General features: G+C 42.0%; 5 protein-coding genes and 2 long non-coding RNA genes across 23 annotated transcripts in view; 4 read left to right on the top strand and 3 right to left on the bottom strand.

Moving 5' to 3' along the window:
• The window catches only part of cd34 (CD34 molecule), an 8950-nt gene extending 8172 nt beyond the window's left edge, over nt 1-778 (top strand). Inside the window, exon 7 of the mRNA XM_060070269.1 lies at nt 1-778. This exon is cut by the window's left edge and continues 1166 nt beyond it. The gene's annotated coding sequence lies outside the window, so the exon portion shown is untranslated.
• Nucleotides 779-9811: 9033 nt separating this feature from the next.
• LOC132473952 (uncharacterized) lies at nt 9812-19825 on the top strand. 12 transcript variants are annotated; one of them, XR_009522802.1, is made up of 8 exons: nt 9887-9918; nt 10043-10062; nt 11187-11219; nt 11737-15943; nt 16063-16176; nt 16363-16447; nt 17009-17102; nt 17189-19825. It is a non-coding gene; the product is annotated as an uncharacterized LOC132473952 (long non-coding RNA). The 12 variants fall into 12 exon arrangements; XR_009522759.1 differs by having other exon boundaries at nt 9904-9918; nt 11187-11260; XR_009529967.1 differs by lacking the exon at nt 10043-10062 and having other exon boundaries at nt 9813-9918; nt 11187-11260.
• On the bottom strand, nt 18854-82050 carry LOC132471725 (membrane cofactor protein-like). 4 transcript variants are annotated; one of them, XM_060071349.1, is made up of 13 exons: nt 81897-82050; nt 81555-81669; nt 76720-76905; nt 71548-71724; nt 71264-71350; nt 69817-69846; nt 68840-68869; nt 67863-67892; nt 22367-22396; nt 21959-22009; nt 20823-20877; nt 20298-20353; nt 18854-20054 (listed from the first exon to the last, which is right to left on the bottom strand). In XM_060071349.1, exons 1-12 carry the CDS (start codon nt 82014-82016, stop codon nt 20302-20304), a joined length of 963 nt encoding a protein of 320 aa, XP_059927332.1. In that variant the 5' UTR covers nt 82017-82050; the 3' UTR covers nt 18854-20054; nt 20298-20301. The 4 variants fall into 4 exon arrangements, 1 of the variants encoding a protein (XP_059927332.1); XR_009529087.1 differs by lacking the exons at nt 18854-20054; nt 20298-20353; nt 20823-20877; nt 21959-22009; nt 22367-22396 and adding exons at nt 64367-65567; nt 65811-65866; nt 66322-67505; XR_009529169.1 differs by lacking the exons at nt 18854-20054; nt 20298-20353; nt 20823-20877; ... (1 more) ...; nt 22367-22396; nt 68840-68869 and adding exons at nt 64367-65567; nt 65811-65866; nt 66322-67505.
• On the bottom strand, nt 58563-59130 carry LOC132473233 (uncharacterized protein DDB_G0281025-like). The gene is made up of 2 exons (XM_060073621.1): nt 58833-59130; nt 58563-58648 (listed from the first exon to the last, which is right to left on the bottom strand). The coding sequence occupies exons 1-2, from the start codon at nt 59062-59064 to the stop codon at nt 58587-58589; spliced, it is 294 nt and encodes a 97-aa protein (XP_059929604.1). The 5' UTR covers nt 59065-59130; the 3' UTR covers nt 58563-58586.
• LOC132446742 (uncharacterized) lies at nt 61882-65338 on the top strand. The gene is made up of 2 exons (XR_009522980.1): nt 61882-62760; nt 62847-65338. It is a non-coding gene; the product is annotated as an uncharacterized LOC132446742 (long non-coding RNA).
• A 17839-nt stretch (nt 82051-99889) lies between the features above and the next one.
• Nucleotides 99890-103062, bottom strand: LOC132469777 (CMRF35-like molecule 8). Of its 2 annotated transcripts, none has more exons than XM_060068197.1 (5): nt 102790-103062; nt 102332-102658; nt 101928-102245; nt 101713-101851; nt 99890-101612 (listed from the first exon to the last, which is right to left on the bottom strand). In XM_060068197.1, the coding sequence occupies exons 1-5, from the start codon at nt 102932-102934 to the stop codon at nt 101510-101512; spliced, it is 1032 nt and encodes a 343-aa protein (XP_059924180.1). In that variant the 5' UTR covers nt 102935-103062; the 3' UTR covers nt 99890-101509. The 2 variants fall into 2 exon arrangements, with proteins under 2 accessions (XP_059924180.1, XP_059925063.1); XM_060069080.1 differs by having other exon boundaries at nt 101713-101772.
• A 2258-nt stretch (nt 103063-105320) lies between these two features.
• On the top strand, nt 105321-120749 carry ptpn22 (protein tyrosine phosphatase non-receptor type 22). Of its 2 annotated transcripts, none has more exons than XR_009528433.1 (26): nt 105321-105777; nt 107129-107237; nt 107642-107718; nt 108291-108386; nt 108653-108691; nt 109405-109476; nt 109751-109810; nt 110062-110204; nt 111585-111651; nt 111744-111821; nt 112000-112086; nt 112485-112603; nt 112776-113248; nt 113694-113759; nt 113873-113950; nt 114098-114228; nt 114911-114938; nt 115082-115177; nt 115368-115430; nt 115803-115930; nt 116181-116208; nt 116322-116384; nt 116706-116797; nt 116932-116966; nt 117065-117151; nt 117239-117384. XR_009528433.1 is itself a non-coding variant. In XM_060066851.1 (26 exons), exons 1-26 carry the CDS (start codon nt 105679-105681, stop codon nt 117298-117300), a joined length of 2472 nt encoding a protein of 823 aa, XP_059922834.1. In that variant the 5' UTR covers nt 105321-105678; the 3' UTR covers nt 117301-120749. The 2 variants fall into 2 exon arrangements, 1 of the variants encoding a protein (XP_059922834.1); XM_060066851.1 differs by having other exon boundaries at nt 116932-116962; nt 117239-120749.
• The last annotated feature ends 9497 nt before the right edge of the window (nt 120750-130246 follow it).

The following is a 130246-nucleotide window of genomic DNA, read 5'->3' as shown; positions in this document are numbered from 1 at the left end:
ACAGAGAGAGACAGTGAGAGAAAGGAAGAGTGAATGTCTTTTTTGTATCTATACTGGCATGGTATGTATGTATCCTTATACATCAACATTGTTTCCATATCCCCATTTGTGCTCCGTTTGACATTTCCTTTCGGGTACCGTGCCCGGATGTGCATCGCATGACAGTAGCACAACAGAGCCGTACAGATGTGTACAACCAGTTGACAAAGTGATGGTAAGAAGCCACGGGGGCTTTAATCCCAACGCAACAAGAAGACCCTACAATCACCCCTCCCACGAGACGCTCTATGCACCTCATCACTGCAACAAGACCTGCCAGCCTCTCCGAGACCAGTCTGATTCAGACAGAAGGTCCACCAGCCTTCTGTCTGTGGCGCCTCGGGCCCCCGAGACCGAGGCAGGGGCCCCCCCACCCGAGGGAGGGCCGCATTTTTGTCACTGCTGCCGAATATGTTGTCAGTATTATAGTTTTTTGATACCTATTCTCTCTTTGTAATAGCGTTTTTTTTTTGCAGAACAGTGATGTAAAATATGGCGATTGGACTGTTTTGGTTTTCTTTTTCTCGTGCTGTGTACTCACGTGCTTTGTTTTGTGCCAAATGGTTATACTTGATTGCTTTTTGAATAAAATAAAAAAAGGAAGAGAGGAACATTTGGAATAACCGTTTTGTTTGGCCCCTTCATAATGTAAGCCCTGTGATGTAACGAAAAAGATCATGGAAAAGGAGACAATGAACAACATTTAATAAAATCTTTTTTCCATTTTCCCAAAAAACAAGTCTGTTTTGTCTGTCCGTTTCAATAACCTTGCGCAAAAATAAAACTCATAAACAACCAAGAAACAAATGAACACAACTTGTTTATCTGTTGTATAGTGGGGACACATTATTGCCTTGATAAGTTACAATGCAACACATGCAGCAAGCAACCAATCACATGCATTCCTCTTGGCTGCCCTCATAAGTATACATCCTCCCTCACCAGACGCTGCGGAAAGATCAATATTTACAGGCAATCATCTGTACACGTGTACTGTGGGACAAGAGGAAAACAATACAGCATGAAGACATATGCATACATGCACACACACACACACACACACACACACACACAGACACACCCACACACACACACACACACACACACACAACACACACACACACACACACACACACACACACACACACACACACACACACACACACACACACACACACACACACACACACACACACAAATACAAGCTCTCACTCATTAAGAATGTAAATCCCTCAAGGTCGTACAGCTGGTTTGAATCAGCGGTAGTAATGACATCACTTCACAGCTTTATCATTCTCTGTTTGGGTGGGGCACAGAAAAACATGTCCAGCTGTCTGAATGGGACACGCTCCCTCTAACCATGTACTACAGACCTGACCCATGTGACCGGCACATTATTTAGACAATTCATTACAAGGCTTCATTCTCTTCATAAAGCAAATAGTGTGCATCAGAGGAGAGGTGTGCCTGTGATGTGTTTTTGCCTTTCGACTGTTTACATGCCGGTGTTATTCATAACCCGTGTGTGTCATCACACCCGCCTCGCTCGTCAGACTCTCAGCACAAGTGTTTCCAACGCGACGTCCGCCCCATCCCCCCCCCCCCCCCCCCCCTCAGCCCCTCGCCATGCGAACACCAGGCCTGCAAAGAGACGGCCACGGAGACATGAGCATCAGACACAAGCTAGCCCAAGCCTGTCCCCTGCTAAAGGGTCACCCATGTCTAATGCGTGAATTCCCCACTGCATCGATGTATGTTGCTGTAATGCGGTATGCGCGCAAAGGCATGCTGTTGAGTTGCATGCAGGCTTGTCTCATCTTAAAGTCTGTCTCTACTAGGGGTGTGAACGGTTACAAAATATTGTAAACGGTTACACAACCCCTTTTTTTTCTCCGTGCACACGGTTAACCGTTTTATTTAATTTATTTTTTTTAAGTGGACCGCCGTCGCGCTATACGACCAATGGAGGGTAGAGTTTAGATCGAAAATCAAGCTTTTGGCCATGATATTATATATACAATTACATTATATTATATATAGAGCTCCGGGAGTCGCAAACGGCAACATTGACTTTCTCCTCCGTGCTGCAGTTCACCCCGGACTGCACTGGACTGAGTTTGACGGTTGAACGCTGATTGGCTGTTACGTTACACATGTGACTCTGTGGCCACGCTGTTGAACGCTGATTGGCTGTCATCACGTGAAATTTGCGTCAAAGTTCAAATATTTGACCTCGAGCGAATTTTTCGCGCAACAAATTCTCGTGAACGCGCTCGCCTGTGCACGGCAAAAGTTTGGCGTGACAAATCAAAACTTGTTGCCGGTTTTCTCTCGCGAAAAATTCGCCCGATACGCGTCTCTGCGTTCACTTTGTATGGGATCTTGTCGCCCCGTCGCGTTTGGTGTGAACGTACGGTTGAGGCCAGCACTGGAACCGTGAACTTACACGTTACATGACGTAGCCTAATGCCCGGTGTTCAGTTACCCAACATTTATCGCGTGCATTTATTTGCTCCTTAATGTTGTCCAAGTGGAACATTTGTAGCTTTATTAATCGCTAAATAAATAGTATGTGTTATTTTTGATTTAAATATATATATTTTTCGGTTTTCGTTTACTGATTTTTCCTAAACGGTTATGATTTACTAACCGGTTACACGTGTACCCGGTCACACCCCTAGTCTCTACCTCTCTCCCCCTCTCTCTAGCTGCGGTGGAAGAGAGAGCAGGACCTTGACTGACACGGTGCAGATGTTGTAGAATCACGGAGGGGAGAGAGTATGAGGGTGTGTGTGTGTGTGTGTGTGTGGGGGGGGTTAGGGTTAAGGGTAACTCCCAGGTGACCCCAATCCCATAGGGCTCCACAATGACTTAGCTGCTACACCCTTCTGCTTAGGAGCGGTTGTATCTCAGCACATTAACTACCCCACCCATGTGCACTGGGGGAGAGTGTGTGGGTGTCAGTGTGAGTGTACATCCTTTTGGAACATGTCAAGCAGCACCACTCGAAGGACAACAGACAAACACACTGACCAACACACACACACACACACACACACACACACACACACACACACACACACACACACACACACACACACACACACACACACACACACACACACACACACACACACACACACACACACACAACCCACACAGCTAACCTGACACACACTGACAGACAGACAGACAGACAGACAGACAGACAGACAGACAGACAGACAGACAGACAGACAGACAGACAGACAGACAGACAGACAGACAGACAGACAGACAGACAGACAGACGGAGCATTGGTGTGTGTGTGTGTGTGTGAGCGGCCAGGCTCAGGGGTTAGGATCACATCTCGGCTGGATGTTTTCACGCCCGGGGCGGGGTCCCCCCACAATGTACTCACAGCTGCCAAGTACGTCATGATCCCCTCCTCCCTGCACGCCAAGACACACTCTGGCTCCCCTCAGTGAGGGGCTGGAGGTCAGCCTTTGATGGGGACCTCTGTTGACAGCGGATCAAGCTCCACGGTGGATACAATGTCCCGGTGCCAGCAGTAGGTGGACATCACAGGGAGATGAACCCAGGTACTTCTTTTTGGCAACAGGACGCGCTTTAAGATACCAAGAACAACCACTCTATTCTTTTAGCATGGGCCGGGCCCCGTGGCTGACATGGAGGGTTGATCACGGCTGGACTCGTTAAACACCTTGGCCGGCTGAACACAACACAACACTATGGTTTTTTACAATATGACAACAATAATTATAAGGGTGTAAAGGTATTTTTAAGGTTTAGTCCAAAACCGAAAGATAGTGGTGCAGTTACCAGACTGGAACAACAGGCTTAAGCAAATGTAGTTTAAGTTCAGGAAGACGACATTAACCTTCTATTTCTCACAGCTCTATGTTTGGTTCTAAATTCTCTCGTGGTGGTCGCAGGCCCCTCCACTTCATCGCTCAACCAATCAGGACCTCATGCATTAACAGGAGTACAATTGCGCGCCAATGCACAGGGTATACTTTCATGCTTGTCTCTTGTCTGTAGTTTTTATTGAGACTTGTTGCAGATGTCGGCAAGCTTCAAACACTTGCTTCCTGCGATTCCTTTCATCGAGGTTCTACGTCGGCCAACACTGAACCGGCTTCCATTTCATCTGTTCCGAGGTGTAGGAGCTACCGGATCACCGGAGGCCAAACCCTATGAGCCTGCACCCTAAAACACGCTGCAGCTAAGAGCCCACATCGCCAGGATTCAAGGATTAGCCTGGTTCCAGCCTGGTTCTAGCCTAATTCTAGCCTGGTTCTAGCCTGATTCTATCCTGGTTCGAGCCTGGTTCTAGCCTAGTTCTACCGGTCTGTCTTGCTGGGTATTTAAATCATGTGAGGGCCGCCCCCCAACAGAAATCTTCGGTTCAGCTCCAGCCGACACCAGCGCATTCTCAACATAATGCAGGCCCTAATGAGTCACTAATCGGTCCCCCTTACCCTTCGACTCCTGGCTAAAGGCGCTGGGAATCCTGGGAGCTCCAGGTCTTCAGATCAACATCTCACCAACTTCCCCATCCCCCCCCATCAGTGCCTCGTCTCATCGACCCCGCCCCGTCCCCAAACGCCCCCTAAACCTCCCTCTAGCTCCTCCCTGTCCGCTCTACCTTCTGGTAGGCCGTTAATTTTTCAAGGGTAAAAACTTCGCAGGGTCTCTCTAAATTCTGCCGTCAATAGGTCCTGATAAAAGTTGCCAAAAGATCGCTTTTTTTAGCAACTCCGCTTGAAAAGGGACTCGTATGTTACAGACCAGAAGGACTTTCCAGGAGGAAGGTGGGCGTGGTGCCTATAATAAACAGATGGATCCAGGTTTATTGTGTTCTTACTTACTGGCCAATTAACTCACTTAAGACCCCAGGTTAATTGTTAACTCACTGGGCACTTGGCCATCCATTACCATCCATTATATTAAAGGTCCCATGGCATGCTACTTTATGGATCCTTTTATTTAGGTGTTAGTAGGCCCCTACTAACACAGTATTTGAAGACGTTCAAGAAATTCAGCCTTGGTGCAGAATTACAGCCACTACGAGCCAGTACCACATTGAGCTTTCCACAAGCGTGCCGTTTTTTAGAGGCGGGTCAAGGTGGAGTATGGGGGTGTGGCCCTGAGCAGCTTACGGCCATGGAACCATGCACAAGTGTTTTCAGTGGATGTATCGCAATGGCTCGGATTCATAATATCATCTGGAGGCGCACACAGCTTTTGTCCGTGTTCTGTATATATCCTAGAACACTCCGGGTGCTCCGCCGGGAGACCGGGAGCTCTATATCTAAATAATAGAATACAATATATAGATATCTATATGATATAACATATATATTATCACGGCCAAAAGCTGTGTGCGCCTCGGGATGAAATTATGAATCTCAAACGACTGCGTCTGGTTCTCCGTCGTCTCTGGTTCTTCAACTTCCACGTCAATCTGAAGAGGAATGAGCGGCGACATGGAGGAGAATGGGATGGTTGCCCGAGATTATTGCCCGGGATAGTCTCCCGCCTGAGCCCCGCTGCCGGGGCTCATTTCCCCCAATTCCTTCTCAACCATGGCTTCAATTAGATAACCCCTACTACGAGTCTCGTTGTGGAAGTGCCGGGAGTCCGCAAACGGCAACAATCCCATTCTCCTCCATGTCGCGGTTCAATCTGGACTTCAGGGAGTCAAATCCAAAGTTCCTTTCACCCAATTCCTTCTTAACCATGGCCGAGATAACCCCCACTACGAGTCTCGTTGAGGACGCACCGGAGACATCAGAGAACCCAACACAGTCTAGTCTTTTCACCAAATGGGAGCTTTACGCAAACCTTACCTTGTGTATTCTTATGCATCACCAACAGCAGAACGGTTATCCAAATAACAAATAAACACTTGCGTTACAGTGTGTGTATTCACATACACACATGTGGCGCTCGCACGTTCGTAGCTCATTGTCTTATTGGCGGGCCATATTCTCTGGGCAGGCAAAGCAGAGAAAGGGGAGGTAACCTTGCCCCTTATGATGATTTATATATACACATATGGGGCCAAATTTCAAATCGGCGCGTCTGAGCTTTCATTTTTTCAAAGTCGGAGCAGGAAACCTAGTGCTTGTTCTACACCTAACACCATTTCTAGCCACTGGGGGACCATGGGCAGGCTAGGGGAACTCATATTAATGTTAGAAAACCTCATAGAGTGAAATGTTCATGCCATGGGACCTTTAAAAACAAGTATTTAGCAGCTTCCATAAATATATCTTGGTTTGTCCAACACAAGTAAATGCGTACGAACTGCCCTGGCTAGGGCAGTTTGGCTCTACCGAGCCAAATCCACAGGTTTGGATTCTATGTTAACACAGAAAGATGGGAAAGAGAATTCATAAGTATTTAGGGAAAAACAACAGGGGTGCAAAGAAAATCCGACTGCACCTACACTAGGCTACGGTATATTAACCCGCATTCTCAGCTTGTTGTTTCATGAAAGCTGTATAAACATGGAAAATACGATGAAAAATACCACTTCATTACCATGATCGAAATTGAATTGAGAGTCTTCTAAACGACCAAATCCTTTTGAAGCAGTTTCAGTCTGTATCAGGGAAGGCAAGGGGAAAGTGTGACTAGCAGGAAGAACTGCCCTCATCTGTTAAACATGGTGAAGGGAGAGTCAAAGCCTTCGGGGGTCTTATTAAAACTCATTTACACTTTTAAATATAGAAACGTAATTCATCAATGCGTCAAAATAAACTGCATGTGTGTTTAAACTATATAGCCAAAATACAGTTTAAACGTTTTATTACTTTATTCAGTTTGCAAAAGAAGGTACAGCTTTGTTGATTCCAAAAGCAGAATTAGAACCATAAAGAAAATGTAAACGTTTGAAAAAATAAATTCAGACTGCATCATGGGAAAGGAGAAGGAATGTGTTCTTTGGATGCGATGACGCTGTCCATATTACACACCGGACCCATTGAGAAGGTTAATATGCAGCAGCAGTGAAGTTGGTGTTCACACATTAGGGAGTAACCAGAAACACCCAACACATCCATGCTATAGCTATATCCCAGCCTTGCCTAACTCGCAGCATTACTTCTCAACAATTGGCTATGTGACATATTACCGTACATATTTCTTCCTGTGTTTATATATTTTCCTATATACGTATACGCATTCATACTAAATCTTATTGAATCATCTTCAATTAAAATGTAGTTAATACAGTGACAATGGACCATGCTTGTATTCAGATAGGCCATGCCAAGGGTTCAATTGAAAACCAAAGATTATTAGATATTATATTTTGTCCCATAAACAAAATATATGGGACAACAAACAAATAATCCATCCGCAGAAAGCCGTTCTGCTGTCATTTGTCTGTTAGGAAACATCTGCAGGAAACTATGTGGAAGGAATTATCTCTTATTTTCCATTCATGCAAAAGTGATACAAGATAAAGTCTAACAACCCCTTTCTTATATTCATATATGTAGACCTAAGTAAAGGATGCAAGGTAGGCAAGTAACTGCAGATGCCTTCAGGAAATTGCCCCCTATAGGAAAGATACTTCATTAATCAGATTAAATTAAATTAAATTAAATTAGAGTTCAGTGATTGTACAATGTACACATTGACATCTGATTTGCATCTGATATCCATAATCATCTTGAGAATGACGTCAACTGTGAATAGCATGGCTGTCATGAGTTGTGCACATAACACTAACAATTCTAAAATAATATTGACATTTACATACAAAACATTATATTCACAGTAACATTACAAACATAGTATTGACACTAGCAATAGAAACAAAGTATTGACACTCACATTAGAAACATATTATTGACACTAACATTACAAACATATTATTGACTAACATTACAAACATTCTATTCCACAATGATTCTGCAGCGCACATTAACAACAGCAGATGACCTTTAAACTCATAAGAAGGCCCTCATGGATATGTGTGAGTATGAATAGGCAAATAGTCCCATTGAAGAATACATTTCAATCAGAAGAGACTAGCATTTAAAACCAACCACAAGATTTATTGACACTACGTTTGGCGATAAGGCACCATCAGATTTTTCTTCATGGGGACGAGGGATCCATGAAGGATGCCGGGAGATGATTCCCCCCTGAGAGTCTGACCTGGTGTGACTACTTCGTGTGGCCCCATCCACACGAAGCCGATTTCATGGCGAAACCGCAAAGGTCTTGCACGGTTCGGCCTTCCGTCCACACGAAGCCGGCGAATCCGCTGACCGAAACCGCAAACTTCTGAAACCACCCTCGGAGGTGGTTTCAAATCTACCCGGTTTCGTTTTGGATTCGTGTGGACGCCTGAAACCGACTGAAACCGTAAACCATGACGTCATCGCCCCACCCCTCGACCCTCTAGCCAATGACTGTTAAGCCCGCGGAGTCTCACCCTTTATGCGCATGCTCGCCTCTTCTTATTATTTATTTTCCTTATGGATTGCTGTAGCAGAAGCAGCGCCCCTTATGGGCCTGGAATGTGTACTACAGAGTTTCTACAGATCTACCCGGTTTCGCTTGACTCCGTCTTTATGGAGATACTCCGAAACCGGATAGATCGAAACCGTAACTGTTTTGGCCTCGTGTGGACGGGTGCCTCGGCCCTGGAGGAAGTAATGGCTTTCTCCGTAGACAGGTGGTGCTTAATCCTGGAGGTGGAGGGGATGGAGGACGGCTGCAACGAGTCTCAATGAAAACAACAGACACATGACCACCATGAATGAGAGATGTTTAGATACAATCCGCGTTGGAGCGCATTCGCACTCCTGGTAATTGCATGAGGACCTGATTGGTTGAGATATGAAGGGGAGGGGCTTGCGATGACAGCGTGGGAATTTAAATCCCAGATAGATCGAGGGTAAACAGAAGGGGAATGTTGTCTTCCTGATTGAACATTTGCATTAGCAACCTAAGAATCCTGTGAGTATGGACATTGAAGGCCCAAAAGCAGGTCTACTGTTGTTATTGTCTTAGAGCGCCCCCTACTGTGCCATCTCGGTAATGACGTTGATCTGCATTCGCATAAACACAACCCAGGTCCTAAACAAGCGGTCTTCAGCCTTTTCGACCCACTTTAGTCCTGCAAATGTTTTCGACCCAGGTTAAGCTTTGGTGTATTTGAAAAACCCTCAAATTGTTTTACACAGTCAACCTCTGCCGGTTATAACAAGCCCTGGTGAACATAGGACCTAGGCCCTAAGCCTAAGGCATCACTTTGCTTAAGTGAATAGTAGCAATTTGCTCGCGGATATGAATCATTAGGTCCGTTTTTGTGTATACAGACCATAAAAAACTGTTTATTCAAATGGATCATAAAATCTATAGCTTATTTCTGCATCTTCTGCAAAGCCATCAGGTGACCACGATCGCCTGACCCCAAATCAGCTCTGAGTCTGAACGCATGGGACGGGACGCTCCAAAATGTACTTTCAGGTACACGGGTTTCGCAGTGTAGAGAGCGCCGACGGGACTTCCGATCTAGAGATATCAGTTTCCGTTACATGTTTCGGGTATTGCTTTATCAATATGTTCGTAAAAAACTACATATTAATTCTCACTGTCTTTGTTGTTGTTATTCTTTTTATGTTCCTGTGCCCTCTTTCGGGACTTTTTAGCGGCGTACACTACAGTTCATTCGAAAGTACAAGACCGGATATTGCGTCGCGGTGGACCGGGATAACGTTACAATACCTGACCCTCTCTAAGCGCAGTGGCCAATAAAGACACGGGGGTGTGTGAAGAAGGCGGGATTTTAAGCTTTCCTGCTCCTGCGAAAATGTCGATGGATTAGCAGGTAAAGGAACGGCAGAACAAGCGGTGAGTCTAAATCGTTTGACTGATATGACAGTTCATTGAAAGTGCTTATTGTATAGTTGACAAAGACAGCTGCAGCAATTGTTAACGCCTTCATTTCCCAACGGTGTTGTTTCTATTGGTAAAGTGCATCGTCCCTCATTAACGGTAAGTATCAAATACATCCACTTTAAACGCCTACTTTAATAAGAATCGGTGTTAATGTCTAGCTAACCGTTCTAGATATATGCATGTTAATTATTACCATCCTATGGCTGCTTGTAGGCCAACGTGTCCGATTAATAGTTTAATAGTGAACCAATTAAAACAATGGAAAGCTGTGATGTGCGTCATAATAGAAGATGTTGGAGGATGTTGCGCACTTCTATTTACCTTTTCATTTAGAACACGCGCACACTGCATTATGATCCAGTAGTGTATATGTAATATAATGCTTCAGTTAAATATTACTTTTCATTGTCAGGGACGATCTCTTTATCCATAAAATCGATTTATCATTATTATTATTATTATTAATAATAATAATAATAATAATAACAATAATGAAAAAAAAATATTATTAAATCATAGGCAAAATTTCCCAGGTCTATGCTGGTGTTATTCACCTTTTAATGTTAGTTGTAACATTACTGTAGAACAAAAAGCATATTGACAATTTGTTCAATGTTCAGTTGTGTTGGGCCTATAAGTCCAAGTAGCCTAATTGTTATGCAATTACATTGGCCCAAAGTTAAAATATAAACGTGATGTGATGTAGCCTATAACTGATTGTTGTTGGCTGCGCATTGAAATAAAATCCACATAAATAAGCAAAGTAGGCCTGTAGTTTTAATAGTTGTGATACATTTTCTGTCAATGAAGGTGCGTAGTCTATGCCCATAGTGTACTTTTTCAATGTATTTCCATCCTTCCAGACGTTTCTATGGGATACGCACTTCTTATTACTGATGTAAACAAACCATCCAAAGCATTACTTGTGTTGACCTCGTGGTGGTGCCATTTTTCATGTTTTGACGTTTTTATTGTTATGATTTAGAAAAATCACAAGCCCTACCTATCTGTACGTCAAACCCATTGATTTGGCATGTATTTACGTACAATGTTGTTTCGCCAAAGTGACTATAAACAGCGGATCTGAATGATGGGTTCCTGTTTGTTTCAAATCAAATCTGACAAAAGGCTAAAAAATCCAATACACATAAATCAGTCTTTTGAAAGTAAGTTAAAATGTTTTTTGGCCTTTAATCGTTGATTATTTTTTTTCATAAAAGATCCAAAGAAGATGATCCCAGTGGCAGTGGAAGGTAAGTTTCTCTGCACCAGCCAGGAAATGCATGAGACAAACGTAAGTATTACACAACCCTAAGACAGCCAACTATTTATCCAGCTGAATAGAATAATGAATTTCTGGTGCTAAATCATAGCCTTGGAATACATTTCAATCCCCAACAAACAATAACATTGAATGCTCAAACATTTAATTTCTTGAAATCTGAAGAATCTAGGACTTGGCTAGCAGAGGGCGCAGTCAATGTGGAAATTATGAATAACAGGAAACAAAATGCTGAGTCACAGAGGCAGCAAAATTCCACATCAGTAATTATCTTGTTGTTTATGTCATGGGTACAACTGTTTATAGACCACAATGAAACAGGCGAACAGAGATTATAGTAGACTTCTATAAATACCCATGAGCTTTTTTTAAAGATATTATATATTTCTTGATGACATTCAAATTCAACAAACCCTGCCAGGAACATTTCGTGGAAATTCAGATCATATCAAAACTTTTTTTAATAAGCAACGATAATTCCCTTTCAGCTTTCTAATATCCAGACGTGACACATGGGGGAAGCTCAGGAGGTAGAGCTAGTTCGACCCCCGGTTCCTCCTAGCTGATTGTTGAGGTATCCCTGAGCAAGACACCTAACCTTGTAAGTTGCTTTGGACAAAAGCGTCTTGTGAATGCCCTAAATATAAACAAAAAATATGGGGTGGGTGTGCCTTAGCCTCTATATGGATAGAAGTGAACAGAAAATGCTAAAATAGGGAAAAGTTTGTGTCTCACAGTCAACAAAATAAGCACAATTCTGTCATATTTCATAGTGAATAATGTTAAGCCTAAAATCGTCCTGTAACTTCAACAAATTTATACAGAAAAAATGATTAGTTAATTATTAGGAACGCAGGCTGGAACAGTGCTGTGTTTGTGTACTTTAGGCAGGGCAACCAGAACAGGAAGTACAAAAATGGCTATTTTCCAGGGTCACATGGTTAAAGTCTGCCATTTCATACGAGCTGCATTCGTATCTACTCCGGCATTACACATAATCTGCAGGGAAATTACACCAGGGTTATGTTTTTGAGACAAAAATAGTGCTTCCTTGAAGATACCTTACAAAAGAGCCCTTTGATGGTGTAAATCTGAATGCCGAAATGTCTTGGATGTTATACAAACGGTCATGTGCCTTTAAAACCAGAGGATTTAGGGGTGATCGCCGAGACACAGACAGCTGGGAGAGTCGCAGACAGAGGATCCAGGGTGTATGTGTGTGTGTCTCGCTCGAGTTGGAGGAAAGAAGGACAGCAGAGAGAGGGAGAGAGGAGAGAGAGAGACCCAATTAGAAGGAGCGTGAGGGGGGAAATGGGGACACGGCCGCGTCACAGAGCAGAGAAAAGGAAGCCATGGTAGTAGGTTCCCGTTAACTTGAGCTCTGCATGCGCTCAGTCTGCCTGTTTGGCAGCTAGCAAGTGGGATACCAGAACTGGTTGAAGTCGTGTTTATGTCAGCACAAAGATCTGAAAATTAAATGCTGCGTCACACTTGGGAAGAGGAATAGGTTGATAATGCATGCGCATGCCCAACTGTGTGTTTGTGTGTGTGTGTGTGTGTGTGTGTGTGTGTGTGTGTGTGTGTGTGTGTGTGTGTGTGTGTGTGTGTGTGTGTGTGTGTGTGTGTGTGTGTGTGTGTGTGTGTGTGTGTGTGTGTGTGTGTGTGTGTGTGTGTGTGTGTGTGTGACTTGGCGCCGGGCTGTTGGTGAGCTATGTGTGATCAGAATGAGTGGTGTTTACATGGGTATCGGTTTGGAGCAGCATTCTAAGAGCAGCAACATGGTTGTTACAACAAGATGAACATCGAGTGTGCCTGTTTTTCAAAGGCAAGGGGAGGAAAGAGAGAGGGAGGCAGGCAGGAGATAGAGCGAGTGAAGGGAGAGCAGGTCAGGGAGTGAGAGAGAAACAGAGAGGGAGATAGATTGTGGATTAGTTGCTACGTCACTTTTTCACGTCGGGGGGTAAACAGAAGCTAACATTACAGAAGCTCGGAGTCATCGAGTTCCTCCACCTGAGAGTGGACGCAACGCTTTTTCCGACATCCTCCTCCTCTTCATCCTCCTTGTCGGTAGTTTTGCTCTCTTTGCCTGTCGCTATTGTGTGTGTGTGTGTGTGTGTGTGTGTGTGTGTGTGTGTGTGTGTGTGTGTGTGTGTGTGTGTGTGTGTGTGTAAGTGTGTGTGTGTGTGTGTGTGTGTGTGTGTGTGTGTGTGTGTGTGTGTGTGTGTGTGCTGCCTCTGCTCTGCCTGTGAGCTGGATTCAGGAGTTTCACATGGATGCAGTAGAAGAGTGTTGTTTAGATGTGCTAGCTAGGTGCATATCGAGGATGGGCACAAGTGCAGCAGAGGGGTTAACATCAGAACATTCTGGAGGGTTCTTGTTGTCGAGGCGAAGCAAATTCAGGAATGTTTTGCAGGGAATCAGAGGTAACCGAGTGATGCTGTTTTGCCACAATCGATGTATTTGATGCAAAAGCTATATTTTAAATCAATTGCAGTCTAGTGCACAATGCGCTCTGATTGAAGGGATATTATGAAAGGTGTATGCTGGTCTTTATGTGATATCGGAGTATAAATAGGTGCGAGGTAGAGGTAAACATCACGGTATTGTAGCAAATGACGCCTTTTTTTCTTTGACATTAAGCCTGGAGGATTTGGACATGTTGCTACGCAACAATTATACGGACATTTATATAATGCTGTTTTACCTGTGGTTCATTCTTGATTGAGTTCAAGGGCAGCCAAGAGAGTGCAGAGAAACACACATTTGTACATTTATTCTACACCCAGCTTGCCAGTATTTGATCTGGAAACAAACGTATTCTGAGTGTGTGGCTCGTGATACTTGTGTCATAAGGTTGTTTTTTCATGTCTCACAGGGCCACCGGGACTGGCTGAAGCCCTTCCCAGGACACATTTGTTTCTGCGTAGTTAGGAGAGACAGAGGCTGGTGACGCAGTCATTTCTGGGCTGGACTTGTACCAGTACATGGCTTGTAGCCCTATCTCTGCCCTACCGCCCTCTCTCTTTGTCTGTCTCTCTCTCTCTCTCTCTCTCTCTCTCTCTCTCTCTCTCTCTCTCTCTCTCTCTCTCTCTCTCTCTCTCTCTCTCTCTCTCTCTCTCTCTCTCTCTCTCTCTCTTTCTTTGAAAAAGGAAGGACTAAAACAGGCAAAATGTCATGGCTCATGATCAGAGACAAAGAGGGAAGAAGGGAGAAGAGTTGTTTACCTTGCATGCTTTGGTGACTCTGCACTGGCAACTCTCCAATTCACTGTACTTCCTAAAGCTGCTGCCTCGCAAGCCTTTGAGCAAAAGCAGAATTCTCATTGGCTAGGAGGATTTCATTTGGCTGCAAAAGCAGTACTGGATTGGCCAGGCCCAAGCTCACATCCAGAATGCAATAATCTGATTGGTTGTACGTTTCAAGTAACAATGGCTGCTTGGGTTATTAAAGTAAATGGACTGTAGTAAGGGTTATTGAGCGCTGAGCTAGTGAAGTTAACAGACAATGCGAACAGCGTACATTGTTCAACTGTTTTTGATAATAACGTCCTTCGATGCAGACGACGGTACAGTCGCCAACAAAACTAACTTAATTAAACTTCTAATTAGTACTAATATTTACTTTAGCAGCGGCTTCCGCTGTGAAGGCCAATCCCACAGCCTATCAGAGGTAGCAAGCACCTTAGAGCCCACCCAGCCTCGAGGACTCCTTCTCTGTGCTTTTGGGAGAGACATGCTGAATAAATACATCATGTTTTCAAACTCAAAAATAATTGTTTGAATAATCGTGATTTCAATATTGACCAAAACAATCGCGATTATGATTTTTTCCATAATCGAGCAGCCCTAGTCCTTTCCTAGTCCATGCCTACTTAAGTCAAGCGTTGCCTAACAATGGTCTGCATTGAGTGTTCATCTTTTTAAGATCTGGTTTTTCGAGTTGTTTCTTCATTTCAATTTGGTTTACGAAACCCTACCAACTTTCAGAGTGAGTGGTTAAAACATATTAGAGAAGTAATACTCTAATAATAAATGTATCGATACGTATTAAAATGAGCAGATTTGTAACATGTTGGTGCTACTATGCATTCAATGGAAAAAAACGTAAAATTATGTGATATTCTGAATGTTGCTGTGTAAAATATTGGGGGGGTTCTGAGGTTAACTCTGTACACGTTGAAAGCATTGGACAGAGACGTAGACCATGATCAGACACTGCTTACTTACAGCCACATAAACACAACCTCATCACAGGCCACCATCGGGTCACCAGGAATTGACCAAGATGTGGCTTTGGTCTACATCATCATGTCATGTCTCAGGGGACTTGGCGGTTCTCGATTGTTATAATCAAAGTGACTCTGAGCCACAGAGTCAGTTGGTGGTATTCTCACCATGGAGAGAAAGTTCCCAGTTTACCTAGGAACACCCGGGGCAGCAAGCCCATCAGTACAATAAAATGGAGGAAGAAAAGAGAATGTTCAGGAAGGAGTAGTGTTAGCTAGCGTAGGCACCTTGCAGACACAATACCTGGCTGCTTTGTAGTTGGGCGGAAGTAGCTCTGGAGGTAGAGTGGATTAAATGTTAACCGGAAGGTTGCTAATTCGATCCCCGGAGTGTTGAGTTGACACTGAGCAAGACGCCTCACCCCGACTACTCCTGGCAAGCTGGCCGCCGCACTGTGTTGTTGAACTCGGTGTGTGAATGAATGGTTCTCAGTTGCTGTGGATAAAAGCGTCAGCAAGCTCTCACACAAAATGTGATGTAAATGTAGTGCTCATTGACACACTGCCTCCTCCTTGTCCCGCCCTGTAGCAGCGGGGGAGTCGGGAGCCACTGCCACCGTCGCTCCGCCCCAGCCGCGCAGAGGAAGAGGGAGATGGCTTACATGAGCGAGGGCCGGTTGGGGCGCTCTGCTCAGATATACAGGTGAGACCATGACTGCACTACTCCGCCTTCTAGCCGTTGATGTTTTTGATTTTTTCAAATGCAGATGTGTACCCAAAAGTGTATCGTAGCTGTGTCTTAATGCTTGCCTAATTCAAACAGCAGTGATTGCATGCAATATTTGTATGTTTGAATAATGGCTTAATGTCATTCCTTCCCTCTGTTCAGCAGTACCACACCCATGACTAGTATAATGCTAGCATAAAAAATCGGACTGAAGATTCAGCTCGGAAGTCTTATAGCAGAATCTAATGTGAGTAAAATTACTTTCTTGTTTTGACAAATCCTGTTGCTGGAGGCGGTGATCAATAAACACGTAAACGGCGTACACAAACTCGGCCAGCAGTAGTTAACTGTAAAAAAGTAAAAGTGTACAGGTTTCAAATCCACCCATTTTAGACGGACTACTAGAGAATTACATTACAATCCTCTGCTTAAAATGTCATCCACTGGTGTGATTGAGTTTCTTCTGTAGAATATCTCTTTACGAAACAGGAAACCAGGTGTAACTCCGCCCCTTGCTCCTGTTGGTTTCCTGCTTAGGCTTTGCCGTCTCCCCCCAGAAGCACTACTATAACATGGGAGGATTTGTATTTTCCCACCGTATCTCTTATACCCAGTAGTAAGTCACCTAGGCCCTGAAAATGAATAGGGCCATAGATACTGTATGTCTATTCCAGCTGTCCCAGTTTTGTTATCTTCCTTAAATATATCAAATAGCATTACTGTACTTGCACAATGCATTTAACTTTTCCACACTCATTTCATTGTGAATTGCATTCCTTAAACCATACGTTGTTGTTGTTGCACTCAGAGCCACGAGAGGCTGAGGATCCTGGGCCTGTATCACTGGATGATGGTATTAAGTCTCTGGGGAGCTAGCACTTAGGTTGGAGTCTGATGATCTGGTGGGTGAGACTTTCAAACTAACACAGAAAATACCTAAGGTCAGCCTTTTCATATGTGCCTAACTTTTTCCTTTGTAATGTTTCAGTTTGTTTGCGTCACCGGTGGAACCGACCCTCAGAAATACTCCCCTTGGAAGCTGGTTTCCGATGGTGGCTTAGAGTGCGGTCCTCCATCTAGCACCATTTGAAATCAGTGTTCTTGTGGTGGGATGTGAACTTCTCCCACAGATGCTGGATGCGTGCCAGCAACACTGCATCACACTTGGTGGGAGGGGAGGAAAACGGGATTTCATCACCCAGGAAGTGTCACCCACCCCTTACGAACGGGCCGGAGGGACAGTTAGCAGTGGCGCAGTTGCAGTCGCAGTGACTCAGTAGCAGTGACTTATGATGTGTTCCAGATGCCTCTTACACCACCCGCACGAGTTGCTCTTGTGGCGTAATTTCCTGGCTTGTAACACTTATAGCGTTCCTGTTTGTCTTTGTGATTGCGTCATGTCATTGGCTAGTCATTGTTAGCCACATTAGCCTCTCTAGCAAACCAGCTAGAAGAAAAACACAACTTTACATTGTATTTCACGCACAGCAAGACCGTGCAATGCATAAATTGATGACCGGAATAACGAAGAAATTTAATCAAGTGTGTAAGAGCATTTAAAATCGACATTAAAATGACCAACGTGTTACGAATACAAAGAAAATAAATCCAATTTTTGGACCAGCCATTTTTGTTGTCGAGTTGTACGGTCAACCTCACTGAACTCTGTATACTCTCAGAATCGACCAAAACTTTTGGTCGGTCCCAGGTCAAATGCCGCAAGAAAGCTGGGAGATTACCCCATTTGCAACTCGTTCGGCTGGTGTACGAGGCATCTGGAACACACCATCAGTTAGCGTGAGGCAGTTAGCCATGACTCAGTTAGCCATGGCACAGTAGCAGTGACTCAGTTAGCAGTCATTCAGCTAGCCATGGCACAGTAGCAGTGACTCAGTAGCATTGACTCAGTAGCAGTGACGCAGTTAGCATTAAGCAGTAGCATTGACTCAGTAGCAGTGACGCAGTTACCATTGACGCAGTAGCATTGACTCAGTAGCAGTGATGCAGTTATCATTGACGCAGTAGCATTGACTCAGTAGCAGTGACGCAGTTACCATTGACGCAGTAGCATTGACTCAGTAGCAGTGATGCAGTTATCATTGACGCAGTAGCAGTGACTCAGTAGCAGTGACGCAGTTAACATTGACGCAGTAGCAGTGACGCAGTTGGCATTGACACAGTAGCAGTGACACAGTTAGCAGTGCAAGCTTAAGGTCCTCTTTTCCAAGGTTGACTGATTTCTTTCGGTGTTCAGAGTCTTCTTGTGTTTCTAGCACCATTTGAAATCGGTTACAATGAAGGATACCTCATCGGGAGGGTGAGCTCCTCTGCGGCGGGCCCGTGGGCAGACTGGGGTTGGGCAGAAGGGATTAAAAAGGGGCCCTAGTTCTAAGATCACTAGTTCTCTTCAATTGAACTAGCAGGGCTTTAGTGCAACTGAATGTATTGGGCTAATGGCCAAGAAGCATTCATCTGAAATATTTTATTTTTAAGCGTTATACAGGAATGTAATGTTTGGTATTCATACGTGATGAATGAAAATTAAATGCTGAATGGATTATAAAAATTGTAATCCATTTGTTGACCGATATTAAAGACTCAGAATCACTAACTACATTTCATACTCAAACAGAGAGTACAGTAACACAGAACGTGGACGGAAGTACTTTAATCATTTTTATAATTTCAAGCTCATGTTCATATCAAATGGTTGTCAAGGCACAATGAAATACAATGCTAATAAATTATGGATATTACTAATGCAGTTGACCATTTTGATAGATATTTTTAAATGGCGTCAATAGATTTATTTCGCTTTTCAAATTTTGTCACATTTAGAATGTGGAAAATCGATAGCAAACGATTGGAACACAATGATCAGAGGCTTCAGATTTGATCTGCACACATATTTATACCTCATTTCAATTATTTACAAGCACAGAATGTTAATTCCATGGCGCTACGGCCCCAGCAAAGCCTATAAGTGCAAATTGTCAAAAAATACATACCTCAAACATTGGGCGATGATTAATTTCAAATAAATATAAATGTTTTATCTCCACATTTAGAGATTTGAGTGGGGGACCACAGGAAAAAAAACATTTTATTTTACATTCACACATCCAACCCAATAACGTCAACTCCACAACTAAACAACAACCCATTGGTTAAAAACAAGCCCCTCCAAAGAGGGCTTGTTTAATTCATCTGCTTACAACCATAAATTGGGTTCAAAACGACCAAGGCCAAATAGACCAACCAAGAACGAGTAGCAATACAAAACGGCTCCATTTTATTTTCTTAACAAAAATCAATCTACAATAAGGTTTACAATACAGGGTTGATGGCAAAGTAATCAACCAAATAATTGTACTTTTGGCAGCAAATGCAGCCAGAAATGTTTCTATCAAACGCATTGACCTTTTCTCAAAACTTAAAACGTGGCAAATAAACATGTTGAAGGTGGAAGATAAATAAATAATTGAATGCAACACTATCAATCTAATACAGCATTAATTCAGAAGCATTCATTGGAGTAAGCTATGCTTAAGCCAAAGCAATATGATTTTGTGATCGATGTCCTTCAGATGCCAAGTGAACAGATTCCAGATTGATTAGAAAAGCATGCGTGCACCAAAAAACACTCCTCTGATTGAGAAGAACAGGAGATACATATGGATGAATACAGGATGCATTATATTTCCTGGCAAGCATCCAACTGTGCCAATTATATTGACTGTGGACCCCAGTTGAATTGTTTGCATATGGCGGGAGATTACATTCAAATCCTGGTCTAGTGGTAATTCTTCCCTCTCGGCTTGGTGTGGTAATCAGTAGAACATCGTCAGGGCAACCTTTCCCCGGAACAAAAATGGGGAAAAAGAGATAGAGTATGAATGATCTCACGTAAAAAAAATTAAAATACAGCGCAGCAGCAGGAAGGTGATGAACCTGATGGTTAGAAATATTTTACAATGCAGCTTTTTAGCTTTTTCAGCTTTTTTTTGTTGTTTTTTCCGGGGTTGAGGCATTTCATCCTCAAACCCCTACTCAAATGACATGTTGAATACTTTACTTTACTCAATCCACTTCCTTACCAGCCTACAATATCTTGTCTTCCTCTACTGGAACTGGAGCACGAAGAGATTGAGAGCTGAAAGGCATACGTATGTGGTTACTAACATAAAAGAGACACAAGCAATATGCAAGACCCGAGACATGATATGGACCTAAAGACACAATGAAACATCAGATAACAGTACACTGAATATAACGCCTCGATTAGGTCTTCTTTAGTAAAAATATACATATTTATGTTTTAAAACGTCTTTAAAGCTACATCACATCATTCGGTGAGCACAGCCTCATTTGTTCAAAGAAACTCACACTACAACTTCGCATTCACCTCGCCTCAGGATGCAAAACTCTTTATTCACAACAGCCAGTGCTTGACTTTTATTGTACTTAAAGTATAATTGCTGGTGTGCAGAAAGAGTTGAACAGCAATAAAAATCAAGCAAGGAGAGTTGAAGGAGCAAGAGCACAAAACAGTCAGAAGCAAGGAGTCCAGAAACCCAGCAAAGGTGAAGGGTTTCTGCATGAACATGAACATGAAATCTTACCCTCTCTTTTTCCGAATTAGCCAAAAGGTGAGGGATATGATGATTATGAGAATAACTATTTTGGGAAAAGAGTGAGATGTATGAATTTACAAGGAAAAATAATCGCGCATTGGCCTCTGTAGAAAAATAAATGCATTTATTGGGTATCCCGAGTAATTTGTCAGCAAAATAAGATTTGGTTTGAAGCTGCATCATAAGCGTTTTTGTCCATCACTTTAATGACTAAATTGTTTGGTCATCATTTCCTCTCACTGTGTGTAGTTGGTGTTAAAGGGCTGGTTTCAAACCCTTTAGGTGGCTTGTCACACGTAGATTATCGAGCATTAGGCTGGCAGACATTTTTATTTGCACTTTTTAAAGGTTGGGTATGGAATTTTCTTTTTTGGGCCATTTTTGCAAAATTACTTGAAATCCTTATCGTAACCCACTTACAGCCACTGAGTTAGAAGTACTGACATGAAAATTAGCAAGTCAATCATCTGAGGAACGGGCAGGGCTCGAAAAACCCCAGCCAATGATTTCCAGACCCACCGAGTGGCATTGGACGGTAAGTACGTCAATCAAACGGTCGAACTGCACTCGCCCTCCCCTCCCCCGCTCCCCGTGCGACCCCTTCGTGTACATACTCAAAGCTCGTGACCCAGAGCAAGCTTCTGTTTATTGTTATCCTGCGGTAGCTACTGGAGCTAGCTAACTAGCTAATGGCTTGTTCTCGCGCATCTGTGTTCGCGCTCGTGCATGATTGCGCGTCCATGTACTTGGAATGGGTGGAGTCAGAGTCAGCGTTGAAGGAGAGGGGGTAGGACCATTTGAGTTGTGTGTTTTCAAAATCTGCTGGCGTTTCGCAAATCCCATACCCGACCTTTAAGTTAGAACTTAATTATCCTCAAGCATATGCAATATTTGCTGGACATGAAAAAAAAAATGTGAATTGTAACATCATTCGTTTGCAATGGCTGAAATGAAATCTCTAAAAATCACCAATCGATGATTTATCAGCCCTTGATTAAAATGTGAACCTTTCAACCAAATCTTTGTCCTTAGACCTTCAATCGGAAAGATTAATGCAATTCAGAGAAATATAATGAAAGAACTTAAATAATGTGCATGCAGGTGTTAAAGACCATAAAACCTACCTATGATTAGTCCTATAAACCACCAGGACTGCGACCATGTTTTGGAATCATCTAAAAAAAGAAGAAGATTGTTTATTTGTCACAGAGCGAGTGACAAGTACTCCTTGATTCAAAAGGAGGTCACTGCATTTAAAGATCCCGTATCATGCTTTTTTAGGGTAAATAATTGCATTCGGGGGGACTACTAGAATGGGTCCAGGCCTACCGCCTGGTGCCTAGCCTACCGCCTGGTGCCAGGGTCTAGGCCTACTGCCTGGGACCAGGCGTAAGGGCACTAGCAGGAGGAAATGGATGTCTTTTTGGTGTGGGTTTGTACATTCACCCCGTATGAGCCAAACGACAAGGGTTCAAATGCCTTCAATGACTGTTTAAACAATTCTTGCAGATATATTTAATGACATGACTTACCGGGAGAACTTGTTGGATCAACAGTGAGAACTAAAATCAAAAGCACAGAAACAAAGATGCATTTTACTTGATCGAACATCGTCTGACTGATTACATAATGATCATCACTTGTGAACATTGGTGATTGACACATTTGACATTGGATGAACACAGTCATGGTATGCAATCATTTGCTAGTGCAGCTAAATTAGTAAGTAAGGATCATTCATCGAACCATGCTACACGCATACAGCCAAGCCCTAAAGGTTTGATGTCAAAGGCAGCCAGGTAAAGGGGAAACTTTACCACACACGGCAAATGTGTTTAATAGGATACACCAATACTTTAATTTGTAATACTTTTAACACATTTTTTCACTCCAAACTTGTTGAAAATCTTCAGCATCACTGTATCAGTTAGTACTTTAGGGTCAGGATTATAGATTCATTAATTATAATCCATTAATTATCTTATAGAGACGCGACGGCTCCATCTGTCAACAACCCTAATATCAAGATAGCAGCTTAATAGATAGGAGATATTGCATCTCACAACAATATCTCCGATATTGGTTTTAATCTCTATGGCTGAGCCCGAATATTCTTTGTTCGGTAGATCAAATTTCAACGCTGTAGTATTAAAAAAATGTATGCACATTTAAAGTTTTTATGTCTATGCATATTTAGGAACCACAGGTAAAAAAAGGTACGGTTCCACTTGGTCTTAATATCCCAGTGATGGAATAATATAATGGAGACATCCCTCAGACATAGTTTCCCCTCAACGTTTCAGCAATCATCAAACTGGCCAAACGCATCATTCTATATGTTATGGTGATCGGTAATCCGCGACAGCACCTGTGTCTCTTCTGTTCGTGTAAACAGCGCTAATTATGCCGTGTCATTGGAGCAGACCACCTTATTCGTAGGCCTTCCCTCGCTACGACGGTCACGTGTTCTGGAACCTATCTGGCTCAGGAGGTAGAGTGGGGTAACTGGAAGGTTGCTAGTTCTATCCCCGGTTCCCCGGAGTGCCGAGACGCCTCACCCTAACTGCTCCTGATGTCGCCCGTGTGGTTGACTTCACCGTTGGTGTGGGTAAAATCGTCTCACTGTCTCACACATTTACAGATTACTGTATTGGTGGACCCCTAATAATATACAATATAATATAATATAACAACGCTACCGTCTTTTTGGGTGGTGGCGGGGGTCTTTGGGGTCATGGTTGTAGGGGTGGTAGGGGTGGTAGTAGTGGTAGTGGGGGTTGTGGTGATGATAATTGCTAGAAGAAAATATCGGCAGAAACTAAAAAGCCAACAATATACTAGTTGCGTGAACTGAAGTTCAAACATTTCCAAAGGAAAGCCCAAAAACTGCCATATTGTGGTCGGATAAATTGTTTGGAACACAGAATTAGCAAACAAATGCGGTAATTTTATATCAACTTCATTTATAAGCAGCCCTTACCTTTGCACTCTTGCGTTGATGACCATGTGCTGTTCATTAGGCAGGTCATGGCCCCCTCCCCTTCCATCTTAAATCCAGGGTTACATTCGTACTCAACCAAACTCATGTGTACATACGGAGGGCGGGCTCCAGACTTATGCGAACCATTTGGAATAAACGGCGCTTTGCAGCGAACCACTGCAGAAAAATGGTAATAGAAATGCGTTAACATGGATGCGTTCCCTGGTTACTCTCTCAACGAGAGTATGCAACTCATCAAGACAGGTTTAAGGAAAGCTGCCGAAAACATTATAACCTACTTAAACAAGTTGGAGGATTTGGTGTGAATTTTCCATTGCTTGAACATTTAAGTGATGCTGAGCCATTCATGGTGTAATCCTTCTGACATTTGTATCTCACAACGCTTGCAAAATCATAGAAATCCCGTTTTGGAGATGGACCTTCAGCTTTATCAACTGAAGGCGGTGATTCACATTTTACAACTGAAAAAACAAGATAGATATTAGATATGGGGGGGGGGGGGCTTCGAAAATGTATGGTAACTAAATATGTGCAAAAATATGCTTTATATGATTGAAAACCTGAACAGGTCGGCATTCTGCCCAGCCATTGTGTATTTCCACAGGTTAATTGCTTGCTCTCCCCCACCAAAATGTACCTTAAAGAAAGACATACAGAAAATGTACGTGATCATACATAACAAAAAAAGTATTGGATTATTGTGGTACATCATTTGGAAATGACCTAGAAATGTTCTAAAGATACTTCATAGATCACCAAAGTACGACATAAATGTGTGTAAATAAGAATAAGGCATAACTTTTGCTAAAATGTACTACAGTTAATAGCTTTTACTGATCAGGAAAAAAAGATGTAAAGGTAAAATTGTGGCAGTCGCTCGTAATTCTTAGCATGGCACATGAGGAGTCTTTGCCTCATCATCACTTCCCCATATTGCAAGGTACAGTACTTAACCAGTGGCAGCTGGTGATCAAAAATGTTGGTGGAGCAAAGAAATAGACAGGGCCGCCTGGGGTTCCCCCCCCCCCCCATAAACGTTTTCTGTATTCTGGTGCATTTTGGGAATGGCCACTACTACCTATTTACTTACTATTCATTCAGATTCATAACCTACATCCTGACTTGCAGGGCCTGGACAAGCTTACACTGCATTTACAGACCTACTTTATGGCCATTCAACCAGCCATTGCTATTTGACCAATTGTTGTTATTCTGATATTGAGACAAATCATGATCACTGTCCTATAGCGTCCATTTTTTGTGACACTGGTGCGACCCGACGGCGAATTTTCTTGCATCAATGAAAAGCTGTCTCGGCTTGATAGACAGCAAAAACTTAGCGAGCTTACATTGACGTCAACATGGCCGGCGCCCCTGACTTGGAGGAGGGCTTTATTTCGAATGACCAATAACTAGCCTAGCCCAAATCATTGACGTTCAGACGCATTTAAATGGTTGCTGGCAGTGACAAGTGTTTCACACAATTAAACAAGGATAAACGCTATGTATTTTTGTTGATTTATTTCGTAATGATAAAAGTTGATTAATAGTTGGCAGATATATTCAAGTGAATATTTCACGGAGGGGCGGCGCCCAAGCGCCCTATATTGACCCACCGCCACTGTACTTAACCCTAGCAAGGAAACCCTAACCCAAAAAAGTTAATTAATTAGTGGGAATAGATTGAGATAACCTCATTCTACATACCTACCTCCACGGTTTCCATTCCCAGAGTATTGAATATCTCTGTGGCCAGACAATGTAGGTCTAAAAACAACCGTCAACAACTCCTTAGCCCTCCTAATTTAATTCAAGTGCACATCTAATCTACCGAATCCAATCCAATAACGTCCTTGATATTTTACATTCCTACAAGATATTGAAGGAACGTTTATAACCAAATGGGGATGCAAATAAATAAAACTTGGTTAATCACCAACCCGTCGTTGCAGGAGAATGTAGCCACGTTCCCAAATGAGGTTCCTTCACTGTATTCCACATGCCCGTTAACTAGCTCGAGGCTCCCACAATTAAACTCTGCAAAAAAACACAAAAGCACATAATAAAGTCAAAAGACCATAAATATTGATTTAAAGCAACATCTACGAGGGGAAAAACAATCCATGGTTTAAACTGTCTGAATAGGTGAGGTGTGAACTAGGGCTGCTAGATTATGGAAAGAAAATCATAATCACGATTATTTGTCAATATTGAAATCATAATTATTCAAACGATTATTTTTTGAGTTTAAAAACATGATGTATTTATTCAGCATCTCAATCCCCAAAAACACTTTGTAACTGAGAACTTTGAAATTTCGCCTTAAAAGAAATACCCAAAATGGTCAAAGAGAAAATGTTATATATCTCCAGCTGTTCTTTCTATAAAACATTCAAAGAGCACCTATTATGCTTTTCGACTTTTATGACCTTTAAACGTTGTTATAATGATTTATAGTCATGTTTAACCATACTAAAGTGTCAAATAATGACGTACATGAATTTAGACATATTCCCTGCTGACAGTAGGGATGCCTGTGACGATTCATTTGATCAAATTTCCGGGATTCATTTAAGTAGAACAATCCGGGTTTTCCATGTATGGTAATGCCCTTCGCAGGTCTTCTGTAAGGTAAGCAATCACAACAGAGTGGGGTTGGCAGGAGGGGGGCGAGGGGGCAGAGAAGGACGAAACCGAGCGTTGACGGAGAATGCAGAAAGCGCCCAGATGAGAGGAAGAGTTTCCCGAAAATCTACATAGGTTTTTGTGCTGTGATTCGTGTCAGGTTGCTCTATAGGAGTCATTAAAAAGAAATTAAGACCAGAAAAGTAGTATAATAGGCAATCATTAATAAAAAAATACTAATAATTAAAGAAAATTTGATTATATTAGTATGTGATCGTTTTACGCCAAAATTGAAATCACAATCAAAATTCGATTAATCGCCCAGCCCTAGTGCGAAAGCAGCCTTAAATGTGTATGTTATGTATTCACGGTCTGAATAAGACTTAGAAGATTTGAGGGAAATTACCTAGATGGGTTCATTTTATTCTTGAGAAAATGTCTGGTTCCAAATTGTTAATGGGAGAAAATAGCTGCAGTATATAAATTATAAAGTCCAGATTTACAGTAAAGCGATCAAAAATACAGCCTCAGAATACGAGAGAAACAAAAGGAAACCTCTGCATTTTTCAACCTGGATTATCTGATAATTTTGGTTGCAGCCCTGTTCGACGTAAACGGGCGGTAATCCATTGGGGCAAAATCACTCATCGCTGTTGGTCCTCTAAAAGTGATGGCTTTTGCCACTGACTCAGATTATATTCTATCATTTTGGAACGGATCCCTAAAAATGAATGAAACTTGTCTCTTTGCCTTTCACCTGATTATGGTTTGTTTGTTATTGCGTCCAAGCGAGTCTCGCTCAATGAAAGTGGAGTTGTTGCAGGAAGATAATTGAAAACGTCAGTGAGCTGCACATGACATCTGAGAGTGTTCTCCCTCAATATTAGACCAATCTCAAAAAACGTAGTCTGCATTATTCCTTTTGACCCATGATGGAAAAATAGGCTAAATTAAGTTAAATTACAACAAATACTTGAGCAGAGCAAGAAGTTGTAATAACAAAATTATGATATCTGTAGTAAACCTGAGCATTTCAATCCCTTTCATCAATGCCAGCATGTTTGTCTGACAGTTGCACATGCGCATTTCAAAACATTGAACTCTTCATAGCATAGAGGAAGAAATAGTCCAAAGTAGGGATGCAAGAAATATCAAAAAAATCTTAACCGATACATGATCCAAATTAAGGGTGTGAACGGTTACAAAAAATTGTAAACGGTTACACGACCCCATTTCTTTCGTGTACACAGTTAACAGTTTTTTTAATTAATTAATGATATATATTTTTTTTTTTAAGTGGACTGCAGTCGCGCTCACTCGGTTTAACCTCGTTCAATAGGGTTATTTGTTTATCAACACGGCGGATGCGCGCGCAGAATGATCGCAAAAAGAAAATTAGTTTGACCGGTTGCCATGGTTATCTCCGTGGGGTTCATTTGCAGTTGCGGTGTTAATTAGGATGTTGTCAACTTACGGTTTCACTAAACGGTAATCAGAAAACGCGGTTATATGCTATAAACTCTATAGTGTCTGTGGTATAAAGGCTGGGACAAATTTCAAATTATAAATATGTACTGATTTTTCCGAAAAGGGTTTTGATTTACTAACCGGTTACACGTGTACACGTGTACCCGTGCACACCCCTAGTCCAAATCTCATCAAGTACACACATCGTGTACTCATGAAAATAAGTTAGTAATAGTTACACCAGTGTAAGCTTATAAAGATTCTACATAAACCTGGGGCCGTATTCACAAAGAATCTTAAGGTACGGCCACACCAAACGCGTTACCCGCGTATGACGCGTATAAAATCGGCAATTTTTCCATAGGGAACCATTGGTTTACGCACGTATGAGGCGCGTACATGCGTTACATGCATGTAAGCAACATTTTACTCGCGTTAGGGGCGTATGAGGCGCGTATATATACGCGCGTACATATACGCGCGTACATATACGCGCGTACATATACGCGCGTACGCAAGGAGTTCAAAAAATTTAACTTTTTACGCTCATACATGTGATACTTAGCCGCAATAGCCAATCAGCGTGGAGCTTGACCCGACGTCACTGGCAGAGAGTAGTGACCCTTGCACAGAACATGGAAGAAGCATACGGCCGACATCTTTCTTTATTCTGGGTGGAAATAGTAACATAGTTACGCCATTAAATGAGTTTATGGAAACATTTTTAGCGAGAAATGTGCATTTTACTTTCATAATGTTCACTCAGTGAATGTGAAGGATGTTTGGTTTGATAGTTATGACGAAGAGTGAACGCTCCGTTCACTTGCATGGACAGAGTCTCTGGTTGCTAAGCAACCTCAACGTCTTGGCGGACTATTTCTCTGCCGATCAACACTACGAATGCTGGAAACACACCAGACACACCATGTGAAGTTATTTAACCCGATTATTGTTATTTATATCCGAGATTATTTAATCTAACCCGATCCAAGCTCTATCATGCACCCAAACACGGCGGCGTTTGGGTTTCCTTCCTCTGACTCCTAAATCCAGCGCAGCCACAGGCGCGTAGCTGCGTACGTAGGACCATTTTTGACACAAAATGGTCAAGCAACATTTTAGCTGCGTTAGGGGCGTATGAGCTGCGTATGGTACGCGCTTGGTGTGTTCGCACCTTTAGGGCTAAAGAAACTAATAGGTGACAAAATTAGGAGAAACTCCTAAAAATAATGGGCGTGTCAAATGGTAAATGGTCTGCATTTATATAGCGCTTTATCTGTAACCAGTGGCCACCCAAAGCGCTTTACAATATTGCCAGACAATCACCCATTCATACACACATTCATACACCCACAGCGGAGTCAGCCATGCAAGGCGACAGCCAGCTCGTCGGGAGCAGTTAGGGTTAGGTGCCTTGCTCAGGGACACCTCGACACACGCTAGGAGGAGCCGGGGATCGAACTAGCAACCTTGCGGTTACCAGCCAACCCGCTCTACCTCCTGAGCTAGTGCCGTCAAACATAAATTTAGGACTCCTAATTTATTTTACTAAGAGTTTCACTCGCCTGCACTTGACAAACCAATCACTGTACTGACTGGCTTTATTTTTGGACTATAAATTAGTCTTGCTTCAAAACTTTACCAAAGTACATAACATAATACAAAATGCTTGTTGTTGTAAAATGACGACCGTTACCGAGGCTAGTAATTCTTTGTTATAATTAATGCCATGCAGGCAGGCTTAGCAGAAAAGGCATAAGGAATCTATCATGAAATCAAATCAATCGGAAGAATCGATAATGCCATCAGTGTCAAAAAAACGACAAATTCAATTCCCATCCCTAGCAAAAACACGCCATTCCATATTGTGACACTGTCACACTGCCGTTTAACTTATCAAAAACACACAAGTGCCAAGAAAGGACAACTTGACATTAATTAATTTTAAATTGTAATGTCATGTTAAATGAAAGACAAAACAATATGGACTTAGCCTCCGTGACATCTCCCATGTGTCTGGTTTATACACATTTATTTTGGCAGAGTAGATTTATCTTCTATGCAGTGTTGACATTCTTGCACCCAACAGCAGAAATCATCCATATTTGGCATATTGAGTACAAAACCTGAATGGCTTTCTCAAACCAGTCCATGGCCCAAATTCTCATATTTATTCCTTCATTACGTTACAGATATTCTCAAAGAGCCTACAGCTTACTTACAATATGAGGGCTACGGGATTCCAGCTAATTGTTTTCATCCACCAGACACAGTGGCTGGTTCACCAAAAATGTAGTTATAGTCCCTGTGTCAGTGCAGTAAACATTTAAAACAAATAGTACTCACTCTCGCATCTAAGTGTCGAAGGTGTCCATGTCCCAGCCGCACAAGTGGTTTTACCAGATCCTCCAGTACTCCTGTATCCCATTGCACACTCAAATGTTACAAATGATCCGTTTGGAAAATCTTTCTGGATGTCTTCATTTATTAAAGTCATGGTGTCTCTCATAGGTTTCTCACAATCTTGAGCTAAATGGAAAAAGCACAATAAGACAAAATTTAGTTCTCATTTTGGCACAATAAGCCAAAACGAATACATGAGCATATTCAACATTAGCAGGAAAGCACATATGTTAGTCTACTTGGTCTATGGGATCTTCCTTCGTGAAACAATGTAAACTCTGATATTTTACTTTAGTAAAAGTAAAGTACAAAAGCTGAGACACAGAATTACTGCAGTAAAAGTCAAAGGACCACATTGGCATTTGTACTCAAGATTCAAGAGCATATTCCATTCTTTACTTGAGTAATAGTGGTAGATGTTCTTGCCATGTTAAATGCACTTAAATCCCTAAGATTAAATCAGGTTTGGACTTGGGCTGAAGAACGACACTGGATGGATTAATTTCAGCATTGAGTCACTGCTCGGACCGGCTATTGTAATGATGCATCCCTCCTGGCTAAATAACTCATTAGCATTTAATAACTGTTTAGTGTTACAGTGTTGTGCATTGATGAACAGGTCATGGTCTCCACATTATCTGTCACCCGAGGCTGCTTTCACATGCAGAGCAGAAAAGGAAGCCTTTCGGACAACTGCATTGAGTATTACCACAAATGTATGATTTTATGTCAGTAAACCAACATTTTGGATTTCTGACAGGATCAATGAAGAATTCGGTTTGACGTCCAGTATTCCCTAGTTTTTGCTTCCTCATCTCAATAAGTAATTGAGAGCTGATTTAATTCAGATTGGTCCTGTTTATACGTGGCAATGTTTCACACATATTTCCCTGAGTGCCTCACAAAGATACAAGATTGTTTATTGTCATATACACAATGGAAACATAGTTTGCACTGGGAAATGAAATTCTTAATTTGCAAGTTCCCTTCACACAAAAAATACTTAAAATAAATAGATAAATAAACTAAACTACTAAAAATATCTGTACAAAGAGCAGAATTTAGTTAAACAAAAACAGTTCAATATAAGGTGCTGTTTAGCACATGCAATGTTTGCATACAGCAGAAGGCCTTGGAAGACATTGAAATATGGACATTTTGAATATATACATTGGATGTTGAATATTATTAGTAGATAAGTACTTAGTGCAAATGAAGCTCACAGTTGAAAATAAATACAGTTCACAGTATTGAATATAGTGCAAATACAGGGTGTCATCAGTGTTTGAAAGAGTCATTCAGCAGCCTGATGGCCTGTGGATAAAAACTGTTTTTAAGTCTGGTTGTTCTGGCTTTCATCCAGACTTAACAGTTTTTATCCACAAAGTCCTTGATATGAGGAAAAAACGGATTGAATATCAATATCAACGGTAAGGGTTAGGTTTGAAATATTGTCCAATGTCCACATTTGTCTCCAAATATCCTATCAAGGACATCATTAGCCTGGCATCACCTGACGGACCGCGAGGTCTGGTTTGGATAATTGGTTCCTTGTGCTTTGATTACATTTTGAAATAGCCTACGTTATAAATATAAATCCAGATTTTTCATTTTAAACTAAAGTAACAGAAGCGCTCTAGAAATGTTTTCTAGACAATGCACTTGAGTAAAAGTGTTTGAAATTAGTGAAGTACCGATCGGTGAAGAATGTACCAAAGTAAATTAACCGTGGGAGAAATAAAACACGGTTCATTCAGTCTCATATAATGTTCCGCTACTATAAGTTATGGAAGAAAACATGAAGGGACATTGTTATTCGTGACAGAGTAGGGGGTTGGGTTTCCCCACTCTGTATCAACAGAGCTTGTGAATGTTTTCACAAATCGCCCTTTGTCTCACACAAGTGGGAGACAAAGGGCAGTGAAGGCCAGTGGCGTCGCCTCGGAGGTCACAACGGGGATACAACTCAGACCAAAACGCAGCTTCTCTTGGGAGCATGAGGTATCTCTTTAGATTTCTCAAATGAATGCATTACGCTTTACCTCAAAATCCCAAGAGAAGCTGCGCTTTGGGCCCACACCACGGCGTTGATCCTGGAAAAACGCTGCAATGTTCAGCAGATCAGACGGGTTTAACCCTAACCCTAAGCCCTGAGGTGCCTGCGCAAAGTCGGGCAACTAATAACAATGCCTTACCTTACTAATACTTAAGGGCATCTCCCAACTATGGAAGCATAATGCATAACCAAAATAAAACTGGCAGGACATATTTGCTTCTATGAAATAGAGCTCCTCTTGGGATTTGGAGCTATCTCGTTATTCAGTCAAAAGCGGAATAATAATTTCCCATGAAAACCTATGCGAGATAATAAACTCGTTCATTCAGAAAAACAGAGCTGAAATTATTCTCCAAGAAGTTTTTAATTGGTTTTACAATTGTTGGTGGCCTATCTTTGAAGATACATGGCATTCGATAGTATGGTTTAAAACGTTATCTCAGCCGACTTTTCATTAAAACAGCACGACATATAAATTAACAAATCAAGAATAACCATTTCCATTCTCTCTCTCATCTCGGTTGAGCCAGCTAGAGTGTAATCAGGCTGAAACAAGCTCAAAAAGAGAATCAAAACCACAAATTTCCCCCAGTTTTTCCGCTAGGGTGGGGTTGCAGCAGTATGGAAAGCCAAGAAGGCCACTAACTGGCCCTAGAATGGCGCGGTAAAAGTGCTAAACCGCACGGAAACCGTACAGAAACCGACTGCATTGAAGTGACACGTTTGTTCCATGCATCATTCATTTGCATTATTATTGCATTATTATGCGTGCATTATTCCTTTGAACAACGTATTATTCCTTTCCTATGTATTTTCGATAATTGAAAACGAGATCGTCCCATTCAGAGCAAGGAAGATTAGTATACTAGGATCTCGGTTAGCAGGCATGTATCACGCCTATTTTACAATAATCTCAAACGTTTCATTAACTCACGCACCAGACCAACCAACCACGCCCAGGGCCAGCCATCTCAACGTACTCTTATTTTTGAAAGGGCGGTCAATGAGCTTTTATTGTGAATTTAGGAATTTAGGCCAGAGCCTTTTTGTCAAGTCAAGTTTATTTATATAGCACATTTTAAAACAACAGTAGTTGACCAAAGTGCTGTACACAAATACAATATAAAAAACAAAACAAAGAACAAGAAGGCTTAATATTGCATATTAGCAACAACAATGAATAAGATAAAATAAAATCTTAATCTGTATTAAAAGCCAATGTAAAAAAGTGAGTCTTTAGTTGTGTTTTGAACTGTTCTATGGACTGGGCAGATCTCAGACTCAGGGGGAGACTGTTCCAAAGGTTAGGAGCGGCCACAGCGAAGGCTCTGTCGCCTTTTGTTTTTTGTCTGCACCTGGGTACATCCAGCAGCATCTGCTGAGCTGACCGAATTTCTCTAGATGGAGCATGGATGCGGACCAGCTCTGACATATATTTAGGTGCCAGCCCATGTAGCTTAAAAGTAAACAACAGAATTTTGAATTGAATTCTAAAAACCACAGGAAGCCAGTGGAGAGAGGCCAGGACAGGGGTAATGTGGTCATATCGCCTTTTTCCAGTGAGGAGACGTGCAGCAGCATTTTGGACCAGTTGCAGGCGACGGAGCAGACATTTGTCCACACCAAAGTATAGAGAATTACAGTAGTCTAGACGGGACATTACGAACAGGTGAATGACTCTTTCAAAGTCCTTTGGTGGGTGTAGGAGCCGCATTTAAGTATTTTATGATTTGAGTGACTCACTAATTTCTCCTTCTTTCCCACCTTTGCTGAGTGCACACCTGCGACAGGTGCTGATGGTGCACCCTTTAAATAGGCCACGGAAGTGCATGACGTGGTGAAGGCTGGCAAGCAGATACAGTTATTGACCGTCTGTTTGTGAACTGTGCAACTTGATATATATGCATCCTTAATTTGTTATATTTTATTTACAATAAATGACGGCCAAAGGACGGCCTTGGACAGTCAAACTCTTACTCTTTTTTGGACACAAACTGCACGTCAAACAATGCCATCACCAGCTTTCTCCGTGTGGCAAAAGGACAACTTGGGATCTTGGGGTTATAGGAAAAACCCAACCATGGTTTTTTCGCCATTACAGTGGGAGATACGGCTTTACTTTCGCTAGGAGTCGCAGCTGGAAGAAGCTTGTCTTCACGACTGAGCTTATTTGCTTGTTAAATTTAAAACCATTGTCGAAAATAACTCGGAGGTTGCTGACAGCAGGGCGGCTGTAGGTGGCAAGGGGACCAAGAACACTGTCGATGCCATCCAGCAGTTCGGATTTGCCAAAAACAATTATTTCGGTTTTATCATTGTTTAGTGATAGGAAGTTAAGTTCCAACCAGGTTTTCACATCTTTCAGACAGTTTGACAATGCATTTGTTGATTCTTTGATTGATTTTAATGGCAGGTATATTTGTAGATCATCTGCGAAGCAGTGGAACGAAATGTTGTGTTTTTTAAAAATGGAACCTAGGGGCAGCAAATATAGCGCAAAAAGAATTGGAGATAAAATGGAGCCTTGGGGGACCCCACAGACTAGTGGGGCTGCAGCTGAGGAGTACTGGCCTAGATGAACAGAGAAGGTTCTCTTGGACAGATATGACTTGAACCATTTTAGGACATTTCCAGTAATACCAACACAGAGTTAGTTCCAGGCGGGATAAAATAATCTGGTGGTCGACTGTGTCAAAGGCAGCAGTCAAGTCTAAAAGCACGAGCGCAGCAGAGCTCCCCGAGTCGACAGTTAAAAGAAGATCATTAAAGATTTTTAAAAGTGCCGTTTCTGTGCTGTGGCGTGATTTAAAACCAGACTGAAACTTTTCTGTTATGTCATTAAAATCCAGGTGTAGCTGCAGTTGTTCTAAAACTACTTTTTCTAACACTTTAGAGAGGAAGGGAAGCTTAGAGATAGGCCTAAAGCTGGAGAGAACAGAGGGGTCGAGGTTGTGTTTTTTTTATAATTGGCTGGACTATAGCATGTTTAAAAACAGATGGAACACAGCCTGAGGAAAGGCAGGTGTTTATTAACGTTAAAATGTATGGGCCAACAGTGTTAGACACGTCTTTCAGTAATCTGGCAGGAATACCAGATTACCAGTGGCGATCTCTGAAATGGAAAGGGCTCGGATCGTACAACACCGGGTGCCCAGTTACAGCCGCGATTCATTTTTCATTCTACATTTTGTACAGTCAGTAGGAACCAAAAAAGTAGGTAGGAACCAAAGTGCCAGTGTTCGGTGTTCCCTGGGATCCACGCAAGCAAAGAACGTCTACATTCCGATTGGCTGTCAGTGTTTTGCCGCTGAAACGCCTCATAGTAATTTGCATCAAGTTCAGCCGTCTTCAACTTTTTTTGGTCGCTCACCTTTTAGTGTTTGACGCTTGTGTCGCTTTGGTCACTCTTGCCCATAGAAAGTGAATGACCTTCGGTGATTTGGCAGCTCAATTCGCTTTTGGTGTTAACGTACAGTAATTGAGAGCAGGCTCTCTTTTTAATGATGCCCTGATAAGTTAACAACATACAAATAAAAACAGAAATACCAATGTACAATAGATATAAACAGTAGTAGGTCTAACAACCTGAACAACATATATAGCAATAATACAATGGGACGATTAAGAAAGCTTTTTAAAACACGAGCAATCCTTGTTTTATTCGACTTCAGTCATCCCCTTGAACGTCTCAATTGAGGAGAGGGGTCTGGCTGCAGACATCCACCCACACACTCCAAACATCCACCCACACGCACTTCCGCTGCAGACAGAAACATCCACCCACACGCCGGAAATTGCGTGCTGGTGGATGTCTGGAGCGCGATTTGCACATTATTCAACAGCGCCCCCTCGGGTCACACTTTTCGGTGGGTCACAGTCAGAATTCGGTGTAACGGGACTCACTGCTCGAAGATGTGACGTTCGGCTCAGCTGCACTTGTAGGTTATGGTAGGTGACTATTCAAAACACAGCGATACAATTATAAATGCACGAGACTTGCATTTCTTTTCCGATCTATTGGTTTCATTAAGTTTAGATTTTTTCATCAAACAAATAACAGAACGTTACACCAATATGAAGCATTTGTTGTTTTAATCCACACTGACGGTGGCAAACGCTAGCTAGGTGTCATTTTTGTAAAATAGGCAAATGTTTTTTGCAAACGTTGTGTAGCCTATAGTCGGTCTTATTAAACGATTTTAGAGATTTGTCGATGTGTTGGGAGCATAAACGATTTTAAGATTTGGACTTTTGACAGTCATCTGTAGTCCAAAACTACGACGGAGTATTAGGGCCCCACGAAGCAAAAAAATATTTTGCCGTGACGAGATTAAAATCGACACGTCGACATTAAACTCGAAATGTCCAGAATAAAGTTGAATTTTCATGCCGACTTTAATCTCTTTAGCAGCGGATGACACGAAGTAGTCATCCGCTGTAGTAGTGCGGCATTGCCATCAGTGGTTGCATTGACGGTTTTAGTCGCTATATTGTTTAGATGGAGGCCTACACCACAAACAATGACCCCAGGGTTATTCCCGACTACTTCGTGTCATCCGCTGCAAGCTTGGGAGGATGCCCGGAGCGTCTGCGTGCTGACAGAGGAACGGAAAATGGACACGTCGAGATTAAAGTCGATATGATGTTTCAACTTTATTCTCGACATTTCGAGTTTAAAGTCGACACGTCGAGATTAAAGTCGATGTGTCGATTTTAATCTCGTCACGGCAAAAATATTTTTTTTCTTCACGTGTGGGCCTAATACTCCGTCGTAACAGAGTTAAGTTGTAATAAAATAATTACCACGAATTGAATTGACGCAGCTCGTTTCGCTTTAACTAGAGTTGCACCTATCAGCTGTTCATCTCCGCAACGGTGGCTGAGAAGTGTGATATCATACTATAGACAAAATCGATCGTTAAATATTCGATCTGCCTGTTTAGTTCATACAATCTGTTTATAACTAAGAGATCATAGCACTTAGTTCAGTTAAAAGGGGTAAAAGAGATCAAAAATGTAATAAAACGGATAAAAGTTAATGAATTACTGTTATGTAATATCCTGTCTCAGATTCTAAATGTTCAATGTCCCCCAGTCAATAGGGTGCTGGGGCTCAGACAGTTCATAAAACATATAATGAGAGAGAGAAACAGATGTAAAGTTCAGTATGAGGTAGAAATATATCTCATCATTAATTATATGCCAATAATAGTTAAAGTTGATGCTCTGATGGGACTAATTTGTCTAGACTACAACCACTACTGAATTACCGCCCTTTAAATTGTTTGCTGTGCTGTGAGAATTTATCGTCTTTGATCTTAAATTTTTCAGGTCCTCGTCTCTGTAGACAGACTTACCCCCTCCATTTATGTTTCCCACCACAGTGCCGTTGTTGTCTAATTTGATGTGTTATTATCTGGATGGGCTTGTCTGCAGTCCGGGGTGTAGAACCTTACAGTTCCAAGTCTTAGTTTAAGTAACTAACTGGTTGCAAAAATAATATAATTGAATATAAAATTATTCCAACTTGGTGGCATTTCATTTTCCATTAAACAGGGGCCACTTTACAACATTGTGGCTGGAGTTGCCTGGCTGCGTAAGAATGCAGGTTTGCTCAAGGGGAAGGTGGTCGAGCCTGCATTTCCGAACATGGACGCAAAAGAACAGCAGGAGCTCCTGGAAAGGATACATTCTTCAAGTGATGAAGAAGAAAAGTACCCCCTGCTCTTCACATTTGACTTTCAGGAAGACATGGAGGTCTTCCTTAACATGGCAGCTGAGGAGGATCTTCGGGTCAACGCCATGTTTCTGGGTCGCTGGGTGGACAGCCAGTGACATTGCTGTGTGTGTGTGTGTGTGTGTGTGTGTGTGTGTGTGTGTGTGTGTGTGTGTGTGTGTGTGTGTGTGTGTGTGTGTGTGTGTGTGTGTGTGTGTGTGTGTGTGTGTGTGTGTGTGTGTTGAGGTTCTGAGTTCAGTTATCTGTTGAGTGTTCTTAATAAAGTGTTATAACGTTTACAATGTATTGATTTTTTGTATGACTTTACTTATTCACTTTGGTTACACACAGAGCTAAGTTAAAACACAGACTTGAGTTTGTCGGATTTAAATATGGGCAAATAAGGTGGTCCAGCAGCACAAGGTAAGACAATATTATAGACAATTAGAGCCAGATATTAAATGAATGATGGTTCAGAGTAAGAATTTAGGAATGCAAAAGTGCTAATAACATATGATAAATTATGTTGGAATGCAGTCGAACCTTATGATATTAAGACAACAGAATGTAACATAGCTAGACCTAATATAAATATGTCAGAAAAGGTGAAGCTAAAGGGGAATTGTTCTAACTGTTCCTGTCCACTCATACATAGTATTTAAAATAATTATTAGCCTCAATCTCTGATGCCCTTCAGCTTTACAATACGAGTATCAGTTTGTGTCCGATCAAATATTAAATTGAGATGATTGCAGTATAACACAGAGGGAATCTGAATAAGGTGTGTGTATTTACAGAAAGAGAAGAGCCATAAGCTCCAGCTTAAAGTAAACAGCGAGTGTCAGGTCTTCTGTCCAAAACCGGAAGCGTTTATCCGATTTTATAACTTAATTTATTTCGTTCATTTATGTAAACACATTACTTAACGCCCTTTCATTTATGTAAACACATCGTAACGCCCGATTTTTATTTTATTTTCCAATTTTTATTTTTTATTATCCGATTTCCGGCGTGTGGGTGGATGTTTCTGTCTGCAGCGGAAGTGCCTGTGGGTGGATGTCCGGAGCGTGTGGGTGGATGTCTACAGCTAGACTCTCTTGCAATTGAGTCCATAAAGTTACCGACTTCGATAGATAAATGCGTTGCTTACCTTGTACTTGTCCCAGAGGCCCCAGCAGGCTGGAAAGGAGAAGCACCAGGACCAGCCCCATCGGGGCCTTACAGCCCAGGACCTGTTCCGAGTCAACCATGACTGTCCTTACACTCTGCAGACAATAACCAGCACAAAGATAAACAGTCAAAAGGCTTTAATACATATACCACTGAGCATGTACGTTACATGTTATAAGCCTCCGCTTCATAATCGATCGGTATAATAGCCAAGACTGTTAGCTGACTTAACATTACCGCTGAATTGGCGTTAGTCCAGTCTTCCCCAACCAAAGTAATCCTTATATTTATTAAATATATGTTACTTTTGTACACTAGGTTGCTTACTTCTTGTTGCGTGGGCTCCAAGTGTAATGGTCGATCCGCATATAAGTGGTGACAGGAAGCAGTCTTTATTTGTGGACGTAAGGTAGGCTTGGCCTTAAAGCCACAGTACATCATTTCTCCTCCCACGACAGAACGGCGGGAGCCCCCAGGCCCCCAGGACAGGCATATACTTCCGCAATCCACCCGTGCTCAGAGGCCAAGCCTGGTATTGCAGCTGTTTAGCTGGGAGTGGACGGGGGTCCGTCATTTCATGTGGCCCAGAAGTAGATATCGCCGTCCACTCCAATACAAGTGGGGAACAGGATTGTGTCTCCGCAAGAAATGTTTGGATATCAATCAAAGGCTCATAATTATATTTCTACCCTGTTCTAATTTTTTTTTAAGTTTTTTCTTTTCAAAACGCCTCCTCAAGCGTTTTATTAGCAGTTTACGTTGGGTACAGCAGCTGAAAGGAGCCGTACTGAAACAAACGGCTCCTTGCTATGATCCTATTTTGAAGTGCACGGCTCCATTAACTTCCGAATTAAATTAAATTCCGAATTAACTTCCATTAACTCCATTAACTTCCAAAGTCTGAGATTTGTCCTTTACTTGACATGAATGGCGTTGAACACGGATATATAACACACATATCATTGAAATAGCTGGAACAGGCACGCACGTATTGATTACCTGAATGATTATGGGAGACCTACGTAATTTTCATAATATTGTAAATTGTCTGATATTAACATTTCAGTTGCGTTGGTAGGTATTTCATTTTCATTTGCTTGTTTAGCTATGTATGACAGGGTTATGGTTAGCTATGTATGACAGTTGACAATGTTGGTGTATTACAATTCAATATTTGGGTAGGCTACTCCAACTTCGTTGCTGGTCGTAAACATTTACTTTTATATAAATTATTGATTGCATTTTTCGTAAAATAGTTAGTTGGAAGGAATCTGTTTCTTAAGCAATAACATTGAACTGAAATTTTTAGGCCTACATACGTTTACTATGTTACTATGGTATTATATGGAGCAATCTTACATATTTATGAAGTTTCCAGATCAATAAAGTTCTATCTCTTTTTATTTGAACTGCCTATATGTCCTCTTGATTATAGTATTACAGTGTGTACCTTGGTTATCAGCTATCATAGAATGGTGTCCAAATGGCTGCATGTGTAAGAAATAGGATTTGAACCAAGTGTTACAATAAAAAAAAGCTTTTATTAAAAGACCCCCCACCCCAAATTTGAACAAAACACATTTTTTGGCTGTTTGGCTGGGGCAGAAGAGTGGAAGGGGAAACAAAGACAGGTAGCCTAAGAAGTAAGGAAAGGAATGAGAGGAAGAACAGTGAAATTAATGAACAGTGTGATAAACGCAAATGATTACCAAAAAGGTTATAATTACTGATTTATCAAATACGCAGAGAAGAGCATCATCGAATAAAGATTAAGGACCTGGATTATATTTTACAGTATTGAAAACTGTTGAAATTACAATTCAGAGTGGAGAAGGCTGAAGGCATTGGCCCTAAAAGTGTCAGTTTCACCCACTCTGGATTATCGCTTCAAGAGACTGTGAAATGCTTTTTAAAAAAATGTCATTTCCCCTATTGGTGAAATGAACCTTGTCTTTTAGGTATAAACCACAGCAGTTAAACCTTATTCCAGGATGCTCTACGCTGTTGCCTCCTAGCTCTACACTAACAAATGCGTTCATCACACTGTTCACCCATTTCCTAGCGTGATTTAGCTTCCCCGGATGGTCAGCCCTCCACCAGCGTCTCTCGTTGATGGTAGAGTAGACAATCTGCATTGCTGGGAACTGCCGGTGGAGGTACTGCAGGTCCTGCTTCATTGCGGCAACAACCTCAACTCCCTCCAGGCGTCCGAGGTCGTTGCCGCCACAGTGGATGAGCAGGACATCCGGGGCTGTTCTTCCTCTCAGGGACTGCAGGAAGAAAGGGATGAGGGTCTTCCATCTCAGCCCGCCCCAGCCAAACCAACTGACCCTGGCCTCTAGGCCAAGGTGGGGGCCACAGGTTTCCTTGGCTCTCTCCTCTCCACGGCGGACGTAGCTGTCCCTTGGCCTGCACCTTGACGTGGTGAGTGGGCTTTAAACTAAGCCAGGCCTTTTATATTTTTTCGTTTGTTATTCACAGTCTATCTTATTAATGATACAAAGCCTTAATTAAACCCCTTCTCTTCTGTTTTGCAGAAACTGGAAACTTCAGAGTATATTTTATCAAGTTAGATAATCTTTTTTTGTTTCCTCATCAGATCCCAGTCCATCATGCTCCTCTACTTGTCTGCCGTGCCACCATCATGCCTCATGCATCACCTCTCAGCGCCTACCCAGCTGGATCTTATTCCATTTCGAAAAAGCGAGCATCTCACCAAGCAAAGTTTTGCTAATGCCTGCTCAAGTTATTTAAATACTTCATTCTATGGATATCTGAAAATATTTACAGATGGTTCTAAAGATCCCAAAGGACAATGTGGTATTGGCATATATATTCCAGAATTTGAAAAAGGATATGGATATAGAGTGGGTGACTTTATCAGTATACTCAATCGAGATGGCCACAATAATAACCGCTCTTAGATGGGTTGTAGATACTAAGTTTTATAACAAATAATTCAATACGTGAAGATTTGGTGATAGAGGTAAAGCATCTTCTTTTAAATATTATAAGCCTTGGTTTAGTTATTCAGTTCTGTTGGATTCCAGCCCACCATGGAATATATGGCAATGAAATTGCTGATAAATTAGATAAAAGATACTAACCTAATTAGAAGAATTTAACCTTAAGTATATATATTTTTTATTTTTATTTATTCATTTCTTTTGTTAGTTTGTTTTATTTTGTTTCGTTAGTTTGGTTTTTTCTTTGAATTTATTTGTATGATTTGCCAACGTCCTTGTCCTTGTCAACGTCCTTGTCACAAACTCCTGTGTAGTAGTCCAGTAGGTCGCGGTATATGGGGAAAAACTATGATCCGCCACTAAACTAGAAGACGAAGAAGATCTCTGCATCCGGTACGTCACGGACTAGGTCACGTGTCCTGGCCACATAACGCGGAAGCAAATCGCTCCTGTATGTTGCCATGCGCCACTGAGCAGTTTGCATAGGAATGAATGGGCGGCCATTTTCCAGTCCGTGGTCCATCCTTTATTATGTCCATGGGAGCCCCCGGGAACAGTGCATACTTCCGCAATTTTTTGTGTATTTTTGTGTGTTGGCCACTCCAACTTCGTTGCTGGTTGAAATGTAACCATTTATTTGTACATAAGTTATTGATTGCATTTTTCGTAAATAGTTAGTTGGAAGGAGTCTGTTTCTTAAGCAGTGTGACACTTGGAGCTTGCATGACGGAGCACAAGTTGGCACAAAGCACTCAAAACTACAAAAAGACATTGTTCAATTGTAGACTTGTAGACCATTTATTTTTGAACAGCACATCCGATCAGTGACCTCTGTATTTTTTGTACATTTAAATGTATGCCCATCACTAACTAAGTTTAGTTCTATCTATTATTACTTTTATTTTCTTCCCTTCTTTTCTTAATGTTATGTGTATTTTGTTTTTAAGATAAAACAAGAGAAACTCAAACATATCTTATGGTCTCGTATTTATGTAAATGTTTCATGTATTTATATGTTTTTTACATGTTGTGACTGTCTGAGTTTGTGATGTGGGTCTGTGGTCTCGTAGTTATGTACATGTTTCATGTATTTATGTGTTTTTTTCATGTTGTGCCTGTCTGAGTTTGTGATGTGAGTCTTTGTTCTATGTTCCCTTATTGCGTTACTCCAGCTTTCAAGCTCTTTCACATAAGTGACAAACACGCTCCACCCTAGTGTTTTTAATCTTTTATTAATTAGACATGTAAGGTGTGCTTAAGTGGCCTGAAAGGTGCCCATCACTAAAATGCTTTTTATTCATGTAACATTATTGCTCCATCAAAGTACACCTGCCATTAACAGTTATCATTCATACTATCTTTAATCTTATTTACATAGGCCTACAGTAGGCTTGATTTCCCCTCAATGTTTAAATAAAAAAATTCCCTGTCCATGTCAGATCCCTGTCCATCATACTCTTCCTGCACACCTGACTGCCTCCTCCATCGATCAATGTTAAATACATTTCAGGATGACGTTTGAGATTCAGTTTCAGTATTACTTGTTTTTGGAACCTGACGTGGGGCTGGCACCATCATATCTGTCTTATTTATTGCCCCCACACATAATAGGTCCATGATACCATGTGGGGTCATTTTTCAGACTCCTTTGCCACCAGCTGATGGGTCTGTGTATATATTGGGCATTTGATTCTCGTTTCAGAAACAGAAATATATTAAAAAACGAGTGGTAATTATGATTTCTATTTAACATTCAAAAAGGTATATACAAGGTGCTTTTCTTATAAAGTCAAAAAGGGGCAAACTAATCTAAAATAATAATTGTTAAACATATAGAGAATCATCACATATTTACGCCTGGCAGCTACAAAAAAAACTATAAAAACTACAAAACTATAAAAACTACAAAAATCGCCACACACTTCGCGATTTTACTGTTTTTGAGTGCAACATCCGGGTCCTTTCAGTACACTTATTTTTCGCCCGATCTGAATCGGTACGCCCTACTACTCAAACTTAGGCTATGAAGTACGGATAGTATGGATATTTGAACACGGCACATGAGTTTACATAGGAATGAATGGGCGCCATTTAGGAATCCGTTGTCCATTTTATAATATGTCCATGCGCGAGGCGAGAGAACTTCCGGTTAAACCCGTTTCCTTCAGATGTTTAGTAATGCTTTGTCAAGTATTTTGTCAGAAATCAATATTCATCCACTCATCATTGTTCTTCTTGTCATTCTTTTTTTTTTTCGTTCCGGTGACTGTTAACTAATGCACATAGCCTATAGGAAGTAAGGGACCGGAAACTGAGCTGCGGTAAACCGGGGATATGTTTATACTATATATGGTAAATAGAGCTCGTAAGTCTGCCTCTTCCGGTACACCCCCATGGGACCTCTGAGATCGTAAAATATGAATGGGGTTCATTGTTCAGTGCAAGGCTGTAGAGAAAACACAATGAGAAAGACTACACGTCTCGTATGTGACGTCACGCTTCCTGCGACGTGCGTGGACAAGACCGACAAACTCCCCATCGGCATAACTGAAAATCACCACATGACCCGACTTATAATGGTGTCCCCTCTTTCGATGCGGTTATCCTCCTCTTGGAAAAAAGCAGTGAAGTGGCGCAGAGAGATCGCCATGTCTGTACCAGAGTGGTGGTGACGTATATTCGTGTCGAGAGCAGCGAGGGGCTGTAGTTCACAAAGCGGCCTGACACAAAACCTAACATTATCAAACTTCACAAAAATGTTCTGGTATCTTTGCATGAATTTTTTTTATTTAAATCCACAAACCACATATGTGTGATCTCTTGTGGCGCGTTTCCACTGCAGGGTGCGGTACGGTTTGGTTTGCAAAGGTGCGGTACCACCGTCAAAAGTGGGCATGACCCAGACTGAGCCGTACTCGTTTTGCCCTCGTCTTCAGTACTCCTCCGTTGGGGTACTGAGACGCCTGAAAGAGCAGGGACGCAGGAAGTGGGGTGCTCCGGGTGCTGTAGCACCCCCCCTAGTGGACAACAGACGCAACTACAACACTTGAACTCAGGCAATGCCGCGTTTTTTTTTTTTTTTTTTCGTCATCCGATTACATACAGCACCCAGTGCCGCTGCTCTTATAACGCACTACGCTGCGCGTTACAGGAGCGTTTATTATTACCCCCCCCCCCCCCCCCCCCGTCAACAATCGTTTGCACCCCCCCCCCCCCCCGCTCAACAATAGAGTGGCGAAGTCACGCCCCTTCCGGTAGGGCTCATGGGACCTATGAGATCGAAAAATATGAATGGGTGTCAATGGAGAGAAAATAATTATTTTCTGGTCCCAGTCTTTATATGCCCTGGATTACACATATGTTGTTTGTGGATTTAAATGATAATTTTTCATGCAAAGAAAACTAAAAATGTTCGTGAAGAAGTTTGAGAATTTTAGGTTTTATGTGAGGCCGCTTTGTGAACTACAGCTCTTCACTGCTCTCGACGCATATGATATACGTCACCACACCCGCCCTTGGAACTCGGCACAGAGATGGCGATCTCTCTGCCCCACTTCACAAACAAACGAAGCTTTTTCCAAGGGGAGGATAAAAGCATCGAAAGAGGTGAAAACCATTATAAGTCGGGGCACGTGCAGAGTTTCAGTTATGCCGATGGGAAGAGTGTCGGTCTTCTCCACGCCAGTCGCAGGGAGCGTGACGTCACGTACGAGCCGTGTAGTCTTTCTCGTTGTGTTTTCTCTACAGCCTTTATCTGAACAATTGCACAATAAACGGTCGAACTCTTTGCATGACAAGTTATCCTTTAAATCCACAAACAACATATGTGTAATCCAGGGCATATAAAGACCGGGACCAGAAAATTATTATTTTCTCTCCATTGACACCCATTCATATTTTTCGATCTCATAGGTCCCATGAGCCCTACCGGAAGGGGCGTGACTTCGCCACTCTATTCAGCAGTAAGCACCCCCCACTTCATATGACTTCCTGCGTCCCTGTGAAAGAGTGCCGGAAAATTCGAGCTACACACCCCCTCCGTTGATTGGTCGACAGAATCGTCACTTCCAGCCTCGAGGTATTATTCTTTACAATGAACATGTCGCGTAAAACGCTTGCTTGGGCGAACAAGGAGGTGGAGACGTTCCTCTGCATTCTTGGGGAGGAAGACGTTGTTTACGATGTTTACGTAGCTGCCGCGGTGATTGAAATCTGGCCTACCACAAAGGGTACTGTCGGCGGTGGAAACGCGACCTCGGAACTGAGCTGGGCTATACCGCTACTACCGGACTGAGGCGAACCGAACCGTACTGCACCCTGCGGTGGAAACGCGGCATTAGGTCCCATGGGTGTCTACCGGAAGGAGCAGACTTACGGAGAATAAGTCCCGCCTCCGAGGCTCCTGGTTCCATCGATCAAATGTCTATGGGAAATAACATGGAGTTTTTGAATGATCGTACATAACAAACTCTGTAGGTGGCGAAGCAGTAAAAGCTGCTCACATTTTGAACGACACAGTTTTTCCATCTAGATTTCACTTGGGTTTTGGATTGTCGTGCCGTTAAAGTAGCTTTTATAATTGTTTACTACTTTAACGGCACCGACAAACAAAAACCCAAGTGTAATCTATGGTATATCTTGTTTTTATACTTGATTTTTTTTTACATACTTTTACTAACTATTAATCATTCTTTTCTCTTGAAATTACGATACACAATTAATTTAAGTTCAGTGAATCAGGCAATATAACAGTCGGTCGTGAAAATGTTCATATGTTTACTCTTTTATTAGATTCATGAGGTTATCTTAAACAACTTCACATTAACATTTATGATTAATAATGATATTAATACATCTCTCTCATTTTTAAATATAATTTAGCTGATGGAGTCATTTCCGGTCAGGATGTAATGGGTTTGGTTCTCCATTGTGTGATGGAGGCTGTAAAACCTCACCCTGCCAAACATGCTGACGGGATTCCTGGGAAGGCTATCATGGAGACCAGTGGCGGCTCGCCTATAGAGGGCGCTGGGGCGCCGCCCTCCCGCCGACCGGCAATCTTTTTTTTTTTAAATATATATATATATATATTTTAATAATCTTTCTCATTTTGAGGATCAATCTATTTTAATTGCATTCGAATAATGAATTTACTTTAGAATATCTTTAGATATTATACCCCATCATTAAATCTTCATTCACTTACATGTTCAACGTTCATTTTGGTGAAGCAGATTACTTCCGTGGGGCGCCTTTCGCTCAGCCCCACAAGCCTGAATGATTAGCCAATGGTTCTCCCGTTGCTAGGCAGAAAAGTACATAATTCCGCCAATCAGCGTCGTCGAATTTTGTGGCTTTGGGGCGCTGAAGATTCAGCCCCAAGCGCAGTGCACCGTCCACTGCGCATTTGCAAGTACCGCAGAGATGAGCAACATGGCGACTTCTGCCGCGTTTCCACTGCAGGGTGCGGAACGGATCGGATCGCAAAGGTGCGGGTCGGGTCGCGTTTCCACCGCCAAAAGTGGGCGTGACCCGGACTTTGCCGTACCCGTTCCGGCCCCATTCTCGGGACTCCTCCGTTGCGGTACCCAAAACGAGACCAGACGCCTGAAAGGGTCCCGTGAAATTCTAGCTACACCCCCCCTCCGTTGATTGGTCGACAGAATCGTCACTTCCGGGTGACGCGGGGATAAAAACAAACAAACAGTAGCCTCGAGGTATTATTCTTTACAATTAACATGTCGCGTAAAAAGCTTGCTTGGGCGAACAAGGAGGTGGAGACGCTCGTCTGCATTCTTGGGGAGGAAGACGTTGTTTACGATGTTAACGTAGCTGCCGCGGCGATCGACATCCGGGCTACCACCAAGGGTACTGTCGGCAGTGGAAACGCGACCTCGGAACTGAGCTGGGCTATACCGCCCCCTCCCTACCGCACCTTTGCGATCCGATCCGTTCCGCACCCTGCAGTGGAAATGGGGCATTCGAGTGCTGCTATCACTGTTTCCATGGGAGTTCAGCTACGCCCTAATTCAGTTAAATCTTTACTTTTGAATCCCTTTGAAAGAAGAACATTCACAGAAAAACTGCAAGTAAAAGAACTCGGACCAGACAAGCCAGAAGTTAACATTAACCAAGAAACAAGAGAAAAGGATAAAGCCTCCTACAAGAGAAGTTTTTCCCGAGGTTGGTTCGATCGAAAGGCTTGGTTAACTAGCTGTGGGGATGCCAATGCAATTTTTTGTTTTCCTTGCATACTTTTCAAAACTGGTGCGTGTGATAATTCATGGACACAGACAGGGGTGACAGATCTGAAACATCTGTCAGAACGGATCAAGAAACACGAGCGAGCAAGAGTTCATATGAACAACTGTGTGAAGCTAGCCATGCTAGGGCAAATTAGCATAGCTGCACAGCTAGACCTTCAGTGTGCATATTGTAGTCCTCTGCAAACCTATTGTGCCATCATGCCTCCAGTGTGCATATTGTATACAGTCCTCTGCAAACCTATTGTGGCATCATGCCTTCAGTGTGCATATAGTATACAGTCCTCTGCAAACCTATTGTGCCATCATGCCTTCAGTGTGCATATTGTATACAGTCCTCTGCAAACCTATTGTGGCATCATGCCTTCAGTGTGCATATTGTATATAGTCCTCTGCAAACCTATGGTGGCATCATGCCTTAAGTGTGTCTTGAATCACCACACACAAGTGTGTGGAATTCATATTTCATTGTATTGGTTTAAATGCATACTAATGCAGTATGTAGATATATTTATGAGTGAAGTTACCAACACAATGGCTTGGCCGTAACACACACACACACACACACACACACACACACACACACACACACACACACACACACACACACACACACACACACACACACACACACAGAGAATGTTACCGTATGTGTAATTCAGTTTTTGTATTTGCACTCTTAATGTTGCTGAATTCTACAAGGCAAATATATTAACTTAAAACTTAGTTCCCTGGCCCCATTCGTCTTTGTAAGTAAATGTTCTATTTTGCCTTTATTATTTTGTCAGAATGCACCACAATGCTTCGTTTGTTTGTGAAAATCACAAAAAAATCTTCTGGGGGAGGATGCCCCCAGACCCCCCTACAGGGGTTTGGAATGCAAACGTTCAGCCCCCCCTCAAATAAATTCCACCAGCCGCCACTGATGGAGACAAAGCCACTGTGACTCAGCATTGACTCAGTTGTTAGTCTAGAGCAATCACATCCGTTGTATTCTTCTGTATTGATTTTGAGAGGGGAAGGGAAGAAATGTTTCGAAATTTAGATTCTACCCTCTCGTGGTATTAGCAATTCAATGGTAACTAAGGACCTAGTCGTCATCTTACTTTATGGCTAATGTTATCTTTAAGAATTTAAGATAGGCCATAAGGAAACTGGATAGTGACTATAATGATTGCCAACTGTAAGCACAATTGGTCAATGGACTTGGTGATGGCAGTCCAACACTGAAGCTTCGATACGTGCTTCATACCATTAACTACACTAACCATAAAACCACTGCTTCGAAGGTTGCTTTGGTACGGAAAAATCACGTGACATATGACGTCAGAAACAGCATCTGCTTCTTTCTCTGAATGAATCGCCTGAGTGGTTTGCGGCGCCACACACTGCCACTACAACTGGCACCGCCTCGTTTCGAGTCTGAATTGTAGCGCCTTCAAAGCATAAAAACTTTAATGCACAACATTGCGTTTGGTTCGTAGTAGCCTATCTCATACTGTGACAGTCATTACGTTCGTATTGATTTATCATCATTATGGAAGCATCTAGGAAGTGAGGTCGTTCTGACATGTGGAAACACTTGATTCTGTTCAGCGGTACATGACCGATCCACCGCTGGAAATATCCGAGGAGCCACTGGTGAACTAGATCAATCACAAAATGTGTACCCTCATCTCTTCATACTGGCTGGCACAACAATGTTTATGTACAACAGCCTCATATGTTCCTTCTGAACAAGAGTTCTCGTGGATGTTGTGGAGAAATTGCAAGCAAAAAAAGAAACATGCTCAGTCCAAAAAGTGTTGAAAAAAGAATGGTCCTGAATCAAAATCTTTGAGTATTCCCTGTCCCACATACCCCCTGGTTACACAAGCACACCCAACTTCTGCCATATTTTCCCAGCACATTCTTATTTTCCCCAAGCACTCTCCCCAATAGCACAATACATAAATTCATTAATCTTAATTAGTAAAAAAAATAATGACATCACAATCTTTGTATAAGTGTGCGTGTGCGTGTGTGTGTGTGTGTGTGTGTGTGTGTGTGTGTGTGTGTGTGTGTGTGTGTGTGTGTGTGTGTGTGTGATTTTGTGCGTGCGCACTTGATTTATGTCAGTCTTAAAGGTCCCATGACATGAAAATCTCAATTTATGAGGTTTTCTAACATAAATATGAGTTCCCCTAGCCTGCCTATGGTCCCCCAGTGGCTAAAACTTGCGTTTGGTGTAAAACGAGCACTATGAAAAAACGGAGGCTCAAGCGCGCTGATTTGGAAATATGTGCTCATGACGTCATGAGGAATCTCAGCTCCTCCCCTTACTCTGCCTGGCCCGCCCAGAGACGTTGGCCCGCCAATGAGACTCGACCGTGCGAGCGCCACATGTGTGTGTGTGAATACACACACTGTAACGCAAGTGTTTCTTGTCGGTTCTTTGACGTGTCTTGTATTTCCACAACGAGACTGTCGTGGGGGTTATCTAAGCCATGGTTGAGAAGGAATTGGGGGAAAGGAACTTTGGTTTGACTCGCTGAAGTACATGAACTGCGACATGCCGCCGGTTGCCGCGAGGCACCATCGCCCGGCAGCGGGCAGCCGGCCGCAGGCAGCGCGCGGTTCAGTCGACTTCAGGTTGATGTGGAACAGGGGCGGATCTAGAAAAATATTCATGGGGTGGCAAGAGGGGGACAGGAGATTTTGAGGGGTGGCACCCTCTGGCAGAAGTATATACAGTATGCCGATTTAATTAAAGCCATACTAATCAATATTTACTTGGAAAGCCCCCACATTTAGATATTTTGACTCAATAACATTATATTTAATTTATTGTGGGATGAGTAAAGCCTTACATTTAAACATAAAAGGTTTCAGACAAAATGTAATAAATTATTACTGAATAATTACAAAATCCACCTGCCTTACAACAAACAGCTGCACTATTACACCAGCAGGGGTATGGGGCTAAAAATATATGCAAAGAGAGCTGCAATATGTACTTTAGTTAACAATAAGTTGGCATTGGTCCATGAGATATTCCTATCAGATGTCAATCATCAGTCCAACTTGAGTGCAAATATCACTTTATTCACCGATTCCAATAATTTACATACAATGCCACCCTCAAAGTGCGGTGACATAGAATAACTCCAAAAGTAGAGTGTATTACCTGCATGCTTGGAAGAGCCAAATGGGGATTCAGGGGAAGTGCTATCAAAGATTTCCCTCTCTTTCTTTTTTTATATCTTTAATTTCTAAGTATTTAAGACCTTTTGGGTTTACCTTATTATTTTTTTTGCTCTTGATGTGAAGCTTGTTTTATTATTAATTATTGATGACTTATATTGGTTTATAAAAGTTCAGACAGGTGTGCAACCAAGTAGATTAGAGATGGCCATTTGTAAATTATTTACAGAAGATGACTTGCATTTTGTTGTCCAAGTACCTTGGACCTTGGTTCAATGACAATAAAGTTTAATATAATCAAATCGAATGACTGTTGATACAAAAGGAGGCACATGAAGTTAACGGTCAGGAAAACCAGCTGAGTGTAGAAGGGTTTGTGTTTGTTAGCGCGTCTTTAGCGCGGATTGCAATTCTTATTGCAGCCTGCAGGGTTATGCGAGAAACATACGGAGGGACGCGGTTGTTGAGCTCCGCCGCCCCACATTGCATGACACGTTAAACTCAACTAGAATCGCCACCATCAATTTGATATCAACAGAACAAAAATAGTCGGAAAGCCTACAGAAACTATAGATAGTTAATGTGAATAATCACATTATTAAAAATAAACTTGGAGCAATGATTTACTGGGGAACAATTTTTTTGGGAGAATGCTTTTGCAGGGAGTTCGCCGCCCCACCTGCCCATACGGCACGCGCCTGCTATGCAGCTATAAAGGCCTATTTAGGGTCGTTTTAGACGCAGAGACGTACGGTTCCCGTAAGGTTCCTTAAGGATTGCGCGTGTTGCAAGGGGATTCTCCGCCAGAACAGTAGGGGGAGCAACGAACGAATCTGTGGAAGTGGAAATCGCTGGCTTGTTTATATTTATAATCATAGCCGCGGAAACGTATTCTCAGCAGGGGGTGCTGGAAAAAAAACTCAGCCTGGACTAGACTCGCAACTCGCTACATTGATAAAAAAAGATATACAGCAGCGCAGCTCAATTGCACCAGTGCATGCGCGCACAGTCGAAAATCGATCGTTGTGTTCACACCATGGTTCACATCCAGCTGCTCACAGAACAAGTTTAGCGCGCCACCGCTCCCCTCACACTTTTTCATATAACTTTTTTTCAGCACTAGGTCATATGAGCATTAAATAAATGCTGCGTCTCAAAATGCCTTGGACAGCAGCGACGATGACCCGCTTTGCCACGGGCCGAAACAGTTCGGAGCGACCACAGCCAGAGCGAACACAGCGGGGCAGAGGAGTGTCAGGAATAGTCTTTGGTGTACACATCAGTACGGCCTATTTGCGCTACTGTTTAGTGGCAATGCAGTGTTTTATTCTATGCCTTTTAATTTTCGTATATTATTTCAATGAATACAATTTATTTATTTATAAAAACAAGATCTGGTCTTCAAATCTTTTTTCCAAACATAGGTCGGGTTTGTGTTTATATTCAGACCAATACGGTACAGCGGGCGCTCACATGACGTTAAGCATTTCCAGGTGCATAATGTGACGCTTCAGAACCTAAAATCCCGTTTCTCCCCGTTGACACGACAACACATAACCGGCGTTTTCAGAAATCTCCACTTTGGCCGGAGTTTTTAGAAATAATAGTTTTCTGTGATAAGACAGGGCCTCAGACAGGGGGTGCGGCAGCACCCCCAGCACCCCTACTTCCCGCGGTACTGTTTATAATTATCATAATTCGTTCTTGTGTTTTCTTCTTCTTCAAAATTCTTCATTCGCTTCTGTCACGGGCCCAGGCCTTTTAAAAATGGCGCTATTATGCTGTAAAACCGGAAATGTGAGACTCCTGAAAGGATGTGGTTAGCTGGCCAATCACAGTCTTTGCGAGCTGCGTAGGGCCGTAGTGTTTTAGACGCATAGTCAGGAATTTGGGCCGACGCACTTAAGCACGTAAGGGGGGATATTTTACCGCGCAAGGGGGGGTTATGTATCTTACGTGCTTACGCGTTACGTCTAAAACAGAGCATATATCGGCCTTAAGGCATTCCAATCTTAACTTAAGTCTTTAACTATGATGTTTCTGTAATACACAGCCCTGCTCTTTTCTAATTATTATAATTTCTTTATAGATAGACGGTTGATCAGTATTACCTCAAGAATGTAGTCTCTCTGCCGCGCCGCTTGCTTCGTTCGTTTGGAGGTCTCTCGCGCCTTCCTTGTATTCAAAATCAGTGCCGGCGGGAGTCTCGGGGAGGGGGGGGGGGGGGGGGGGGCAGGCGGGATGGGGCAATATTTCCTGGTTGCATTCACTTGCAGTCAGACTTTTAAAACTCGCTTTTGTAAATGTCTTGTAAAAGCAAAAAAAAAAAAAAAAATGAATTTTGCGCTGCCAACTGGGGTGGCAGCTGGGGTGGCAAGGCTTTTTTTAGGGTGGCAGTTGCCACCCCATGCCACCCCAGTAGATCCGCCCCTGATGTGGAAGAACCAGAGACGTCGCAGAACCCGACAAAGTCGTTTGTGATTCATAATATCGTCTGGAGGTGCACACAATATGTTATATGATATAGATATCTATGTATTATATGATATTATTTAGATATAGAGCTCCAGGACTGTAACGCAAGTGTTGTACACTTCCTTGTTATTTGGATAACCGTTCTGCTGTTGGTGTATGGCGCATAACACGTCTGGTATTTCTACAACGAGACTCGTATTGGGGGTTATCTCAGCCAAGGTTGAGAATGAATTGGGGGGAAGGAACTTTGGCTTTGACTCCCTCAAGAACATGAACCACGACATGGAGGAGAAAGGGATTGTTGGCGGCGAATGTCTCCCGCTTGAGCCCCGCTGAGGGACCACCGCCGGAGGCGGAGGTGCATAAGCGCTGCCCGGCAAAGATCCCTTTCTCCTCCTTGTCGTGGTTCATGTTCTTGAGGGAGTCAAAGCCAAAGTTCCTTCCCCCAATTCATTCTCAACCTTGGCTGAGATAACCCCCAATACGAGTCTCGTTGTAGAAATACCAGATACGAGAGTCCGAGTCCGACGTCACACCAACAGCAGAACGGTTATCCAAATAACAAGGAAGTGTACAACACTTGCGTTACAGTCCTGGAGCTCTATATCTAAATAATATCATATACATAGATATCTATATCATATAACATATTGTGTGCGCCTCCAGACGATATTATGAATCACAAACGACTTTGTCGGGTTCTGCGACGTCTCTGGTTCTTCCACTTTCACATCAACCTGAAGTCGACTGAACCGCGCGCTGCCTGCTGCCGGCTGCCCACTGCCGGGCGATGGTGCCTCGCGGCAACCGGCGGCATGTTGCAGTTCATGTACTTCAGCGAGTCAAATCAAAGTTCCTTTCCCCCAATTCCTTCTCAACCATGGCTCAGATAACCCCCACGACAGTCTCGTTGTGGAAATACAAGACACGTCAAAGAACCGACAAGAAACACTTGCGTTAAAGTGTGTGTATTCACATTGATGTGGACGTTGAAGAACCAGGAACGTCGGAGAACCCAACGCGGTCGTTTGAGATTCATAATATCGGCTCACACAGCTTTTGGCCGTGATAATATATATTATATGATATAGATATCTGTGTAGGCTATATGATAATATTTAGATATAGAGCTCCAGGACTCCCGTGTGTTCTAGAATATTTACAGAACACGGCTAAAGGCTGTGTGCGGCTCGCCATTGCGATACATCCACTGTAAACAGAGCGCATGGTGGCTGCAAGCTGCTCAGGGCCACACCCCCACCCTCCTCCTTGACACGCCCACCGAAACAGCGCATTTGGGGGAAGCTCAATGTGCGACTGGCTCGGAGTGGCTGTAACTCTGCACCACGGCTGAATTTAGGGAACGTCTTTGAATACTGTGTTAGTTGCCCACTAATACCTATATTAAAGAATACATAAAATAGCATGTCATGGGACCTTTAAAGCCTCCTGGCCACTATCTAGCCAGGCTAATTTAGTTGCAGCCTTGGCACTTCACCAGGAGAGGTCACTGTTACTGAAGCTTCAAGTAATGAACCCATTTTCGAAACAATGTGCCTAAGTGGTTCAGTGCTTCATCACCGAAGCTTCATTTGCCCATCACTAAATGGACTAGCCACCAGCATGATAATGTAGTTAATGGTATAATATGTATGATTTCAGCAAAAAAAATACTAGACCTATGTTATGCGTTTGATTTGATTGTGTATTTGCCTTATCTCAAATGTATCCAACCTTTTCTACACTCAGAGGCCATTCCATCGAATGTTAACAGCGTCCTCTGCCCTTTAACGTTCAGAAACTTGGGAAACCGAGTGGGGAAGGAAGTCTGTACACTAAAAGAGCTGGCATGTGTTTTAGCCATTACATTTACTTATGATAGATGCAACTGATCATTTCATTAGGTAAGATTATCAAATATGGATCCTTGTGAAACTGCAATACGGGGCTAGCAATCATATATAATCATCAATCAAGTATAATCATCAATCAAGTATCTCAGAACCTGCCGCTAAGTGATGAGGTAGATAAGGACATCACAAATAAAAAATAAATGTAAAGTAATGTTCAATCTATTATTGATCATTGATATTATTTTTTGAAAAAGACATAAGAAAAATAATAGAATATAAATATTTGGGCTAAAATGGAGGAGCCTATAACTCAAGAATTAACAAGGTAACTATTCCTAACAGTTTGTTTGCAACAATGTTTCCTCAGAAGCAGGCTAGGCTAGGCCACGTTGTTGCCAAATTGTTTGCGGTTACAGTTTAACCAGGGCCCCATTTCCCGAAAGCATCTTTAGCCTAAGTGGATCGCAGAGTGGGTCGTACGAGCATCGTACAGTTTTCACACCGTTTCCCGAAAGCATCTTTGGTAACGAACGTCTTGAAAACGCTCGTAGCTAACGAGTGCTCCAGGGTACTCGTAGGACGCTAAGAGCCTCGTTAGCCTACTATAGCCTCAGTGGCGTAACCAGCGGACATTCCTAGTATTGGATGTGTTTTATTATAACACATTGGTAATGGTGTATCACGTGCGTCTGAGCCTAATGTGGGCCATTATGTTCTTAGTTTGAGAGAGACAGTCCAGGAAATGTTTGAGCAGGCAGGGCACTTAAAATGTGTGAGAGAAAGTGGGGGGGATTTGTGCAGACTGACATAGGCTACTCATAAAACGTAGCCTAAAATAATGTAAAAAAAAATTAAATAAAAATATTAATTATAAGAATATTAAAAAAAATGCAAAGAACCAGGCAAAAGGCTGGGATATGGTGGGGATTGGTCACGTTGACGGGAATGTTTAGTGACATGTGGGAGGGTGGAGGGGGTTAAAAAAAAGTCTCAATCACTCTTCGACGTGCATGAAAACCAGCCGCGTAGTTATGTATGGAAAGCCAAGAAGGCCATTAACTGGCCCTAGAATGGCGCGGTAAAAGTGCAAAACCGCACGGAATGCGGTTTTATGGAAAGCCAAGAAGGCCACAATCCGGTCCTAGAATTGCGCGGTAAAAGTGCAAAACCGCACTACGGTTTCCGTACGGATTCCGTACGGTTTTGAATGACTAATAGCCGCGGCTATTAGTCATTCACTCCGACTATTAGTTATTCACTCCGGCTATTAGGTATGCAGAACGAGCCCCTCCCTCTTCTTTGCTTGACCACTAAGTTTGAAGGCTGTCTAACCAATCAGTGAAGAGAAATACCAGACTAAAGTAACGCATTGTCGAGACTAGAGCTGCATGTTTCGCCGTAACATAAAGCTGTGTTGTCTTCCCACATGAAAAAATTCTGTAGTTTACTATAGTAAATAAACTATAGTATACCCTATATATACTATAGTAAATATTGTAGTGTTTTTTAACCTTACTATAGTAGTTTTACTACAGTAAACTATAGTATACTACAGAAAATTCTATAGTTTACTATAGTAAATAAACTACAGTACATATACTATAGTAAATATTGTAGTGTTTTTGAACCTTACTATAGTAGTTTTACTACAGTAAACTATAGTATACTACAGAAAATTCTATAGTTTACTATAGTAAATAAACTACAGTACATATACTAAAGTAAATATTGTAGTGTTTTTGAACCTTACTATAGTAGTTTTACTACAGTAAACTACAGTAAAACTGCAGTTTTATTACTACAGTATACCACATATATACTACTACAGTAAACTATAGTATACTACAGAAAACTGCAGTTTTATTACTACAGTATACTACATTATATACTACTACAGTTTACTACATAAACTACAATCTACTGAAGTAAATTACAGAACGTAGTATTCTATAGCAAAATACTTTTATTTTGCTATAGAATACTACAATTACGATACCATAGTACTATATATACTGCATTACAATAACTGCATTATGCAGTATTTTGTTGTTCTTTTAACTATGTCATTGTACTTTACCTAATGTATATTTTCAACTGTATCACTTTTTGTTGTTGCCATTTTTAGTGCTGTAACAATAATTCACTGCACATAAATTAGGCTTACAACCACCATTAACACAGTGTTTTCTACAGACTGCTAAAATACAAAAAAAATAGAACAAAAGTTTAACTTTCTTTAAACAGTTGATAATTTATTGTTTCTGAAATTTGGCAGCATTGTTCAGCTTTTGTCATATAAATGCTTTTATGTCATATCAGTTACGTAGGTGAACTTCAACTTTGCAGCATCTGTGGGAATACACACACACACAAACAAACACATACACGAAAGATGAGCATGAGAATGAGGGTATCACTCAACCAACATCTTTTCTCATTTCTATATACCTACTTGTTATTTCAACAAGGTCCTGTTTGGCTTGGCCAGGTTTTCCTTCTGTGCAGCTGCTGGATGACTGTCCAGTCACTGAATGGCCTGCCATATATTCCCTGGTATACATTTCATGTAGGAGATCATTTATGAACTTCTGGGGGCTTTGGAAGGAGCAGCGCTCCACAAGTCCTTTTGGAATGACCTTTAATGCAAGTAGATAACATTACCACAAATCTACTTTAACATACAGCAGACTAGCGTCTTACCTCAATGATATATATATATGCATTTAGATTAACCGAGTGTACGGCTGATGCATTTAGAAAAACAGTGCAACTGAAACTAAGTAACTTAACCTATACAAATAAAGTCAAACAGATTCTTACAGAGTGGCCCAGGGCCTCTGTTGCTGATGCTGATGATGGACCTGGAGCTGGTGATGGGTCTTCTGTTGCTGGTGCAGGAACTGCTGTTGGTGCTGGTGATAGTGTTGGTTCTGGTCTTGGTCTTGGTCTTGGTGTTGGTGTTGGTATTGGTGTTGTCGTTGGTCTTGGTGCTGAGCGGAGAAACTCCTCCATCTTCTGCAAAACGTCTGGCAGCACTGAGCAAAGGATTCATAATAGCTTTTTAGCTAACATGTAAAACAGAAAAACCCTTGTGTAAAAAAAAGAAAAAGTTTTCAACAATAGCATTACATTTCAATGTTGCTATTTTTGCCTTGAGAGAATCATTTTCCCTCTGAAGCCTGTGGTTGTTCTCCCTCAACAGCTCACAAGATGGGTGATGGCACTGAAAATAAAATTCCATTAAAAAAACAAAACTGACTCACATACACCTGGGCAAATACAGAAGCCAGTTAGAGGGTACAAAGCTTACAGCTGAAAGATTACAGGAATATATTGCTGTATCTATCCCTATACTATAGAGTTAGGAAATACAAACTTTAATTGTAGGTAGAACATTAAGTGCAGACAGTTTACTGCATTCGTGGATCTTACTTCATTCCTGGTTTCATTAATTGAGTTCAGCTGACATGATCCTATGACAAACAGAAGATGCACATAGAGTTAAGGGTTACATCAAGACTGTACAACAGAGGTCAGCAGGGGGGATGAGCCTGAGCGAGTAGACAATGCAGGCGGAACAGGAGATGAATACTCAAATCTAATCTTGTTAATATGCTTAATAAGTTGACAGAAAGCAAAAAGTCAAAATGATCTGACAGGCCAGGCAAAGCAGGCCAGTTGGCGACCCCATGGTGTACAATATGACAGACAACATTAGGCTACATCACATTACAATAATTCACTGATGTTAAGAAGCACTTCCATACGGTGAATATTTGTACATCACTGCACCAATACCTTGCTTTTCCAGTTCCATTAAGACGTTAAGACCTGTGTTTTTTCTCTTCTTCTTCTTCTTACATTGACTTAACTGATGATCCTTTAAATCATAATGAAGTTTAGTTTTTCAACGATTTTAATTTAACTCATCCACAAGGCCTATAGATGACATTTCTGTGATAAAACTTTAGTTACCTACCAGCGATACTACGTCGTCGTCGTCGTCGTCGTCAGAATAGCGACCATTCTTCAGTTTCTTCCTTTTCCCCTTCCCTTTCTCCTCCGGGCTCGACAGTTTGTCTCCACCATCAAGATAATGCCTCCTCTTGCAAACTAACTCCTCTCTGTTGTCTGAAAACGTCAAAATTATGACGTTTTCATAATGTGTGTTTAAAATGCTAGTATTATTTTGGGCAAAATAAAGTTTCTCTCTATAAATCCAGGCTGCGCACCCCACACTTCCCGCGCCTCACATTATAGGCCGCGAGCTAGGGGGCCTTATCGTGCCTACCGTTGCAAGCTTAACAATTAACAACGTTTTTGAAACGAAAACGTTTACCGTGATATTTGAAATATTACCATATGTATGTAGTTATGCACATATTTTATGTAAACATAGTCAAAGGAGAAAAAAACTTGTGTTACTTACCACTGACTGATATAATCCGTCCTGGACAGTAGCCTACACAATCCTTCCCTTGTTTGGCCAATTAACTTTATACGTTACAAAATGATCTTTTAAATTTACTTTGCCTACCACCCATGATATTTCGCCTATGCCCACAGCCCCTTCATCCGGAAAGTCAAATAGTGCATATTTTGCCATTTTCTTTATTTTTCCGTAGCAAACTCACGACTAAAACTCACGACTCGACTGTCAAATATTCAACGGACGTCTCATGCGCTGCGAATGCGTAGCATATGTTTACAACCGCATTCGCAGCGCGTGAGACGCTCGCGGGTTTACAGTTGTCTTTTTCAGTTGTTCAGTTGTTGTTTTCAGTTTAAATTTGTCGTCTAACTGCAAAATGTCACGAAATTATAAACGATATTTGTCCGATTTTTCTATACCTGTGCCAAAAACTACAAGATGGTACAGAAGTCAATTGAGAACAGAGGAACGGCCAGCAAGTTCGACCGAGGAGGTAAGAAAAACTGGAATAAGAGCGCCTCCTTGCGACACTTTGTCGAAGTAATTCCCTACAGCTAGGCTAACATCTATTTGTCCACTGGCTTCCAGATTGATTCAAGGCCTTAATTTGAAGCTGAATTCTCTGATGACGGAGACCTTGATGATCAAATGAATACACAGTATATGGTGTGTACACACTAAACACAAAGTTAATTAAGAGAATGGATGTTAAGAAATGATAACTGTACAATTGTAATTTAAATTCAAGCTGCCACAAACAGCTACTTTCTATTTGCTGTGGGTATCCTAATCTCATTGGTAAATTTGGCTTTTCCAGATTGACTCTTCAGATGAAGCTGAATTCCCCTGTGATGATCCACCAGACCATGTTGAGCAAGGGTGTACACACAAAACGCAAACACACCTAGTTGAAATAGGGAGAACGGAGTGGCATATAAGACTTTATGACAGAATTCTGCATTGATGATTGAGTAGCCTACTTTATAAGTAATGTTAATTGTGTGTCCAACCTTTTACTAAAATTAGAAATATAACATATTTGTATGTAATACAATATAGGCCTATCGTAATCAGCACTCGAATTGAGGGGGGATGGCATCCCCCTTTGGAATTAAAATGATCAAAATGATCAATCTGTTATTTTATCAATTAATGTGGAAATATTACCGCTATTTCATTATAGCGGTTTCCTTTTTCAATTCGGCGCAACGCAGGGTTGCCTCGGTGTGGACATTTCACACCGAGTAATACACTTGTGTTAACACCGGTATTACAGAGTATAAACGGTATAAACTTTGAAACTGTAGGTCAACCGCCATCTTCTCCGTCAACTCTCCTCTCACACTCAGTGACAGCGTCTGGCAGCGCGCGAGCTCTCGTAGGGATTGGGCTTCGCGGGGTTTATATACCGGCGTTGCTACCGGTCTTGTGTGTTCCAACGGTTTATTAGGTAGCCTATCTATTATCATATCTATCTATTATTATAAAAAATATATTTTCTTAATTATAATTATATCATTGATATAATTAATAATTAATGGTCAAATGTGGCACACACACAGATTGAAACGGGAGCACACACACAGATTGAAACGGGAATCTGTGTGTGTGCCACGGAATATCATTGTCATTTACTTGCATTGGAGCAACTTCCGTGGACACAACAAGGACAATTTAAGTGTTTCAGTGAGCTGAAACTGTTGCTGGAGGCGGTGATCAATAAACACGTAAACGGCGTACACAAACTCGGCCAGCAGTAGTTAACTGTAAAAAAGTAAAAGTGTACAGGTTTCAAATCCACCCATTTTAGACGGACTACTAGAGAATTACATTACAATCCTCTGCTTAAAATGTCATCCACTGGTGTGATTGAGTTTCTTCTGTAGAATATCTCTTTACGAAACAGGAAACCAGGTGTAACTCCGCCCCTTGCTCCTGTTGGTTTCCTGCTTAGGCTTTGCCGTCTCCCCCCAGAAGCACTACTATAACATGGGAGGATTTGTATTTTCCCACCGTATCTCTTATACCCAGTAGTAAGTCACCTAGGCCCTGAAAATGAATAGGGCCATAGATACTGTATGTCTATTCCAGCTGTCCCAGTTTTGTTATCTTCCTTAAATATATCAAATAGCATTACTGTACTTGCACAATGCATTTAACTTTTCCACACTCATTTCATTGTGAATTGCATTCCTTAAGCCATACGTTGTTGTTGCACTCAGAGCCACGAGAGGCTGAGGATCCTGGGCCTGTATCACTGGATGATGGTATTAAGTCTCTGGGGAGCTAGCACTTAGGTTGGAGTCTGATGATCTGGTGGGTGAGACTTTCAAACTAACACAGAAAATACCTAAGGTCAGCCTTTTCATATGTGCCTAACTTTTTCCTTTGTAATGTTTCAGTTTGTTTGCGTCACCGGTGGAACCGACCCTCAGAAATACTCCCCTTGGAAGCTGGTTTCCGATGGTGGCTTAGAGTGCGGTCCTCCATCTAGCACCATTTGAAATCAGTGTTCTTGTGGTGGGATGTGAACTTCTCCCACAGATGCTGGATGCGTGCCAGCAACACTGCATCACACTTGGTGGGAGGGGAGGAAAACGGGATTTCATCACCCAGGAAGTGTCACCCACCCCTTACGAACGGGCCGGAGGGACAGTTAGCAGTGGCGCAGTTGCAGTCGCAGTGACTCAGTAGCAGTGACTTATGATGTGTTCCAGATGCCTCTTACACCACCCGCACGAGTTGCTCTTGTGGCGTAATTTCCTGGCTTGTAACACTTATAGCGTTCCTGTTTGTCTTTGTGATTGCGTCATGTCATTGGCTAGTCATTGTTAGCCACATTAGCCTCTCTAGCAAACCAGCTAGAAGAAAAACACAACTTTACATTGTATTTCACGCACAGCAAGACCGTGCAATGCATAAATTGATGACCGGAATAACGAAGAAATTTAATCAAGTGTGTAAGAGCATTTAAAATCGACATTAAAATGACCAACGTGTTACGAATACAAAGAAAATAAATCCAATTTTTGGACCAGCCATTTTTGTTGTCGAGTTGTACGGTCAACCTCACTGAACTCTGTATACTCTCAGAATCGACCAAAACTTTTGGTCGGTCCCAGGTCAAATGCCGCAAGAAAGCTGGGAGATTACCCCATTTGCAACTCGTTCGGCTGGTGTACGAGGCATCTGGAACACACCATCAGTTAGCGTGAGGCAGTTAGCCATGACTCAGTTAGCCATGGCACAGTAGCAGTGACTCAGTTAGCAGTCATTCAGCTAGCCATGGCACAGTAGCAGTGACTCAGTAGCATTGACTCAGTAGCAGTGACTCAGTAGCAGTGACGCAGTTAGCATTAAGCAGTAGCATTGACTCAGTAGCAGTGATGCAGTTATCATTGACGCAGTAGCAGTGACTCAGTAGCAGTGACGCAGTTAACATTGACGCAGTAGCAGTGACGCAGTTGGCATTGACACAGTAGCAGTGACACAGTTAGCAGTGCAAGCTTAAGGTCCTCTTTTCCAAGGTTGACTGATTTCTTTCGGTGTTCAGAGTCTTCTTGTGTTTCTAGCACCATTTGAAATCGGTTACAATGAAGGATACCTCATCGGGAGGGTGAGCTCCTCTGCGGCGGGCCCGTGGGCAGACTGGGGTTGGGCAGAAGGGATTAAAAAGGGGCCCTAGTTCTAAGATCACTAGTTCTCTTCAATTGAACTAGCAGGGCTTTAGTGCAACTGAATGTATTGGGCTAATGGCCAAGAAGCATTCATCTGAAATATTTTATTTTTAAGCGTTATACAGGAATGTAATGTTTGGTATTCATACGTGATGAATGAAAATTAAATGCTGAATGGATTATAAAAATTGTAATCCATTTGTTGACCGATATTAAAGACTCAGAGAGTACAGTAACACAGAACGTGGACGGAAGTACTTTAATCATTTTTATAATTTCAAGCTCATGTTCATATCAAATGGTTGTCAAGGCACAATGAAATACAATGCTAATAAATTATGGATATTACTAATGCAGTTGACCATTTTGATAGATATTTTTAAATGGCGTCAATAGATTTATTTCGCTTTTCACATTTTGTCACATTTAGAATGTGGAAAATCGATAGCAAACGATTGGAACACAATGATCAGAGGCTTCAGATTTGATCTGCACACATATTTATACCTCATTTAGATTATTTACAAGCACAGAATGTTAATTCCATGGCGCTACGGCCCCAGCAAAGCCTATAAGTGCAAATTGTCAAAAAATACATACCTCAAACATTGGGCGATGATTAATTTCAAATCAATATAAATGTTTTATCTCCACATTTAGAGATTTGAGTGGGGGACCACAGGAAAAAAAACATTTTATTTTACATTCACACATCCAACCCAATAACGTCAACTCCACAACTAAACAACAACCCATTGGTTAAAAACAAGCCCCTCCAAAAAGTGCTTGTTTAATTCATCTGCTTACAACCATAAATTGGGTTCAAAACGACCAAGGCCAAATAGACCAACCAAGAACGAGTAGCAATACAAAACGGCTCCATTTTATTTTCTTAACAAAAATCAATCTACAATAAGGTTTACAATACAGGGTTGATGGCAAAGTAATCAACCAAATAATTGTACTTTTGGCAGCAAATGCAGCCAGAAATGTTTCTATCAAACGCATTGACCTTTTCTCAAAACTTAAAACGTGGCAAATAAACATGTTGAAGGTGGAAGATAAATAAATAATTGAATGCAACACTATCAATCTAATACAGCATTAATTCAGAAGCATTCATTGGAGTAAGCTATGCTTAAGCCAAAGCAATATGATTTTGTGATCGATGTCCTTCAGATGCCAAGTGAACAGATTCCAGATTGATTAGAAAAGCATGCGTGCACCAAAAAACACTCCTCTGATTGAGAAGAACAGGAGATACATATGGATGAATACAGGATGCATTATATTTCCTGGCAAGCATCCAACTGTGCCAATTATATTGACTGTGGACCCCAGTTGAATTGTTTGCATATGGCGGGAGATTACATTCAAATCCTGGTCTAGTGTTAATTCTTCCCTCTCGGCTTGGTGTGGTAATCAGTAGAACATCGTCAGGGCAACCTTTCCCCGGAACAAAAATGGGGAAAAAGAGATAGAGTATGAATGATCTCACGTAAAAAAAATTAAAATACAGCGCAGCAGCAGGAAGGTGATGAACCTGATGGTTAGAAATATTTTACAATGCAGCTTTTTAGCTTTTTCAGCTTTTTTTTGTTGTTTTTTCCGGGGTTGAGGCATTTCATCCTCAAACCCCTACTCAAATGACATGTTGAATACTTTACTTTACTCAATCCACTTCCTTACCAGCCTACAATATCTTGTCTTCCTCTACTGGAACTGGAGCACGAAGAGATTGAGAGCTGAAAGGCATACGTATGTGGTTACTAACATAAAAGAGACACAAGCAATATGCAAGACCCGAGACATGATATGGACCTAAAGACACAATGAAACATCAGATAACAGTACACTGAATTTAACGCCTCGATTAGGTCTTCTTTAGTAAAAATATACATATTTATGTAAAGCAACATCACATCATTCGGTGAGCACAGCCTCATTTGTTCAAAGAAACTCACACTACAACTTCGCATTCACCTCGCCTCAGGATGCAAAACTCTTCATTCACAACAGCCAGTGCTTGACTTTTATTGTACTTAAAGTATAATTGCTGGTGTGCAGAAAGAGTTGAACAGCAATAAAAATCAAGCAAGGAGAGTTGAAGGAGCAAGAGCACAAAACAGTCAGAAGCAAGGAGTCCAGAAACCCAGCAAAGGTGAAGGGTTTCTGCATGAACATGAACATGAAATCTTACCCTCTCTTTTTCCGAATTAGCCAAAAGGTGAGGGATATGATGATTATGAGAATAACTATTTTGGGAAAAGAGTGAGATGTATGAATTTACAAGGAAAAATAATCGCGCATTGGCCTCTGTAGAAAAATAAATGCATTTATTGGGTATCCCGAGTAATTTGTCAGCAAAATAAGATTTGGTTTGAAGCTGCATCATAAGCGTTTTTGTCCATCACTTTAATGACTAAATTGTTTGGTCATCATTTCCTCTCACTGTGTGTAGTTGGTGCTAAAGGGCTGGTTTCAAACCCTTTAGGTGGCTTGTCACACGTAGATTATCGAGCATTAGGCTGGCAGACATTTTTATTTGCACTTTTTAAAGGTTGGGTATGGAATTTTCTTTTTTGGGCCATTTTTGCAAAATTACTTGAAATCCTTATCGTAACCCACTTACAGCCACTGAGTTAGAAGTACTGACATGAAAATTAGCAAGTCAATCATCTGAGGAACGGGCAGGGCTCGAAAAACCCCAGCCAATGATTTCCAGACCCACCGAGTGGCATTGGACGGTAAGTACGTCAATCAAACGGTCGAACTGCACTCGCCCTCCCCTCCCCCGCTCCCCGTGCGACCCCTTCGTGTACATACTCAAAGCTCGTGACCCAGAGCAAGCTTCTGTTTATTGTTATCCTGCGGTAGCTACTGGAGCTAGCTAACTAGCTAATGGCTTGTTCTCGCGCATCTGTGTTCGCGCTCGTGCATAATTGCGCGTCCATGTACTTGGAATGGGTGGAGTTAGAGTCAGCGTTGAAGGAGAGGGGGTAGGACCATTTGAGTTGTGTGTTTTCAAAATCTGCTGGCGTTTCGCAAATCCCATACCCGACCTTTAAGTTAGAACTTAATTATCCTCAAGCATATGCAATATTTGCTGGACATGAAAAAAAAAATGTGAATTGTAACATCATTCGTTTGCAATGGCTGAAATGAAATCTCTCATCACCAATCGATGATTTATCAGCCCTTGATTAAAATGTGAACCTTTCAACCAAATCTTTGTCCTTAGACCTTCAATCGGAAAGATTAATGCAATTCAGAGAAATATAATGAAAGAACTTAAATAATGTGCATGCAGGTGTTAAAGACCATAAAACCTACCTATGATTAGTCCTATAAACCACCAGGACTGCGACCATGTTTTGGAATCATCTAAAAAAAGAAGAAGATTGTTTATTTGTCACAGAGCGAGTGACAAGTACTCCTTGATTCAAAAGGAGGTCACTGCATTTAAAGATCCCGTATCATGCTTTTTTAGGGTAAATAATTGCATTCGGGGGGACTACTAGAATGGGTCCAGGCCTACCGCCTGGTGCCTAGCCTACCGCCTGGTGCCAGGGTCTAGGCCTACTGCCTGGGACCAGGCGTAAGGGCACTAGCAGGAGGAAATGGATGTCTTTTTGGTGTGGGTTTGTACATTCACCCCGTATGAGCCAAACGACAAGGGTTCAAATGCCTTCAATGACTGTTTAAACAATTCTTGCAGATATATTTAATGACATGACTTACCGGGAGAACTTGTTGGATCAACAGGGGGAACTAAAATCAAAAGCACAGAAACAAAGATGCATTTTACTTGATCGAACATCGTCTGACTGATTACATAATGATCATCACTTGTGAACATTGGTGATTGACACATATGACATTGGCTGAACAGTCATGGTATGCCATCATGTAATGCTAATGCAACTAAATAAGTAAGGAAGGATCATTCAACGGTATCAAAAGGAGATCCCTGCATTTAAAGATCCCATATCATGCTTTTTTAGGGTAAATAATTGCATTTGGGTGAACTACTAGAATAGGGTTACATGCATGCATGTTAGAAATATCTCTTATTAATCTCACACTGTTTATTTCTGAAAAACCAATGTCAGCGTCTTTCAAAAATGTTCTGTTTTGTATCATGTCTCTTTAAGGCCCCCCTCCCGAATAGCCCAGTCTGCTGTGATTGGTCAGCCTGTCCACTCTGTTGCGATTAGTCGAACACTGCGCGTGCGTTGGAATAATTCACACCCTCTAGAAGTTTTAAACATTGCGGGTAGCCGGGAGGCCGACTTCTGCACTGTCAGCACCGCCCACTGTCTGATTGGACTGTTACGGAAGTAACGTTTGGGCTGTTTCACGCCCTTATTGAGGGGGGTTCTCAGTGGGTGCAAATACTCCCCCAGGCTCAGACTTAAAACATGTATACATAAGTCATCGATGGTTCCAGGCCTACCGCCCGGTGCCCGTGTCCAGGCCTACCGCCCGGTGCCCGGGACCAGGCCTACCGCCCGGTGCCCGGGACCAGGCCTACCGCCCGGTGCCCGGGTCTAGGCCTACCGCCTGGGACCAGGCGTAAGGGCACTAGCAGGAGGAAATGGATGTCTTTTTGGTGTGGGTTTGTACATTCACCCCGTATGAGCCAAACGACAAGGGTTCAAATGCCTTCAATGACTGTTTAAACAATTCTTGCAGATATATTTAATGACATGACTTACCGGGAGAACTTGTTGGATCAACAGGGCGAACTAAAATCAAAAGCACAGAAACAAAGATGCATTTTACTTGATCGAACATCGTCTGACTGATTACATAATGATCATCACTTGTGAACATTGGTGATTGACACATATGACATTGGCTGAACAGTCATGGTATGCCATCATGTAATGCTAATGCAACTAAATAAGTAAGGAAGGATCATTCAACGGTATCAAAAGGAGATCCCTGCATTTAAAGATCCCATATCATGCTTTTTTAGGGTAAATAATTGCATTTGGGTGAACTACTAGAATAGGGTTACATGCATGCATGTTAGAAATACCTCTTATTAATCTCACACTGTTTATTTCTGAAAAACCAATGTCAGCGTCTTTCAAAAATGTTCTGTTTTGTATCATGTCTCTTTAAGGCCCCCCTCCCGAATAGCCCAGTCTGCTGTGATTGGTCAGCCTGTCCACTCTGTTGCGATTAGTCGAACACTGCGCGTGCGTTGGAATAATTCACACCCTCTAGAAGTTTTAAACATTGCGGGTAGCCGGGAGGCCGACTTCTGCACTGTCAGCACCGCCCACTGTCTGATTGGACTGTTACGGAAGTAACGTTTGGGCTGTTTCACGCCCTTATTGAGGGGGGTTCTCAGTGGGTGCAAATACTCCCCCAGGCTCGGACTTAAAACATGTATACATAAGTCATCGATGGTTCCAGGCCTACCGCCCGGTGCCCGGGACCAGGCCTACCGCCCGGTGCCCGGGACCAGGCCTACCGCCCGGTGCCCGGGACCAGGCCTACCGCCCGGAGCCCGGGTCTAGGCCTACCGCCTGGGACCAGGCGTAAGGGCACTAGCAGGAGGAAATGGATGTCTTTTTGGTGTGGGTTTGTACATTCACCCCGTATGAGCCAAACGACAAGGGTTCAAATGCCTTCAATGACTGTTTAAATAATTCTTGCAGATATATTTAATGACATGACTTACCGGGAAAACTTGTTGGATCAACAGGGGGAACTAAAATCAAAAGCACAGAAACAAAGATGCATTTTACTTGATCGAACATCGTCTGACTGATTACATAATGATCATCACTTGTGAACATTGGAGATTGACACATTTGACATTGGCTGAACACAGTCATGGTATGCAATCATTTGCTAGTGCAGCTAAATTAGTAAGTAAGGATCATTCATCGAACCATGCTACACGCATACAGCCAAGCCCTAAAGGTTTGATGTCAAAGGCAGCCAGGTAAAGGGGAAACTTTACCACACACGGCAAATGCGTTTAATAGGATACACCAATACTTTAATTTGTAATACTTTTAACAAATTTTTTCACTCCAAACTTGTTGAAAATCTTCAGCATCACTGTATCAGTTAGTACTTTAGGGTCAGGATTATAGATCCACACATAATCCATTAATTATCTTATAGAGACGCGACGGCTCCATCTGTCAACAACCCGAATATCAAGATAGCAGCTTAATAGATAGGAGATATTGCATCTCACAACAATGTCTCCGATATTGGTTTTAATCTCTATGGCTGAGCCCGAATATTCTTTGTTCGGTAGATCAAATTTCAACGCTGTAGTATTAAAAAAATGTATGCACATTTAAAGTTTTTATGTCTATGCATATTTAGGAACCACAGGTAAAAAAGGTACGGTTCCACTTGGTCTTAATATCCCAGTGATGGAATAATATAATGGAGACATCCCTCAGACATAGTTTCCCCTCAACGTTTCAGCAATCATCAAACTGGCCAAACGCATCATTCTATATGTTATGGTGATCGGTAATCCGCGACAGCACCTGTGTCTCTTCTGTTCGTGTAAACAGCGCTAATTATGCCGTGTCATTGGAGCAGACCACCTTATTCGTAGGCCTTCCCTCGCTACGATGGTCACGTGTTCTGGAACCTATCTGGCTCAGGAGGTAGAGTGGGGTAACTGGAAGGTTGCTAGTTCTATCCCCGGTTCCCCGGAGTGCCGAGACGCCTCACCCTAACTGCTCCTGATGTCGCCCGTGTGGTTGACTTCACCGTTGGTGTGGGTAAAATCGTCAGCAAAATCCCTTCAATGTAAATTTAAAATGTGACCGAGTAGGACTCAGATCCATGAGTGGATCCTAAAGCCACGAGGTCCATGCACTAATCCTACGTGATATTCCAGTTTTCCTTGAGGAAATACGATGAGTTGATAAAATATGATTCTACGGCAGAGTTCTCCATCGCGTCGGTTCAGGGAAGGAATGATACGCACTAGAATTTATTTTAGAGAAGAATATTCGTTTGGAAAACTAAACCAATATTCAAAGCTTAAAATTATGTATTCTGGCCAGGCCTAGACTCTGATGCTTTACATTTACAGATTACTGTATTGGTGGACCCCTAATAATATACAATATAATATAATATAACAACGCTACCGTCTTTTTGGGTGGTGGCGGGGGTCTTTGGGGTCATGGTTGTAGGGGTGGTAGTAGTGGTAGTGGGGGTTGTGGTGATGATAATTGCTAGAAGAAAATATCGGCAGAAAGAAATCAAAAGCCAACAATATACTAGTTGCGTGAACTGAAGTTCAAACATTTCCAAAGGAAAGCCCAAAAACTGCCACTTTTTTCATATTGTGGTCGGATAAATTGTTTGGAACACAGAATTAGCAAACAAATGCGGTAATTTTATATCAACTTCATTTATAAGCAGCCCTTACCTTTGCACTCTGGCGTTGATGACCATGTGCTGTTCAGTAGGCAGGTCATGACCCCCTCCCCTTCCATCTTAAATCCAGGGTTACATTCGTACTCAACCAAACTCCTGTGTACATACGGAGGGCGGGCTCCAGACTTTTGCGAACCATTTGGAATAAACGGCGCTTTGCAGCGAACCACTTCAGAAAAATGGTAATAGAAATGCGTTAACATGGATGCGTTCCCTGGTTACTCTCTCAACGAGAGTATGCAACTCATCAAGACAGGTTTAAGGAAAGCTGCCGAAAACATTATAACCTACTTAAACAAGTTGGAGGATTTGGTGTGAATTTTCCATTGCTTGAACATTTAAGTGATGCTGAGCCATTGATGGTGTAATCCTTCTGACATTTGTATCTCACAACGCTTGCAAAATCATAGAAATCCCGTTTTGGAGATGGACCTTCAGCTTTATCAACTGAAGGCGGTGATTCACATTTTACAACTGAAAAAACAAGATAGATATTAGATATGGGGGGGGGGGGCTTCGAAAATGTATGGTAACTAAATATGTGCAAAAATATGCTTTATATGATTGAAAACCTGAACAGGTCGGCATTCTGCCCAGCCATTCTGTATTTCCACAGGTTAATTGCTTGCTCCCCCCCACCAAAATGTACCTTAAAGAAAGACATACAGAAAATGTACGTGATCATACATAACAAAAAAAGTATTGGATTATTGTGGTACATCATTTGGAAATGACCTAGAAATGTTCTAAAGATACTTCATAGATCACCAAAGTACGACATAAATGTGTGTAAATAAGAATAAGGCATAACTTTTGCTAAAATGTACTACAGTTAATAGCTTTTACTGATCAGGAAAAAAAGATGCAAAGGTAAAATTGTGGTAGTCGCTCGTAATTCTTAGCATGGCACATGAGGAGTCTTTGCCTCATCATCACTTCCCCATATTGCAAGGTACAGTACTTAACCAGTGGCAGCTGGTGATCAAAAATGTTGGTGGAGCAAAGAAATAGATGGGGGGGGGGTTCCCCCCCCCCCATAAACGTTTTCTGTATTCTGGTGCATTTTGGGAATGGCCACTACTACCTATTTACTTACTATTCATTCAGATTCATAACCTACATCCTGACTTGCAGGGCCTGGACAAGCTTACACTGCATTTACAGACCTACTTTATGGCCATTCAACCAGCCATTGCTATTTGACCAATTGTTGTTATTCTGATATTGAGACAAATCATGATCACTGTCCTATAGCGTCCATTTTTTGTGACACTGGTGCGACCCGGCGGCGAATTTTCTTGCATCAATGAAAAGCTGTCTCGGCTTGATAGACAGCAAAAACTTAGCGAGCTTACATTGACGTCAACATGGCCGGCGCCCCTGACTTGGAGGAGGGCTTTATTTCGAATGACCAATAACTAGCCTTGCCCAAATCACGCCCAAATGACGTTCAGACGCATTTAAATGGTTGCTGGCAGTGACAAGTGTTTCACACAATTAAACAAGGATAAACGCTATGTATTTTTGTTGATTTATTTCGTAATGATAAAAGTTGATTAATAGTTGGCAGATATATTCAAGTGAATATTTCACGGAGGGGCGGCGCCCTAGCGCCCTCTATTGACCCACCGCCACTGTACTTAACCCTAGCAAGGAAACCCTAACCCTAACCCAAAAAAGTTAATTAATTAGTGGGAATAGATTGAGATAACCTCATTCTACATACCTACCTCCACGGTTTCCATTCCCACAGTATTGAATATCTCTGTGGCCAGACAATGTAGGTCTAAAAACAACCGTCAACAACTCCTTAGCCCTCCTAATTTAATTCAAGTGCACATCGCTTAGTATTAAGTGCACGGAAAGGAACCAAATACGTCCTTGATATTTTATATTCCTACAAGATATTGAAGGAACATTTATAACCAAATGGGGATGCAAATAAATAAAACTTGGTTAATCACCAACCCGTCGTTGCAGGAGAATGTAGCCACGCTCCCAAATGAGGTTCCTTCACTGTATTCCACATGCCCGTTAACTAGCTCGAGGCTCCCACAATTAAACTCTGCAGAAAAACACAAAAGCACATAATAAAGTCAAAAGACCATTAAACGATTATTTTTGAGTTTAAAAACATGATGTCTTTATTCAGCATCTCAATCCCCAAAAACACTTTGTAACTGAGAACTTTGAAATTTCGCCTTAAAAAAATACACAAAATGGTCAAAGAGAAAATGTTATATATCTCCAGCTGTTCTTTCTATTAAACATTTAAAGAGCACCTATTATGCTTTTCGACTTTTATGACCTAGAAACGTTGTTATAATGATTTATAGTCATGTTTAACCATACTAAAGTGTCAAATAATGACGTACATGAATTTAGACATATTCCCTGCTGACAGTAGGGACGCCGGTGACGATTCATTTGATCAAATTTCCGGGATTTATTTACGTAGAACAATCCGGGTTTTCCATGTATGGTAATGCCCTTCGCAGGTCTTCCGGAAGGTAAGCAATCACAACAGAGTGGGGTTGGCAGGAGGGGCGACGAAACCGAGCGTTGATGCTGAAAGCGCCCAGATGAGAGGAAGAGTTTCCCGAAAATCTACATAGGTTTTTGTGCTGTGATTCGTGTCAGGTTGCTCTATAGGAGTCATTAAAAAGAAATTAAGACCAGAAAAGTAGTATAATAGGCAATCATTAATAAAAAATAATAATAATTATTAAAGAAAATTCGATTATATTAGTATGTGAACGTTTTACTCCAAAATTGAAATCACAATCAAAATTCGATTAATCGCCCAGCCCTAGTGTGAACGCAGCCTTAAATGTGTATGTTATGTATTCACGGTCTGAATAAGACTTAGAAGATTTGAGGGAAATTACCTAGATGGGTTAATTTTATTCTTGAGAAAATGTCTGGTTCCAAATTGGTAATGGGAGAAAATAGCTGCAGTATATAAGTTATAAAGTCCAGATTTACAGTAAAGCGATCAAAAATACAGCCTCAGAGAATACGAGAGAAACAAAAGGAAACCTCTGCATTTTTCAACCTGGATTATCTGATAATTTTGGTTGCAGCCCTGTTCGACGTAAACGGGCAGTAATCTATTGGGGCAAAAGCACTCATCGCTGTTGGTCCTCTAAAAGTGATGGCTTTTGCCACTGATTCAGATTATATTCTATCATTTTGGAACGGATCCCTAAAAAGGAATGAAACTTGTCTCTTTGCCTTTCACCTGATTATGGTTTGTTTGTTATTGCGTCCAAGCGAGTCTCGCTCAATGAAAGTGGAGTTGTTGCAGGAAGATAATTGAAAATGTCAGTGAGCTGCACATGACATCTGAGAGTGTTCTCCCTCAATACTAGACCAATCTCAAAAAACGTAGTCTGCATTATTCCTTTTGACCCATGATTGAAAAATAGGCTAAATTAAGTTAAATTACAACAAATACTTGAGCAGAGCAAGAAGTTGTAATAACAAAATTATGATATCTGTAGTAAACCTGAGCATTTCAATCCCTTTCATCAATGCCAGCATGTTTGTCTGACAGTTGCACATGCGCATTTCAAAACATTGAACTCTTCATAGCATAGAGGAAGAAACAGTCCAAAGTAGGGATGCAAGAAATATCAAAAAACTCTTAACCGATACATGGTCCAAATCAGGGTTACAAAAAATTGTAAACGGTTACACAACCCCATTTCTTTCGTGTACACGGTAAACCGTTTTTTTAATTAATTAATGATATATATATATTTTTTTAAGTGGACTGCAGTCGCGCTCACTCGGTTTAACCTCGTTCAATAGGGTTATTTGTTTATCAACACAGCGGATGCTCGCGAAGAATGATCGCAAAAAGAAAATTTGTTTGACCGGTTGCCATGGTTATCTCCGTGGGGTTCATTTGCAGTTGCGGTGTTAATTAGGATGTTGTCAACTTACTGTTTCACTAAACGGTAATCAGAAAACGCGGTTATATGCTATAAACTCTATAGTGTCTGTGGTATAAAGGCTGGGACGAATTTCAAATTATAAATATGTACACTTTTTTTTTTACGGTCTTCGTTTACTGATTTTTCCTAAAGGGTTTTGATTTACTAACCGGTTACAAGAGTACACGTGTACCCGTGCACACCCCTAGTCCAAATCTCATCAAGTACACACATCGTGTACTCATGAGAAAATAAGTTAGTAATAGTTACACCAGTGCAAGCTTACAAAGATTCTATATAAACCTGGGGCCGTATTCACAAAGAATCTTAGTGCTAAAGAAACTAATAGGTGACAAAATTAGGAGAAACTCCTAAAAAGAATGGGCGTGTCAAACATAAATTTAGGACTCCTAATTTATTTTACTAAGAGTTTCACTCGCCTGCACTTGACAAACCAATCACTGTACTGACTGGCTTTATTTTTGGACTATAAATTAGTCTTGCTTCAAAACTTTACCAAAGTACATAACATAATACAAAATGCATAAGTTGTTGTAAAATGACGACCGTTACAGAGGCTAGTAATTCTATGTTATAATTAATGCCATGCAGGCAGGCTTAGCAGAAAAGGTATAAGGAATCTATCATGAAATCAAATCAATCGGAAGAATCCATAATGCCATCAGTGTCAAAAAAACTACATAAATTCAATCCCCATCCCTAGCAAAAACACGCCATTCCATATTGTGACACTGTCACACTGCTGATTTAACTTATCAAAAACACACAAGTGCCAAGAAAGGACAACTTGACATTAATTAATTTTAAATTGTTATGTCATGTTAAATGAAAGACAAAACAATATGGACTTAGCCTCCGTGACATCTCCCATCTGTCTGGTTTATACACATTTATTTTGGCAGAGTAGATTTATCTTCTATGCAGTGTTGACATTCTTGCACCCAACAGCAGAAATCATCCATATTTGGCACATTGAGTACAAAACCTGAATGGCTTTCTCAAACCAGTCCATGGCCCAAATTCTCATATTTATTCCTTCATTACGTTACAGATATTCTCAAAGATTCTACAGCTTACTTACAATATGAGGGCTACGGGATTCCAGCTAATTGTTTTCATCCACCAGACACAGTGGCTGGTGCACCAAAAATGTAGTCATAGTCCCTGTGTCAGTGCAGTAAACATTTAAAACAAATAATACTCACTCTCGCAACTAAGTGTCGAAGGTATCCATGTCCCAGCCACACAAGTGGTTTTACCAGATCCTCCAGTACTCCTGTATCCCATTGCACACTCAAATGTTACAAATGATCCGCTGGGAAAATGCTCTTTCTGGATGTCTTCATCTGTTAAACTCATGGTGTCTCTCATAGGTTTCTCACAATCTTGAGCTAAAAGGAAAAAGCACAATAAGACAAAATTTAGTATTCATTTTGTCACAATAAGCCAAAACGAATACATGAGCATATTCAACATTAGCAGGAAAGCGCATATGTTAGTCTACTTGGTCTATGGGATCTTCCTTCGTGAAACAATGTAAACCAGTGTTTGAAGAAGAACTCTGATATTTTACTTTAGTAAAAGTAAAGTACAAAAGCTGAGACACAGAATTACTGCAGCAAAAGTCAAAGGACCACATTGGCATTTGTACTCAAGATTCAAGAGCATATTCCATTCTTTACTTGAGCAATAGTGGTAGATGTTCTTGCCATGTTAAATGCACTTAAATCCCTAAGATTAAATCAGGTTTGGACTTGGGCTGAAGAACGACACTGGATGGATTAATTTCAGCATTGAGTCACTGCTCGGACCGGCTATTGTAATGATGCATCCCTCCTGGCTAAATAACTCATTAGCATTTAATAACTGTTTAGTGTTACAGTGTTGTGCATTGATGAACAGGTCATGGTCTCCACATTATCTGTGTCACCCGAGGCTGCTTTCACATGCAGAGCAGAAAAGGAAGCCTTTCGGACAACTGCATTGAGAATTACCACAAATGTATGATTTTATGTCAATAAACCAACGTTTTGGATTTCTGACAGGATCAATGAAGAATTTGGTTTGACGTACAGTATTCCCTAGTTTTTGCTTCCTCATCTCAATAAGTAATTGAGAGCTGATTTAATTCAGATTGTTTATACGTGGCAATGTTTCACACATATTTCCCTGAGTGCCTCACAAAGATACAAGATACAAGATTGTTTATTGTCATATACACAATGGAAACATAGTTTGCACTGGACAATGAAATTCTTAATTTGCAAGTTCCCTTCACACAAAAAATACTTAAAATAAATAGATAAATAAACTAAACTACTAAAAAGATCTGTACAAAGAATTTAGTTAAACAAAAACAGTTCAATATAAGGTGCTGTTTAGCACGTGCAATGTTTGCATAAAGCAGAAGGCCCTGGAAGACATTGAAATATAGACATTTTGAATACATATATTGGATGTTGAATATTATTAGTAGATAAGTACTTAGTGCAAATGAAGCTCACAGTTGAAAATAAATACAGTTACTTCACAGTATTGAATATAGTGCAAATACAGGGTGTCATCAGTGTTTGAGAGAGTCATTCAGTAGCCTGTTGGCCTGTGGAAAAAAACTGTTTTTAAGTCTGGTTGTTCTGGCTTTCATCCAGACTTAATAAAAGTTTTTATCCACAAAGTCCTTGATATGAGGAAAAAACGGATTGAATATCAATATCAACGGTAAGGGTTAGGTTTGAAATATTGTCCAATGTCCACATTTGTCTCCAAATATCCTATCAAGGACATCATTAGCCTGGCATCACCTGACGGACCGCGAGGTCTGGTTTGGATAATTGGTTCCTCAGCCGACTTTTGATTAAAACAGCACGACATATAAATTAACAAATCAAGAATAACCATTCCCATTCTCTCTCCCATCTCAGTTGAGCCAGCTAGAGTGTAATCAGGCTGAAACAAGCTCAAAACCACAAATTTCCCCCAGTGTTTCCGCTAGGGTGGGGTTGCAGCAGTATGGAAAGCCAAAAAGTGCTAAACCGCACGGAAACCGTACAGAAACCGACTGCATTGAAGTGACACGTTTGTTCCATGCATCATTAATTTGCATTATTATTGCATTATTAATATGCGTGCATTATTCCTTTGAACAACGTATTATTCCTTTGCACAACGTATGTATTTTCGATATTTGAAAACGATATCGTCCCATTCAGAGCAAGGAAGATTAGTATACTAGGATCTCGGTTAGCAGGCATGTATCACGCCTATTTTACAATAATCTCAAACGTTTCATTAACTCACACACCAGACCAACCAACCACGCCCAGGGCCAGCCATCTCAACGTACTCTTATTTTTGAAAGGGCGGTCAATGAGGAGCTTTTATTGTGAATTTAGGAATTTAGGCCAGAGCCTTTTTGTGGCGATCTCTGAAATGGAAAGGGCTCGGATCGTACAACACCAGGTGCCCAGTTACAGCCGCGATTAATTTTTCTTTCTACATTTTGTACAGTCAGTAGGAACCAAAAAAGTAGGTAGGAACCAAAGTGCCAGTGTTCGGTGTTCCCTGGGATCCACGCAAGCAAAGAACGTCTACATTCCGATTGGCTGTCAGTGTTTTGCCGCTGAAACGCCTCATAGTAATTTGCATCAAGTTCAGCCGTCTTCAACTTTTTTTGGTCGCTCACCTTTTGGGACTCTCTAAATCGACGCCACTTCGACCTGGGAGGGACTTTACGTCCTACGTCACTCGCTATGGGTGTGCATGTGTGCGCGTAGCCGTTTGTCTCAGGGATCTGTGCACGAACTCCCTTGCACTACAGGATTACGAGAGTCAGTGTCGTACGCGATGGAGGGTGGGTGACATTCCTACAGTCTGTGATGATAGGCTATATTTCTACAAATGACTTACTATTACTAGCGATTAACATGACGAAACAACACGAACTAAGCTAACATTAGACTATTGCCATACCAGATAACGCCATACCAGCTAACCCTAACTATTTATATTAAACTCTGAACCATTTTGCAACAGGCAACTGTGTGTTGGTGTGTCTTATTGCTTCCCACGTCTGCATCTTTCCCACTCCTGGCTAATAGTTTCAGCTTTTGTACTGTATATCAGAAATGATCACCCTGTACCACACTGCTGACTTGTTGATGTTTTGTGAGCACTCACGCATTTCTCTAGGTATCTTAAGTTTCCTACAGGAGTCATCAAAACTTTGGATTTTGTTATTGTAAGAAACATTGTGTTGCAAAAACACTGTGTCTTACCCTTAGCGTTACCCTAACCTTAACCCCAGTAACATTTCTTCATCATAAACTACAAGTTACGCAAAATGGCATACAAACATCCAGTCCAATATGAAAGAAAAAAGCTAGCTTCATTAAGGAATCGAACCCCTTATCCCCGCGTTAATGAGTTGTTCTCTGACCACTAACCCATCAGGTCTTAGTACATGCGATTCAAGAGTTAACCACTTGACAATCTTTAAACTTCGGTTGCCTAGAAATTGTAAAGACAGTGATGTGTGTACATTGTGCGAGTATCCGTCACTCGCGATGTGTGTGCAGTCCAAAATGAAAGAAAAAACCTTGCATCACTAGGGAATCGAACCCCCAATCATCAGTTGGTCGTTGGTAACTGTAAACAAAGAGATCGCATTTTGTTTAGTCTCGCAAAGCCAGACCAAACTACATTTTGTTTAACTGCTAACTAACAAACGGGTTTATGCGTTCACTGAACAAAGATTATGGAAATAAAAGACCACTTTTCCATCAGAAAAATCATCAGAACCGTTATTACCAACCCATAGACACTAAAAGCCAAAACCATTCTCACATGCACACCCATCGCGAGTGACGGCTACGCGCACACATGCACACCCATAGCGACGTAGGACGTAAAGTCCCGCCCAGGTCGAAGTGGCGTCGATTTAGAGAGTCCCCTCACCTTTTAGCGTTTGACGCTTGTGTCGCTTTGGTCACTCTTGCCCATAGAAAGTGAATGACTTCCGGTGATTTGGCAGCTCAATTCGCTTTTCATGTTAACGCACAGTAATAGAGTGGCGAAGTCACACCCCTTCCGGTAGGGCTCATGGGACCTATGAGATCGAAAAATATGAATGGGTGTCAATGGAGAGAAAATAATTATTTTCTGGTCCCGGTCTTTATATGCCCTGGATTACACATATGTTGTTTGTGGATTTAAAGGATAATTTTTCATGCAAAGAGTTCGACCGTTTATTGTGCAATTGTTCAGATAAAGGCTGTAGAGAAAACACAACGAGAAAGACTACACGGCTCGTATGTGACGTCACGCTCCCTGCGACTGGCGTGGAGAAGACCGACAATCTTCCCATCGGCATAACTGAAACTCTGCACGTGCCCCGATTTATAATGGTTTTAACCTCTTTCGATGCTTTTATCCTCCCCTTGGAAAAAGCGGTGAAGTGGGGCAGAGAGATCGCCATCTCTGTGCCGAGTTCCAAGGGCGGGTGTGTTGACGTATATCATATGCGTCGAGAGCAGCGAAGAGCTGTAGTTCACAAAGCGGCCTCACATAAAACCTAAAATTATCAAACTTCTTCACGAACATTTTTAGTTTTCCTTGCATGAAAAATTCTCATTTAAATCCACAAACAACATATGTGTAATCCAGGGCATATAAAGACTGGGACCAGAAAATAATTATTTTCTCTCCATTGACACCCATTTATATTTTTCGATCTCATAGGGCCCATGAGCCCTACCGGAAGGGGCGTGACTTCGCCACTCTATTGAGAGCAGGCTCTCTTTTTAATGATGCCCTGATAACAACATACAAATAAAAACAGAATACCAATGTACATTAGATATAAACAGTAGTAGGTCAAACAACCTGAACTACATTTCTATATATAGCAACAATACAATGGGACAATTAAGAAAGCTTTTTAAAACACGAGCAATCCTTGTTTTATTCGACTTCAGTCATCCCCTTGAACGTCTCAATTGAGTCCATAAAGTCACCGACTTTGATAGATAAATGCGTTGCTTACCTTGTACTTGTCCCAGAGGCCCCAGCAGGCTGGAAAGGAGAAGCACCAGGACCAGCCCCATCGGGGCCTTACCGCCCAGGACCTGTTCCGAGTCCACCATGTCTGTCCTTACACTCTGCAGACAATAACCAGCATAAAGATAAACAGTCAAAAGGCTTTAATACATATAACACTGAGCATGTACGTTACATGTTATAAGCTTCAGCTTCATAATCGATCGGTATAATAGCCAAGACTGTTAGCTGACTTAACGTTACCGCTGAATTGGCGTTAGTCCAGTCTTCCCCCACCAAAGTAATCCTTAATTAAATATATGTTACTTTTGTACACTAGGTTGCTTACTTCTTGCTGCGTGGGCTCCAAGTGTAATGGTCGATCCGCATATAAGTGTTGACAGGACTGACAGGAAGCAGTCTTTATTTGTGGACATAAGGTAGGCTTGGCCTTAAAGCCACAGTACATAATTTCTCCTCCCACGACAGAACGGCGGGAGCCGTAAATAGTTAGTTGGAAGGAATCTGTTTCTTAAGCAGTGTGACACTTGGAGCTGGCATGACGGAGCACAAGTTGGCACAAAGCACTTAAAACTGCAAAAAGACATTGTTCAATTGTAGACCATTTATTTTTGAACAGCACATCCGATCAGTGACCTCTGTATTTTTTGTACATTAAAATGTATGCCCATCACTAACTGAGTTTAGCTCTATCTATTATTACTTTTATTTTCTTCACTTCTTTTCTTAATGTTATGTGTATTTTGTTTTTAAGATAAAACAAGAGAAACTCAAACATATCTTATGGTCTCGTATTTATGTAAATGTTTAATGTATTTATATGTTTTTTACATGTTGTGACTGTCTGAGTTTGTGATGTGGGTCTATGGTCTCGTAGTAATGTACATGTTTCATGTATTTATGTGTTTTTTTCATGTTGTGACTGTCTGAGTTTGTGATGTGAGTCTTTGTTCTATGTTCCCTTATTGCGTTACTCCAGCTTTCAAGCTCTTTCACATAAGTGATAAACACGCTCCACCCCAGTGTTTTTAATCTTTTATTAATTATACATGTAAGGTGTGCTTAAGTGGCCTGAAAGGTGCCCATCAATAAAATGCTTTTTATTAACGTAACATTATGGCTCTGTCATGCCAAATTTGTACCGGCTGCCAAATTTGTACCGGGCGCGTCATCCATACGTAATCCACTCCAAATCTGCCTGGCAACAGATGATCGCTTCGTCCGTTGCCTGGCAACGGACGATCGCGTCGAATGACGTGAACATTCGCGAACCTTCTATCTAGCGATCCGTGATCTGTATTGTGCTATTTCGTCCTTGACCTGATTTAAACACTCAGTTTACTTGCTAAATTTGATTAAACAATTAAATACAATACAAATATAAAGTAAAAACAAGTGTTATCTGTAATGATATCAACATCAGTTATTAGACCGTCACACGGAGCATGCGCAGTTGGATTGGCGCGCTGCATGTTGATGTCTGTTCCAAGATACATTGTGTGTTTATTAAGGAACCCAACAAAACATTACATTATCTAGCGATCCGTTAACTGTATTATGTTATTTAGTCTTTGGCAACATGAGCGCGAATGTTTTTTGAAACCTGCCCGGCAACGGACGACGCGATCATCTGCTGCCATGCAGGTTTGGAATGGATTACGTATGGATGACGCGCCCGATACAAATTTGGCAGCCGGTACAAATTTGGCATGACAGCTCCATCAAAGTACACCTGCCATTAACAGTTATCATTCATACTATCTTTAATCTTATTTACATAGGCCTACAGTAAGCTTGATTTCCTCTCAATGTTTAAATAAAAAAATTCCCTGTCCATGTCAGATCCCTGTCCATCATACTCTTCCTGCACACCTGACAGCCTCCTCCATCGATCAATGTTAAATACATTTCAGGATGACGTTTGAGATTCAGTTTCAGTATTACTTGTTTTTGGAACCTGACGTGGGGCTGGCACCATCATATCTGTCTTATTTATTGCACCCACATATTCTATTTAACATTCAAAAAGTTATATACAAGGTGCTTTTCTTATAAAGTCAAAAAGGGGCAAACTAATCTAAAATAATAATTGTTAAACATATAGAGAATCATCAGGGGATTAGTAACCTGTACTTCCATGGTCGGTAAACAATGGGACTGCGATCGCTCAGACCCCTCGCTTATGATGCTACAATGCTAACAATGCTAAAAAACAAGAATATTTCTGCATCCGGTACATCATGAAGTAGGGCGTGGCTATGGACCCATGATGCGGAAGCATATCTCTCCTTGATGCCCTGCGCAATTGAGCAGTTTACATAGGAATGAATGGGCACCATTTTGGAATCCGTTGTCCATTTTATAATATGTCCATTGCCGTGTTCCAATATCCATACTTCCATCAGTACACTTAAACGAAGTACACTATCCGCACTCACTAAGTGCGCTAATTTTCAGATTTCAGTGTTGTTCCAAATCGAATACTCCGTGGTGCAATAACCGGAAATTACGATCACGACTGCCGCCGCGGCTCCTCCCCCGCAATAAACATCCCGCTTTGAATGGTGAACTCTTTACGCCTGGCAGCTATAAAAAAAACTATAAAAACTACAAAACTATAAAAACTACAAAAATCGCCACACACTTCGCGATTTTACCGTTTTTGAGTGCAACATCCGGGTCCTTTCAGTACACTTATTTTCGCCCGATCTGAATCGGAACGCCCTACTACTCAAACTTAGGCTATGAAGTACGGATAGTATGGATATTGGAACATGGCACATGAGTTTACATAGGAATGAATGGGCGCCATTTAGGAATCCGTTGTCCATTTTATAATATGTCCATGCGCGAGGCGAGAGAACTTCTGGTTAAACCCGTTTCCTTCAGATGTTTAGTAATGCTTTGTCAAGTATTTTGTCAGAAATCTATATTCATCCACTCATCATTGTTCTTCTTGTCATTCTTTTTTTTTTTCGTTCCGGTGACTGTTAACTAATGCACATAGCCTATAGGAAGTAAGGGACCGGAACCTGAGCTGCGGTAAACCGGGGATATGTTTATACTATATATGGTAAATAGAGTGCGTAAGTCTGCCTCTTCCGGTACACCCCCATGGGACCTCTGAGATCGTAAAATATGAATGGGGTTCATTGTTCAGTTAAAGGCTGTAGAGAAAACACAATGAGAAAGACTACACGTCTCGTATGTGACGTGACGCTCCCTGCGACGTGCCTGGACAAGACCGACAATCTCCCCATCGGCATAACTGAAAATCACCACATGACCCGATTTATAATGGACCTCTTTCGATGCGGTTATCCTCCTCTTGGAAAAAAGCAGCGAAGTGGCGCAGAGAGATCGCCATGTCTGTACCAGAGTGGTGGTGACGTATATTCGTGTCGAGAGCAGCGAGGGGCTGTAGTTCACAAAGCGGCCTCACACAAAACCTAACATTATCAAACTTCACAAAAATGTTCTGGTATCTTTGCATGAAATTTTTTTATTTAAATCCACAAACCACATATGTGTGATCTCTTATGGCGCGTTTCCACTGCAGGGTGCGGTACGGTACGGTTCGGTTTGCAAAGGTGCGGTACGGATTGTGTTTCCACCGTCAAAAGTGGGCATGACCCAGACTGAGCCGTACTCGTTTTGCCCTCGTCTTCAGTACTCCTCCGTTGGGGTACTGAGACGCCTGAAAGAGTGCCGGAAAATTCGAGCTACACATCCCCTCCGATGATTGGTCGACAGAATCGTCACTTCCGGGCGACGTGGGGATAAAAACAAGCAAACGAAAAAAAGTAGCCTCGAGGTATTATTCTTTACAATGAACATGTCGCGTAAAACGCTTGCTTGGGCGAACAAGGAGGTGGAGACGTTCCTCTGCATTCTTGGGGAGGAAGACGTTGTTTACGATGTTTACGTAGCTGCCGTGGTGATTGACATCTGGCCTACCACAAAGGGTACTGTCGGCGGTGGAAACGCGACCTCGGAACTGAGCTGGGCTATACCGCTACTACCGGACTGAGGCGAACCGAACCGTACTGCACCCTGCGGTGGAAACGCGGCATTAGGTCCCATGGGTGTCTACCGGAAGGAGCAGACTTACGGAGAATAAGTCCCGCCTCCGAGGCTCCTGGTTCCATCGATCAAATGTCTATGGGAAATAACATGGAGTTTTTGAATGATCGTACATAACAAACTCTGTAGGTGGCGAAGCAGTAAAAGCTGCTCACATTTTGAACGACACAGTTTTTCCATCTAGATTTCACTTGGGTTTTGGATTGTCGTGCCGTTAAAGTAGCTTTTATAATTGTTTACTACTTTAACGGCACCGACAAACCAAAACCCAAGTGTAATCTATGGTATATCTTGTTTTTATACTTGTTTTTTTTTACATACTTTTACTAACTATTAATCATTCTTTTCTCTTGAAATTACGATACACAATTAATTTAAGTTCAGTGAATCAGGCAATATAACAGTCGGTCGTGAAAATGTTCATATGTTTACTCTTTTATTAGATTCATGAGGTTATCTCAAACAACTTCACATTAACATTTATGATTAATAATAATATTAATACATCTCTCTCATTTTTAAACATAATTTAGCTGATGGAGTCATTTCCGGTCAGGATGTAATGGGTTTGGTTCTCCATTGTGTGATGGAGGCTGTAAAACCTCACCCTGCCAAACATGCTGACGGGATTCCTGGGAAGGCTATCATGGAGACAAAGCAACTGTGACTCAGCATTGACTCAGTTGTTAGTCTAGACTCTAGAGCAATCACATCCGTTGTATTCTTCTGTATTGATTTTGTGAGGGGAAGGGAAGAAATGTTTCGAAATTTAGATTCTACCCTCTCGTGGTATTAGCAATTCAATGGTAACTAAGGACCTAGTCGTCATCTTACTTTATGGCTAATGTTATCTTTAAGAATTTAAGATAGGCCATAAGGAAACTGGATAGTGACTATAATGATTGCCAACTGTAAGCACAATTGGTCAATGGACTTGGTGATGGCAGTCCAACACTGAAGCTTCGATACGTGCTTCATACCATTAACTACACTAACCATAAAACCACTGCTTCGAAGGTTGCTTTGGTACGGAAAAATCACGTGACATATGACGTCAGAAACAGCATCTGCTTCTTTCTCTGAATGAATCGCCTGAGTGGTTTGCGGCGCCACACACTGCCACTACAACTGGCACCGCCTCGTTTCGAGTCTGAATTGTAGCGCCTTCAAAGCATAAAAACTTTAATGCACAACATTGCGTGTTTGGTTCGTAGTAGCCTATCTCATACTGTGACAGTCATTACGTTCGTATTGATTTATCATCATTATGGAAGCATCTAGGAAGTGAGGTCGTTCTGACATGTGGAAACACTTGATTCTGTTCAGCGGTACATGACCGATCCACCGCTGGAAATATCCGAGGAGCCACTGGTGAACTAGATCAATCACAAAATGTGTACCCTCATCTCTTCATACTGGCACAACAATGTTTATGTACAACAGCCTCATATGTTCCTTCTGAACAAGTGTTCTCGTGGATGTTGTGGAGAAATTGCAAGCAAAAAAAGAAACATGCTCAGTCCAAAAAGTGTTGAAAAAAGAATGGTCCTGAATCAAAATCTTTGAGTATTCCCTGTCCCACATACCCCCTGGTTACACAAGCACACCCAACTTCTGCCATATTTTCCCAGCACATTCTTATTTTCCCCAAGCACTCTCCCCAATAGCACAATACATAAATTCATTAATCTTAATTAGTAAAAAAAAAAAAATGACATCACAATCTTTGTATAAGTGTGGGTGTGCGTGTGTGTGTGTGTGTGTGTGTGTGTGTGTGTGTGTGTGTGTGTGTGTGTGTGTGTGTGATTTTGTGCGTGCGCACTTGATTTATGTCACTGTCTTAAAGCCTCCTGGCCACTATCTAGCCAGGCTAATTTAGTTGCAGCCTTGGCACTTCACCAGGAGAGGTCACTGTTACTGAAGCTTCAAGTAATGAACCCATTTTCGAAACAATGTGCCTAAGTGGTTCAGTGCTTCATCACCGAAGCTTCATTTGCCCATCACTAAATGGACTAGCCACCAGCATGATAATGTAGTTAATGGTATAATATGTATGATTTCAGCAAAAACCTATGTTATGCGTTTGATTTGATTGTGTATTTGCCTTATCTCAAATGTATCCAACCTTTTCTACACTCAGAGGCCATTCCATCGAATGTTAACAGCGTCCTCTGCCCTTTAACATTCAGAAACTTGGGAAACAGAGTGAGGAAGGAAGTCTGTACACTAAAAGAGCTGGCATGTGTTTTAGCCATTACATTTACTTATGATAGATGCAACTGATCATTTCATTAGGTAAGATTATCAAATATGGATCCTTGTGAAACTGCAATACGGGGCTAGCAATCATATATAATCATCAATCAAGTATAATCATCAATCAAGTATCTCAGAACCTGCCGCTAAGTGATGAGGTAGATAAGGACATCACAAATAAAAAATAAATGTAAAGTAATGTTCAATCTATTATTGATCATTGATATTATTTTTTGAAAAATACTTAAGAAAAAGAATAGAATGTAAATATTTGGGCTAAAATGGAGGAGCCTATAACTCAAGAATTAACAAGGTAACTATTCCTAACAGTTTGTTTGTAACAATGTTTCCTCAGAAGCAGGCTAGGCTAGGCCACGTTGTTGCCAAATTGTTTGCGGTTACAGTTTAACCAGGGCCCCATTTCCCGAAAGCATCTTTAGCCTAAGTGGATCGCAGAGTGGGTGGTACGAGCATCGTACAGTTTTCACACCGTTTCCCGAAAGCATCTTTGGTAACGAACGTCTTGAAAACGCTCGTAGCTAACGAGTGCTCCAGGGTACTCGTAGGACGCTAAGAGCCTCGTTAGCCTACTAGCCTCAGTGGCGTAACCAGCGGACATTCCTAGTATTGGATTTTTTTTATTATAACACATTGGTAATGGTGTATCACGTGCGTCTGAGCCTAATGTGGGCCATTATGTTCTTAGTTTGAGAGAGACAGTCCAGGAAATGTTTGAGCAGGCAGGGCACTTAAAATGTGTGAGAGAAAGTGGGGGGGATTTGTGCAGACTGACATAGGCTACTCATAAAACGTAGCCTAAAATAATGTAAAAAAAAATTAAATAAAAAAAATAATTATAAGAATATTAAAAAAAATGCAAAGAACCAGGCAAAAGGCTAGGATATGGTGGGGATTGGTCACGTTGACGGGAATGTTTAGTGACAAAATGTTTAGTGAAAAAAAGTCTCATCACTCTTCGACGTGCATGAAAACCAGCCGCGTAGTTATGAGGGAAGCCGTCCTCATACCGATCTTCCTCGTCGTCATCGTCCTCAATGTCCTACGGTTCAACCAAAGCTACCCCAGCCTTAGCTGCAATGTAATAATAATAATAATAATACATTTAATTTAGAGGCGCCTTTCAAGACACCCAAGGTCACCTTACAGAGCATATAGTCATCATTCAAAACTATGTAAAACAGACTAGGAATAAAAGGAAAACAGAGGTTAAACATGAAGAATAATAATAATTAATAACACTCAAAGACGCCTAAAGTGAAGGGGGGACCTCACTAACCACCACCAATATGTAGCACCCACTTGGGTGATGCACGGCAGCCAATCGGTGCCAGAACGCTCACTACACACCAGCTTGAGGTGGAGAGTTAGGGATGAGGTGGAGAGTGAGTGAAAAGAACATATTTAAACACTATCGACCATATTTAAACACTGTCGATCACATTTAAACAATATCGACCACATGTAAACCCTATCGCCCACATTTAAACACTATCACCCACATTTAAACACTATGGACCACACGTAAACCCTATCGACCACATTTAAACACTATCGCCCACATTTAAACACTATCGCCCACATTTAAACACTATGGACCACATTTAAACACTATGGACCACATGTAAACCCTATCGACCACATGTAAACCCTATCGACCATATATAAACACTATCGACCACATTTAAACATGTAAACCCTATCGACCACAATTAAACACTATCGACCACAATTAAACACTATCGACCACATTTAAACATGTAAACCCTATCGACCACATTTAAACACTATAATGTAGTGCAACATAGCTGTCACACATATCACAGCGCATGACTTGGCCGGCGAAAACTGGAGCCCTCCGCTGGACTTGTGAAGGCATCTAAAGCGCAACTTCCACCTCCCGATCGTGCGCTCAGGATTAGGACTGATATATATGTCGGCCTAGGCTTAATCCATTGTGTTTTAATATCTTTAGCATTCATATTATTGCAATCTGTTCTTTTTGTAGGCTACTCTGCGGTTGGCCTTGATGGGGAGATATTTTAACCCTTTTTAACCCCATTTTTCTCCCACATTCCTGCGTCTCCCCCTGCGTCATAGCCCGTTTCAGCACCATGTCAGTGGACAGGTACAATCCTACGATCGTCGTGAGTGCAGCGAATGCGCGTTCACGTTAAGAGGAGTTTCGGGAAACGCTCCAAAGAAATTATCGATGGTTCGAAAAGATCCATCTTTTCGAACCATCCATCGATCCATCGATGTCGGGAAACGGGGCCCAGGCCAACTTGGCCACTTGGGAGAGGTGTGCTGCTACGGTAGGCTACGGGCCGCCACAGTACAGATGCTAATGAGCCGACACGCGCACACGCACGGCTACGCAACCTGAGCTGGATGACGTAGGCCTATAGTCCATGCGACGACCATGGACATAATAAAGGCGATGAGCCTTCTTTCCCATTAAACGGTAAACATGGCGTCAAGCGGTTCAACTGTTGGTTCACGTTGGTCCCATAGAGAATTCCAAAAAGTACTCGAAAAAACCAGCAGTGAGAGTGGGCTCTATCTGAGAATGGCTCCAAATAAGCAACAGACTCAGCAAAGTGCGAACTGTGTTCTCTGTGTTGTTGTCCATTGTTGTTAAAACTCTGACTGGCGGCAGACTTTATTATGGTCCATGCAGCGGACGCTTGGTGATGACGTGTTACGACGTGATGACGAATGTACAAGAGCCTATATTTTGCCAGGCCACGGTTGGGACGGCCAACAGCCACGGCCAGATGGCCTAGTGTGAGTGCAGGCCAGAGAACAATGGGGCCAGTTGAGCACGGTTAGGTGTGAAAACGGCCACGGCCAGATGGCCTAGTGTGAGTGCACCCTTAGGTGTAAATGTGAGATGCATTTTTGACTGATAGATGCTTCTGCCTAAATTATTTGGGGATTTATAAATAACAACATGAGAAAAAAATGTCTGACAAAATCCCAATCCCAATGTATTGGCATTTTTAAGACTTTTGAAGGACTGATTAAATACATTTTAATACCAATACCATTTATTTTAAGCATTTGTATGACTTGGATTAATTCTATACATTTGCATAGCAATTACTTGTAGATGTATGAAATCAATGCTTGTTAAAAACAACAGTCATCAAGTCACTTCTAAGAAAATAACAATATAGATACATCCCTCATGAACAATTATAGGCCCATATCTAACTTACCATTTTTCAGCAAAATCATTGAAAAATAAAGCTAAATAACTACTTGCTTCTTAGCAATGAATACAATTACATATCGCTGACACACCGGCTACTGAGTGACGCGCATGGGCATTTATTGACATCGTTTACAGGAAGTGCGTCATTATTGCGCATCTAGGACCCCCGAGCCGATCTGGCAGCCGAACACATTTGATACCAACCTGGTCTCACAGGAATCCGTGAAATGACTACGGACGAATAACTCGAAATCCGTGGACACATCACGGAAACACGCCGATTTCCGTGATGTGGCCACGGAATTCACTCCAATGCAAGTTAATGACGCTGATGTTCCGTGGCTCACACACGGATCCCCGTTTCAACGAGCGAGTCGACCACGGGGGCTTAACTCAAAACCCGGGGTGGTCTCACTGAAACACTTAAATTGTCCTTGTTGTGTCCACGGAAGTTGCTCCAATGCAAGTAAATGACAATGATATTCCGTGGCACACACACAGATTCCCGTTTCAATCTGTGTGTGTGCTCCCGTTTCAATCTGTGTGTGTGCCACATTTGACCACAGCGGGGGCTTAACTCAAAATCCGTGGTGGTCTGACAGAATCACTTCAATTGTCCGTGATGTGGCCACGGAATTTGCTCCAATGCAAGTAAATGACACTGTTATTCCGTGGCTCACACACGGATATTGGCGTGTTTCCGTGATGTGGCCACGGATTTCAAGTTAAGCGTCCGACCGTAGTCATTTCACGGATTCCTGTGAGACCATGTTGTTTGATACTCACACCGGCAACCGTTACCGAGAATTGCATGTATGTTGGTTGGGTGTGCTATGCACTGTGTGTTGTGTGTCATTGTTAAAAAATTACGGCAACTCTCGTAGTCGTGCGGTGTATGGGGCGCGAGAGTTGCGTAACCGCTTAACCTGTATGGAAAGCCAAGAAGGCCACAAACTGGCCCTAGAATGGCGCGTTAAAAGTGCTAACACCTCGTTTCCACATACGTATGTTTTTCGTATCCGTGCTTCCGTAAATTTACGGAAGGGGTCGCTAGTGTTTTACGCACGGACATGAATTTATTTACGGACAGCCAAAAGGATGGGGGAACGTATGATAATGGCTGTTTTTAGGAGACCGGTACTTGGAACATGAGGATCGACATATAGGCTGCAGAGATAAAAACAAAACCAACCAGGCTTTGAAAGAGATCGGCGGACAGAACAGAATCGAACAGCAGCTTGGGCAGTCGGAAGAAGTTCTTAAAAGCATCTCCATCCCCGAGTCGCAGCTCCTGGACCAGCCGGTGATAAGCGCCAAACTCCAAGCGCTTGGCCAAAAACTGCCTTGTCCATGGCTATAACAATTTCATAACAAAATTATGAAGTATAGAGGATCCGAAAATAGAAATACTCACAATTTGTCTTTCAATTCATTCAAACTGACAATATTAAACTCATAAGTTATAAAAGCGAATGATCAAACAGATATCTGACTGTTATTTATGTAAAACATATGATATATAAACTGATAAAATAGGTTATAACCATTTCATATCAAAATGATGAAGTATAGAGGAAACAAAAATAAAAATACTCACAATTTGTCTTTTTATTCACTCAAACTGACAATCAAAAGCAAGCGAGCTAGAAAAACTTTCATACGGTATCTCCGTAAAACGACGGCGAAAGTTACATTTTTTGAACGTATATTACGGACATACCGGACAGAAATTTTACGGAGGGGAGGAGTCTCGGAGGAAAAACTGACATTACGGAGAATCATATAGGAAAGAATGGACTTTCGGTCGGAGACCGTTTGATCACATACGAGAATGTATGTTTTTCGTGTACGTGCTTCCGTAAATTTACGGAAGGAGTCGCTAGTGTTTTACGTACGGACATGAATTTATTTACGGACAAAAGATGGGGGAGCGTATAATAATGGCCGTTTTTAGGAGACCGGTACTTCTCAGAGATAAAAACAAAACCAACCAGGCTTGGAAAGAGATCGGCGAGGAGTTTGGCCTGCCAGGTACTTACGTGTTTTGTGAAAAGCATAAAAACTTTCATACGGTATCTCCGTAAAACGACGGTGAAAGTTACATTTTTTTAACGTATATTACGGACATACCGGACAGAAATTTTACGGTAAGAAAAAAAGTAAGAAAAAAAAAAATCAGTAGAAATCAATGATATAATTATAATTAAGAAAATATTTTTTTTATAATAATAGATGGATATGATAATAGATAGGCTACCTAATAAACCGTTGGAACACACAAGACCGGTAGCAACGCCGGTATATAAACCCCGCGAAGCCCAATCCCTACGAGAGCTTGCGCGCTGCCAGACGCTGTCACTGAGTGTGAGAGGAGAGTTGACGGAGAAGATGGCGGTTGACCTACAGTTTCAAAGTTGATACCGTTTATACTCTGTAATACCGGTGTTAACACAAGTGTATTACTCGGTGTGAGTAGCGGTAATATTTCCACATTAATTGATAAAATAACAGATTGATCATTTTGATCATTTTAATTCCAAAGGGGGATGCCATCCCCCCTCAATTCGAGTGCTGATTACGATAGGCCTATATTGTATTACATACAAATATGTTATATTTCTAATTTTAGTAAAAGGTTGGACACACAATTAACATTACTTATAAAGTAGGCTACTCAATCATCAATGCAGAATTCTGTCATAAAGTCTTATATGCCACTCCGTTCTCCCTATTTCAACTAGGTGTGTTTGCGTTTTGTGTGTACACCCTTGCTCAACATGGTCTGGTGGATCATCACAGGGGAATTCAGCTTCATCTGAAGAGTCAATCTGGAAAAGACAAATTTACCAATGAGATTAGGATACCCACAGCAAATAGAAAGTAGCTGTTTGTGGCAGCTTGAATTTAAATTACAATTGTACAGTTATCATTTCTTAACATCCATTCTCTTAATTAACTTTGTGTTTAGTGTGTACACACCATATACTGTGTATTCATTTGATCATCAAGGTCTCCGTCATCAGAGAATTCAGCTTCAAATGAAGGCCTTGAATCAATCTGGAAGCCAGTGGACAAATAGATGTTAGCCTAGCTGTAGGGAATTACTTCGACAAAGTGTCGCAAGGAGGCGCTCTTATTCCAGTTTTTCTTACCTCCTCGGTCGAACTTGCTGGCCTTTCCTCTGTTCTCAATTGACTTCTGTACCATCTTGTAGTTTTTGGCACAGGTATAGAAAAATCAGACAAATATCGTTTATAATTTCGTGACATTTTGCAGTTAGACGACTGTCAATGCAGACAAATTTAAACTGAAAACAACAACTGAACAACTGAAAAAAGACAACTGTAAACCCGCGAGCGTCTCACGCGCTGCGAATGCGGTTGTAAACATACGCTACGCATTCGCAGCGCATGAGACGTCCGTTGAATATTTGACAGTCGAGTCGTGAGTTTTAGTCGTGAGTTTACTACGGAAAAATAAAGAAAATGGCAAAATATGCACTATTTGACTTTCCGGATGAAGGGGCTGTGGGCATAGGCGAAATATCATGGGTGGTAGGCAAAGTAAATTTAAAAGATCATTTTGTAACGTATAAAGTTAATTGGCCAAACAAGGGAAGGATTGTGTACTGTCCAGGACGGATTATATCAGTCAGTGGTAAGTAACACAAGTTTTTTTCTCCTTTGACTATGTTTACATAAAATATGTGCATAACTACATACATATGGTAATATTTCAAATATCACGGTAAACGTTTTCGTTTCAAAAACGTTGTTAATTGTTAAGCTTGCAACGGTAGGCACGATAAGGCCCCCTAGCTCGCGGCCTATAATGTGAGGCGCGGGAAGTGTGGGGTGCGCAGCCTGGATTTATAGAGAGAAACTTTATTTTGCCCAAAATAATACTAGCATTTTAAACACACATTATGAAAACGTCATAATTTTGACGTTTTCAGACAACAGAGAGGAGTTAGTTTGCAAGAGGAGGCATTATCTTGATGGTGGAGACAAACTGTCGAGCCCGGAGGAGAAAGGGAAGGGGAAAAGGAAGAAACTGAAGAATGGTCGCTATTCTGACGACGACGACGACGACGACGTAGTATCGCTGGTAGGTAACTAAAGTTTTATCACAGAAATGTCATCTATAGGCCTTGTGGATGAGTTAAATTAAAATCGTTGAAAAACTAAACTTCATTAGGATTTAAAGGATCATCAGTTAAGTCAATGTAAGAAGAAGAAGAAGAGAAAAAACACAGGTCTTAACGTCTTAATGGAACTGGAAAAGCAAGGTATTGGTGCAGTGATGTACAAATATTCACCGTATGGAAGTGCTTCTTAACATCAGTGAATTATTGTAATGTGATGTAGCCTAATGTTGTCTGTCATATTGTACAACATGGGGTCGCCAACTGGCCTGCTTTGCCTGGCCTGTCAGATCATTTTGACTTTTTGCTTTCTGTCAACTTATTAAGCATATTAACAAGATTAGATTTGAGTATTCATCTCCTGTTCCGCCTGCATTGTCTACTCACTCAGGCTCATCCCCCCTGCTGACCTCTGTTGTACAGTCTTGATGTAACCCTTAACTCTATGTGCATCTTCTGTTTGTCATAGGATCATGTCAGCTGAACTCAATTAATGAAACCAGGAATGAAGTAAGATCCACTAATGCAATAAACTGTCTGCACTTAATGTTCTACCTACAATTAAAGTTTGTATTTCCTAACTCTATAGTATAGGGATAGATACAGCAATATATTCCTGAAGATGGAGGAGTTTCTCCGCTCAGCACCAAGACCAACGACAACACCAATACCAACACCAACACCAAGACCAAGACCAAGACCAAGACCAGAACCAACACTATCACCAGCACCAACAGCAGTTCCAGCACCAGCAACAGAAGACCCATCACCAGCTCCAGGTCCATCATCAGCAACAGAGGCCCTGGGCCACTCTGTAAGAATCTGTTTGACTTTATTTGTATAGGTTAAGTTACTTAGTTTCAGTTGCACTGTTTTTCTAAATGCATCAGCCGTACACTCGGTTAATCTAAATGCATATAGACATCATTGAGGTAAGACGCTAGTCTGCTGTATGTTGAAGTAGATTTGTGGTAATGTTATCTACTTGCATTAAAGGTCATTCCAAAAGAACTTGTGGAGCGCTGCTCCTTCCAAAGCCCCCAGAAGTTCATAAATGATCTCCTACATGGGATGTATACCAGGGAATATATGGCAGGCCATTCAGTGACTGGCCAGTCATCCAGCAGCTGCACAGAAGGAAAACCTGGCCTAGCCAAACAGGACCTTGTTGAAATAACAAGTAGGTATATAGAAATGAGAAAAGATGTTGGTTGAGTGATACCCTCATTCTCATGCTCATCTTTCGTGTATGTGTTTGTTTGTGTGTGTGTGTGTATTCCCACAGATGCTGCAAAGTTGAAGTTCACCTACGTAACTGATATGACATAAAAGCATTTATACGACAAAAGCTGAACAATGCTGCCAAATTTCAGAAACAATACATTATCAACTGTTTAAAGAAAGTTAAACTTTTGTTCTATTTTTTTTGTATTTTAGCAGTCTGTAGAAAACACTGTGTTAATGGTGGTTGTAAGCCTAATTTATGTGCAGTGAATTATTGTTACAGCACTAAAAATGGCAACAACAAAAAGTGATACAGTTGAAAATATACATTAGGTAAAGTACAATGACATAGTTAAAAGAACAACAAAATACTGCATAATGCAGTTATTGTAATGCAGTATATATAGTACTATGGTATCGTAATTGTAGTATTCTATAGCAAAATAAAAGTATTATAAAAGTTCTGTAATTTACTTCAGTAGATTGTAGTTTATGTAGTAAACTGTAGTAGTATATAATGTAGTATACTGTAGTAATAAAACTGCAGTTTTCTGTAGTATACTATAGTTTACTCTAGTAGTATATATGTGGTATACTGTAGTAATAAAACTGCAGTTTTCTGTAGTATACTATAGTTTACTGTAGTAGTATATATGTGGTATACTGTAGTAATAAAACTGCAGTTTTACTGTAGTTTACTGTAGTAAAACTACTATAGTAAGGTTAAAAAACACTACAATATTTACTTTAGTATATGTACTGTAGTTTATTTACTATAGTAAACTATAGAATTTTCTGTAGTATACTATAGTTTACTGTAGTAAAACTACTATAGTAAGGTTCAAAAACACTACAATATTTACTATAGTATATGTACTGTAGTTTATTTACTATAGTAAACTATAGAATTTTCTGTAGTATACTATAGTTTACTGTAGTAAAACTACTATAGTAAGGTTCAAAAACACTACAATATTTACTATAGTATATATAGGGTATACTATAGTTTATTTACTATAGTAAACTATAGAATTTTTTCATGTGGGAAGACAACACAGCTTTATGTTACGGCGAAACATGGAGGCGCTGCAGCTCTAGTCTCGACAATGCGTTACTTTAGTCTGGTATTTCTCTTCACTGATTGGTTAGACAGCCTTCAAACTTAGTGGTCAAGCAAAGAAGAGGGAGGGGCTCGTTCTGCATACCTAATAGCCGGAGTGAATAACTAATAGTCGGAGTGAATGACTAATAGCCGCGGCTATTAGTCATTCAAAACCGTACGGAATCCGTACGGAAACCGTAGTGCGGTTTTGCACTTTTACCGCGCAATTCTAGGGCCGGATTGTGGCCTTCTTGGCTTTCCATAAAACCGCATTCCGTGCGGTTTCCGTGCGGTTTTGCACTTTTACCGCGCCATTCTAGGGCCAGTTAATGGCCTTCTTGGCTTTCCATAGCTCTCTCTCGCACAATCACACAATCACTCCAATTTCTCCAACTCCAAGGCAAGGCTGTTTCACTAAGACCACAAACAACCACAACTAACCAGCCTATCCACACCAATGCACAACAATCAGTTCTATACATTGAGTCTATCTTCTGTTTGGAGCACATGGCTAATTTGCACACCCGCACAGGACTGGCTTAGCCTGGTTCTACCAGACTCTCGTACTTCACTTCATTTCATTTCATTTGTACAGAGAGTCTGGACCTAATCAATTGACAAACGTGAACTCACTTGAAGGCGGGTGTCTGTTGAAGTTTAAAATGATTGGATCCGCCCAGTGCCACCCTGGATCTGCCATAACCAATCGCTATCGTTTGGTTGTGACGTATGTCATGCGCCGGGAATCACGCGCAGGTTGTACACAAACCAAACACCTTGCGCGTCTGCACGAAAATGTCCGTCAACGACAGCTGCAGGTTTTGTTCGTCAAATTTAATTTATCAGGGAAAAATTGCACATTGTAAATCAACTACCGACCTACAACAACAACTCAAACTGGCGCACGACTTTATCGTCATTGTTCTCAGACACGCCCTCTGTTCGCTGATTGGGCGCCGCTGTGGCGGCGCCAGAAAACCAAATTACATACAGCAGGTCCTGGGCCCCGTTTCCCGATATCGATGGATCTTCGCTCGTAAGATGGTTCGAAAGATGGATCTTTTGAACCATCGATAATTTCTTTGGAGCGTTTCCCGAAACTCCTCTTAACGTGAACGCGCATTCGCTGCACTCACGACGATCGTAGGATTGTACCTGTCCACTGACATGATGCTGAAACGGGCTATGACGCAGGGGGAGACGCAGGAATGTCAGAGGAAAATGGGGTTAAAAAGGGTTAAAATATCTCCCCATCAAGGCCAACCGCAGAGTAGCCTACGAAAAGAATAGATTGCAATAATATGAATGTTAAAGATATTAAAACACAATGGATTAAGCCTAGGCCGACATATATATCAGTCCTAATCCTGAGCGCACGATCGGGAGGTGGAAGTTGCGCTTTAGATGCCTTCACAAGTCCAGCGGAGGGCTCCAGTTTTCGCCGGCCAAGTCATGCGCTGTGATATGTGTGACAGCTATGTTGCACAACATTGCAGCTAAGGCTGGGGTAGCTTTGGTTGAACCGGAGGACATTGAGGACGATGACGATGAGGAAGATCGGTGTGAGGACGGCCTCCCTCATAACTACGCGGCTGGTTTTCATGCACGTCGAAGAGTGATTGAGACTTTTTTTTAACCCCCTCCACCCTCCCACATGTCACTAAACATTCCCGTCAACGTGACCAATCCCCACCATATCCCAGCCTTTTGCCTGCTAGTTTGCATTTTTTTTTATATTTTATTTTTTTTTACATTATTTTAGGCTACGTTTTATGAGTAGCCTATGTCAGTCTGCACAAATCCCCCCCACTTTCTCTCACACATTTAAAGTGCCCTGCCTGCTCAAACATTTCCTGGACTGTCTCTCTCAAACTAAGAACATAATGGCCCACATTAGGCTCAGACGCACGTGATATACCATTACCATTGTGTTATAATAAAGTGCATCCAATACTAGGAATGTCCGCTGGTTACGCCACTGAGGCTATGGTAGGCTAACGAGGCTCTTAGCGTCCTACGAGTACCCTGGAGCACTCGTTAGCTACGAGCGTTTTCAAGACGTTCGTTACCAAAGATGCTTTCGGGAAACGGTGTGAAAACGGTACGATGCTCGTACGACCCACTCTGCGATCCACTTAGGCTAAAGATGCTTTCGGGAAACGGGGCCCTGGCCCGGCCAGACTGGCCACACTCACACTGGCAGATTTGAGCACGGTTAGGTGTGAAAACGGCCACGGCCACGGCCAGATGGCCTAGTGTTAGTGCACCCTTAGTCAGTTAGTTCAGTATGGCATTTAATGTGGTTTTAGAAATTCAAGTCTGAGTCTATGACTACACCAGGATTTCTGTCTTGGTGTGTGCTTTCTAACATAACAGCTGTGCACTGACTTTTAATTGTTCATCCCTTGCACCAAAGACCATTACTTCAGTTTTTTCATTGTTCAATTGAAGACAATTTGGCACATCCAGTGATTGAAGTAGTTATTTAGCTGTTGATGAACAGCTTTTTCAATGATTTTGCTTTAAAATTGTAAGTTAGATATGGCTTGATGACTGTTGTTTTCAGAGCCGGTGGGAATCACCTGTGCGATATCGCTACTGCAGGCCACATGAATAAAAAATGATATAATGATCTACAAATATTTCAGTGTGTGTGCCCGTGTGTGTATCCAAACACATGCACTGCAATTCACATACACATACAGCTCAATGTAAATCCATGAAAAACATCATGTTTTGATCCCACGGCCAATTTAGGATATATTCATGAATGTGGTAACACATTATATACATTCTTTTAGGCCTACCTTGAAATTTTTACTATTTTACAGATGTTTGTTAAATTATAGAGCATAGATACCCCTAGTGGAAACGAGGAATTTTTTTTATTTTTTATTGTTATTAGTTGTATAGGCAAGGATACAATTTATTGAACATCTGGAAATCATAAAAAAAAATCTATTTTCAAGGAATAGGATGAATATCTAATATGAACACATTCATGAATTCATCCTCAATTCACCATGGGATCTAAACATGCCGTTTTTTATGGATTTACATTTAGCTGTTCCTCAGTTGTATCAATTGTCTTATTTATTCTGTTTTGTATGAGCAAATAAAATCTCAATCATATGACTGTCCCAGGTCTTCATTTTCAGTTAATAGAAACTAGAAAATACTGTCTCAATATCTAACTTTAACAATGCCAATCCTTACTTTAACATATGTGATAATAAAAATATGCATTCATCAGTGCTTTTAGACGTGTTTCCAATGGCTTTGTGAGAGAACGGGCTCCGTTCAATGAAATCAAAACCAGAACTGATTGAGCACGTTTATAAACAACCCTTCCGGGTTTTGTCCGTTGGCTTGGGTCGATACGTCAAGTGTCGATACGTCATCTGTAAGAGCAGGACCCCGAGCCGATCTGGCAGCCGAACACATCTGGTACTCACACCGGTAACACTACACACAACAAGTAACACTCCACAAAAAACACTCTACCGACCACACACCCCAAACCCGTTAACCCCAACACAAAAAGACAATAAAACCCCTTTTTCCCAACCGGCATCACGGATCCCCAGAATCCCCGGCGTGACCCCCCTAGGAGTCGCCACAATATATACATCGATACACATTATATATTACAATTCAAAACAACTTTATTCTTCACTTATTTCTGGCAAAAGGCTGTCATATCTGTTAAAAAATCTTGATAGATGTTACTATTCAATTTGTGAAATCTATTTACAGTTTAAAATTGCACACATCAGATAATCATAATACTCAGACATAATGAATAGATGTTGTCTTGCTCACCGTCGAGGCTTAATTGGAATATTGTTCTGACCCTTATCATTGTAGCGATAAAGGCAGAGTTGTGACACATAAAAATTACTTCATATGCACTATCCTTGTCACGCACAAGCATGCCATCAAGACGGCTAACAAAGTCCAACGCAGCACGGTGTACCACAATGAGAATCCCATCCATGTGCTGGAAAGACAAGATGAGGGAAATTGTTTACATATTTGATTAAACTATGAACTACTTCAAATGAGTTAGTCATTTAGTTGATCAACAAACAAGATCTTACCTGCTGTCTATCGGTTGATCTGTTCCATTAATGTTAACAGTCTGGTGCATGACCTCTGACCTAGTCATTTGGGTAGATTGGGGACCATCGGTTACAGGGGGTGTAGGTGTAGGTAGAGCACACTGATACATAGGGTAGTCTGCAGAATAAAAAATAAACTAGGTTACAAACTAATCATTAACCTTTGTGTTATAAACGTATCTGCAAGTCCCTACCTTGAATATGAATGACATAGCTACAGTTGACCGCTGCCACCACCAGAACCTCCACAGAGAGAGAAGAACTTGTCTGACTGCTTAATGTGTTATTGGCCCTACAGTAGAAATGGCTGTCCCCTTCCACATTGGCACAGTCCAGACGTAGGTCAGACTCAGCCAGGCTGAGGAGTGGTGTGTTCTGCCGCTGGCTGTGCTGATACCAGGCGTAACCCACACTGCTTCCCCGGGTGCAACTACAGCGCACTGTCACTGGGCGACCCCAGCACGTATGTGCCAGAGGGACCAAGGGCCAAAGGTCAGGTTTGGAGACGGGCACTTTGACAGAGACACAGGGGGCCACAGATTAGTATCCTTCAGCCGAGTTCAAAGTAAGGGTTGTATGTAACGAGTGGGGTTCTTACCTTCAGTGACCTCCATGTCAACCGAGACCATAATGTCTGCATAGGGTTTTTCAATGCCAACCCAGTACACTCCAGTATCTTCCAAACGCAGAGCCCTGATTTCAACAAAGAGCCTTCTACTTGTATAATGGAGGATGCGGAAACGTTTGCTTTCTGTTTTGACAATATTGTCAGAGTCCGATAAAACATCACAGGTTCTTCTTGAGCTACCTCTGCACCAGTATTTTTTATTGTACCGATACATTTGGTCATAGCTGCAGGCCATAGTTAACTCTTCCCCAATGGTTGCCTTGATTTGTCTTCTATCACATTGAAGCTGCACACTCACTGCAAAACAGGCACACATTCATCTGTTTTGTTAATAAATAGAAATACAAATACTACATACCGAAATATATCTGGATATAAATTAACCTATGACCACTATGTATGAATGTAATAAATATTATTCCTCTCACCAGTGATGAGAAACATCAGACCAAGTATCTTCATGGTGTCAAAGCATGTGCCGACGAACAATACGTAATAAAGATAAAAAAAGATTCCTTTAGATAGGGCTTCCTGTAAGCCTTTTGTTTCCGTTCGTGTTGAGGCTTTTTTCATTTAGCATAAATGTGACAGACACAACACAAAGGGGGGTTGGTCTGCCAGTGTTAGTGTGATTTTAATATATAAAAGATGTACATAGAAGTCACAGTTCAAACCTAAAATTAAGGAAAATTGCCTGTCGTGTGAACAATTGTCTCATAAGAATATTAATAGTTAATGTCATGATGATCAAACATAATCTGTTATTTTACCGCACTTTCACTTTCCCCATCTGTAATAATAATAATAATAATGAATTTTATTTGTAATGCACTTTATATTGAGCAAACAATCTCAAAGTGCTACATAAGAGAAAAAAAAAGAATTGCCCCTCTTCTTTCCGCACACTCTGTATCAAGAATGTTCATGCCATTTCCCCTCAGAGAAGACGGCTGGCCAAATTCATTAAAGGGGTCGTATAATTGAATTGATGTGGTCAATATTTTCATGTGGAGGTACTTCTAGAATAGGTATACATGCTTTAATGTAAAAAACAACCATTCATTTCTCACACTTTATTGCTGCAGAACCGCTTTCAGCCTACACTTGGTTTTACCTGTCTCTTTAAGGTCCTACACCTCTGCTGTGATTGGTCAACCGTTTAGCGCGTACATCGTATATGTTACTCCCCTGAGTCCCGAGGAACTGAAAACATTTAGACTGAACAATCGGTTCAACCCGTTACACCATCACAACCAAGAGTGGTTTGTTTAATTTCACAGTTGTTAGTAGTTAGTTATGTAGCTATCATATATTTCAGATGGAACGTTCTAACTGTAATTCCTCTACATCAAGGAAGCAACCACATGTTCCTTGACTGATCTGAGTGTATATTTTATTTTTCTTAATTGGATGCGCTAGAGGCCAGGCAAAATGGACAACGTTTGCTGCAAAGCGATGAAAAATTAAGCTCACAGTTAGTATAATCAATTATGACATTACTACAGCCTCTGCTTTGCGTCGGGTACACAGTATGACTATCCAAATTATGCATGTCTAATCACAACTTTCATGCAATTTTACAGCATCATAATATATATATGTATATATATGTATATATATATATATATATATATATATATACATATCGATAATATAATGAGGTAAAGCACTACTGAAGATAGTCATCCATCTCCATTGTGCTGTTTCTTCAAATTAAGAATGATCCTCCAACTACGTATTTACCCTCACACAGAAACATATATATATATATATAAATCAGGAACAACTATAATCAATGAGTAAATCACTAAAAACAAGTTTCGACAACCACTAGCGTGAAAGGTCAGGGAAACATTAGGTAAGTAGAGTTTGACTAATGTAGCACTTTGTTAATCACACAGTTACAAAATGCCTCACATAAACCGTCAAAAATGAAAGTAAATAAATAGACTCTGTTAAAATAAGTTAAAATAAAAACATAGCCCAATAAAAGAAAGAAGGAAATTAAAACAAAACCAACAAAAAGTGAAGACGGGAATGAATGTCAATAGAAAGGTTTATCTAAAAATATGTGTTTTTAAAAGTCGCTTTAAAGAATTAAAAGATTCAGCAAATCTGATTTGGGTTCACCTTTGGTTTTAGGATTAGACCATGGGATGGATAAAGTTAAGAACAAGTGGAGAAAGGAGGACATCTACAGGACAAAACATGTCCTGCAGCTAGCTATAGACATTCTGCTGTTATGAGACCTTATTTCCTCAAGAGGAGATCTTTTTACGGAATATCCGTAGCTTAATCATAAGAAAATGTCATTTTGAGAAACTGTACATACATTATTTCCCCATTTCAATTTTTCAGAAGTGGGTGCCCTATGTCTGCAACTCATTGTTTATTTGTACGAGACATTCAGTGAGTGAAACATCATAAAGGGTTAAGAAAGAGTTTCCCAGAGAGAGAGAGAGAGAGAGAGAGAGAGAGAGAGAGAGAGAGAGAGAGAGAGAGAGGGAGGGAGGGAGGCGTCTTTGCTCCCCCTCTTCAGTGTCTCTGCTCCCATCTGAATGGCTGGCCCCCCTCCATGCCTGGCCCTGCTAAATGACGTCCAACTGGCTCAACCGCCTGCCTGTCTGCTTGAAACCGACCGTATCCAGCCGCTCCAGACTGTTCCATGCACAGCTACACCCACACAACTCATCAACACCTCCCTCCCTCTCTCTCTCTCTCTCTCTCTCTCTCTCTCTCTCTATCTCTCTATCTCTCTCTCTCTCTCTCTCTCTCTCTCTCTCTCTCTCTCTCTCTCTCTCTCTCTCTCTGACAGACAGTCTATTAAATCACATACGCGACTCAATCTAGGACCCAGTGAGAGGGTGAGAGAGAGACAGAGAGAAAAAAAAAAAAAAAAACTGTGTTTGAAAGGGTAGGGGTGGATGGATTGGGGGGGGGGGGGGGGGGGGGTTGTGTGTGTGCGTCTGTGTTCACACGTGTGCGTGCATTGGAGTTGTTCTTTTTTTTCAATCTGACCACAGAACCTGTTAGCTCACTGTTTGCTTCCTCTTAGAGCACACACAAACGCACACACACACCCACACACAAACGCATCACAACACACAATTGATAGGGAGGCAGATACAGGCAGAAGTATCTTGATGTTAGAGTTGCATTAGATAAGTTGTCAGGGGAAACTCTCTCCCGGTTGAACTGCCGCGCAACAAACCATTTGGAGTCATTTGAAGATGTGCCTTCAATGAGAAGGAGTAGAGTTCAACTTTGGGGATTTTCCTGGCATAGCTGGAGGACACAAGGTGCCTGTTGGGCTAGTCATGGAGGAGCAGGCCATGGTACTCAGGCGCCTCCTGGTTCATCTGGAGAACAAGGAGGCACAAGAGGATTCGGAGGACGGATTTGCTGAGGAGTTCTCGGTGAGTCTCTCGCCACGTCCGTTATCGTTGAACAGCTTCGTGGTGCATCCATTTTAGTAGCTAGTTCCTGAAATGCACCAGAATGGTGTTTGTCAGTGTGTAGCATAGCTGATATCACTGAGCTGTGTTACGGTCTGCCCTCAATAAGTCGCCAGTTCCAACAACTGGGCCTTTTATGGTAGCTAATCTGCGTTGCACACAGCTGCGTTGCACACTGCAAAATGAAAATGAAAACTTCAGTGTTTGAGTATGCAACACTTCACATTGGCAGAGATATTGAGAAGTAGGTCCAGTGTGTGTGCAAGTCAAGTCACGCTGAGACACTTTGATTGCTTCCTCTTTAGATGAATGCATCAGGCATTCGAGGAAGGACTGTAGGCAAATGCAATGAAACTGGTGTCAAAAGCAACTGTCACCATGAGGGTTTGCGTGCTTATAACAGCGCATGCCACGCAAAAGTTAAAGAAACTCAAAGGTCTTGTGGTGCTGGATGGCATCAGCGGGGATCCATCTCCACGACGATCCTCCTCAGAACCAGCCGCATGTCGCTGTCATGATTCTGTCCTTAGGACCATCCCCGGGGGTTGGGGGGGACAACAAACCCATTGCATCACTTCCTGTTAGAACAAAAAGCACTCTGTGGCGTCAGTGCCACAGATAGTCTGACAGGCCTTTTACAAGCTGCTCTAGAGCTGAGAGATCGGAATGACTTGGAACAAAAGGGCCTGTGTGTTTGGATAAAATAAGAGGAAGAGAAAAAGAGACAGATAGCGAGAATCAGGCGAGGCTGTGTTGTGTTCCGAGAGTTTCGCACTCCCTGGCATGTGCATTGGTGGATGCATGTGCTGTCAAAACTGTTTGGAAGTCAGAAAGGTGACTCATGGTTTGTATGGCTCAGCCAGAAGTGCAGGGCATGAGTAACTGGCATTGCGTGAGTTCTGGTCTCTGCCACAAAGCACATTTTGAAATGCACCGCTTGCCACAGCCCACGACAAACAAATTTTTTTTGTATGTGAAATGTAAATATTTCAAGAGAATAATGAGCAGCTCTTCCTTTAATTTGACTCATGTGTCTAGTGTTTAAGCAATAACCCCACAACAGAACGCTGTCTTATGAATCATAAGGAGGACACATTGGAAAAATGGTGATGTTGAAACTTGCAGAGTGTGTCCTGGATTTTGTTCAAGATCAAACATTTGTAGGGTTGGTATTGGGTAGTATAAATTGGTAGAAATTAAATGCTTGATGGAATTTGAAAGTATTGCTGTGGATCCACAGGGAATACCCGTCTTGTAATCTTGTAAATCGGCAGTGGCAATGAAAGTTATTGGCATTCGTTTGTGTTTCCAGAGGTTGAAAATGCAGTCCATCCAGTACCGCAATGACAACACCTTCCCGAGCAAGGCGGCTGTGATTAAGGACAACGTCAAGAAGAACCGATACAAGGACATTGTTCCCTGTGAGAAAACTCGTTCAACGTTCTCACTGGGCGAGCTGGTGTATTCAATATTATAACTAACTATGAATCCCTAATGTACAATAATAATTATACTACATTGAGCCAGTGATTTAGATTAAATATATATGTACCATCAACAGGACATTAAACCATAGAATACATGTACGGATACATTCAGTATGTTTAAAAGACAGTTTCTTAAATTCTATCATAAAATTTATTTACTTCAATTTGACCCAGGAGCAATGTGAAAGGGGTCATATTATATCTTACACATTATGTTCGTTGATTATTACCACCACGTCAAATCAGTAACAAATCGATATTATAAGGTTGTATCAATATAAAATAAAATGTAAAAAAAGAAACAAAAGACTATATAAATGTGTTTCCCACCCCCTCAGTCGATCACACAAGAGTAAAACTCTCTCTGAAAACCAGCAAAAATGATGAAGACTACATCAACGCTAGCTTCATCAAGGTAGTGTCATCCTTCCAACAATATGCTGTTATGTGCATGTTTCTTATTACAAGTTCAACATTTCTCTAGAGCTGCATTCAGCAAATTCTGCTCGCCCCACATTATTTTGTTTGAAGGGCACCCATTTTACTACCAGGTGTAAGCATGATTCGATATTACAAGCTATTTCAAAATCTGCCTTGCCATGTGACATAGTGACATCACGATTGTCAGGGTTTTCACCGAGATGTATGATGTATAGATAAGACCAGTACCAGTTGGTCCATTCTACTGGGTAGGCTGGTAGACTGATCTATCCGTCATACATCTCACACATCAAATGTCTTGTCATGTTTAATCAAGCTCACATCTGGCGGTAAAATAGGGGCTCTTTAAATTGTGACTTGATTGAGACTTATTGTTATCATGCATTCAAATATACAGCACTGGCCAGCAGACAAACAAGTCCAAATAACTCTGAACACAAAGCGAGGCCAGCAGAACCGGCCGAGTGCAGCTTTAAGTTTGCAATAAATATGTGGTATTTTATGACATTGGCCGATGCTGAGGGTGATATTTTTCTCCATCTAAAGGGAGTCTCGGACTCCAGGGCATACATTGCTACTCAAGGTCCTCTTCCTCATACGGTGCTGGACTTCTTGAGGATGATCTGGGAGTACAAAGTAGAGGTGAGACCGGAGCTATACTAGGACCATTAGAATCCTACTGCACTGACTCTCATTAACATTGAACACTGTTTGTCCCTGTGCTGTCATTGTCTTCACTCAATCTTCATCCTTTCACATATTATTTGTCCAGCACCTTGCAGATGTTTCGTGCTTGATTTTTGTCTATGTAGTGAATGAACACTGTTTTTGAATAGATTGGGCTAGGCGTGTGCTGATGTTACACGCATGTTGTATGTTGCATCTCTCATAGTATTGTTTCATGCTAGGTCGTCGTGATGGCCTGTCGGGAGTTTGAGATGGGGAGGGTAAGTCTTTTTCATCACCTTCATCACATTCAACTCTCTCCCTCTTTCTTCGTGTCAAACTGCAGAGTAGAAGTGTGCATAGACAGCTCGACAGCATAGTATACGTGTCAGGCTTAATTAACCACACAATTAAAAAATGAAATAGCTACCAGCCCGAACCAGTTTTGAACCTCAAAGATGAGAGCGAAGATAGACAAACAACCTTCAGATGCTATGTCAGTAGGCAACAATAGATACAGACTCAAGATTAAGAGCAGGTCCACCTCTTTAGAGGTTCAGTTAGAGCACATGTCCATAGGTTAGGCGGGCCAGGTCACATTAAAATAGAGCATGGCTTCCTGTTGATCAGCAGCACGTCAGACCTTCTCCATCAGCTCACCGCCAAACGCTCTCAGTTGAGTATATATGTGATTTGTATACATACAAATATATATATATATATAGTATCACTCCAAAACTAAAAAGACATTCAAACCGTACAGGAAAAAACAAATCTGAAGTTATAATTTGAGAATAGATTAAAAAAGATTAAGGATTACAGTAAAGACAAGAAAAAAAAAGTAAACCTTGAAGGATAAGAAAAAGTTCTTGACATAATGGTATTTGACATATATATATTACAAATTCCAAGTCACAAACAACTTACAAGAACAAACAAATCATATTTTGAGGTGCATTGCGTTGCTCTCAGTTGAAACTCTGACATTTCCCAGAAAAAGTGTGAGCGCTACTGGCCAGAGACGCAAGCAGAACAGTTTGTCTGTGGGCCTTTCACAATTGACTGTGTGAGTACTTCTTTAACATCACTTCCTTTTTTGACTAACTTCTCTAAGCACCCTTCCCCTTGAGCGATGCCAATTGCCGATGATAGACTCCTTGGGGAACCACCAATAATAAGGACATTTTAACATGAACCTACGATAGTGTTTGCTGATTAATACAAATGAATGCCAATGTTGAATCCAAATAATATGTGCATTGCTTTTTTACCCATAATGACTTGTACAGTGTATTCTGTTCTATTTATTACATCAATCTCAACTACCTTCTTATGTTCAGGATGACGAGGAAAATAAAGGGGACTATCACGCAAGAAAACTAAGGATTACCTTTCAAAATGTAAGTAAAGTAGTACCATATTTTATAGGATGTTATATCACATCAAATAATCCCAAATAATCCTGTTGTGCTGTGGGTTTTTGTTGTAGCCGACAATAGAATATATCATATATTCAATAATTGCCGCATATATTCTGTTTTAAATGTGTTTATGCACACTCACCAGTAACTGAGAGTTTAACATGTGAGCTTTTATCAGACCTTGACTTGATGCAGATGTTGACCATAGCTTTGCTGTTTGCTCTCCGCAGTGTAGTCGGGCGCTGCATCAGCTGCACTACTACAACTGGCCTGACCACGGCGTGCCCGACTCCATCCCCCCCATCCTGGAGATGCTGCTGGAGATGCGGATATGCCAGGATCACGATGACGTACCCATCGTCATTCACTGCAGGTGACCGCTTCTCTATCAACATGTGCTCTCTCCTAGTATCCTCTGCTGTCTGCGCCATCTTTTCTCTTCTCATCCCTTCGGCTTAAACACTTTAAAAAGAGATTAAGGCCCTGAAAGGGTTGGAGAACCAACCGACTTTGTGTATGACACAGGAAGTCTGTTGTTGGGTGTTTGAGCCTACAGCCTATAGCCCACTCGGAATGAAAGCACACACACTCCATTTCCCCCACAACCAGTTTCACAGTACAGCTGTGGCTGGCTACTTGGTCTCCGTATGAAAGACTTTCTCGCACTCTTTTTTGATGCCCCATTATCTCAAAGCACTACGACACACATCTGAGAAAGCTTGCAAGGCTGCCTTAGCAACAAGCACTGAGCAACCAGTGAAACAATTAAAACTAAGGCTTTGTAGTTGATATTACTGGTCATGATGATCTAGATAGTCACAATTCTTTTTTAAAGAAAGCTTTCCATAAAATGTCAAGTGGAATTTCCGCACCTCTTTGAGGGATGAGTTGGCAGAAACAGAATGTAACCCTGGCAACGGGCTCCACCCAAAAGTCATTCAGTCACTCCACAGTATGAGTTAAGGCTATCCTCTGAATGTTGTTCACAACACAGTCAGAAATAATTGAGTTATTTTTAAACATAGATAAACAATCTAGATAAACAAAAAAGGGTGTTATGCCAGCCGGCAGACATGGATACAGATCACAAATAATACAATAGTTCTATTTCTTTAGAGATTCAGTAATAGCACTTGTCCATAGGTAAGGAGGGCGAGGTCCTAATAAAACAGACTCAGAGCATTGCTTCCTGTCCGCAGCAGTCCTTCTGCTCCAATAGCTCACCACCAGCCGCTCTCAGTTGAGTGTGCATGTATTTGGTTTTGACTGTGTTAACGATAGTCAAAAACGAAATATTTTTGAACTAAACTAAACACCCAAAAAAGTCTCCCTCCCTCACTGCTCCTTCCCTTCATTTCTACACTTTTTAAACAGATATTCTCGCAGAGCATTACATTTATTAATAGCTGATGAATGGCTTCCATTTCTAACAAATTATACACACATAATAGCTCGTAGCTAATCTTAGCTACAGCACCTTTTAAACTTTTAAATGATTTCAAATGTCAGCATGTGTTGAAACCCAAGCCAAAAAGAGCATGGTGTGTTTTTGTATAGGTAAGTGTACCGAGTTGGATGCCTGATTATATCTCCAGATGAACATTGGATGTGATATAAATGGCGGGGATGATGATGAATATTATTGTTGTTGTTGATGTTGTGGTTATCATAATACCAGGCAAACCAGACCTGTTGCTGTAGGCATAGGCCCTTGACATAATGTATTGAGTATGGACGTGTGTGCCTGCTGCAGTGCTGGCTGTGGGCGAACAGGAGTGCTGTGTGTCATCGATTACACCTGGAACCTTCTGAAGAGACAGGTAACCCCTCGCGCTTCGTTTCACAACATCCATCTTATCTCGCCGCACACATCTTGACAGTTATGGACTTGTACATTCCTCCCTGTTTGCAGACGCTCCCGCCAGACTTCAGCATCTACGATCTCGTCCAACACATGCGCACGCAGAGGCCCTCTGTGGTTCAGACTAAGGTGGCATTCACTTTTTTCTGTCTTTTACTTCCTCTTATTAGAAGAAACAACGGTTTAGATAAAAACAGCCTTCTTTACAGCACCTCTTTTTATGGGGTCAGTTTTAAAGGTAATTTGCTTCATTTTTTCCCCCATTATGTCTTTATTGTAAATATTTGTGCTATGTTTGGTAAATTAGGAGCAATATGAGCTGGTCTACAGAACAGTCAAGTTCCTGTTTGAGAGATATTTGCAGTCGTTCGATTCAACAGCCTGTCAAAACAAGGTAAGCATGGAAGGGAAACTTTAAATAGGCAAATGTTACAGTTTCTCAAGTTCCTGCCTCTCAGTACTGTATTCATTATTCTTTGCTTTGATTACTTAAATACATCCACTCACAACGAGGCCCAGAGGAGTGGGGTCACAGTAGATAATGGGGTGCTTTGAATGTAAATAATATATGAAAATGCAGAACCGAATGTGGTAAATCAAGTCAACCATCTCTTGTTGTCTGTTATTGTTTAAGGAGCTTGAAATAATATCATTAATTAAATTGGAGTGATGATTAAGTTAATGCTTACCAGTCGTTCATTGCATAGAGCCAAGGCCTGCTTCGTGAGAACATGGTTTGTGAATGTGATTCCCCTTGATCTAACCATCTTGTGGTTGAACGACGGGCTGCAGGTGCAGCCAGCCCCTTTCCCCAGCCCAGCCAACGAGAAATCAGACCTGAGCCAAGAGTCAGAATCTGACTTAAAGCCAGCCTCACAGTGTCAGCTGGATCCAGAGCCACAGGATACAAGGTGCAGAACTAAGACCACACTTATGCCTTATGCAATACTCTACTGTATCAAAAAAACATAATTTGCATTTAATCTTGAATTTATTTTTTATATTTATTATTTTTTAATTATTATTATTTTGTATACATTTACTTTGATTATGTTTTCACCAACATTTAAACCTTGCATCCAGGTTGACGCTAATGGAGGAGCAGGTGCTTGGACCCGCTCAGCTCGGGCCTTCAGCACAGGAGAGGGTTTCAGCACATCCCAGCAGAGACGACCACCACTGGAGGGAAAGAGAAGAAGAACAACAACAACAACCCCAACCACCCCACCACCAACGACATCCACCACCACTTGAACTGTTACAGAGAACCCCTGAGGTTGTGACCCCGGCCCAGGTGCAAGACCACGTGGGCCACGGCCTGGGACTTATAAGCAGAGCAAGAGAGGAAGAGAGGCATGAGCCAGAGGACAGCGAACCGCCACCCAAACCCACCATGCTTCGCCTGGCCACCACCTGCCTGACGGTGGAGGACCCCTACTTTGGAAGCCCGAACAGAACCTCATTTCTGGCAGAAGCACCTGAGTATTTGATGGAAGACTTGGTCAGCTGCCACGCCCCGACTTTAGCCCTGAACGACCTCGACCTCCCCTGCTCCGGTAACCTCTCGTCTGCTTTCGCTCATCACCTCCTCATCACCTCCTCGATGTAGGGTTAGGGTTAGGGTTACCTTCTTGTAGAAATAAGTTGTGTTCTGAGAAGTTGTGCTTTGTTTTTGTTGGTGTGACTGGAAGTATTTTTTGTGCTTGAAAATGATCCAGGTTGGTGCGATAGTAAGATACTAAATAATTACAACATTTATTCAAAATGTAAAAGATCAGGTCACTGATCAGGTCACAAAATTCATTTATATAATGAATTTTGTTGGTTTTGTGGTCTTGCTATTGCTGTTTGGTAATGTTTCTTGTGAGTTTTAAACAGTCTTCTCTCTATGCATTTATATTTACATCCTATTTACACAACCAGGCATACAATATAAACATACACAGGCTTTATCTTTGTGCTGCTGTTAACAGTCTTGTGATTACTGTTTCTCTTTTGTAGCAGGTCATTCGTTGCAGGTCATCATCCCCCCAAATGCTGCTGCTCTGGCCATAAGTGAAATGGGAGGTGAGAAAAATGGGCAGATATAACTTCATTTTAACCATTAAAGACTTCATTTAATAAGACTGTAAAGTTTGAACTATGGCGATAAGTGCTGATTAAGCTGCTCTTCTCTTAAGGCACAGGGAGCCCCCCCTCACCTGTCCCCCCACTCCCAGAACGAACCCCAGAATCCTATGAGTTGGCCCATGATGAAGGTAGGTGGGAACACACTGTGGCCATGACGCCATCCTCCAAGACATTGCTTAAAGCACCCCAGTATAAAAAAATATAAATAATATATATTGAAATCGTAATGAATGATGCATTGAATGTAAATATGAAAGCTATGGTTCGTCTTTCAGCCCTCCTTGAGCAGTTTACCTCCGGCCGCCCGGTAGGTCAGAACAGAGTGGGCTTGTCCTCAGAGTGGTCTTGTGATTCATTGAGGCCCCCTGCCACTCAACATGAGGTCAAATCCTGGACCAGGAGCAAGGTCAGTTCTTTACATCGCTGTACATGCTGTTGCATTTTTTCTTGAAGAAAGTAGTCCAATCCTTGGTCGCTTTAAACTCACTTTATTTGTTAAAGTAGGCATATTTCGGTATGGTAACTATGAAGCATAAGGGAGGGAATTGTGTCTAACGCGTATTGAAAATAATATCATGCACTACTTCGAGTCCCAGGCAAAGGCCCGGGATTCTCGGCCGGGCTACCTATTGATTCTGGCCTCTCAATCTGAATTCCGCCCTGTGATCGTCAAGTGGGCGTGGCCTACGTGAAGTGGGCTAGACCGGCGTGACGTAATGGCTCCGCCATCCTCACCTGTCTAAAGGTGCTGCCATCTGTGGCTGGAGTAGTTATTGCAGCTTATGTGTTCGATCCTGCTTCCTAGTGGCTATGTGAGGGTAATGCAGCTTGTGTTTTAGATCCTGCTTCCTAGTGGCTATGTTGGGGCAGCTTATGGGCTTAAAATACGTAACAATGCCACCAGAGTTAGGACTGTTTTGCCACGAATGGTTCACAGTGCTGATACATATAAACATACAAATACATCATTCATAATAACTAAGTATGTTAAAAATATTGAATAATAGTTAGTCTGGTAGTTAATTTACAGACTCCACAACTACGTATATCGTCTGATGGACTGATGTCTGGATTTCTCTTTTTTTCAGAGCCTAAAAGTATCAATGACTTCCCCTGGTATGTTTAATTTTTTTTAAAACAGAGCTATAGCATTTTTTTGTGTTCCTCTAGTGTGTGTGTGTGTGTGTGACAATGAGTGTTGTCTGACCACATGACATGTAAAAAAATATATTTAGCTCTGCCCACTGCTTTCTTTCCAGCTGCCCGGTCCAATATGAGTTCTAGCCACCTTCCTCCTCCTCCTCCTCCTCCTCCTTCTGCACCAATACAACCAGAGTTGGATCCCCTTCTACAAGGTACAATTAAGATTGGTGACCATTACTGGCAAGCTCCTAAAATGGAATTGTAGTCCTACTATAACCTCAACACTGTTACCTTACCTTGGAACAGTTACGACATGGTCCTTAACATAATATTTAGGGGAAGACACTGCTAACTTGTGTTGGGAAATGCAGTCAGTTGTGGTAACCCTGTGTGTCTTCACAGTGGGCATGAACCCTCCTCTTCCTCAAAGAACTCCAGAGTCCTTCATCTTGGCCACTGAGGAAGGTAGGCATGTTCATCATCTAAGACTTTCTAATGCACCACTGTAACTTCGTGTCACATTTAGTATAACCCCGCCAAAGTCATTCCATTTGGAGTGGTTTGAAGTTGACTTGAGAGGTACCAGAAAAGAGCGTGAGAAACAACACTATACATTATCGATGTCTAAAGCTGCAGGTTTTGCATCTCAGAAGCCCCAGGGCCATTTCAGCGTGTCCTTGGGACCCAAAAGCACACACCCCTACAATACTCTGAACACGCACTATTTTGGTGATCCTTTTGTTCGTGGAAAGCGACCCACCTCGTGTGTCGCCATCCATTCTGGGTCCCAGCGACCACTCAGTGATTGAGTCTCTTCTGTTTTGTATCCCCAAACAGTGGATGAAGAGCCCGGCTCCCTGCTGCAGGTGTCCGACCCGGGCCCGCGGATAGGAATCTCCTCCGAGTGGGCAGGCAGCGCTCAGCCCAAGAAGTTCCTGGATTTCGTTTTCATGACCAGGAGCAAGGTGATTGGGATTCTGAAAACTGATCAATTGTATATCAGATGTATCTTAAGGCCTTTATTTATAGCAGAGAGGGATAAAGGAATTTCATTTATGAGTCATACTCTTTAGTTTGGGGATTTAATGTTATGTCCAGCCACATTGAAGCAGTATTCCTATTGAGGACATGATTGCACCCCCCCCCCCCCTGTCAACACAAAAACACACACAACACACTGTAATACTAATATTAGCTTATTTTCCGTTCCGTCAGAGTGTTCGTGCAAAGAGTTCAAGACAAGGTGAGCAGTACAAAACTATTAAGATAATAGCAGGCATTATTCTTCCCTTTAACAACTTATTTGAAGTTATTATCTCCAGGTTCTAAACTAAGCTGTGCCTGTCTGTGTGTCAGAACCCTTGGCTGTAGTTCGGCAGCTGGCTCCTCCCTCTGTGGTGTTCAGCGGAGCGGGAAGTGGTGAGCTGGCCTTTAGACTGCACCTCATATCATTAGTCACATCTGAGCAGCATACAGGAAGCACATGTTCTTAAAACAAACCCCTATATAAGACCGCTGGAAATAAATACATGTATTCACGCACACATATTCACAATGCGCTCTAATTTTTTTAAATAACTATGTGTGTATATACTGTGTGTGTGTGTGTGTGTGTGTGTGTGTGTGTGTGTGTGTGTGTGTGTGTGTGTGTGTGTGTGTGTGTGTGTGTGTGTGTGTGTGTGTGCGTGCGTGCGTGCGTGCGTGCGTGCGTGCGTGTGTGTGTGTGATAACTGAATCCAGGAGTGGAGCAGCATGTTCACTTTGTGAGCACTGAGACCTCAGAGCATAAAGCAGTACACACCGACAATGGGAAGGTCATGTCTAGAACCAGGGTAAGACCGAAGCCAAACATGAACGCTCAGCGCTAAGCCCCTTCCTAAGAGGCTTTTGAGACAGTCTATTTTGAGTGGTATTGACTAAGCTATATTGTACTCATTTATTGGTTGCTTGTTGTCCTTCTCTCTAGAGTTTGAAATTCTTCAGATCCAGAGGTAAATGTAGGTATATGATTTTATTTTCCTTCCTCTTCTTGCAAATGCACAGAAGGTGTTTTTTTAGGGATAGGAAACTAACATGTCTGTCGTGTTGTGTACCGCTAGCTAAACCTGCAGCTCCACCTGCACCGTTGCAGCCCGGACCCACACCTCCTTCCACGAACGGGACCTCCAGCTCCGGGTTTAAATTTGGTACAATTAACACCTCACTTTACATAAACGATACACATGATGATGTGTCACATTACAACCTGGATTCAAACACAAACCCATTTGCAGGATTTGGGAACCGTTTCGCCAAGCCCAAGGGGCCGAGGAGTTACCCTGAACCCTGGACTTGAACCCCGGACCTCTCTCGCCTGCTCTTTCTTTTCTAAAACTCTGGTTAAACCCCCCATCCTGGAGATTGGGATCCTATTTCATCAGCAGAATGGATAATTAATGATAGTGTCTACCTCAGGGGTCAGCAACCTTTTCAACATGCAGTGCCAGTTTGACATTTTCTCGCTAATGAGTTTGCCTTAAGCAACAATATATTTAATATTAAGCTGAATTATGACAAAGCAACCGAAAACATTTCCAGAAGCCCTGGAATTGTATTATTTCCTGCATCAACATAAAAAAATATGTTTTTATGTTTGCAACATGGGCTTACAAAGTATAATTGCATATGTCCAATCTTAAAACACCACTTTCAGAAACTCATTCAAAAACATATTTGCACTGTGAGAAATGTAAAAACAAGAATATATGAGAATGGTGGAACCATCCACATCAATATCTTTAAGACATGTACAGCTTTGCAAAACCATGTGAAGGCGATGCATAAAGGCTGCAACAATATTTTAAATATTTTCTTGTCTATTACTCACGACATAGGTTTAAAAACGATAAATTTATCCCATTTCAGAACACTGCTTTCAGCAACTAATTTAAACATATTTGCACTGGGAGGAAATGCCCAAAACAGAATAAAGTGCAAAAAAAAACGGTAGTAATGATTATGCTGCCGCATTGTGCGTCCACATTTGTCAACACAAATGTTGTCAAACACCTTCTTTTTTTTTTTTGTGATGATTATGCTGCAACGTGCCAGTGGTGGCACGCGTGCCTAGGGTTGCCGACCCCTCCTTTGTTCATTAAGGTTTTACAAAACAAACCCCTTTACTCTCAGGAACAGATGGCTACACATCCATGATCTGTAATGGAAAGTTAGTCGATCAAGTGAACATGTTTTTGGTTTACATTGATGTGTGTATGCCATTTTGTTCATATTTATAGTTGACAAACTGCATTTTGCTGTTGATCTTTAAACAAAAAGCAAATCCTTTTATTGTTTTAATTGCAAATATTCAAGTGACAATAGCTTTATTAATTCCATTCAGCAATTTATTTATTGTTCGACGACACTGTACAGTTGAATTTAATACACTGCCTGCACAAAATAATTTATTGAATGTATACAAATAATTGGAATTCCCAGTGTTTTTTTATTTTCTATCTTTCCATAAAAGGTCTCAATACTTCTCCAACACCAATATTTCTGTTAAGACGCCAACGACAAACAAAGAAACAAGGCAGACGAGACCGTACATCCGTCTCATAAAAACGCTTCGGGTGTAGTTCCAGCAGGTTGGCAAAGTAAAGGCTACATCGTTTTAGTAAAACGTCTGCTTAATAGCTCCACCTAGTGGTATAACCAATAGCTGCAATGAGCTCTTGCTGAAAAGGTAGGTGGAATATATACTCGTGTGGTGACCCACAAGTACGATTAAGAGACATTCACCAAGGGAATGTACCTTTAAGGGAAAGGGTTATGTCATAGCAGTTCCGGTTTAACCTGGTTTTGACCTCACTCTCGGTTGAGGTGAAGTTTTATATTGAAGTGTAGAGTAAAGCTGACTCGACGCATCTCCGTCTCTTGTTTCCTCATTTATTGCATTCAACAATTGATGGCCCCCCGATGGACGCCGCCAATGGCACACCTATTTGTACCTATGGCACGAGGTATGTTGAAGTGTGTTTCAGCGGGCGCATTTTCGGACTTTGTCATGGCCGCCGTGTCTACGCCACTCCTGGGGGCGGATTTCCTCTGCTCTTACAGACTGTTGGTGGATGTTACAATGTGCCGCCCGACTCTCTCTCTTTTGCTTCGTACCCCTGACCGCTGGGAGGGGTGGGGGCGCTTTGTCTGTCGAACACGTTTGCCACCAGGGACCTGTATCAACGCCTGCTTGCTGTGTTTCCTGACATCACCACGCCCACGTTTTCATCGGCAGTGGCTAAACATGGCGTGGAGCACTACATCACAACTCGCGGTTGGCCAGTGCGATGTCTCCACTGGCCAACCGCGCCCCATGGTACCTGCTGGCTGGAGGCATAAGGTCTTTGACACTATCCACGGCTTTTACCAGCCGGGGGTGAAGGCCTCTGCCAAGCTGGTGGGGGCCAAGTTCGTCTGGCCGGGCCTGCGGAGGGACGTCAGGGCCTGGGCTGCTGTCTGTGTGGCGTGCAAAGGTGACTCGTCATACCAAGGCCCCCTTGGCACCCTTCAAAGTGCCAGAGAGACGTTTCGATAATGTGAATGTGGACCTGGTGGACCCACTTTCCCCCTCCCGTGGTTACACCTACCTCCTCAACATGGTGGACAGGACCACCAGGTGGCCAGAAGTGGTTCCCCTGTCCTCCACTACATCAGCGGAAGTGGCCCGGGCGTTCATTATGGCTTGGGTGACCTGTATCGGCACACCGTCCAACCTTTCCTTGGCCCGGTCTGCAGTTCACATCAGAGCTTTGGACTGCGGTCGCTGGGGTCGTGGGGGTGAAGGTCCACCGTACCACAGCCTATAACCCACAGAGCAACAGACTTTGCGAGCGGTTTCACCGGGACATGAAGGCCGCGCTCAGGGCCAGCCTTATGGGCAGTGACTCCGCTGACCGCGGCCGCCTCCCATGGATTATGCTGGGCCTTCGCTCCGCCCCCAAGGAAGATCTCGGTTGCCTCCCATCGTGCTGTGTCCCGGGACATTGCCAATGCTTTCGTTCCCATTCCGACGCCTCACCATGGCCTCCCCCGGTCCTACTTTCCCATGGATTTACCGTCAGCCAAATATGTTGTCAGCCGCCACGATGGCCACCGTACCCCCCTGCCCTTCCGCGTCCTGGAGGGAGGGTCTAAGAACTTTGTTATGGATATGGGGGGCAGGCCTGAGCGGGTGGCTATAGACCGTCTCAAGCCTGCTCATGTGGATATTGGCAAACCGCTCCAGCTGGCCCAGCCCCCGCGGCGAGGGCGCCCCCTGCGGCAGCCTCGACACCTGCCCCTGCCCTTTGCTCTTCTCCTGTTCTGGCCGCCTGGTCCGCCCCCCTATCCGTTGACTTTTCTAGGGACAGTTGTGAGCTGGTCTGTTTGCACTAGTGGGTGTCCTGTGTTCTCTTTGGGGTACCTGTTTGGTCCGCACTGTTATTTTGGGTGAATTCTGGGGGGGCCTGTGTGGTGACCCACAAGTAAGATTAAGAGACATTCACCAAGAGACTGTACCTTTAAGGGAAAGGGTTATGTCATAGCAGTTCCGGTTTAACCTGGTGTGTCCGTTTTGACCTCACTCTCGGTTGAGGTGAAGTTTTATATTGAAGTGGAGAGTAAAGCTGACTCGACGCATCTCCGTCTCTTATCTCCTCATTGAGAGCACTCCAGAATATTTACTTTCCGAAACAGAAATGTTGACATAGTTACATACAATCACTGACAATCATTGTTTTTCAAATCAAATAAATGTGCATAAACATATTCTACCCATGAAGATAGAAATACCTTATATAAAGTTAAATCCATATAAAATAGCATTGACTCCAATTAAATTCATGCTGGAAGGCAATGTATTAAAAAGTTAAACTAACAGATGAAGAAAAGATGCCTCCGTACAATGTTAGGAACAAAATCTGACTATAGGGTACAATTATTATGATTAATACGCCTGTAGATATAATTAACTACTGTGTGCCTATTTTATTATTATAATGGGTGAAGAATCGTTATTAGTTAGGAAAGAAAACGACGGTGGAGGCCAGTCCCACATGGGCGCCAGCTTTGGCTGCTTCCCGGGGGTCCGGCCGGGGGACGGGGATCCCCCTCTGCCTGGCCCTGCTGCGGCAGTGAAGGGGGTGGAGGTGGAGGCGGAGTGCTGGTGTGGGGGGACCGTGAACAACCCCGCTTTCTGGCGGCCTTGTGGAGCGTGTGACAAACGGCCCAAACCAGGACAGATTCTCTAGGAAAGTCTGCTGGTGCGCTAGGACCTCCACGGGCTAGCAGGCCGTGGATGAGGCCAGCCCTGTCGCAGATGGGAACGGATGTCTTGGAAAGGCAGATGGCCCGGTGACCCATGGTGCCCCCCCCCCATTTGACACTGTAGAATGTTGGCGTTTTTTTGTGTTTCTCTGTGTTCCCATTTCTAAGTCTGGGAACAGGCCAGTGCCTCTCCTACTGATACCAGGTGTTATTTCCCACAACCCTCCATTTGTTTATGTCCCAAAAAGGACGAACCAACCAGGCCGTCTGGGACATAGCCAGGACCGTATACCTGATCAAGGGAGAGACTGCTTCTTTTGTTATTCACGTTTTCTTATGTATAATACTCGCCCCAAACCTTTGGTTCGGTGAGAAGAGGGATCGACAGCCAAGGAGCACGTCTGGAGACTGCTCCTCCCCCGCCTACATTATAGATTATTCTGTATCCTGCTGTATTACTTCCTGGAATAAACCATCTATTCGACCCTCTGATCCAACCTGTCAAGTTGTCTTGATTTCCACTTAAAGAATTACTACTACAACGGAAAAATACATAACTCAGAGTCTATACGAACAGTTTAGAAATAAGCTGAAATCTAACAACGCCCCGCTGTCACAACCCGCCTACCTCCATGTCTTCTGGACCAATATACTCCTTGCCAACTGTCATGGCCGACAGCGCAGAGGAGAGCAAGGACAGCTGCTCTGTTGGGCCCAGACAAAAAGACTTGTCCCACAGAGTGGCCAGCTGTCTCTGCAGGCGGTAAGGTGGCAGCGCTCCTCTGTCACTCGGACAGAGGAGCGCTGCCAGGGGAGACATCAGGCGAGGTATCCCCCTCGCCTGTGTGGTGGTCCACCCCTTCAGCCTGGTGTAGTCGCTGAAGGCCGACTTCACTGTGTGCCAACAATGGTCATTGGTCGGAAGTGGGTTCTTGGTACTCCCTTAGCTGTAGTGAGCCAGCGTGTTTAACATACACAATATTTACAGTTGAGTATACATCCCTGGCAATGAAAAGCGTCTAGCTGTCCTGCAGAAGGTTTTATTGAAACCCAGGTTATCTACCAATGGAACTGAATGACCACGATTCATAACAGTACTTGTTAGTGTTACGTATTTTAAGAACATATGCTGCCTCCACATAGCCTCTAGGAAGCAGATTCAAACACACAAGCTGCATTACCCTCACATAGCCACTAGGAAGCAGAATCGAACACTTAAGCTGCAATAACTACTTTAGCCACAGAAGGCAGCACCTCAGACAAGTGAGGAAGCCGAGGCTATTACGTCACACCGGCTCCGCCCAAGGCCGCGTGGATTTGAACAAAACAGACTAGAGTCAGGAAACAGGCCAGAGATTTCACCGTAATTTCCGGTTAGTGCACCACGGAGTACTCGATTTGGAACAGCACTCACATCTGAAAAAATAACGTAGTAGATAGTGCGGATAGTATACTTCCTTTAAGTATACTCATGGAAGTACGGGTATGGTCTCACGAAAATACATGTCACGTTATTTAATCTATTGAAACGTGATCAGGGACATGTAGGCCTATTTTCTAAATTTTGTATTTCAATTGGAAGTAGGCTATTTGTCGTGTCACTAAGCATGACTTCCAAACTAAGGTTCTGTCCGGGAGCGTTCTCCCTAATGTCCCTTATGGAGCTCCGTACAGATCATTCATTGTTGAAAATTGTCTGTGATAACTAACAAATGACAGCTTTGGCCACCCGTTTCTACTTAAAATTGTCTGTGATAACTAACAATATGACAGCTTTTGGCCACCCGTTTCAACTTTCACCTTTGATACTGAGAAATTGTGACAATACACGGATAGGCCTATATTAAATGTAGGTGCGCATCATGGCATGGGAGGTAGACTCCATTCAAAGACTGAAAGGATGTTTTGAGCTTACAGATTGGGAAGAATTCTTCAGGGAATGCAATGGTGACCTTAACCTGTTGTACGATACCATATGCTCTTACGTCACATTCTGTGCTGATAGTGTTATTCCCACCAAACAAATTAAGATCTTTGCAAACAATAAGCCATGGATAACCAAAGACCTTAAGAACTGTCTCAATTTAAAAAAGTTTGCATTCATCCAGGGTGACCAGCAAATAGTGAAAGAGCTGAAAAATGAGCTAAAGCAGAAGACCAAGCTGGCCAAGCTCAACTACAAAAACAAAATGGAGGAGAAGTTCATCAGTGGAGATATAAGGCATGCATGGAGGAGCCTAAACACCATGATGGGCAGGAATAAGAACACTGCTGCAGTACAATGCCCAGACCCTGCTGCCTTTGCTGAAGAACTCAACACCTTCTCTGCCAGATTCAACAACACTGACTCTATGGAGGAAATGGTCACTCTCCTATACCCCCCAGAATCTATCTGCATAGAAGAGAAGCGGGTTCTATCCATCTTTTTCCCATTCCTCCAAAGCTCCTGGACCAGATGGGCTGAAGGGCAGAATACTGAAGGAGTGTGCAAGTCAGCTGGGCGGTGTAATGACGAAAATGTTTCAGCTCTTCCTAGATGCCAGTTTTGTTCCCAGGGCGTGGAAGGAGACCACCATCATCCCTGTTCCCAAAAAGCCCCGGGCTAAAGCTCTGAACGACTTCAGACCAGTGGCACTCACCTCTATCCTGTGCAAATGCATGGAGAGAGTTGTTGCAGGAGAGCTCACCACCACCATCGGTGAGAATCTGGATCCACTGCAGTTTGCCTACAAGCCAAAACGAGGTGTGGAGGACGCTACATTACATCTACTGGATACCATCACAAAGCACCTGGACTCCCAGAACTCCTTGGTCAGGATCTTATTCATGGACTTCTTGTCAGCATTTAATACAGTTAACATCAACACACTCCTGCATCGCCTTCAGCAGCTTCAGGTCAACCCAGCACTGACACCTTGGATCAAGGAGTTTAAAGGACAGACCCCAGCATGTAAAGGTCCAGGGTGTAACATCGTCCAACATCATCCTTAACACTGGAGTCCCACAGGGTTGTGTCTTGTCTCCCATCTTGTTCTCAATATACACAAATGAGATCACATGCAACATCAGTGGATTCAAGCTATTTAAATATGCAGATGAACTGGCCTTGGTGGGCAAACTGACAGATCAAAGCACCCTGTCCAAGTACACCCAATATATCACTGAAATGGCCCTGTGGTTCAAAGAAAGCTCACTGCAGTTGAACATCAGCAAAACCAAAGAACTGTGTTGCCATAGGAGGAGGGCATCTAACACCCCACATCCACTTTCCTCACCTTTGACCCTGGAAGGACAAGTGGTTGAACAGGTGGTGAAGTTCAAATACCTTGGCACAGAGATCAACTAACGTCTGTCCTTTAGCCAGCATGCAGATGGGGTTTACAAGAAGGGACAACAACGTATGTATCTCCTGAGGAAACTAGACACCTTCAATGTCAGTAAAGACATTGTGTCAACTGCCTACCAATCTCTGGTGGAATCCATCATCACTTGCAACATTACATCCTGGTACGGCTTCCTCACAAACGCAAGCAAAAGCAGACTTAATAGATTAACTAAGCAAGCAAGCAAGCTAATAGGAATACACCAGAAAGTGCTGGAGGATCAGTATATCCAGGCAGTGGGAAGGAAGACCAACTCCATCCTCTTAGATCCCTCCCACCCACTCCATCCTTGTTTTGATCTACTTCCTTCTGGCAGAAGATTCAGAATGCCTTTGGCCAGGAAAGCTATCTACAAAAAATCATTCATCCCCATAGCTATACACACACAGAACACTCATTCCTCAAAGAACTCACACAAATAACACACACACACACACACACACACACACACACACACACACACACACACACACACACACACACACACACACACACACACACACACACACACACACACACCTTCAGTCAAAAGACAATTTTCTAGTATGGCAACATACTAGACAATAAATCTTTTTGAATCTTGAATCTTGAATTAATATTGATGTGTAGGGGTTGTTTATAACTCGTGAATAATATTGTTTAGACCAATATTAATATTGTTTAGGGGAATACTCTGATTCTGATTGGCTGCAGTGCGTGCATTAACTCCTGATATAGCCCTACAGACACCTGCAGTCAGTGTTTAGATTCTCTGCCCGAGCCCCGAGCCCCGAGCCCGACGCAGGCCGGGTCGGGCCGATATTTCCCACCACTATACTCGGGCCGGGCCTTTGATCGAGCGTTTTTATTTTTATTTTACCATTGGTTTATTGGCCTAATCTGAGGAGAAATCTATGCCATAAACAGAAATATTATAGGCCTTTATTACACGGGTCTTCTCAATGCCGTGGAACGCTCCGTTCACTTGCATGGGTAGTAGTCCGGTGACTTGTCTACCCCAGCGTCTACCGTTGCTAAGCGACGTCACCGTCTTTGCGGACAAATTATTTCTCTGCTGATCAACACTACAAATGGCCAAAAGACTTGTATCCCCCCCCCCCCTTAAATAAATACTATGGCAGAATTATTATTATTCTCATTCAACTTGAACATGTGTTTTTACAGTAGAGTGGTGGAGGGATGACGTATGTTGGCCAACCCGGAAGTGAGCGTCGCCCTGGACAAAAAGCCAACGGGTTTTGCCATTGGATTTTAGATTATTAAATTGTAAACAATTTATTAAATAAATATTTGTGAGATGTCATTACTCATTTGTGAGATGAGTTTGCTTCCTATTTATCTCAAGTATACACCCCTACTGTCCACAAGCATCCCCCCATATGGATTTGGAGAATTGTTGCCACGTCCCAGTGGTGGAGGTATCATATATGAAAGAGGGCATTCAATTATACTATAATGATCAATTAGGAGGCCGAAGCCCTAAAGGAAGTGATGCAATGGGTGACAGGGTCAACATTTGAGAACCCCTTTTAATCAAAGGGGGTCTCAAAGGACTCATACGCTTCAACAGCGGCTGCAGCAGAAGTGTTGAGACGAAAGATGATAGACATTTATAGAATATTCCCATTCACATGATTCTTCGCACGACCTGCAGGTTGGAGACTGAAATAACCCCCAAAATGAGTAATGTAAAAGCAGCCAAGTCCCACAAATTGCTTGAACTATTTATTTCATTCCATTGTTTTGTTGATATGCATTATTGAAAAGTTTCAAGCATATGGATTTAATGCAATATCAAACAGTTCAAAATGGTACCATGAAATGTCTTGTTTATTGTATTAGCCAGTTCATTTCTCTTTTGTGAAGTCACCAAAAGTCAAAAAAAGTTAAACGCAAGGTCACAGGCTAAAGGTACGGCCACACCAAACGCGTCACCTGCGTACCACGCGTATAAAATGGGCAATTTTTCCATAGGGAAGCATGGGTGTACGCGCGTATGAGGTGCGTACACGCGTATCATGCGTACCAAGCAACATTTTACTCGCTGTAGGGGCGTATGAGGCGCGTACATATACGCGCGTATATATACGCGCGCACATATACGCGCGTACATATACGCGCGTACATGTACGCGAGGAGTTCAAAAAATTGAACTTTTTACGGTCATACGCGCCGCAATAGCCAATCAGCGTTGAGCTTGACCCGACGTCACTGGCAGAGAGTAGTGAGCTTGGACAGAAGCATACGGCCGACATCTTTCTTTATTCAGTGTGGAAATAGTAACATAGTTATGCCATTAAATGCTTTTATGGAAACATTTTTAGCGAGAAATGTGCATTTTACTTTCATAATGTTCGCTCGGTGAATGTGAAGGATGTTTGCTTTGATAGTTATGACGAAGAGGGAACGCTCCGTTCACTTGCATGGACAGAGTCTCTGGTTACTAAGCAACCTCAACGTCTTGGCGGACTATAATATCTGCTGATCAACACTACGAATGCTGGAAACACACCAGACACACCATGTGAAGTTATTTAACCCGATTATTGTTATTTATATACGAGATTATTTAATCTAACCCGATCTAAACTCTATCACCCAAACACGGCGACGTTTGGGTTTCCTACCTCGGACTCCAGAGCAGCCATGTCCATGGCAGCCACGGCCGGCAACTTTCTTTATTCTGAGTGGAAATAGTAACATAGTTACGCCATTAAATGCGTTTATGGAAACATTTCTAGCGAGAAATGTGCATTTTACTCTCATAATGTTCGCTCGGTGAATGTGAAGGATGTTTGGTTTGATAGTTATGACGAAGAGTGAACGCTCCGTTCACTTGCATGGACAGAGTCTCTGATTGCTAAGCAACCTCAACGTCTTGGCGGACTATTTCTCTGCTGATCAACACTACGAATGCTGGAAACACACCAGACACACCATGTGAAGTTATTTAACCCGATTATTGTTATTTATATCCGAGATTATTTAATCTAACCCGATCCAAGCTCTATCATCCATCCAAACACGGCGGCGTTTGGGTTTCCTTCCTCGGACTCCTTAATCCTCGGACTCCTTAAATGGTCAGATACACGCGTATGCGTACGCGCGTATCTGACCATTTTTGACACAAAATGGTCAAGCAACATTTTCGCTGCGTTACGCACGTACATGGTACGCGAGGTACGCGCTTGGTGTGTTCGCACCTTAACAGTGGAGCTGTGTTGGGAACCAGCAGCCAAGAGCTTCCATGGAAACTTTCTACCCATGTTAAATAGATTTTGTTGGCAGTTCCTTTTCTGCCCATTTTTTAAACTTGTGGAAGCACTTTGCAGTACTGGGAGACACCATTTCTAACTGCAAAAAAAATATCAAAAGATGCCCAAAGCAAATACCTTTAACCCATAGTTGTGTTTTATCAAATTGAGCAGAAATATTTTGCATACAAATCTTTAAATAGTTTAACCACATTAAGAAAAATTCATTTGTTAACTTTTTTTATTAGTGAAGCCACAAGTTTTGCACATTATCCAAACAGAATACCTGAAATGTTGATATTTCAGCCCTTTCGGGTTAAAACAAGAGAAAAGGACAACCTAACAAGAGTGAAAAGTTTGGGTTAGGTGACCTATAGTTCAAAGATGTCCCCGGTCAGGTAGACTAAGTAAAAGTGTATTGCTCCAGGACATTCGTGTAATTTACTTGTGAGCTCTCCCTCAAGCCTAGAGAGACATCAGTGTTGAACCACCAACTGAAAGAGGGTATTTGCCATTAGTATGAGTGACAACATTTCATGGCTATTAATTTAGTTCATTATATTTAGCCGATTTGAATAGACTTTTCTAGCAGGTGAGGCTGTCAAAGAACTAAATATGGAGCAACTACAAAAAGTAAATTTGCAGCATGACCAAATTATACAAAAAGTATAGGAACTGTTCTAGCAGATATGTTTTAGAAGTCTCTTTTGATAGGCAGGGAATAATTGTCTTTGTCACCCTGTAGTCATGCCATCAAATCTGTTGGGCAAAGTACCGCTACAGATTAATCCAGTAGACTCACCAGTCAAGTCCCCCTAGTTAGAAAATGGAAGAAACCCAGTTAGTCATGTTAATTATTCTGTTACAAATGAAGACTAATATTTTCCACATATTGCGATCCAAGTTACTTGCTGCAGTCTTGGATTTTATAGTTCCATATGAATAGATTCAATTTACTAAACTATTAATCATGCTTCAGAAGAATTAACCTTTCTTGGATGGCAGATCTACCACAAGCCTCCATTGCCACAACCTCCAGGTGGCTTACGACCTACGGCAACTCCTCGACTACTGCAAGCCAACAAATTGGCTCTTGCACACCAGACACGCAATTTTGCTTTATTTTAGGTTTTCAAGCATCTTAAAATACCCAAATCATCGCTCCAATACAGAAGTCAGCTAATGGCCTACAAGGAAATGCTGAAGCTAGTGTTAGTGATGGCGATAGAAATGGACAAGCTTGCGTGTACAAATATGCAACTAGAATTACAAGGTTCACAGCCCAGTTGCATAAGTGGTCACAACCGTTGGATTGTAAGCAAGGGTTAAAAAAAAAAAAAACTTCCCACAAACTAGTCAACATGGTCAATTGAAAGCCTGTACAAAAAGACCCTGGAATAGTCAAATGCAGCTTTACTGCGGATGAATTAAGCCAAATTGCGTAAACATCCAATGGTAAACAGTATACAAATGCAATCAAGGTTGCACTCGCACTAGGCCATCTGGCCGTGGCCGTCGCAACTGTGGCCTGGCCACGGTAGGCTCTTGTACATACGCCATCACGTCGCTAGCATCCAAACAATTCTACCAAACCTTAACCAACTAGTGAAAAATGGAACAAAACTTTAGCACACACCCAGTGACTAATCACCTTGTCCAGGGGTGTTCCAACGTGGTTTACCAGAGGGCCTTGTGGACTTAAAGTAAGACACACATTTGACAGACAGCACGGAATGACGTTAAACTAAGCTAATCTACAGGTTACTAGTGCTAGTGCAATTACATGAGCATTTTGCACAATATTTGTACTCCAATGCTACGTAAAGCAGGCTTCTTCAGGAACCCGTAGCCTGCTACATTGAAGGGCAACTGTAACAAATCCTGACCAAGACCGAAAGATGGCTCTGGAAGCCACTACGGCCCACGCAGCATATTACTGCGTGGACCGTGGTGGCTTCCAGATCAACCCTTCGGTGGACCATTCATACACATGTATTCCGAGGCTGTTTTGAAGACACTGGAGTCCCATGGCACTAGATTCCTTTGAAGACTAAGTTGGTATGGGGGGGCCCAAAGGGGGCCCCCCCATAGATCAAGTCACTCATCTAACACCTGTTAAGAAAAACGCATCACAAGACACAAATCAGCAAAGCTAGGTTAACAAACAGCGGTGACATACATGTCAAAGTGCAAAGAGCAGGGTTACTGATGGCTTGTGTCTGAGGAGACAGCCCAAAAACTTCAACATTTAATAAAGGAAAATAACTTTTACTCACTGCGTTGGTCTGTTTCAAAGTGCCATGCTGGTAGCAATATTGGTCTGGGCTGTTCAGTCAAAAAAACAAACACCCAACAACGCATT

The sequence above is a fragment of the Gadus macrocephalus genome, chromosome 1 (assembly GCF_031168955.1).
Source record: "Gadus macrocephalus chromosome 1, ASM3116895v1".
NCBI lineage: Eukaryota > Metazoa > Chordata > Actinopteri > Gadiformes > Gadidae > Gadus > Gadus macrocephalus.
The sequence above is the reverse complement of the archived record's forward strand: the minus strand, read 5'-3'. Positions and strand labels throughout refer to the sequence as shown.

Excerpts from the sequence above, each read along its gene's own strand:
- LOC132469777 (XM_060068197.1), bottom strand. The coding sequence starts at position 102,934 with ATGAAAAAAGCCTCAACACGAACGGAAACAAAAGGCTTACAGGAAGCC. Across the intron at positions 101,852-101,927 it reads CTATGTCATTCATATTCAAG|ACTACCCTATGTATCAGTGT; the intron begins GTAGGGACTTGC and ends TTTATTCTGCAG. Across the intron at positions 101,613-101,712 it reads GATCAACCGATAGACAGCAG|CACATGGATGGGATTCTCAT; the intron begins GTAAGATCTTGT and ends TTGTCTTTCCAG.
- LOC132471725 (XM_060071349.1), bottom strand. The coding sequence starts at position 82,016 with ATGTACTGTGGCTTTAAGGCCAAGCCTACCTTATGTCCACAAATAAAG. Across the intron at positions 22,010-22,366 it reads TGATCCAACAAGTTCTCCCG|ATGATTCCAAAACATGGTCG; the intron begins GTAAGTCATGTC and ends TTCTTTTTTTAG. Across the intron at positions 20,354-20,822 it reads CTAATTCGGAAAAAGAGAGG|CTCTCAATCTCTTCGTGCTC; the intron begins GTAAGATTTCAT and ends TATGCCTTTCAG.
- ptpn22 (XM_060066851.1), top strand. The coding sequence starts at position 105,679 with ATGGAGGAGCAGGCCATGGTACTCAGGCGCCTCCTGGTTCATCTGGAG. Across the intron at positions 105,778-107,128 it reads GATTTGCTGAGGAGTTCTCG|AGGTTGAAAATGCAGTCCAT; the intron begins GTGAGTCTCTCG and ends TTGTGTTTCCAG. Across the intron at positions 114,939-115,081 it reads AGTATCAATGACTTCCCCTG|CTGCCCGGTCCAATATGAGT; the intron begins GTATGTTTAATT and ends CTTTCTTTCCAG.
- LOC132473233 (XM_060073621.1), bottom strand. The coding sequence starts at position 59,064 with ATGAATCCTTTGCTCAGTGCTGCCAGACGTTTTGCAGAAGATGGAGGA. Across the intron at positions 58,649-58,832 it reads CAGAGGCCCTGGGCCACTCT|GTCATTCCAAAAGGACTTGT; the intron begins GTAAGAATCTGT and ends CTTGCATTAAAG.